The 144,179-nt window shown below is 28.4% G+C and overlaps 12 protein-coding genes and 1 long non-coding RNA gene across 14 annotated transcripts in view; 5 read left to right on the plus strand and 8 right to left on the minus strand.

The window, feature by feature from the left end:
* Positions 1–3,864: 3,864 nt before the first annotated feature.
* LOC136086217 (uncharacterized) lies at positions 3,865–4,593 on the minus strand. The gene has a single exon (XM_065808501.1). It carries the CDS (start codon positions 4,591–4,593, stop codon positions 3,865–3,867), a length of 729 nt encoding a protein of 242 aa, XP_065664573.1.
* Positions 4,594–13,911: 9,318 nt separating this feature from the next.
* On the minus strand, positions 13,912–39,922 carry LOC100200161 (vacuolar protein sorting-associated protein 29). The gene is made up of 7 exons (XM_065807514.1): positions 39,768–39,922; positions 29,347–29,421; positions 29,108–29,224; positions 22,788–22,895; positions 22,662–22,712; positions 21,041–21,117; positions 13,912–14,359 (listed from the first exon to the last, which is right to left on the minus strand). The coding sequence occupies exons 1-7, from the start codon at positions 39,771–39,773 to the stop codon at positions 14,245–14,247; spliced, it is 549 nt and encodes a 182-aa protein (XP_065663586.1). The 5' UTR covers positions 39,774–39,922; the 3' UTR covers positions 13,912–14,244.
* LOC136085845 (uncharacterized) lies at positions 30,670–33,482 on the minus strand. The gene is made up of 2 exons (XM_065807512.1): positions 32,887–33,482; positions 30,670–32,766 (listed from the first exon to the last, which is right to left on the minus strand). Exons 1-2 carry the CDS (start codon positions 33,465–33,467, stop codon positions 31,014–31,016), a joined length of 2,334 nt encoding a protein of 777 aa, XP_065663584.1. The 5' UTR covers positions 33,468–33,482; the 3' UTR covers positions 30,670–31,013.
* On the minus strand, positions 33,665–36,222 carry LOC136085846 (uncharacterized). The gene is made up of 2 exons (XM_065807513.1): positions 34,508–36,222; positions 33,665–34,410 (listed from the first exon to the last, which is right to left on the minus strand). Exon 1 carries the CDS (start codon positions 35,710–35,712, stop codon positions 34,909–34,911), a length of 804 nt encoding a protein of 267 aa, XP_065663585.1. The 5' UTR covers positions 35,713–36,222; the 3' UTR covers positions 33,665–34,410; positions 34,508–34,908.
* A 6,103-nt stretch (positions 39,923–46,025) lies between the features above and the next one.
* Positions 46,026–46,592, plus strand: LOC136086218 (uncharacterized). The gene has a single exon (XM_065808502.1). The coding sequence runs from the start codon at positions 46,026–46,028 to the stop codon at positions 46,590–46,592; it is 567 nt and encodes a 188-aa protein (XP_065664574.1).
* Positions 46,593–58,997: 12,405 nt separating this feature from the next.
* Positions 58,998–60,309, plus strand: LOC136086531 (uncharacterized). The gene is made up of 4 exons (XM_065808797.1): positions 58,998–59,138; positions 59,251–59,433; positions 59,686–59,850; positions 60,038–60,309. The coding sequence occupies exons 2-4, from the start codon at positions 59,358–59,360 to the stop codon at positions 60,307–60,309; spliced, it is 513 nt and encodes a 170-aa protein (XP_065664869.1). The 5' UTR covers positions 58,998–59,138; positions 59,251–59,357.
* A 950-nt stretch (positions 60,310–61,259) lies between these two features.
* Positions 61,260–62,585, plus strand: LOC136085847 (putative nuclease HARBI1). The gene is made up of 2 exons (XM_065807515.1): positions 61,260–61,497; positions 61,703–62,585. Exons 1-2 carry the CDS (start codon positions 61,297–61,299, stop codon positions 62,135–62,137), a joined length of 636 nt encoding a protein of 211 aa, XP_065663587.1. The 5' UTR covers positions 61,260–61,296; the 3' UTR covers positions 62,138–62,585.
* A 38-nt stretch (positions 62,586–62,623) lies between these two features.
* Positions 62,624–63,403, minus strand: LOC136085848 (uncharacterized). Its single transcript, XM_065807516.1, has 3 exons — positions 63,295–63,403; positions 62,764–63,065; positions 62,624–62,682 (listed from the first exon to the last, which is right to left on the minus strand). The coding sequence occupies exons 1-3, from the start codon at positions 63,353–63,355 to the stop codon at positions 62,662–62,664; spliced, it is 384 nt and encodes a 127-aa protein (XP_065663588.1). The 5' UTR covers positions 63,356–63,403; the 3' UTR covers positions 62,624–62,661.
* Positions 63,404–66,499: 3,096 nt separating this feature from the next.
* Positions 66,500–67,851, minus strand: LOC136086219 (uncharacterized). The gene is made up of 4 exons (XM_065808503.1): positions 67,683–67,851; positions 67,388–67,570; positions 66,949–67,113; positions 66,500–66,771 (listed from the first exon to the last, which is right to left on the minus strand). The coding sequence occupies exons 2-4, from the start codon at positions 67,461–67,463 to the stop codon at positions 66,500–66,502; spliced, it is 513 nt and encodes a 170-aa protein (XP_065664575.1). The 5' UTR covers positions 67,464–67,570; positions 67,683–67,851.
* Positions 67,852–72,413: 4,562 nt separating this feature from the next.
* On the minus strand, positions 72,414–73,645 carry LOC136086220 (tigger transposable element-derived protein 4-like). The gene is made up of 2 exons (XM_065808504.1): positions 73,424–73,645; positions 72,414–73,037 (listed from the first exon to the last, which is right to left on the minus strand). Exons 1-2 carry the CDS (start codon positions 73,643–73,645, stop codon positions 72,414–72,416), a joined length of 846 nt encoding a protein of 281 aa, XP_065664576.1.
* A 6,253-nt stretch (positions 73,646–79,898) lies between these two features.
* On the plus strand, positions 79,899–81,914 carry LOC136086532 (uncharacterized). The gene is made up of 4 exons (XR_010641397.1): positions 79,899–79,986; positions 80,079–80,490; positions 80,932–81,097; positions 81,575–81,914. It is a non-coding gene; the product is annotated as an uncharacterized LOC136086532 (long non-coding RNA).
* A 3,182-nt stretch (positions 81,915–85,096) lies between these two features.
* Positions 85,097–116,218, minus strand: LOC100211211 (X-ray repair cross-complementing protein 5). The gene is made up of 4 exons (XM_065807517.1): positions 115,570–116,218; positions 113,887–114,065; positions 98,769–99,718; positions 85,097–85,411 (listed from the first exon to the last, which is right to left on the minus strand). The coding sequence occupies exons 1-4, from the start codon at positions 116,001–116,003 to the stop codon at positions 85,166–85,168; spliced, it is 1,809 nt and encodes a 602-aa protein (XP_065663589.1). The 5' UTR covers positions 116,004–116,218; the 3' UTR covers positions 85,097–85,165.
* A 15,713-nt stretch (positions 116,219–131,931) lies between these two features.
* LOC101237927 (telomere length regulation protein TEL2 homolog) overlaps positions 131,932–144,179 on the plus strand; it is a 28,557-nt gene continuing 16,309 nt past the window's right edge. For both annotated transcript variants that reach the window (XM_065807518.1, XM_065807519.1), the window contains exons 1-8: positions 131,932–132,517; positions 133,826–134,047; positions 134,224–134,309; positions 138,264–138,332; positions 138,564–138,711; positions 140,130–140,232; positions 140,319–140,387; positions 142,696–142,837. In XM_065807518.1, the coding sequence (XP_065663590.1) occupies positions 132,177–132,517; positions 133,826–134,047; positions 134,224–134,309; positions 138,264–138,332; positions 138,564–138,711; positions 140,130–140,232; positions 140,319–140,387; positions 142,696–142,837 (1,180 nt within the window). In that variant the 5' untranslated portion in view covers positions 131,932–132,176. The remainder of the gene's footprint in view (positions 132,518–133,825; positions 134,048–134,223; positions 134,310–138,263; positions 138,333–138,563; positions 138,712–140,129; positions 140,233–140,318; positions 140,388–142,695; positions 142,838–144,179) is intronic.

The raw sequence follows: 144,179 nt of genomic DNA on the forward strand, positions 1-144,179 counted from the left end.
CATATAATATAGTGTGTTTATCATTTTTAATTTATAAATTAAATTAAATAATATAATCAAGTGAATCGCCTGTAAAAATAAATCTTCATAATACGTCACTTTTAAAGTTTGTCTTGCACTAGGTTTGATCGCATGACAACATTTTTTTAATATTCAAGATCAGCTTAGAAATAAAATTTAAACAATAGCTTTTCAAGATTAGGGTTGTATATATATATATATATATATAATATATATATATATATATATATATATATATATATATATATATATATATATATATATATATATATATATATATATATATATATACAACTGCGAAAAATAAAATAGCACCACCACCGAAAATTGGTTGAAATTAGAATTTTTAACTATTTTTGATAGTTTGATATCTTTTAAATACATATTTAAAAGTAAAATGGCTTATAGTTTTTATAAAAAACAAATAATACAAGTTTTAATATATAGCATTCATTTATTAAACAAAAATTCAAAAAAAATCAAATAAAACGCAAAAAAAATAATAGCACCACAGCTTTAATGTGTACTTCAAAATAAGGAAATATAATGAGATCAATTGTTTTAAACATTTTACAATAAATATTAGTTATTTCTTAACATATTAGTATTTTGTAGCGTGACCTTTATTAACAATGACGGCTACACAACGTCTTGGCATCGAGTTAACCAAGTCCTGACATCGCTTTAGCGGAATTTCGCTCCATGCCTCTTTAACTACGTTCCGAAGTGACTCATTCGTGGTGGGTTTGGCAGCAGCAACCACCTCCTTTACGTCAGCGCACAAATTCTCGATTGGGTTAAGATCTGGCGACCGTGCTGGCCACTCCATAACGTTTACTTTAAGCTCCTCAAACCAATTCTTCGCCTTCTTGCTAGTGTGCTTTGGGTCATTGTCCTCTTGGAACACCCAGGACAACAGCTTTAATAGTTTTGATGGTATATTTTGGATTGTATTCTGTATTCGGCGGTCTTCTGACGTACGCCCGAGAGCCTTTTCCACCATAAAGCACAATCTTACTTACGTCTGTCCATAAAACATTCCTCCATTTTTCGAGTGGCCATTTTGAGTGTTTTTTAACAAACGCAATACGCTTTACAACATGTCTGGCACTTAGAAGTGGAACCTTTCTGGGGCGACAGGCTTTTAATCCATTAACTAGCAGACAACTCCGAACAGTTTGCACTGATGCATCGATGTTAAAGTCAGCTCGGTAGCTGTTTTAAAAGGTTCCTTTTTAGCCTGTCGGACTAAGCAATTGGCCAGCATTGTTGAAATAGAACGTTTTCGAACGTGTTTCAAGCTTTTTTTAAAATTTTATGGCATTTCTTATCATTTTATTGGAACACTCAACTAAACGACCAACTTCTCTATAAGATTTCCTTGGTGATATCAACTTTCGGATCAGTTTTTCTGCACTACAATGCTTTCCGCGTCCCATTTTTATATGTAAATGTCTCCTACTAATACGCACTAACATAAAACGAATAAAACAGCAAAAAAAATCCAACGCTTGCTATTTTCACAATTATTTTGACCGTTATCAGAGTATTTTACAACAATAGAGTGTGTGGTGCTATTTTATTTTTCGGTCAGAATCGGCATTTTTGATTAAAATCTAGCTACACCAAGCAGTTTTTTTCCCAAAATGATTTGTTTTAGAAAATAAACATGTTAGCTAATATTTTAAACAGCAAAGCTATAAAAAAAAATTTGTTTTGCATGGTGTTTTCTTAACAAAAAGGAAATACATTTATCGCTTAAAAATATGCAAAGATATCACTGGGACTTTTTACGATTGTAGAATTATATATCAATACATTGTTTGCAAAATAATCATTAAATTAAATTTACACATTGTAAAATTTTATATTTATATTGTAACAAATATATTATAAAAAAACACAAATTCTAACAAAATATTTTTATATTATAATATAATATGTAATTTTAAATTAAATAAAAAGATATTCAGAGACGTAGTCTTAATGCCCCATTATATTAGAAAAAAGTAAATTTTAAAATCTTCATTTTATTAAATCTCGCTGATAAATACATAATATCTGAAAGCATTTCAAAATGCTTTCAGATATTATGTATTTATTACCATTTATAACAAAATGCTTGAACCATTTTGTTATAAATGTTAATAAATGGCAGAAATCAAAGCTAAAAGGTATGTTTAACTAGTTTTTCAATTATCTGGCCAGGAAAACATAATATAATGACTTAAATTTACAATAAAACTTTGATCCATTTTTGTTTTTTTTTCTCACCAGAAGTAAACATTTATGGATCACTTGAAATAAAACGTGAAAAAACTAATTTTCATGTTGTTTTTTGGTTCTAGCAAGCCAAAAAAGTCTTCAAAGAGGAGTTACACTTTGGACCTACTGTCTGAAGCAGATGTAATTACAAAGATAATCAAAAAAATCAAAGAAACTGCTACAAAGTTTGCAATTTTATTATTCAACTTTGCGAAATAAAGTTTTTGATATCATCAAGACTAGTAAACCTGGTTCTGAGACAACGTAAGAAGAACAGAAAATTGAATACACAATCATTTACCTTGCAAAAATTGGATTTCCTGTCACTGAGACAAGATTGGCAATGATTCGGTAATGTGTCTTTGATGTCCAATTTTAGCAACATAATTAGAAACAAGATTGTTTCTAACAATGTTGCTAAAGTTGGACATCAAAGACACATTACCGAAACGATTCCCTTAAAAAATTGGACTTCAGGGTAGCACGACATCGTTAGCAAGCAAATAACCAAATTTCTGGGAAAAGCTGGTTTGAAAATCACTGATGTTCACATTAAAAATTGGTTTGAAAAATTCAACAAGAAGCATCGAAACTACATAAAGAACAAGAAAAGACAGAAAAAAAGACATCTGAAAAAAAGAGGAAACTTGCTAAACTATCAACTGTGTGTTGGAACTGCAAAAATACGTGAAGGAAGTGATTTACTTGAGACAATGTGAGGCCACTCTTGGGATTCCAAAACAGAAGATTTTAGCCATTTGGAAGTGATGAAAAAAATGAGACTGAAGGCTGCGACTACATAAATTCCATTACGCCAGATTTACATAGAAATCGTTTAAGACTGTCCTGAAAATGTTGAAAGTTCTTTATCCTACTTAAAATGTGAACAGATACTTCGTGATGCAAGAAAAACTCAGTATAGTGCAAATCCCAACAGCGTAGAAGAAGCAGTATCTGAGCAATATCTGACAATATCTGGCAATATCTGAGCCAAATCCATTTACCAACATTCTGAAAGGAATCTTCAGATTTAAAGACCAGTTGGCCATACTGTTTTGTTCATCAGCACTACTACAAATACTCTCAGGTAGCACAGTAATTTAGCTCAAAATTGATGACTTTTTGTGAAACTTTTTTAGAAATTCATTCAACATCTTTTAACCTTAGCTTGCTCAGAATATTCTATTTTTATAATATTTTTCAGTACTCTTACAAATTTATTCATTATTTTTTGGCTCTACAATTATTTTCATTGATGCAACATTTCTGCAATTTAAAACTGAAATAAAGAGTAAAATATTCATCTGAACTTTTTTGATCCAAAATTGTGTCGTTATTGTTAATGATCCATTCTTCTTCTTCTTCTTCTTCTTCTTCTTCTTCTTCTTCTTCTTCTTCTTCTTCTTCTTCTTCTTCTTCTTCTTCTTCTTCTTCTTCTTCTTCTTTTTCTTCTTCTTCTTCTTCTTCTTCTTCTTCTTTTTTTTCTTTCGGCATTTCCCGTTTAGGGGTCGCCACAGCAGATCAAACTCCTCCATCTATCCCTGTCATGAGTGTCCTCCACTGACACACCAGCCACTCTTATATCCTCCACCACTGCATCCATAAACCTTCTCTTAGGTCTACCTCTCCCCTCTTACCTGGGAGTACCATCCCCAAAACCTTCCTCCCAATATAGCTCTCCTGTCTCCTCCGTACATGTCCAAACCATCTCAATCTTGATTCTTTAACTTTTTCTCCAAAACATGCTACATGTGCTGATCCTCTAATAAACTCATTTCTGATCCTATCCTTCTTCGTAACTCCAAATAAGAACCTTAACATCTTCATCTTAGACACCTCCATCTCTCTCACTTGTCTCTTTGTCAGTGCCACTGTCTCCAGTCCATACAATATTGCAGGTCTCACTACTGTCCTATAGATCTTACCCTTCATTCTAGCTGACACCCTTCTATCACAGATCACACTAGACACTTTGTGCCATCCACACCACCCTGCCTGCACTCTCTTCTTTACCTCTCTTTCACTTCCTCCATTACTCTGTACCCTCGACCCTAAGTAGGTAAACTTGTCGACCTTCACCAAATCAACTCCTTGTAACTGAACTTGCCCACCGTCTGCCCTCTCATTCACACACATGTACTCTGTTTTACTCCTGCTCACTTTCATTCCCCTGCCTTCCTGAGCATACCTCCATCTTTCCAAGTTTACCTCCACTTGCTCCCTACTCTCACTACAAATCACAATGTCATCAGCAAACATCATAGTCCAAAGGGACTCCTGTCTAACTTCGTCCGTCAGTCTGTCCATGACAATTGCGAACAGGAAGGGACTTAGGGCTGATCCCTGATGTAGTCCTACCTCCACTTTAAACATGTCTGTCATTCCTACTGCACATCTCTCACATACCTTTCCGCTACTCCTGACCTCCTCATACAACACCACAACAGCACCTGTTTGAAATGTTTACTTTAAATGTTTACACATTTAAAGTAAACATTTCAAGCATCAGATACTGCTTTTACAAAATAATATATCCTTCTTTAATGTTCTTTAAAAATACATTAAAACTATAAAAAAAGCTGAAGTGGTCCATTATTGTGGGATTGTTATTGTATATTTTTGGATTGCAATATTTGAAGAAAAATTTTAAAAAAAGTTTATGCTTCCAAATCGACCATCTAATGATTTCAACAAAGTTCAAAAGTGTAATTTGTAAACCAATAATTTTTAATTTATTTGAAAAAAAAATAGATCTTCATAAATATTTTTTGTAAAACCATATATTTTGCTGAATATTTTTATCATTTTGTTTTACAAATATACGAATTAAAATTCTCAATAAAGAAAATTTACCAAACACCGCAACTTTTTAAGTTATAACAATCATTATTTGAAATTGAGTTTTTAGGTATTTTACTATTCGAGTATGAAAATTTAACTCTTTTAACTTTAATCTTTAAATTCCTGACCTCGAAATTAATTTAGGTATATATTTTTAACTTTCTTTGTTTCGTAGATTCGATTTTGTGTGCAAAAACGTAAATAAACTGTCCAAAACAGTCATAACTCGGTAGCCGCTGCGAGTTGAAGTACAATTCAAATCTGACCATGTACTTATTATTTTAAACTGATATGAATATTGACGGATTATTTTTGATAACGGTTATTGGCATTTATTATTATATTTGACATTTATATTGACATTTGTTTATTAAACATTGTTTTATTACTTGTTACCACCCATCGTTCTATTCTCTTGGTGATTAATTTTTTTCTAAAATTATTTCCTTTTAAGGTAATATTTCTGTTGAGTGTCCATTTAGTAGAGTTGGTCATTTTTTGATTATTATAAGACTGATAAGAATTCATATAATATTGATATAAAATGTTAGTTCATAAAGCATTTTCATGGATGTTCCGACACTTAATCCAATTCACTGAAAAAGGCGTATACTAGGTAAGGATCTAAATGTAGAAAGCCATATTTACATATATTTGAGTTCCACATGAGTATGTGGAACTCAAACTCTTCATTAAACAAAACATTAACGCCATTAAATTTTTTAGTTACGTGAATTACTGATGGCCAAATGCAAATCACTAGTGGTCTCGGGTAGATAGAATAAAGTCTTGTAATATACTTTTACATCTCAGTTTTCTCAACTTAGACCTATAGTTCAGTGTATAAAAGACTTTAAATAGAAAAAGATTCTTGGTTTTGTCAAACTGTTGCGACTGAATATAAGTTAGGATTTGCTAAATTAAAAACTTAATTCTATCTACCAAAGATTCATACAATAAAAGTTTTCTGAATAGTTTACAGTCAATTTGCTGAACAGTGTGAAGACTTCATTCTAAATTTAAACTTACATAGAATAGATTTAAACATGTAGAAGAGTATACTCAACAACAAGAACGACTTTGTAGTTACTTTTAATCGAAGAATAGTTTAACTTAGTGTTAACTTTTACATGCTGCTCTCACAGCCGGATTTACCTGTAGGCTTTTTTTTTTTAATTTTGTTTAGGTGCCCCAAGAAATCCTTGCGGTCTTATCACAGAGCACCGCGGATGAGCATTTAATTGGAAGTTCACGCCTCCTTCCTAACTGATGTTGCAAAACTTGCCCAGAGGTGGGGTTTGAACCACAGATCCTTTGTTTCTGAAGCAAGTGTGCTACCACTGCGCCACGAGCCACGGCTGCTCGGCTAACTAGGCTGCAGCCTAGGACATCACAATTTCGGGGGCCCCAATTTGGTTTCAAAAATTTTTTCTAGGGTTTTTAGGGAGTTATTGAAAAATATTACTTACATGATTGTAATGATTGCTAAACAGCAATAATCCCTCTGGATACTTAATAACATTTTGTAAAGTTCTATTTGCACAATCATTAACGATTACAACACTAAACCCTTGGAGATTAATTCTGCTCAATGGAATTATAGAACAAATCTATATAAAAGCCGTAGCGCTAAACTAAAGATTTGGAGATACAAAAGCAAACAAAAAACAGTTAAATGCTATATATACTATATAATGGTTTTCATTTAAAATATTTTTGAGGGACCCAAAAACTGATTCACCCTAAGGCCCCCGAGAGTCCCGTTTAAATCCGGCCCTGGTTGCTCTCAAGCAAGAGAAAATCAAGAACCTCAGCAAGATAAATTTATTGATTTTAATTGGATTAAGTACCATATATGCATTAGCGTTGTAAATATTTTTAAATATTTTCGTTGTTTTAAATTTTGTTTAAAGTTATTTAAAATTTAGTTTATATATATTTTTTTAATAGGCATCTAAAATGCTTAAATAGGTTTTGACTGCCTCATCTTTAAACCTGAAATGTTTTTTTTCTTATCATCTAGATAAGAAAAAAACCATTTCAGGTTTAAACTTTCATAATGGTAAGTTGTTTTAGTTCAAAAGTAAAACTATCTTTCAAATTCTTTGAGTTCAATAAATTTCCAGATTCTTTGAGTTCAACAAACTAAAAAACGTGTGCTAACTTGCAGTTTAAGTGATACTAATAGTTAAAAGGTTTGACAGAAATGAGAGCTTTTACTCTCTCAATCATTTTTAATTTTTTATTTGTAATTTGTTATTGATTGTGTTTTTTTTTAGTTTGACTTGGTTATTTTTAATCCTTAAGAATTTCTGTCTAAATTGGATAAAAACGGAAAAAAGAAAAGCTGTATATTGTTAGAAAGCTTATTCTTTCCTCTTAAATAAATAATAAATAGTTGGAATTTTTTTTATTTTAGGATTAAAAAAAAAGTTGTAAGACACAAAGTTTTAAATTTTGCTTATGTCAATTAATTAAACTGTAATTATAAATATACTTATATTAATATGATACAAAAGTGTTAAATATATTTTCTTTTGTGTTACTAGAATGCTAAGAATGGTACCAATGCACGAATGTGCAGGGGGAATAAAAAGTTGCTTGAAATTACATAATTTCAAGTTTTAAAATTAGAATTTAATATTCTTTATGTGTTCGGAAAAAAAAAAATATGTGTCTTGATGTTTGATATTTAAAAAAAAAAAAAATTTGTGCAGAGAAAATTAAGCGTGAATTAGTGTATTTTCAGATCTAATCGTGGTTTAATACCCATAGCCCATTAAATGTAAGAGATCAACTTGAGGATCTCGAATCAGGGCCTAAAGATAAATTTAATGAGATAACTCGTGATTGTTCAAAAAACATTGGTACATCAATACAGACACAAATTAGTGGCATGACATAATCAAAAGTCTTTATTTAGAGAAGTAATCAACTCAAAAATCCGCAAGAACTCTACTTGAATATTAAAATCAACAATAAAAAGGTATCGGTTAATCCCTGGACATTATTTTTACGTTTTGTCAGTTATCATTAAGAAAAAACTAGATAAAAAAATTGAAGACTAAATTTACTACAACTTTTCCCTTTTTTTTTTAATGATGGTCTCATGCGCAGTGCTCAAAGAGCCTCATAGTTGAAAAATAACCGAACAAAGTTATGGCTATAACGGATGCTCCTACTTCATTTAGATTTGACAATGGTGGCTCTCTTATAAATGGTGGCTCTCTTGGTGCTGCAATGAAAACAAAGAAGGAAACATTTGGTAATATCTTTGATAAGTACATTCAATTTCTAAATTATCATAAAGTGTAATAGTCTTTGATGAATACAAAAGTTCTACAAAAAATACGACGCGTATAAAGCGCGATCCTTTAATACAATATGCAGTTGAAATACACGAAAATAATTTTTTGTCCATCTGACAGAAGTAAAATTTTCTCCAGCCAACAAAAAATTATTTATTCAAGTTCAAGAAATAAGAGTAAGAGTTTCTTACTTAGATACAACTATCATTAAATTTGTTCTTAACCTTTCTATTACAGGATCCATCACAATCTTTTTTGATGATACCGATATTATTTGTCATCACCTTAAATTTGTTCAATGCATAAGATATATTTAACAAGTATGAAAAGGAAGCAGAGTTGCAAGCATGAACCTTATAACATAGAAGAGATACAATACAGAATTACATAATATTAACAACATTCCTTTTGCACACTTGTTTACAGGTTGTGACAAAATTAGCCATTCACAATTTTATAAAGACTTTGATTTCAGAACCATTAAGCCAAAGATTTGTGCGTTACAGCAAATATTTTTTATGACAATGATAAATTGCCTGATTGGTTGGAAATGCTTCAATTTGCTTCTTTTAGCCGTTACATTCCGCCGCATCGAATCTATAACAAACATGAAAACAAAATACAAAGAAGTGAAACTCTGATCACATTGACACTTCTGCTCTTCCACTTTCTCTTAGAACCTCTACTACCATGGATTAAGAGTAAATCTTATTCCATCCTCATCTAATTGGGGATAGAAAATGGCGTTATGTAGTCACCAATAGCAACGAACGAAAACGCAGACAATTTATTTTATAACTGTTAGCTTATAAAATTAAACAATCTTTGGTGTTAATCATTTTTTCTATCATTGTTCTTATTTCTTTATATTGTTATGAAAATTATTTTCGATACTCAGGCAAACGGTTAACCAAGTTTTAAATTATTAAATTTAGTCTTTTACTTTGACTTTTTTTTATAATATCTATTTCACACTTTAGTGTGAAATAGATATTATAAAAAAAAGTTTTTTTTATAATATCTATTTCACACTTTAACTAGTTAATACTGCATGACATATATATATTTTTTTCTTAAGAATATGGCATTTAAATCTTTCTGCAACACTTGTTAGAAAAATACAACTGATAATCAAAGAGCTATCCAATGTGATCTGTGTAACTCATGGGTCCATGCAAAGTTTAACTATATTGATGCAAAATTTTATAATCTTCTTTTAAATGACTCGTCAGATTTGTATTATCATAGCAGCTTATCTAAGAGTATGGCCTTTAGCTCGATTTTCTAACTTGGAGCTTAAGTTAACATTATTATGCAAGAATATACCTACGAGTTCATTTAACTCTTTTGAGACTCCAAGTAATCATAAAAATATGTTTAAAGATCTAAATAAATTTCCCAGTTCTGTTAATTGCAAATACTATGACGTTATTGATCTCAATAAAACTATGCTTACCAATTCAGAACTATATATTCATCTTAACACCGCTTCTCTACCATTCCACTTTGACGAACTCTGTAGTCTTATCAGCTCTCTTAGTAATTTTCCCTTAGCAATAGGTATTACAGAATCTAATTTATATACAAGCGATACAAATATAACTGATATATACATAAACGGGTTTAATATTGAGCATTGTCCTACTGAGGCTAAAAAAGGTGGAGCACTTTTTATACTTACGCTCAAATTTAAACTTCGCAATGATCTTATGATTTACTCATCTAAATTTTTAGAGTCTATTTTTGTTGAAATTGCAAAACCTTGTGAATCAAACATAATAATTGGCTGCATTTATCGTCATCCTTCAATGAATCGACATGAGTTTACTTCTTCCCATTAACTCTTCTACTTGAAAAGTTAAGTAACGAATAAAAAAAAGATCTTTCTAATGGGTGATTTTAATATGGATGTATTAAGTCACAATGAATCTAACCCTGTTTCTAAATATCTTGATTCTTTAACATCTTATTCACTAAGCCCTTATATAATTTTACCATTACGCATAACGGCTACATCAAAAACGCTCATTGATAACATATTCACGAATCATTACTTAAGTATTGATCATTCAACTGATCAATACTTAAGTAACCTTACAATTTTAATTTCAAACCACATGGCACAATTTGTTTGCATTCCTGGCATACCCAACTACTCCAAAAAAGTAAAAACTTACCGCTCAAAACTGAAAAAAGTCTTGGTCCTAATAGCGTACCTACATTCTTCCTTAAACTAGTCCCACACATTATTTCAAAGCCTTTCTGTACTGTTATAAATAACTCATTTACAATGGTATTTTCTCAGATATTTTTAAAGTTGTCAAAGTTATTCCAATATTTAAAAAAGGCTCTCTACTAGATTTCACCAATACCAATCCATCTCCCTGCTTTCTAATATACGTAAACTCTTTGAGAAGGCAATGCATAATAGGCTTTATGCTTTTCTTAAAACATTTAAATGCTTTTACACCCATCAGTACGGATTTCGTGTCAATCACTCCACTCCAACTCATGCTCTCATTAAAATGACTGAACTGATTAGAAAAGCAATCGATGATAAATATTTTGCATGTGGTGTATTTGTCGATTTACAGAAAGCATTTGATACAGTATATTATTCAAATTTGTTGAAAAAATTAGAATATTATGGGATTAGAAGCGTACCCCTTAAATGGTTTACTACATATTTAAACGATAGAACACAATTTGTTTCTATTAACGACTCAAAATATACCCTTGTAAAATGTTCTAATGGTGTTCCACAGAGTACAGTATTAGGACCACTGCTTTTCCTTCTTTATATTAATAATCTTCATACATCCATTAGATTTGCTACTGTTTACCACTTTGCTGATGATACTAATCTAATGCTGTTTTATAAATTCCTTTAAAAAATTAACAAACACATTAACCATGATCTTGCAAATCTAGTTCAGTGGCTACGCTCCAACAAATTTTTTATAAACTCTAATAAAACTGAACTCATTATCTTTAAATCAAATAAAACAAAAATCTATAAACACATGAACTTTAGATTAAGTTTTTAGTTCAATTTTTCAAAAAAATTGAACCTGTTAACTCAATTAAATATCTTGGTATAAAAATTGATTCAATTCTTTCCTTTTTATTCCACTGTAAAGACTTAGCAATGAAACTAAGTAGATCTAATGGCATGTTGCCCAAAGTTCGCCATTATGTTAATCTTGAGATACTCTTGAACATCTTAGATAAGCATGCCAAGTATGGGGGCAGTCCCATCAACAAGCTCTTATTAGATTATCCCACCTCCAAAACAAGGCTTTAAAATTTATTTGTTTTCAGAATATTAAATTTAATCCTAATGTGCTCTACCTACCTTCTAAAGTGTTATATATGTGTATATATTTAACTTTTAAACTGTCAATTTGTCTGGAACCACCAACACAATAACCTACCTTTAACTTTCATCAATTTCTTTTCCAAAAGTGCCAACACTCGTTTTTCTCCTTTGTTCCAATAGTAATTTAAACCTGTCTGTCTCTAAACACCGCTCTCATAAATACGGGCATAAATCTATAAAGTATCAAAGCATTAAAACTTGGAACAATCTTCCTTATGAACTAAAAGCTCTCAATTCATTCACAACCTTTAAAACTAGTTTATTCTACTTTTTATTAAAAAGATATAGTTAATGTTTATAATTTCTATAATCAATTTTTGTTGTCTTTAGTATTGCTGTTTTTTTGTTTTTTTTTAATTTCTATTATATATTTTGCTGCCATTACTATTGCTTATTGTTATTTTTATAAATATTTACATTACTATTATTAAACTACTTTTAACTATTAGTACTAACATTAATGTTGTTGTTGTTGTTGTTATTATTGTTGTAGATGTTATTATTATTATTATTATTACCATCGTTATTTTTATGTTATAAAGTTTATTATTGTGAAATATATATTGTGAAAATTAGCATTATATTTATTTTAATTAGATATTATTAACATTAGTAGGTGTTTGCTATTAGTAAATTTACTATTTATAAACATCCTTGAATGTAAAATCTTAATTCAGAAATAAATTATTGATTGATTAATTATATATGTTATATATTTTTATTTATTTTGAGATAATATAAAAATTGTTAAAAGAAATTAGGATTAGGATTAAGATTATATATATTCGAAATCAAACAAATATATAATTTATTATATACTTGTAAATAAATATTTATTTTTTCGGTGTAGTTAAGGCAATATCTTATTATTCAGATTTATGATCTGACTATTATTAAACTACGATGTTCATTTCACATAAACAGCGTATTTATTTAAAATCTAAATCAAATTTGGGCAAGCGATCACGATTTTAAGAAGAGTTTTTTTTTTTTTTAAAAAAAAAAAAATAATCTTTGGTCTTTCACTAAAAACATTATTTTAAGTTGCTACAAAGTTTATCATTTTAATTTTTTTCGTCTTTTCATAATCCAAGACCTGATCATTTAACGGAAATATGTCGTGGTTAGCAAAATACCATACAGATGCTAATACATTTTAATTACCTTAACTTCAACGAGTTGTGAAATAAAATTTTTGATTTTTATTTTAAATTATGTCTATTGCTTGTTTTCAAAAGTTTTTTGTTGTACAATTGTTTTGATTCTAATTCCGCAACCTTTGTTTTACAACATAAACCTTGTTGTACAACCATTATAAAACATTATTGCACAACTGTTGTACGACACTTCTACAACTATTGGAAATCAAACTTAAACTTTTCATGTACTGGGTTGTTGAGCAACAACAAACTGAAAATTATTGTTTTAAAGAATGCGCATGTGAAAAGGCAATAATTTCTGGTTTATTTAATCAAAATCAAATAGTTTTAATTTATAAAATTGCCTTCTTAAAAAACAACTTTTTAATTTGTTGCACAACCCAATCCATGAAAAGATTAAAACTTAGGTTATTGTATAATAGATTTTTTATATTGAAAGCACAATTCTAACAACTTTTTAAACCAACTAATAGTAGTTTGAATTAGTCTGAATTACTTGGCCTTATGCTTTGGTTAAAAAATAACCTAGGTAAAATTAATAAGGTAAGGAAAACCTTTGGATATGTAAAATTTAAATTTAACTTCCGACATGGGACCAGTAGCAAAAGTTGGAATGCGCATCGGACCAGTAGCAAAAACTGAAAATTTCATACATGCATGCTTAACAGAAGGACGCTGAATTGTTTCAAAAATAATTCAGTAGCATTTCATAAACTTTATAAAGCATTTTTATTAATATGTATATATATTTTACTAATATGTCCTAATAATGTAATTTTCAAGAATATATGCATGTTATAACAATTAATGCATATCGAGACACGTAAATAATTGTTATAATGTTGAGTTCGCTAATTTATCTTAAAGTAAAGTAGAATATTTTTGTGCAATTTTAAGGAAGCAAGTGATGAAGGGAAAGATTGAAAAAATTGACGAATTGTTAAAATACAAACAGTCATAATAAAATAAAAACATTTGTCACCTTTTACTTACATCATTTTTACAAGTTGCAAAATTTCGGTTCTTTAAGTGTACCCGAATCTAATCGGTAACCTGGTTTCTTTATACAAAAATCATAGACAAAGATTTTATTTAATATAATGACTTTAAATTTAGACATCAAAAGCTTTCAAAAGATATCTTATTTTATTTCATTAAATTGTATATATATTTTTATACATTGTAAAAAAAAAAATTGCAAAATTCAACTAAGCCGATCTGTAAAAACAAAATATTCATAATATAAAAATAAGTAAGAACTAAAGAAATATTATTTTTTATATTCAATTCTGTCTACTTTAACGTCATCTCCATGAAGCTGGTAAACATAGGCGACAACAATACCAGCTTGTATATCCATAAGAACAAACGATGGAACAATATTCCTATAAAAATAAAATGCATAAATAATTGTATAAACTATGCATATAAATGCAAATAAATGCATATAAATGCATAAAAAATGCATAAACCAAAAACATTTATTGCTAACGTCAGTAAAATCTAGTTTATTAATGGTCACGGATTTTGGCTGTTAGGTTATCACCGTTATTTCTATTAGAAATTATCACAACTTCCTAACGAGTTAGCTACATCAAAGGAATTTCTATTGAATTAATAAGTTTACTTGTCTTTATTGTTGGATGAATAAACCAATAGATGCCGATGAAACTCTAATTTTATTTATTTTTAATTTACCACCCCAAGGCCGAGAAGGCCACTACAGATGAGGAGGCTACTCGTGGTTATAACCCTCTCTCAACTCTATAACTCCAAAGCACAAACCTTGACAAACAAGGCCGCTTCGCGGAGAAACAAGTTGAGCGCGGTACTACCAGGGACGTGGTGGGAATCGAACTCGGAACCTCTTGCTTATTAAGTGAGTGCTCTACCATTACACCACTACCGCATATAAATTTAATATAATAAATTTATATCCATCCATACCAACTAATGAAGTAATCACTGCTATTATTGATATGTTAAACGACTAAACTATCTCTTGTAGACATTGCTGTGATTCAACTTTTGTTAAGTATGTATTACTTTATTTTTACAAAGATAAAATCTGAATAATACCTATTTCAGGTTCTACAGATTTGTTTTCAACGGCAGTAATGGCGGCAGCATTTTACAAAATATAGAAAGAGCTCTTAATAAAGTAATTATGCAAACATTAGAATTAAAAACTTGCAAGAAAGTATAGAAAATGATTGTCCCGCTTGTTTTGATTCAATACAAAAACATGTTTCTAAACACCCTAAATAAACAAAACCCTGTCATAAAATTGTTGAATTCAAAACCCTGCCATAAAATACACAGTTAAATTCAAAACCCTGCCAAATAATTGTTGAGTTTAAATTAATAAAATCCTATTTTAACCCAATTTTCTTCAAATTAATTTAAACAAAAAACTTAATATTATTATCTTATAAGGTTTACAAATTGGATATGTATAGGCATTATTGCCTGTAAACCTGTCATACAAATATACTAATCATAAATTGTTATCTCTTCTTTTAGATAATTGTCTAGTTTGTTTTTAAAATTGCTCAAAGATGACGCATTTACAACGTCATCTGGGAGGGAGTTCCATTTGTTGATTACTCATAAGGTGAAAAAGTTTTGATGAGAAGCTAGACGAAAATCAGGTTTTTCTAGTTTAAATGAATGCCCTCTTGTAATAGAGTTTATAATTGTTTTTGGAAAAATCGTTTGACAGTTGCAGCAGCTGTTTAGCCACTTATAGACGTTTATTAAATCCCCCCGGATTAGTCTGTATCTTATGGTTGTCCTATTAATTTTTAATAGTCTTTGGTGTAAAACTTCGTAATTCATGAACTAATTTAGATTCTTCTGAGTATATTTTAAACATGTGTTTGTCTTTAAGTAGACGAGGGTTATATACAGATCAATATTCTAAATATGGTCGAACTAGCGCGGAAAATAGTCTTTTAAAACAAAATAAATTTAGATAAGAGAAGGATTTTATTAGAAATAGCATTCGCATTGCTTTATTAACTTGTATGGAGGTATATTTAGAAAATAGTAAGTTATTATTGTTGTGTACTCCGAGGTCAGTTTCTGAGTTGGTAGATTTGATGTCAATCCTTGTTTTCTTCACTGGATCATAGATAGTATAGACATGATGTTTGTTTTTGTAGCCTTGGTGTAGAACTGAACATTTTTCTACATTAAATTTCATCCCCCATTAAGTTGCCCAGTCAACCAAGATAACAATTTCATTTTGAAGTATGGTGTGTGAATGCAAATTAGTAAGACGGTAAAATATTGTTGTATATGTGGGACTTTGTTGAATGCTTTTTCAAAGTCAAGGTAAACATAATCAACGGGAATACCTTTATCTAAATTAAGTGTCCATGTATTGATTACAGTAAAAAGATTAGTTTCACAAGAGAGCCCTGGATAAAAACCATGTTGATTAGGAGTTAGCAGATTATTTTTCAACAGATGAGTAAAAATATATTTTTGTATTATTTTTTCAAATATTTTGACTATGGTGTATGTTAAACTAATGGGTCTATAGTTTGTAACTATTTTCTTGTCTTTGAAAATTGGTATAATATTTGCATCCTTCCAGTTTTATGGCAATGTACTAGTTATAGGTTTCTTTTAATATTTTGGGATGTATCTCATCTGGGCCCAGTGATTTAAATGACTTTGTAGAAAGAAGATGAGATTCAATGTTTTCAGGAGATAGATCACGATCATTAGAGAGTTGACTGGGACAAACAGAAAATAAGTTAAAACTTGGAACAATCAATGTATCATTACCAGAGAAATTACTAGCAGAGTAATTGTTAAAGCATTGAGCCTTTTTGAGATTGGTGGTAGCAACTATCTTATTGTGAACTATTTCAGGAATGAGATTTATTGGTTTTATGTATGAAAAAAAAGCTTTAGGATTTTTATTGTTGTTTTTAGCAATTTGTTTTTTGAAATTTATTATAGCATTTCTGCAAGCTGCTTTAGTTCTGTTACACGCTCTGCGATTATCATAGTTTTACCATGGATGTTATTATTAGTCATAGTATATTTTGGATGTTATTATTTATAATAATTATTTATAATAATAAAAATATACAATAATATTTTGTTATTATTAGATCAATAGTAGTTGGACTTTGGTTCTTTCTGAAGTGGGTTGGTTTAGATATACGTTGCGTGAAAACACAACTGCAGATTGAATCAATGAATTTTAAGGATTTTGATGAGCAAGATACCGGGTTTTCTTTTTTTATTAAACCAAGTTATATCTGGGTAGTTAAAGTCTCCAACAACAAGGGCGTTTGTGTATTTTTCAGAAAGATTAGTTATGTGTTGATTTATACAGTTATCATTTTTCTCATTGCTATTTCTTTTTATTTATTTCGAGATCTATAGAATGATGTTATTAGTAGTTAAGAATTTTTTGTATGAATCTCACAATTGATTCTGATGCAATTGTATGAATCTTACAATTGATTCTGATGCAATTGTATGAATCTCACAATTGATTCTGATGCAATTGTATGAATCTCACAATTGATTCTGATGCAATTGTATGAATCTCACAATTGATTCTGATGCAATTCTGACAATTTTAACAATATATGTACAAATATTGCTACACCTCTTTGACATGATATTGTGATTTGTTAGTGTAATTTTCTATAGTAATTTTTTGGTCATGTTGATCGGTAATTTTTTGGTAAAGTTTCAGTAACACAAATGAGATGTGCCTTAAGTTTTTGCACAATGAAATTTAGTTCTTGGCATTTGTTTAAAATCAAATCAATGTTTGTATAAATTAATTTTAGTGTTTTAATTTGGGTAAGCTTGTTACTTTTATCAGATGGTTGACCATTTATTTTTTTGTTTAATATTATTTAATGTGTTTGCTGATGTTGAGTTTAATAATTTCACTGCGCCTAACGCACTATCAAAAGGGCGAGTTTGGTTCATTTTCTAAAAGCTGATGGTTTCTATTCTTTTTTTTTCTTTTTCTTAATTCAAAATCAATAAGTTTTTCTGCTGGAATCTGTGTTTAAATAAATAATTTTATAGTTATTGTTATTTCGTAATTCCCTTGGTGCGAGTAAAATTTTATTGCGTTCACAGCAATAATTGGAGGTGAATTTTTTGATTCTCTTTTTTTTAGTCTAATTAATTTAATCGGTTTTTCATTGCTTTTGCCAATATAATCAAATATTTCATTGACCATTAATTTATCATCATTATTTGTATCTGATTCATCTATTTTACTTGATTCGAGAATTCTAAAAATTATGATATTTTTTTCTCGCTTTTTTTTCTGTTTCCTTGTTCTGATATTATTGAATTTGCAATTGTGTTTACAACAAGTGATTTTCCGTGGATGTGGTTTTCATTGAAAACTTTAACCAAAAATTAGCAGATTCCTTTACATAATGTTTTAGATAATGGTTGTTTTAGCTTCAAGGAATTCTTTTTTTTATAGTTTCTTGCTGTTCTCATACTATATCAGATAACTCTGAACAGCTAAGTTTTTCTTGTTTCAACATATCGTTTAATAGTGATAAAACTATTGTTGATGTTTTTTAAACTATCATTTATAATGTTTAAATTGTGACTTTTAGCAATTTACACACGGACTAGAGGTCCCAGTGTTTTTTTGTTGTTGTTGTAATTTTATTAATATATAATTTTTTTTTCTTGTAGTAAATATAATATTTAATATAAATTAAAGTTAAATTCAAGTATAAAATTTTTTATTCTTATGCAAATAAGCACGTCTTATCTTGTTGAAAGTGGAAGCAGAGATGATTATTGTATACAAAGGGTTTTTGTCATGCAAAAAGAAAATGCTCTCTGATCCAGTTCTAACAGAATATGAATCATTAAGCAGAAATAATCTTAATAATAATTTAAGAAATTTGGTACCAAACTTAGAAAACAACTTATTTCTTATTCAGCACCCTATGTAAATAATATATTTTGAAATGACAAAACAAAACTGAAAACTAACCTATGGGTCAACCAGGTTAAATGCACATGCAGTTGTATATATTCATATGTATTGGTGAGACAAAAAATGCAGTGTTATCAGTACTATTTGGTTGTCAACTATTCCTGTCAATGTGAATGTTCCAGTTAATATCCAGTGTGTCTTACCTGTTGGTGTGTTTCCAAGTGAAACTCCTTTGTTTAGCTCAAGTACATATAAGAAATCCTATTGAATACATAGACACCTTTTTTGTCTGTCCATGGATTTCCTAAGAACTTTTATTTGTCTTATAAAACTCTTTCCCATCTTCAAATTTTCCTGACTCATACAACCTACAACTTTTCAAACCTTCTGTCAACCGTTTTCTTGCTCTTCAACTCTATTCTTTGTTTTCTAGTAACTCCCAACTTAAAAGTGGTTGCTTGCAGCCTTGTTGGGAGTGAATCAGAATAAAAATAAAAAATAAAAACAGTTGACAATAAAAAACATAACCTAATAATTTTAACTTTCTATTTTTGAAGGTATTTAAATTCTTTATAAATAAGTTTGCCTAGCAATTCTTGCAGATCAAATTTGATGATATTCCTATAAATGATTATACAATTCATGGAATTGTATAATCATTCATAGGAGTATCAACAATGTTGCAATAATTATTAGAAGTAAACAATTAACTTTTGCTTTTGGTTAAAATTCTACAGCCCCCTCAAGCCCCATACTCTCACAGAAGATACATCAGATTCAAGATCTGATCTATCTTCTGTGACAGCAATTGTAAAGTGATGACTTTTTGTTGAGTGAAAAATACAGTTGCAAAAATACAGCAGCAAATAGAGTCATTTTAGAGGTAAGATTATTTGAAAGAACATAGATGAGAAACAACACAAGACCAAGGAAGAAACCACGTGATACCACAGAAATATTAAGAAATAAAGAAGAGTGTTTTCCATCAAACATAACCTAATACTAATGCTTAAAAACTTCAAACTTAACACTTAAAAACTTTCACAGATACACCATATGAAATTAGTTTATAGAGAAGACCAGTATACCAGACTTTATTGAAAGCCTTTGATATATCAAGAGCAACAGCTCTCACCACTTCCGTCTAATGCATGAACTGATACCACTTCCATGCACAATGGAACAGTTAGTCAGCAGTAGAACAAGAGAAAATCATAAAAAGAGGATTGTCATAAACTAGTTAGACTTAAAATGAGATATGAGAGGTTTGTTAACTAGCAGTTCAAAGATTTTGCTAATAGCAGTAAGAAGAATGATTAGATGATAGTCGGAGGAGTCTAATATCCAGAGTTTTTAAAAATTGAAACCATAGATTTAGAAATATACATTAGAAATCTTCATCTCCTAATCAATCAACAATACACCAAGTGCTTGAAAACTTGCTTAAAAAGTATTTGCAAGGACCAGGCCCCTTGCACCTACAGATTGGAACTATTGCATTTCCTAATATTTACAGGAAGGTAACAGATATAACTTGTTTCTTGGCAAAGAAAGCTGATCATGTTAGTATAATTATGAACATACTGAGCACCACACTCACTGATAGTTGATTATAGAGCTTAATACCACATTTCCTCAAAAAAAAAAAAAAAAAAAAAAAAAAATCACATTTGTCTTGATGTGGTACCTTTTCGATATGAGTTCCACAATGAAGCCAATATTACTAAATTTATAAAAGAACTAAGCAACGGGGGCTACTTAAAAAAATAAAAGTTTTTATACATTTCTTGTTTTGCCAATTCACTGCAGTTGGTTGTTAAAGTCTTGACAATAAATGCATTTCTTTACTAAAAGCTACATTTAGAAGAATAGTCAGACATTTTAAACATTTGATAATTTCACACAAATATTTTAGAAATTTCAGGAGACTTTGGGACTGCGTAAACACAGCATCTTTAAAGATGATGAAACTTTTAATGTTCTGATTTATTTAAAAATATATATATACATTTACTTTTAAGTTAAAAGTTTTAAAATAAGTCATAAAAAAAAAAAAATTTAAAGATTAAAGTTACGGACAAAAACATCACATAAAAAAACAACAAAAAAAACTTACAAATCAAGTGGGTTGTAAGCACCACTAGCTGAACCTGGATTTACATAAAACTTATTTTCATGTTCAAAGGCTTCAAACTAAAAATAATAAATAATACTTCAATTTTACTCTTGCTATTCTTTTGGTGACAAATGAACAAGAACACATTCTCAAGAACACATCCTCAAGAACACATTCTCAAATTTATGATACAATTAAAAAAAAGTTTTATGTAATTTTTTAAACAATATAAATTTTTTTCTTAAATTTTTCTCAATTCGATAGATATTACATTTTGTTGTTTTATTTTTTAATTTTTTTAAAATGCTATTAGAATTAAAAATGTCTTAATAAAACTTTATAAGATTAATAAAAAATAAATACAATAAAATAAAAAAATAACGTGGTAATAAAAACCAAAACATAAATATTTTATAGCAAAAGTATTTTAAAGATATTTATTTATGATTGTAATTTTTTTCTCAAGCTATCTCAGGGTGGCCACTCAAATTTGAAAATGAAATTCCATGACTTTTCAACTTTTATGATAAATCACTAGAGTAAAATATTCAGTACTTGCCATGCACTAAGCATTTGCAACTTGGTCATTATAAAACATGCAAACCAAAAACTAATTGGTAGAAAGTTTTGAAATCATGTCTAAAAAAAACTCTTTTTCTTTTACTTCTCTGATAACTTACACTGCAAAAACTTTTAATGAAAATTTAGGAATTCCATGACTTTTTCCATGACAAAATAAAATTCCATGACCAAATAAAATTCCATGACATTTTTATGATTTCCATGACCAGTAATAAAACTGTTTTCAGTCAGCATCAGGTTGGTACAAAATTTAGAAACAGGGTTCGACTAATGTGCAAACATTTAGCATTAAATTGAGGGAAAAACAAATGTTTTTCCCTCAATTTAATGCTAAATGTTTTCATTTAACAAATGTTTTTCCCTCAATTTAATGCTAAATGTTTTCATTTAACAAATGTTTTTCCCTCAATTTAATGCTAAATGTTTTCATTTAACAAATGAATTTAAATTAGACATTCGTTTTGTAATTTTTATTTTTAATATTTTATTTAAAATTTAAATTAAGTGTTTGTTTTTTCCCTTTTACTGTATTAATTTTATTTAGAAATCAAATAAAATGTTCATTTTGTCATCTTATTTAAAATTAAATTTTTTTTTTCATTTTTATTTTAAATTTAAATGAAATGTTTTACTGTTTTTATTTAAAATTTAAATGAAATGTTTTACTGCTTTTATTTCATTTGAAATAGCAAATATGATTAAGTCTTAAATTTCTGAGGTCAACAATTGCTGATCTCATACCCTCTTAAGTCAGTAATTAGGTTGGCATTGCAGTATGCCAACTCTAATTCAGAGGGTTGTATATATCATATATATACATACCTTGTACTGAGGATTTAATTCTGCATAAAATATCACTAAAGATATTTTATATTCAATAGATACTTATAACAGAAAAAACAAAATAAAGATCATCTCCTTAACCTTTAGCTTTTAACTTGTAATATAAAATAATATGAGTATACTATATATCATTAGTAGTATCATTATTTTTATATTAAATATCTGATGTCAAACAAAAAATAATAAAAATAAATACCCGATGTGTATGACCAGTAATTAAAATATCAACATCAAGCTGACGCTGAACCTGTAATTAAAAATATTATTTAAAATTGATAAAAAACTTTTGTAAAAGATTAGCACAGAAAAAGTTTTTTTTTACCATTGCTAAAGACTCTGGATCACCCCAAGGAACAATTTGATGTCCATGACACAAACCAATCTTAAATGGACCCACTGTTACAACCTTCTGTTCTGGGTAAGTAATGTTCTATAAAAGAACATGTTAATTTTTTTAAATTTAAGCTGAAAATAAACAACTTTAAAAACTATATATATTTAAAATAGACTTATAATGTAACATTTTTATAGTTCAAAAATAATATATATTTTTAGTCAGTTTACTTACATTTTATTATTTATCTTTATCAACTTTAAATTTTATTATATATTTAATAATGTATTAAAATAATAAATCTTAGTGCAAACCTTTTACAGTTCAGTGATTACCCAGGTTATCTTTAAAAAAATCTGGAAAACATTTTGCAAAAAAAAAATTGGAAATTATTTACCTTAGATTTATCTTAATTTAGTTTTAAGCTAATAGCTTTCTCAATTATTTTGAAACTTTATTTTTTTTTGGATGAGTAATGACTGAAAAAGTTAAAAAATAAATATTTTACAAAAATATATATTCAATTTTGTATTTACTAAAAACTTTTTGAATATCAGAAAAAACCAAAAGTTTTTACTATTTAAATTTGTTTTTATTGTAATATTTGGAACAAAAATAAAAAAAACAACTAATAGCAATACTCTACCACAATAAAGTGACACAATAATAAAGTGACACAATAAAGTGACACAATAATAAAGTCCCAAAAGTCACCTCTAGTTTGTTTATAAAATTTTTATTAAATCTACTAATATTAAATTTAATGAAAATTTTATAAACAAACCAATAATTTACTTATTATTAAATTTAGTAATACACAACGTTTTAACAAAAAATAAAAATATACATAATTTTTTACACTAAGTTTTAAAAATTCTTTATATTCTGCAATCCTAATCAATTTATTTTGAGCACCAAAAAATGTTTAACTTTTTGATAGTTGCATGACTGTGACTGTGCCTGTCTTAAAAAATGTTTCAGATCAGTAAACAAATATCAAGTTTTTAAATTATGGTTGTTTTCTAACATTTGTTTATCTTTTGGCATCAAAAGATAAACATAAATTCTGTTAAAGACAAAAGACCTTCGAAATAACTATTAAAATCATTTTACATGAGACATTTAACACAAAAGAAAATAATTTCCTTCGAGTTGCACAACTTTTTTTAAATGAACTCACTCGCAACAAGGCTGCAACATCTCGAAACAAGGCTGCAAACATTTAAGAGTTAACAAAAGAGTTTACAGAAAGCAAAGAAGAAAGGTAAAGAACAAGAGAGCAGTTGACAGATGAATTAAAAACCTGCAAATTATATGAACTAGAAAAAAATGAAGTTGGGATTCTAAATTTTTTGAGGAATTCAATTTTTTAAGAAATAACTAGATAAATACTACCATAGTGACTACAAATACTACCATAGCGACAAGTATCTTAAATATTATAGTAATTATGATAGTATTTGTAGAACGTTATCGAAAGTTTTATGTCAAAAATTGGTAAACTTGGTCAAAAATATATTAATCTTGGCAATTTAACCATAATCATTAACCTGGTGTGCTGCACTGGGAATGGGAAAGAAAAGGAGGATAAGATCTTTAATGTTAAAGGGATTCCTAATTACACAATTAGATTGGATTTTCCCTTTGTATAAAAAAACAATTGTGCTACATAAAGCATTTTAGTTCAACTGTACACAAAAATTGTAATTAAACTAAGAATAATGCTTTTCTACTTTTTTTTATATTTCCATTAAAATAATTTGTTTTCATTTACCGGGAAATCAATTTTTTCTTACTAAAAATAAAAAAATTTCAGGTTTTAAGATTTTATTAGAAGAACTTACTTTTTAACAAATATTAGTATAATTTTCAAATTTACTATTTATTGCACTAATAATACTTTTTTTTTTTAAATAAAATAAACATAAGTTAAGTTAGATTTTTAAAGCCTTACTTGATTGTGTTGTTAAAAATGTGTTTTAAAGCGTTTCTTGATCGTGTTATTCTTATACAACTACATGTTTAATAAAAGGTTATATATAAAGGCATTCTCATCTACGTAAAAATTAATTGCAAATGGGAAAGCCCAAATAAATTGTTTATAACTCATTTGAAAGAACTTGTTTGTATTGATGTCATTTATTAACTCCAAAAGCACATTATTCAGACCAGTATTTTTTTTTTTTAAGTATCAAAGAGCTGGAACTTACCTTTGTGGAAAAAAAAAAAATGGCATTGAAAATTATAAAATTTTTTGCTGATATCTCGATAAATAATTTATTTTGGAAAATCTAATTAACATGAAACTTATTTTTTAAGGATTATTTAAGATATGAAGAAAACTTGTATTGCCACTTTGGGATTCCATTGAGTGCTAAGGTGTTCCTAAAATAATAGTGTGTATATAGTAAATTTTTTTTTTGTAATGTTTCCTTAAAGTGTGATTCATTAAACTTTTTATCACTTTATTTTATTAAAAATTTCAAAAAAATAGTTTCTTTTATAAGCAAAAGTTTGTCACAAAATACATTTTGCCACATGATCTACAAATGATCATGTCACAAAATGAAAGAATTTTTTGTGACATGATCATTTGTACAATCAAAGATATAATAAGCCTCAATTTCATTTTATAAAATTAAAAAAAATTGATGAAGCTGTGTCCTGAAGAATGAATGAAGATGAAAAAGACAATAAATAACTAATTTTCTAGATGCAGAGAATTAATTAAAATCGATTTAAAAAAATTAGTAATAAATACTGCCAATTATTCTGTTCTTTTACACAACTATTTAACTATCCTTGTCATGATGTCAATTTTTTTTTGATGGAAAAAAATTTCAAGGTTCTTTAGCCATGGTGGCTAACAAGCTTCACAACTAATCTAGAAAGAAGAAATACTCTGAAATAGAAAAACATTTTTGTGTGGCAACGGTGGCTTGTCAACCTGGACTATAATCTTCCTGGAGATAATGATACAATAAAAAAATTTATTTTCCTGAACTGTAAAATAGATAAATGCTTGGAAGGTCACCCAGTAAATTTATGACCTGTTGCATGTGTTAACAAGATATGTGCTTAATCCTTACATTCCAAAGTACACCTTTTGGCGTTTTTAAACATACCCTTTTTTCTTTATTTTAATTTGAGAATTATAAACTATCACTAGTCAAATTTTGTATCCGATGCATATAATAATATGTTTATAATTGTATACACATAAGTTAAAAATAAAACAAGTGACTATTTTTTTGCTATATAATTTTTTTATAATGCTGTGTACATTTGTACACACCATGTGCCAATAGCAACAAGAAAAGAGGATAGTGAAATTAGTAAGGCGCAACTCAACATTGGATTTCTTTGTAACGGTTGTGAGTTAATAATTGCATGTGTGTATATATATTTATTTTCATCTCAGATATAAAATGTGTTTAATTTAATAGTATAGCTGTTAATAACAAAAGGTTGTAATAAAATCATTAAAAATAGAATATTTTATTTATTTAAACCTACCTATTGAAACTAATGTCCCTGCCTTTGTGTTTGTATAATCAAACATCTGTTTTAAACCTGTCATATTTATTTTTTCAATGAGTTTTATCAAAAGATAAATAAGTATGTGTTAAATATATTTTCAGATAATCTACACAGTTGAAGATGTGATGAAGCATCTTGATGACTCGGAATTTGAATTATCAGATTCTGATGACTCTGGGGATAAGACCTTTAACCCTTCTGCTGCTGATACACTGACTGATGAAAATAAAGATCAAATTGAAAGACCAGATGAAGATGATCAGCCCAGCACATCTGAGAACAGTGGGAACAAAAGAGAAAAAAAAACTCAGATCAAGTGGCGGTCTCTTTGAGATGCATTTGAAAGCAGCTAGAATGGCAGGACAATTTGGTAGATGGCCTACTTTCACCATCCTCATATTTTTTTAATTACTTTAATCCATAAATATTTGAAACATTTGCTGAACAAACATTTATCATCTATGCAAAACTGGTAAAACTCTAAATACTTCAACAGCTGAAATTCAGAAATTTTTTGGTATCATTATAGTAATGGCAAATTTAGATTTTCCCAGAACAAGGATGTACTGGCAACGAGCCACTAGGGTAAATGCATTTATAGATGTTATGCCTGTAGGCTGATATTTACAGCTGCAAAACAGCATTCATATCAATGCCGATCCTAATTCAGAACAGGGAACAAATAAATTCTAGAAAGTTATAAATGATAAACAAAACATGCTCTTGCTTTCTCAAGTTACCAAGAGAAGAGTACAACTGTGGATGAGCAGATGATCCTTTTCACTGGTAGAGTAACTGCAAAACAGTACATTAAAGGGAAGCCAAATCCAGTAGGGGTAAAAAAACTTTGTTGTCTGTGGGACCTGTGGTAGGGTAGTTAATTTTGAACTCTATCAGGGTGCAGGTACAGGCATATCAGAAGAGCACAAACACTTGGGGCTTGGTGCTTCTATTGTCCAAAGATTGTCAGAAACTATTCCACAACATAAAAACTACAAGCTGTTTTGATAATTACTTTACCGGCATGAACCTAATTAGACAGCTGAAAATGTTAGAGATTCAGTCCCTTGGTGTCGTTAAATCCAGCAGATTAATGGGGGTGTCCATTAAAATCTGAAAAGGAAATGAAGAAGGATGGACGCAGATCAACTGACTGCAGAAGTTTCAGCAAAAGGCAACCTATGTGTGGTCAGGTGGATGGACAATGGAGCTGTCACTCTTGCCTCCAGCTTTGTTGCAATCGAAGAAATGGGCACAGTAAAAAGGTGGAGTGAAAGCAAAAAGGAATATATTCAAGTGGACAGACCCAAATGTGTGAAAGTCTACAATGAAAACATGGACTTCCTCATTGCTTTGTACAGGATAAAGGCAAAAACTAAGAAGTCGCCTGTACGCATGATTTTTCACTTCACGGACTTTGCCCTTGTCAATTCATGGCTTAAGTATCAAGACATTGAAATAAAAAATGAAACTCCTAAAAGATAAACTTTGAATCTCCTCAATTTCAGAAATGAGATTGCTGCCACACTAGTGAAAGCCCAAAAACTGCTTTCCATTATTTCACATGAAATAATTACTTGGTAAAAAACTGACAAACATTTTGTACATTTTTTGTATTGATTTGGTAATGTTGTGAGGTAACTACTTAATATCAATATTATTAAATACTTTAAATGAAAGGTTAAAAAATGAGCTATTGCTTTGTTTCAACTTTTTAATTTTTTTTTGTAAGGATTTCTTTTGATATAATAGTGTCTACAAAAACCTTTACAGCAAGATTGATACACGCTGTGTACAAATGTACACATGGCATAATTTGCATAACTGATGAAATATTCTTATAAAATTTTACATACCCTATTAGGAGGTCTAGTACATTATTTTTATTACAAAAAAAAATTTTTTAAACACATTCCACGTGCCATCTTGGGGATAAAGGTTATATCAATCAATGTGGGTTCTACTCAGGAAAAAAGTAAATAGCATGACATATCCATGCCCATTTGGTGGCCAAATTTGCGCTCAAACTCCAGTTCTTGAATATGGATTTAAACTTTTTTCATAAATTTTTAGGGGTTCCTTAAGACCTTTGAAAAACCCGTTTAAGGGTCTTAATATTATCACAAAAATAAAAAAGATCTTCAAAAGTATATCATGTTGTGTCTCAAAAGAAGCGAAATAATATAAAAATTTCAAAAATAATCACTGTTTTACAAAAAGAGTTTAGAGAAAAAAAAATTTTATAAATTTTTTTTGTAAAAATGCATATTTTTATTTTTAGTTAAAAATGTAATTTTTTAGGTAGTTGAATTTAAAATAATAATAATTTTTTTAATTTTTCTATTCCAGTATTATTTTATTAAATAGAACACATTTAAAGTGTAAGAGCAGGCATTTTTTTAAAAATTATGTTTATCTTTTAAGGCCTTTTTTCATCTACCTCTACTTTCATCATTTTATGACATAGCCAGTGATGTTTTGCAAAAAAAATTCTTTAAAATTTAACTAATTTAAAAGACAGTTCTCTTCTGTTTAAAACAATTTAATGCAGAAAAATATAACTCAATTAGTTTTTATACAAACTTTGCTATTTCAATACAAACACTAGTTTTAGCTTGCATTAAAATAATATTTAGTAATATATGCTTTTGTAAAGTTACATATTTTCTTATAATGTAAAATTTTTATAATCTTAAAAAACTTTTTATTAAAAAAATTGAGTAGTTTTTTAAACTATTCAATAATTAATTTCATAAATTAGTGTTTACCTCATCAAAGTCCCCTCTGACAACATGAACATCACTAGCCAATGTTTTTAAGTAGTCATATGATTCTTTTGTACATAAGTTTCCTGTGCATAATATATGTTGTATCTTCCCAGGAACCTATCAATAAATATTTATTAAATTTAGTAAATCCCTTAAAACAGACAATAAGTATTTAGTTCTAACCATATACTAATAAAAACAATGTAAAACAAATTTGCTTAAAAAAAAAAAAACATTACCAGTAATTTCTTAAACTTAGCAGGTAATCCACTTTTTCTATAAGGAATATGAAGATCACCTAACACTAGAACAAGCTAAAAATAGTAAAGTTTGAAAAACATATTAAATGTATAATAAAAAAATATTGTATTGGCAGTTATAATTATAGTTTATAGTAGAGTGCTTGTCTCTAAAGAATGTGATCCTGATATTGAACCTAACCAGGCATATGCAAATACTAATAAAAAAATTTAACAGACACAAAATTATTCAGTTTTGTTTACTGCGCCATTGGTTTACAAAAAGAAAAGGAGCCACATGCAAAACTTTAAGACGTTCAACAACTTAAAAATTTTACATAAACTAATGCCTTTGCATGCATGCTTGAATAAGTACTTATTTTGTGAATTTTAAATAAGTACTTACTTTATATACAACCAGATCATATCTGGATCTAAAAAAAGACCTTTATCCCTAGATAAAGGTCCTTTTTTAAAAATTAATTTGATATGATTTTTATTTCTTAAACAGAAACAAAAAAGACCACCATAAAAATAAAAAATACCACAAAAAAAGTTTTTCTGCATGATACTACATTAATCAAAGAATTTAAAATATCGAAAGTTGATTTTAGTCGACTAAAAAAAATGAATAGTACATTTAATCAACTATAGATTAACTACTAATCAACTAATAGTCAATTTAGTTGAGTAAAAATCATAAAATCGTTTTTTCTTTTCATTTGATTTAACTTTCCAATCTTTTATTTTTGCTTGTTACTTTAAAAACAAAAGCATGTACTATTATAACTAGAGATGTCATAGATAGTGGTTTTATCGAATACCAAATTTTTTGCTAGACACTTGGCCGAAGCACCAAATATTTGGCTGCCAAATATTTAGTGACACTTTCCTATTTTGAGGGTTCAGGCCTAGTTCATTGAAGTGTATATCGTGGGAATAATGACAAAAGGCGTTAAGTCAAAAATTGGCAGTTTTAACTAAATGATGCAGTATTGTAAATTTTACAACACCCTACAAACTGGCAAAATACAAGTCAAATAAAACATCTTTAAAGATATTTAAATGAATTTTTATAACCAGAGAAAGCTTTTCTCTGGTTATAAAAATTCATTCAATACCCACAATATGTTATGGGTATTCTGGCAAAAAACTCTACGAGATAATAGTCCGGTAGAATTTAGTCTTAACCTAGAAAAAATTAGTATAAAGACATGTTATATATCGTTGGAAAGCTTATTTTTTCCTCTTTTAAATGAGTGATTGGTAATTTTTTTTATTTGGGGGAAAAAAAGTTGTGACGTCATAAAGATTAGCAGAAAAGCACCAAAATTGACGTTTTTTTACTAAAAGAATTTATAATTTAAGCAAGTAAATGTAATATATTTTTATATTTATTACTCCTAAGTATTAGTAGTTGGTTTAATGAACTGAAAGCGAAATAATAATAACTATAAGTACGGTATAAAGGCAGAGGGGGACGCTACTTTAGCCAATTTTTTGAAAATTTGACTTAAAGATGTGTTTACAAAACAAATATATTCAAAATATATAAAATACTGTTAAACGTAATTATTCTGTAATGTTACCAAGAGCATGTTAAAAAATATTTACAAAGAAGTTTATCTTTATGCATTAAGTTTATCTTATTCTGATTAAATTAAAATTTATGTAAAAACATCTGAGAAGTGACGGTCATGGGCTGGTTCATTTTCTTCGTCAACTTTTTCAATATTTGTACAGTTAATCCCGTGACAGGTAGCACACAATGAAGTGCAGTGAAGTCCCATCTTTCTGCAGGAACATCGACTCGAACAGGAGTTTTTACACCCACATCGAACAACCTTTAGGATATCCTCTGGACCTGCGTTTTCATCTGTCGCTATTGGTGAGTACATAAAGCCATTTAATTTCCATCCCCAATTAAGTGGGTCAAGATCAATTTCACTTAGACATCTCCAAATACGCACTTGATGATATACTCTCAATCCATGGTAGTAAGCAGCTCTAGGAGATGGTGGAAGAACAGAAGGGTCTATGTGAGCTCGATCTGAGTTTATCATTTCCTCGTACTTTTGCTTTCGTATTTGTTGTAGATTTGATGTTGAGGAATGTAGCAGCTGAAAGAAACGAATTGATGCATTTCCAATCTCATCAGGCGATTTATCATCATGGTAAAAAATATTTGCTGCATTGCACAAGTCTTTGGCTTCAAGCTTTCTAAAAATTGAAGTCTTTCCAAAATTGTGAATTGCTGATATTGTATCACAACCTGTAAATGCGTGCGCAAAAAGAATATTGTTAATGACATGTTCTGCTGTACTGCCAATAATCTGATCAATGTCATAACATTCACGCTGGCAATCAACTCTTTTTGTCATACTTGTTAAATATATTTTGTGTAAAGATTCAACTGATTTACAGTGGTGTAATAAGAGGCAAAGAATATCGCTGTCATCAGCAAATATTGTGACGGGCTCTGTTTTGGAAAAGTTAAGTGCAATTTTAACAATTGTAGTATCTGCGTCAGAATGACACACATACACAGTAAAACCTCTTTCTCTTAATCTAACTTCTAGAATTCGGATAAATGATTTTTTGTTGGCGTAGTTAGAGAAAAATTTACTTCTATCAGACGGACAAGGATTGCTTTTATGTATTTCAACTGCAAATTGTGATAAAGATCCACGCTTTATACGCGTAGCGTCTTTTGTAGAATTTTCATATCCATCGAATACTACTACACTAACTTTAAGGTAATTAAGAAATTGGATGTACTTTTCAAAAATATTGTCAAATATTTCACCCTTGTTCCAATCGCAGCAGTATAAAAGAGCGCCACCATCGGCAACTTTTAAAAAATAAGGAGCAAATGGCATAGATATAACTGGCTTTGTTAGGTAATTTTTCAGCTTGTGTTTTTGAGCACTGCGCATAAGACCATCTTTAAAAAGTGACATAGGGAACGAAGTTAGTTCATAGTAAAAGTAGTCTTCAATTTCTTTTTCTGGTTTTTTCTCAACGATAACTGATAAACGCAAAAACAATGTCAAGGGATCAACTGATATATTTTCATTGTTGACTTTAATATTTGAGTACAGTCCTTGAAGATTTTTGAGTTGATTACTCCTTTTGAAGGATACTTCTGTGTATGTCATATCATTCATTTGTGCCAGTATTGATGCACCAATGCTTTCCGAACAATCACAAGTCACCTGATTAAACTCATCTACAAGCCCTGAGTCCAGAGCCTCAAGTTGTTCTCTTACATCAAATGGGCTATGAGAATCAAACCATGATTTAATTTTTTGAAAATCTTCAGAGTCACGTCTAATCCTTCCCGCACAAAGTTCTTTGTGTTCTTTACTTGAGTTTCTTGGCGAGGTTAATGAATTTATTGCTTCTGTCATTTCAGCGCACCTTGATATAAAATATTATTTCTATATTTGTAAATATTTGCCCCATTTTGTTTTTGCTGGAAATATCTATTTTATTAGCAAATTCCAAGTAAACGAAACAAATATTTAATTTTATTTTTACCTATGCATTGTACTTGTCCAAACATGTAAAACATTTTCAGTAATTCCTCTGCCAACAACTCCTCCTTTGCCCTTTAACGATTTCATTAATATCTGTTCTATTGATAAATCAGTCCATATTCCAGACCAACTCTTTGAAGTGCGCCTTACTGTATGTTCTCCATTGAGGAACTGTTTATATACTTCTGGGTGAGTGCATGCTAATTCATCCACTGATTGTAAATATAAACGTAATGATTTTGTATAATTATTGTGCCCTGTTGAGGCAAGTAGTTTTAGCATACATTTTGTTGTAGCAATATGTAGGTTCCAGTTACTAGTTCTTTCCGCTCGAATAAACTCTTGTACAATAAATATATAGTGAACATAGTTTAGCCATAATTTTGCAGTTCGTGATTTTGCCATGTATTCTTCTTGCTTTTTTTCAAATAATAGAATTAACTTCTTTTCAAGGTCAGTGTCGCCATTTTTGTTATGCATATTTGAGCTGTACATTAATTTAATTTCAGTTTTTTCTTCATCACTTAGTTCAACCCAAACTTCCTCCAGCAATATAGATAAGATAGAAGATGCAGCAAACATATGGCCTTAAAGACTTCGAGAAATTGCTTTTCCAGAAAACATGTGGTTGACTGAAGCGGAAGCGAAAACAGTTTCAAGAGCAGTTTTTAATCCACTTCCTTTCATCAATGTTCCAATAGCTCCAAGAAAACTCATTAGCTGATGAAATCCGCCAATTCTAATAAAAACTTTCGTTTTCTTTGAAGCCGCAATTTCATAGGCTTTCACATAAAGCTGTTGATCAAATGTAACACATGGCATTCCAAGTTTTAGCTTTTCTGATTGTATTACAACGAAACTTAACAAAGAATATAAAGCATTAAAATCAGTTGCCGGTAAGTTGATTACTGGAAGCATGGATACTTTAGAAATAGGAAGAACATTATTAACTTGACAACTCATGTAGGCAGCCCAACTTGGGCATTGTAATTCAAATATGTTCTAAAGTATATCAACAAGGTTTGGCTTTAAAGTAACCTTAAATAAAAGAAAGTTAAAAGTTAATGATTGTCTCATATCATCAAAAATCTCAAAATAAATTGTATCTATAGAAGTTTTTATTATATTTTAAAGCTGTACATGAAATTTAAACACTAATTTTTTGAAACGCTATCCCTCTTAACCCCAGTCAAGTAAATACCTTTGTAAATTCTTGAAATTTTATTTGAGATAAAACCGGAACGTCAGAGCTGTAAAACTGAGAAATTGTAATCTGGTTGTCAAAGTTTATGTTGGACCAATAATCTTTTTTATCCCTAGGCAATCTTTTCTTATTTGAGTTCTCAATAAAATTTCCATTTGCAATTGATATGGAACCTAATCCGTGATGTGTATTTTTACCATCAATTGTTGCTAAATCATGATCTGTGTTATCCCCAACAAACTGAATAGATGTTGTACCTTCAGGGCAAAGTATATCGTTAATTTTATCGTGTTTCCCTATGTTCTGCTTGTAACGAATGACCTGTTAAATAAATTTAGTTTTTCTTGTATTCTATATTGTTATGTGTAAAAATTTTTTTTAAACAAATACAAATAAAATTATCACTTAATAAACAAACCTCGTCATAACTTGATGCAAAACCCAGTTTAGCAAGTAGAACATTTAGCCACTTGGAAGAAAGTACATTATCAACGGTAACGGCTACTCCTAACTGCATTGGCATTATTGATTGTGGCCACACTGCAGAAAACAATGCTTGTGAAATTGATGTTTGTTTTAATGGCACAGGAATTAGTTCTCTGATAAACACCTTCAGCAATAAGGGTATGCAGGTGTTTTCATTGTTAGTTACATCTTCTATTAAAGGATACGTTTTTACATCATGGTCAAAATTCTTTATACAATCACTCAATAATTTTGCTGCTGCAGTTATAACTCTGATTTTTTCGTCCTCTGCATTGTGTTTTTTTCTGGTGTACCAGTTTTCGCATAATATATCTCTAAATCTGTCCAGTATAATTACATTTTACCTTGTCGCGAGACTAATTGCATAGAATCTCCGTATTTTTCTTTTAATTTATTTTGCGTCATTTTAAGGGAATATATTTCTTCTCCTAATGTTTGCATCATCTCGTAAAACTCAGAGACTGTGTATAGATCAATATCTTCCTCAAGTTTTATGCATGCTGCATTAAAGACAGTAAGCTTTTCTGTTGATGTTGGTCTTCCACAGCTTGATGTAGTAATGGGTTTTTCAAATTTTGCACGACAATAGATGTGATATCGTGCTTCAACAGCTACAAGATCATTTATATTCAAAAGTCTAGCTTCAACTGTTTTAGATAAAAAATCGTTACGTTCGTTGCATAATTCTAGAGTTGCATGATAAATTTTTGATGATTTTGTTCTTCCTTCTATGAAATTATTTCTCTCAGGATGGCGACTGTCAAGTGTGCACATATTTCCACAATAAAAACATTGCTCTTTAAAATTAAAAAAAATCTGTTCTGATTGAGTTGAACGTTTTCTTTCAATAGGAGTTTCCATCGATGCTTGTGATCGTTTAATTGATTTTGATTGGTTTCTTAATTTAGTTCGACACGATGAGTGAATAAAAACCTTTTCTCCTGTCTCTTGTTTTTTATTCAGTTCATTTACCAATACATTTAAATCCAATTTTAAAGCACATTCAATTAATTTTTCAAGAGGTCCTTGGTTATCAACATTCCTTCCAAATCTTGCCCCCACTTGGCTCAACGAATCTCCTTCTAATTTCATTTTACCACACAATGCACATGCAGAGGATTCATTTTTTAAGTCCATAATTTTTCAGTTTCAGAACTTGTTTTATTATCACTTACAAGATCAGATAATTTATATTAAAATCTGAAAATAGCAAATCATTACATAATTATAAACACTAAGATAAATAATTTATTAAAAAGTTTTTGATAAATATTGCCAAAAAAATTCGATTACATTTCGAATACAAAAAGAATATTACATTCTAATAACTTTAAAATTCGAAATGTAGAACAAGGAATTTTTATTCCCTCTACCCATTTTTACTTACAGAAACAAAGTTTAACAAAAATATTTGACAAAAACAAACAAAAAATCAAAAAAATTCCTCTTGCAAAATTCAAAAAAGGTCCTTTGGGGGGCTGTGGCCCCCGCGGCTCCGAAAGCCATGTTTCTAGTAACAAAAAAAATATATATATACTCAACACTTTTATATTATTTAAATATAAGTGTTATTATAGTTACAACGCAACTTATTGTACAGCATACTTAAAATTTATCAGCAACGTTTAAAATTTCGTATTTTACTCCTAATCTTTGTGACGTCATAACTTTTTTTCCCCAAAATAAAAAAAATTACCAATTACCCATTTTAAAGAAGAAATAATAAGCTTTCCAACGTTATATAACATGTCTTTATAATAATTTTTTCTAGGTTGACCCCTTTTTTGGTGAAATTCTACCGGACTTTAAGCGCTTTTGTTATTTTATGACTTGGCTGTGTAACAGCACACATTATTTATTGACTGTCACATCAATCTTATTTAACCATAGTTATGTATAAACATATCAACTTTTAAAACCACTCAAAAAGACTACAAAAATAACCAGCTCAGGTATTTGCATTTCAGAGGTAATTTCAGAAGTTGATATAGATAAATCTACACTACAACCTGAGCTTGGGGTCTTGAATAAATTGTCCAGTTGTCAAAGCAGTCATTCTCTCATATTTTGTTTTGCTCTATTAACATTTAAATGATATGTTAAAAAATAGAAAGCGAAAATAAATAACTTTGTTTTTATGACAATTTATTTCAAAAAAATAAATTAATCCCATATTTTGACTAAATTGACTTTTAGTCGACTTGGTCGATTTTTAAAAATGTATTTCATCGACTTTAGTTGACTTTAGAAAATATATAAGTTGACTTAGTCGACAGTCTAATTTTTTAATAGTCGTAACAGCACTACTTTTATGTATTGTGTTAGGCTTGTTTATTAACTTTATTTTGATACTTTTGATACCAAGTTATAGATACTTGAATAAGAATTGGCAAAGTTTTAAAAATTTATGTGAAAAAATGTTTTGACCACAGTTTTATCAAGAAATCCATATATCGAAAATTTGCTACTAAAAATATTCTTATAGAATTGTCTGATTTTCATAATTTTTCACCTTTAAAATGCTTTGTTTGAGGGCTTTCTAATGATATATAAAATATTAGTATTTGATCAATTCAAAAAAATCAGTCCATTTACCTATATAAACATACAAAGATATATATTTTTAATTTAAGTAATACAAAAATTGATTCCTGTTTATATAAAAAATTAATATTTATATATATATTTAAACAACTTTAAAATGTATTCTACACAATCGAGTGCTCAATGTTCTTTAAAGAACAGAGCAATTATATATTAGTAGAAAATCACTTAACAAAATTTTTTTTTATTTTACACTGTGTTTCATCAACAAAGATTCATCAGAAATGAATGATCAAATTAATAAAACTTCAATTTATACAAAAATTAAATTTTTTTATCAAGTCGCAAATTAAGTTAAGTCGCAAATGTCTTAACTACTGTAAATTTTCACACATTTGTGGAACTTGCTGACACTATTATGAAAAGAATTCTTTAGAAATGATTGTTTTTTTTAAAATGTTTTTTTTAAAAAGGGTATTTAATGTAAATATTATTTGAACTCGTTTATTTTTATAGTTTTTTAGGAGAAACTTATTTTCGTGCCTACATTTAGAAATTAATTTCGATTTTTTGTTTAATAAGCATTCTTGATTTGCATGTGTAATTATTTCAAATTTTTCTTGTAGGCATAGTATGCATTTTTTGGAAATATTATTATATGCAGGCGCTGTTTTAAGGACAGACCAATTCAGTATAAAATCATCAATATTTTTTTCTTTTAATTCCCATATATATTTTGACAGCATGGTATCTTTTGAATACTTTTTATTTTTGAAAGATTGCTTATGATTGGCAAAACATGTTTTCCATTCACCCTCTGTTATGCCAATATATTGTTTATCATTTATTCAATTTGACATTCATTAAAAATCATTAATGTCAAATTGAATAAATGTACAGTCAAAAATGACTGTACATTTATTCAATTTGACATTAATGATTTTTACCCCTATATAACTGCAGATGTTTTAGATAAGACAATTGAATTTGCAAAAAGCCACACAGTTATTCCTGATGACACAATCCGTATAATAAAACATTGTAGAAAAACCTTACTTTATTTTAATAAGGAAACTTGGAAAATGAAAAACATACATGACTGCTTTGATGTAACAATTAGAAAAAATATTATAAAATTTTTTTTAAATATTGGCTTTCAAATCGAAATAAACATAAATTTAAAAATTGTGAACTTTCTTGATGTCACATTTAACCTCTCTGAAAATTCATATAAGCCTTTCAAAGACCTAAAAGGTCACAATAATGCTTTGTTAAACAAAAAAGAAATCCTAAATGAAAAAACGACAGAAAACTGTAATTGTAAACAAAAAAACAATTGTCCAATGAGTGGAAGTTGTTTATCAAAAAATGCGGTATATAAATGTGTTGTTTCCTCTAAGAATGCACTTGATAAACAATAGATTGGCATAACAGAGGGTGAATGGAAAACATGTTTTGCCAATCATAAGCAATCTTTCAAAAATAAAAAGTATTCAAAAGATACCATGCTGTCAAAATATATATGGGAATTAAAAGAAAAAAACATTGATGATTTTATACTGAATTGGTCTGTCCTTAAAACAGCGCCTGCATATAATAATATTTCCAAAAAATGCATACTATGCCCTACAAGAAAAATTTGAAATAATTACACATGCAAATCAAGAATGCTTATTAAACAAAAAATCGAAATTAATTTCTAAATGTAGGCACGAAAATAAGTTTCTCCTAAAAAACTATAAAAATAAACGAGTTCAAATAATATTTACATTAAATACCCTTTTTAAAAAAAACATTTTAAAAAAAACAATCATTTCTAAAGAATTCTTTTCATAATAGTGTCAGCAAGTTCCACAAATGTGTGAAAATTTACAGTAGTTAAGACATTTGCGACTTAACTTAATTTGCGACTTGATAAAAAAATTTAATTTTTGTATAAATTGAAGTTTTATTAATTTGATCATTCATTTCTGATGAATCTTTGTTGATGAAACACAGTGTAAAATGAAAAAAATTTTTGTTAAGTGATACTATAGCATCAGATTAACCATGTGAGCATAAATTCTAAAAGTTCATCTTAAGAGTCATTTAAAAAGCACGTTACGGAAAAAAAGAAAATTTTTTTCGACATTACAAAAACTCATCTTCGTCTATTTAAACCCCTTCTGAAATTTCATCACCTTTCCAAATATAACAATCGAAAGCTTATATATATATATATATATATATATATATATATATATATATATATATATATATATATATATATATATATATATATATATATATATATATATATATATATATATATATATATATATATATATATATATATATATATATAGACTAGGTTTTCCACAAGCAAATAGGCTAGATACTGTAACTTTGATTTTAATTATCTAAAAATCTTGTAATTTGAAAATTGGAATTGGAATCAATACACGCAAAAGGAATCTTGCAAAATAAAGGATTGCCCAAAAGCAGTATCAGTAACTGAAAATCTGGAACAACGTAGTATTTACTACTTGTTTTAAGTAGTAATTTTGCTTAATTTTTTTTATTTCTACAACTCGGAGCTTAACGTATATGTTTACATATTGTACAAGATAGGGTTAATTACTACGACTCTCTGTATAAGTTTAGCTTACCACCATCCCCACTTGTAAATTCGATCGAGTGAGATTTGCGTTGTTTCAGATAAATATTTGTGGATAATTTTTAGAAATCACAACCGACCAGCCAAGTTTAATTGAAGTCCACTCGAAATTCTCCGAAAAAAATCATAACTTTAATTTCGTAATTTTTTGACACGGAGTTTCACACGAAAAATAATTCAAAAAATTTTTTTTAAAAAGATAATTATAAAATAACAACATTTACTAATTAAAATTTTGAAATTAACCAATCAAAAATAACTAAAGATAAAACAGATAGAATTGGATTTTAAAAGAATATAATTATTCAGAGTGGCTAAGTAAATGGTTATATTAAAAGAATGGAGTACCGATTCAAGTTGCTTGATCTCGAACTTGTTGTTTAATTCATAAGTAATTAATAGAAAGACAATGTAGTTAATAGGAGGGCCAGTTAAAAACGTTGTTCAAGCTTTCGATAGTTATATTTGAAAAGGTGATGGAATTTCAGAAGGGGTTTAAATAGACGAAGATGAGTTTTTGTAATTTCGAGAAAAAATTTTCTTTTTTTCCGTAACGTGCTTTTTAAATGACTCTTAAGATGAACCTTTAGAAATTATGCTCACATGGTTAATCTGATGTATATACTTAGTACTAAGCTTTGTAAATCATGACCACACGTAACATGTCACTTTATCAAACAGAAGCTTATATTAATTTATTGATAATATTGTTATATTATCAAAATACATGTATTCATTTATTTTTTGTTTTTAATAATTCTCGAAACTTTTACAGATCCTAGCAAACATTGTTATAGTGGATTTGTAGTGGACCTATATAGGCAATTTATTAGAGTTTTGCTCACGGGTTACTTAGTAGACCATAAGTGGCGGCCGCTATAAATTGCAAGCCGATAACTTTCCGACATGTTAATAGTGGATAGATATCAGCTAGCCATTTTTGGTGGTTGCCTCTAATGGTCCACTAAAAATGCCTACAGTGGTCCGCGCAAAATGCCTATATAGGTTCACTGAAATTCCGCTATATAATGTTTGTGGGATTCTTGTTATGATACTTTTGTATTGTCTGACGTTATTTATATTAGCAATGGAGATTACACAATTCTTGCAGAGAGCCAAAGAAAGAAACGGATGCCTAATAGGGTACATGATTAAAGAAGGGTCTTTAACTTTGTCCAGCATAGACAGCCTCTGCGGGGCCCGGGCTTTTTTAGAGGCCTGCCAGCAAGAAATTAATTTTATTTTAATTAATTAAAAAAACTTTTTAATGAATTATAAAAATAAAAGAAAGGAGAAATCTTTTTGTTCTATTTTTATATCTTGAATCAATTTAAAAAAATACATATATATATATAAAAATATAACAATAAATTTTTTTTCATTAATGACAAAACGCATGAGCCGAACACGATAGTAGAGGCTAGTGGACTTCTCAAAAAATAGATTAGTTGGAAACATTCGTCATGATAGACATCTAATATAAAAGGTCCCAACAAAGTAATTAAAATGCTTCAAGCAGTTAAATTAGTTTAAAATTAGCGAATGAATTGTATAGCTAGCTATCTATTTTCAAACAGGAGGTTATATAAAGTTTTGAAAAATTTGAAAAAGAAACTATGATGTTAGTGGGCACCAACAATTACTTTGTTGACTAGAAACGAACAAGAGCGCGCACGCACCAACGTGATGAATTAGCGTTTAATGAGGCATCAGACTTCACTGAATCATTGCGATTATTGGATGATTACTGTTGATTACTGCGGAGGTTACTGTTATTGTGTATCGACTTTTAGCTGAGCTTGATAGGCGAAGACAAGCTTAAGTTTTACTTTTCTCGTTTTAAATTCCTCGTCCGCCTTGCATTTATGGATTTTGTTGCAATCTGAACGCCCACAAACTTTTATATGTTTAAATAAAAAAACAATGCAAGCATTTGTTTTCCAAATGAATTTCTGCATTTCTTTTTTTTTTTTTTTGGTTTACATTCGTTAGTCGTTGTACAGCTTTATATAACCAATAATAAAAATAATAGTATAAACTTACAATGATAAAAAATATAACAAATATAAACAAGGTATTTGAAAGAAGAACCTTAAATAACCATTTAACTAGGATAAGATAAAAAAAAATTAATAAGCCGTTGCAAAATTGCAAAGTAAATAATCTGTGTCTGAAGAAAGATCAAGAGGATCTTCTCATCAGAATTTTATACAAGAGTAAACCAACATCAGAACTTTATACATGAGTAAACCATATATGTCTAAGTTCTTTGTTCACTGTTTTAAAAAGTTCAGCGATATCATAGTTAGAAAGAAATAAGTTTCATCTGCATACATAATGTTCGTTAGTTTTGAAACTTTAAGTCGTTTAAATAAATTAAAAAAAGGAGAGATCCAAGAATTGAATATTGTGTGACTCCAAAGTTTATATTAAGAAAAATGGGTTGATAATCATTGTTAAATGGTACAAACTGTTTTCGGTTAGATAGATAACTTTTGAACCATTTTTAAATTTTTATTTTTTACTCTGTAGTATTTGAGTTTATAAATCAAAATATGGGGATTGATCGTATCAAAAGCTTTTAATAGATCAATAAAAATTCCAAGTGTATATTGTGTTTTTTTGAATGATTTTGAGATTTCACGTACAAAATGCGATTGGATAACTGCGTGTTCAGAGTTACTTTCTTGAAACCAAATTGATTGATATAAAGTAGATTATTATCATGAAAATATTTGTATATTCTGTCGAACATAACTTTTTCTAGAATTTTCAAAAATGTGGAGAGAACAGAGATTGGGCGATAATTACTGATTTCAGATTTGTCTCCTTCTTTAAAAATAAGAATAATTTTTGCAATTTTTAATTGTTCTGGGAATACTCCTTGATGGATCTCAGTAAACACAGATTGGTTCAGAATTGGTCATTATTTAGCCAAAATTGGTCGAAAAATGGATAAAACGTTTAGCGACCTATTAATGACTAAAAATCGACGCTTGATTTGAAATGTATATTTCAAACTTTTTTGTATATACATTTACTAAACGTTGATCTATTAATATTGTAAACCTTAAATCGACTTTAATTTCGGAAACTTCCATTCAGAAAATCCTCAATTTGTAAAGTTGTTGTGTGTAATTCCAATTTTGATTTATAAATGTACATTTAAAATCCTAACTATTTTACCCTAGTTTTTTGCGGTTACAAATCAAGTTACGAAATCAGACGATCAGGATACGAGTGTAGAAGATGATGTTGCACAAGCAGGTGCATGCTGAATAAGCGGTAGAAGGTATTCTAGGAAGATTTTTGATCATGCATAAACCAGAGAAAATAGTGATCCAAAATATTTGTTTATGAGTTTATTAATTTTTTTAGTAATCTTTGACTTAATTTTAATGTAAACTTTTATTTTTTGCTGAGATTAAATTTAAAAAAATATTTGATAGAAATTGTTATTATAAAATTTCCACTGCAAAAAGCTTGATCATTTAATTTTTTTTAATTATTGAAACATAAACAAGTATAGTGCACAAATATTTTTTCTCTAAGTTTTCACTATATGAAAACGTTTTATATAAGTTTATAACTTTATATATTTATAAAATAAAAGTATAGTATAAGTAGTGTAGTAAAAAGTTTATAAACATATTATAATAGTTATAAAAAAATATAAAAAATAAACCTTTTATAACTACATCTTATTTATAAATTTCAAGACCTATGTAGCTCTTATTACTTATACAAAGTTAAAAAGTTACAGAGTAGTTTTAATTTATATTAGCTTTAAAACTTAAATTAATTGAAATTACGTTAACTAAATCAAAGAAACTATTAGACAAAATCTAAAAGTTTAAAAAACGTTTACTTAGACTAAATCTAAACGCTTTATATACGTTAATTAGACTAGATTTAAATGTAAATTAAATAAAATCTAAACGCTTTACATACGTATAATAATCCTATAATAGACGTCTAAAATACGTTTGAATATAGACGTTCTACGGGCGTTTGTTCTAAACGTTAATCTGGATTTCATTCTAAACGGATAATCGACCAAATATGAACATTTTGTTGAAACGTTGTTTTGACGTTTAATGGAGGTTTGTGTGTTTACTGGGATAGAAGCACTGAAGATTTTGAAAAGAACAACTTTAAGTTGTTCAAAGCAATCCATAACCAATTGATTGCATTATTTTTTTAAACAGATTAGAAGGCTCATCAAACATTAATTCGGAAGATAACTTATCTCAACAAATGCAATTATCAATGGATTCTAGATAATCAGTGAACAAACATTTGGTCTTGGGGATTTTTTCAGACAGTGTTAGTCCTATATAAGTGAAATATTTGTCAAATTTTGGTATCGACCATTTGTGGCAAGAAACTGGAGCATGATTTTTTTTTGCCAATATTTCTTTCATTATTTGCCACATACGTTTTGTGTCGTTTTTAAATGTATTGAATAATTGGAAGTAATAAATTTTCTTCAGGTTTTTGCAAATTTTTTCAAATAGGTTCTTGTAGTTCTTATAAATTTTTTCGCTTGAAGCTGTTTTTGTTTTTAAAAAAATTATATATAACTCATGTTTTATTCTGGATGATTTTTTAAAACCTTTGGTAATCCAGGGTGTATTGATACTTTTAGTTGTTATTGTTTTTTCTATGATTGGGAAATTAACTTCATAAATAGAAAAAAATGTTTTGAAAAAAGTTTCATAAATATTATTTGCGCTATCATCAAAGTTTATGTTTTTCCAATGCAGTAATGATAGTTGGTCTATAAATAATTCAAGGTTAGTCTCATTATAAATGCGTTTTCTTATTACTTTTTTGGTATTAATGTTTCTTTCTGGGTTTGTTTTATTAAGTTTCAGGAATAGAGGAAAATAATCTTTTTATGATACCTATTTGTCAGGCCCGTTGCAGGGGGCAGCAGCAGGAGCATTTGCCCTCCCCCCCCATTAATTTTTTAAAATAAATAATTTTGAAGAAATGGACTAAAAAAATGACTAAAAAAAAAAGCTCCTTAGAACCATTTCGGGGTAGTACTCCCCCCTCCCCCCCCCAATATAACTTTTGTTCCAACAGTCCTGTTTGTATATTCTTATTAAAAATATCAAGAGTTATAATATTATCTAAAAGAGTTTAAGCTGCGTTTAATATTACTCTTGTGGGTCGATTTATTAAAGTAACTGACCATGTTTCAAAAATTGCATCATAAAAATTCTTAATTTTACGGTCGTCATTATAGAGAAAACTGTTCATACTTAAGTCTCCGACTATATATTATTGCTATTTTTGTGATTGTTATTGTTATTATCGTTGTTATTATTATCTGTTTTTAGTGTTATTTTGTTAATAGTTTTATCATAAACTTTATCATTGTTATAATATCGTATAGTTACTACTATTGTTATATTGTTTCTGTTGTAATAATCTTATTAATATCAATATCTTTATTTCGAAACAAATTTCTACTTATCATGTCTAGCCTCTGCAAAATTTGTGATAAAATAATTCGTGATAATCATCATTCACTTCAATGCAACCACTGCCTAATTTAAATCCACGAGAAATGTAGTTCTTTAAATAATAATGACTTTAGTTTACTAAAAAACTCTTCCATGAATTATTGGCTCTGTATTACATGTTGCAACAGTATTTTTCATTTTAGTTTTATATTGGATTATGAACTACGTCTTCAAACTTCAATTGGCAATATATTACATCTCCATGATCTGCCAAATGATCTTTCTCTCTTTCCCTGCTCCCAAGAATCTGATACTTTTAATCAACTTAATAATTGCTTTACTTATCAGCCAAATAACAATGACGATGATTATACGAACTTAGTTGAGAATCCAATCAATTGTAAATACATTGATACTAAAAAATTTAACTCTTCAAACATCAATATTAATTGTTTTTCTCTATTTCATTTAAATATCGCTTCATTAGTTAAACATTTTTAAATTATGAATTTAGTATAATCGGAATTACAGAAACTAAGCTGAAATCTGATATACTCTCAACAACTCCAATTAATCTTAGTGGATATGTTTATGATCATACTCCAACAAAAACTTCATTTGGAGGTGCTCTACTTTATATTTCTAATTAACTAGTTTATAAATCTAGAAATGATTTACTTATGTATAAACCCAAATTCTTAGAGTCTGTATTTGTTGAAATCATTTTCCATAAAAAGTCTAATACCGTTGTAGACTGTATTTATCGCCATCCTAACATGGATATTAATGAATTTATTGTTTCATACCTGGCTATTCTATTTGAAAAACTTCCTGTTGAAAAAAAAAGTTTTTCAAATCGAATAGCTAGATGGAAGGGTATTAGAACTCTTTTGAATATAAGTTCGAATGATATCTCATATCCATCTTGTATATCTTCAAACAACACCATTATAAATGATCAAGTTAAAATCTCGGAAATTTTCACCTCTTTTTTTATTTTAATCCGTGAAGAACTGCAAAAAAATATTCATTCATCTCATACTGACTTTCATAAATTTTTAAAAACATCAAACCCTGACTCTCTTTTCGTTAAACCTACTGAAAAAAATAAAATAACATCAGTTATTCTTTCTCTAAATGATGGCAAGGCTTCTGGTCCAAACAGCGTTCCAACCTTTATTCTAAAACTTCTTGCTAATGATATTTCTTCAGTACTTTCAAAACTATTTAATCTCTCATTCGCTACTGGTATATTCCTTAATATTTTAAAAACTGCATCTGTTAAACCAATCCATAAGAAGGACTCAAAACTTGACTGCAATAACTATAGACTAATATCATAATTATCAAATATCAGCAAAATTCATGAAAAAATTAATGCATTCTCGTCTCTACCACTTTCTTGATAAATCTATGTGTCTCTACGGCTGCAAGTTTGGATATCGTTTAAAACACTCTGCTTCCCATGCACTTATTAGCATTACTAAAATGATTCGTGGTGCGATTGATAGTGGTTCTTTTGCTTGTGGCGTCTTTATTGACGCCACAAGCAAAAGAACGATCTGCCTCACTCTATAAATAATTCAATTGTTCATCATTTCGCTGACGACACTAATCTTCTATGCATAAATAAATCACTCGCGCTTTGTAAAAAAGTTAATTCAGATCTCCATCATTTGTGTCATTGGTTAAATAGTAACCATCTTTCCCTAAATATCAACAAAACTGAATTAATTATTTTTCACCCTCTCAAAAAAAAAGATTGATAGTAATAATTTGAAAATTAGAATTAGTGATAAAAGATGTTTCCCATCTAAATATATAAAATACCTCGGGCTATTTCTTGACAAAAACATCATGGTACTATTAACTAATTCAATTATATAAAAAACTCTCGCGTGCCAATAGTATGCTGTCATTAATACAACACTTTGTTCCCCAACATGTTCTAATATCAATTTACTATTCCTTGTTCTCCTCACATCTAAGGTATTGTTGCACTATTTGGGGTCAAAAAGATAGTTTTCTATTACATCGTATAAACAGTTTACAGTTGCACTTCCTTAAGAATTATGACATTTTCTCCTTTACGATCTAATATCGAGAATAGGTTTTCTGAATTAAAAGTTCTAAAATTTCAAGATCTTGTAAAGCTTTATAATTGTTTCTTTGTGTTTGATTTTCTTTAAAATAAACTACCGAATTTGTTCAATAATTTTTTTATTAAAACAAGTGACACAAAGAAATATTACACACGAAATACTGAAAATTTTAACTTGCACACTTCCTTTTTCAACACTATCAAATATGACAAGTCTCTATAAAACATCAATGTATTTCTCACTTGAACCAAATAATACCATTTATAAAAAAAAAGATTTTAACTAAATACCCTTTTATTACCAACATTCTTCTCCTCAATCGAAACAAAATTAAGAAATTTTTATTTGAGTATATATTTAATGAATATTAATTTTATCTTTTATTATTATTGTTTTTTTTATTTTACTGTATTTATAAAACTATTATTACTTTTATTTTATACTGTCTTTTTTAACTCAACTAATATTACTATTATCATTAATTTATCTTTGTTTTATAAATCATATTAATATTATTTATAATGATAGTGATAGTGATTCAATTGTAGTAATAGTTTTATCGTTATTGTCCTAATTTTTGCAATTGTTATGTTTATTTTAATAATTTCTGTCATAGTTATAAATTTGCTATAATTATTTTTAACATAGTTTTTATTATTAGTTATAATTTTTAGTAAAGTTTTTATGATATAGTTACTATTTGTAATGTTTTTTTATTCACATTATTATTATTTTTATTATACTATTATTGCAATTATTAATATTATCTTTATTTATTAGTGCTTTATTTTCCTTTCTTTCTTTTTTTTTTAAATTTTTTTTCCTCTTTATTTTATTTTAAATTCTTTCTATGTTTTATTATAGAATAAGTTCACACATCCTTCTGGCAAAAACTTGAAAAACATGGAAATTGAACCTGCCCATCGCACTGGATTGAAGAAAGATGGAAGACCGAAGACAATAGTACTTAACCTGCAAAAATATAAAGACAAAATAAGAATCTTGAAAGAATCTCATCGACTGAAAGGCACGAATTCCTTTATTAACGAAGACTTTTCTCATGAGACCGTTGCTATTCGGAAAAAGATACTTGCGGAAGTTAAATAAAGGCGCTCAAATGGTGAAAATGTAACGGTAAAATATGACAAAATTATTTATGTTAATAATAATTCTAAAATCAATCTTCACAAATAACTAGTTTTTCACTCCTTTAAAGCAATCCCTTTTTTTCTTTTTTTTTAATTAATTTATTAATTTCGTCATTAAAAAAAGAATACAATGCCGTCTTATATGAATAAAATCTACATGACCGGGGCTATGAGAAGACAATATTTGCCTTATCACTACGCCCCAAAGTGCTTTTATCAGCAAACGTGTACAATCATTAAAATGTAAAAATAAAATTTATACCATATAAAAAATAAATACAAATTTTAAAAGTATGTTAAGATCAGTTACTAATCTATAATCATAAGAAAATCGTAAAAAAAGATAAAAAATAAATAAATAAAAAATAATTAATAAAATCTAAAAACTAAAAATAAGTTAATAGGATAATTTAAGGAAAAATTAAATTAAAGACCAGTTAACAAGATAGTTGTTAAAAAAGAAAAAAAAATTAAAAATTAAAAAAAAAAAAAAAAAAGAAAAAAAAGAACCTTAAAAAGAATTAACATCGTTAGAAGGAGTTTTTGTTTGAATAGAGAAAGTGAAGAACAATTTTTCAGCTGGTTATTTTAAGCTGGTTATATTAGCTGGTTATATTAAGTGTTCCATAATTTAGGACATCTGATGGCAATAGAAAATTTAGTAACCAAATAGTGCATTTTAGGTTGCTCATAATTGTAATTTGAAAATCTTGTAGGGTACTCGTGATTAATTTTATTGAAAAGTGTATTAAATATTATAGGAGTTACTTTATTATGAAGTTTGTACATAAATATAAGAATTTGATAAAGGTTTAACTAAAAAACATTAAGTATGTGATAATTTTTAAAGAGTTTTTTAGAATGTGTGAAACAACCTGCATCTGAAATAATTTTCACAGCGTGTTTTTTTCTACTAAGCAATTTTTTAACTTTACTTACATTAAAGCTGCACCATGCAATGTTTGAATTATTTGTTTATATAACAATGTATGAGGGAGAAATATGAGATTTTTAAGCAGTTTTGGTTTAATAACAGCTTAGCTTTGTATAGAATGTCAATATTTGTTGAAATTTTATCTTCTAACGTTCTTATGTGTTCTCTCCATGTCAAGTTTTCGTCAAGTATCACTCCTAAAAACTTAAATGATGACTCTCTAATTATTTTAGAGTTGCCAACATAAAAATCAGGAAGTTTTAATGGAATATTTTCTTTATCGTGAATTCTATGAAAAAAGTATACTTAGTTTTATTTAAATTTAAAGACAATTTGTTTGCCTTAAACCATTCCGTTAGATTTGAAAATTCCTTGTTTACTATTTTAAATAAAAGGTTGACATCTCCATTAGAATAAAATAAATTCGTGTCATCTGCAAATAAAACTGAATTTAAAATGTTTGAAAACTTATGGAAATCATTTACATAAATAAGAAATAAAAGTGGAACCAGAATTGAGCCTTGAGGAACACCGCTGGTTATAGTCAAGTAATCAGTTTTTCCTTCTTCGTGTGCTATATATTGTTTTCTATTGCTTAGATAACTTTTGAGCCATTCTAAATATGAGCTTTTAATTCCATAACTTTCAAGTTTTTTTATAAGAATGCTATGGTCTACTGTATCAAAGGCTTTACTAAGATCTATAAAAACTCCGAGGGTAAACTTAATTTCTCAAATTTATTTATCAAATGCTTTTAATATATCGTGAACAATATTAATAAAGGCATGGTCAGTTGAATACCCTGGCTGAAATCCAAACTGTTTATTATATAGAATATTATTTATATTTAGAAAAGTTAAAATTCGGTTATAAATAATTCGCTCTAAGATTTTCGAGAAGCAAGGAAGAATTGAAATTAGTCTGTAATTTTCAGGATTAGAAATGTCTCCTGACTTGAAAATAGGTATGACCCTCGCAATTTTAAGTTTCTTCGGATAAATACCTAGTTTTAAAGATAGATTAAAAATATGTTAAAGAGGGATTGCTAAGTATTTTACAATTTTTTAATTACATTACTACTAATATTATCATACCCCACACTTTTGTTTAGTTTTAAAAGATAACTATCAGCTTATAAAAAATACCCTACTTATGTATCTTCATTCATAAGTAGGGTATTTTTTATAAACTGTTAAACTATTATTTTTCTGAAAAAAAAAAATTAAAAATTAATAAGAAAAAAAAAAAAATTCTAAATATAAATGATAAAGTAATTAGGTACTCGCTTTATTTTTCCTTAATTCTCTAACTATAAGTTTATCATATTTTATAGAAGAATATTTGCCATTTTTTCTATGTATCTTTTTTTCTAAGAGTTTTTTCCTTATGACCATTGTTTTAAAAGAGAAGTCTTCGTTGATGTATATTCCTGATCCTTTAAGTCGGTTAGATGAATGTAGTACTTTTATTTTGTCTTTGTAATGTAGAATTTTAACAACAATTGTTCTAGTTTTATTTTCTTCTTTTTTTCCAACTCTGTGAGCCCTCTCGATATCAACGTTCTTAATATTTAACTCGTTTTCATATAAAATTAATAATTTTTTTTCAGTTTCATTCCAGGTTTCTTGGTCGTTTTCGGGAAGCCCGTCGATGCGAAGATTATTCCTTCTGAGTCTATCTTCTAGCTATAGTAATTTATTCTTTTCCTCTTCACCAATAGTGTTTTTGTTTTTAATCTTCTTTTTTAATTCGCATACCTTTTTTTCTTGGATGCCTTGAGTAACTGTAAGGCTTTCTTCAATATCTTTATTTGTCTTTTCTAGGATTCTTACTCTCTCGGTAATTTCTTTAAGTTTAGTGTTTACCTTTTCGTTTTCTTTTTTTAAAAGTCGCAAATTTGTTTTGATTTATGTATTTCATTAAGTAGCTCATTTATTTTATCGTTAGTTATTTTTAGGTTACCACTGATAAGCTTAAAAGATATCTTTCTGCTATTTTGAAAACATTTTATGAAAAATATCGCGAGTAACTGACGATATTTATGTTTCATTTGTATTCCCCGTTTCGTTAGATTTCTTTCGAGCATCGATATTTTTTTTATCCATTTTATAGTTTGTTTGTTTTTTTTATTAAAAAAAAGTTACAAAAAATAATTATTTAATCTGAATAAAACACGTCTGCTTGCCGCAAAAAAAAATTTTAATTTTTTTGTTTTTGCTGTTGTTTTTTTTCATTTATTATAATGGGTATGACTAATAGCTTTGAATCCCTTATTTTTTATTTAATTGAAACAAACCTCTTTTCTTCAAAAGAAAACCTAGACCCTGAAAATAATTTTTATCGCAGTATTTTATCCGATCGTTCGTATCGTTTTCCTAGTCAACTAGAAGGATTTCTTTTTAAGAATGCTCGTGAAAAAAATAATAATCAAGCTGTAATTCTCCACCTCAATATAAGAAGTTTGAAATGCAATTTTGAAAATCTTCTAAATTTAAAAACTATTAGAAGAAACTAAACACATTTTTAGTGGAGAAAAACAAATAAGCGCGGCAGTTGAGTAATAATTTATGTTCACGAAATGTTGTTCTATGGATGGTTTGCTATGCTGCTTTTAAAAGCTATAACGGAGAGAGATATCTTTTTCATTTTTAAAAAAGGGTTAAGAATAGCTAGTACTGAAAATAAATATACTAAAATTAAGTAATACTGGTCTAGTACTAGACCAGTATTACTTACTAGAGTATTACCAGTATTACCAGTCTAGTACTAGACCAGTACTACATACACTGTCTTTATATTTTACATATATTTAAATATATGTAAAATACAAGTAGGGTAAAACGAAATAGTCATTTCTAAATAGTATCTTGTTTTAGCCTAGGTTTCATTATTACATTATTATACATACAGTATTGGACAAAACATTTGCAACCAACATCGAACAATACTAAAAAGTGTTCCTAATTTTACATGTCTTAAAAACGAAACGAACTATACTACCACAGCAAACAGTTTAGGAGTCATGGCATGCCATGACATAAGCAATCAGCTGACAGGTGACAGCACACAGGCAGAGTTTCGTTGACAAGTGCCATTTTGCAGCGGACAAAACAAGTGCAACTTTTTGGTTTGTTTCATTTTCTTAAGTCTGGTCCGTGTCAGCGTCACGAAGTTTTTAATAATTAAAGGAAGTATCCAGAAGTTTCCAGAAGCATGCAGAAGCTTCCAGAAGTTTCCAGAAGAAGCATCTGGAAGCATCCAGTAGCATCCAGAAATATCCAGAAACATTCAGAAGCATCCAGACGCATCCAGAAGCTTCCAGAAGCATCGAAAAGAAGCATCTAGAATCTTCCAGAACAGGTTCACACAGGTTCATTTTACTATATAAGAGACATGTAAATCGACATGTGATTCAGTCAGTATATGGAAGTCAATCAGTCAGTATTATTAAGACAGTTTATCGAAGTGAGTTTTATCAAAGTGTTTTATCGAAGAACAATACAAGAAGTGAAATACAACAAGTGTTTCATTACATCAATACAGTCCACATCCAACCAAGACGTTGTGTTCCACAGAGCATTATTGTATCATCACAAGGTAAATGTAACACGGTAAGCCTTGAGAAGCATGATTATTTATTTTTATTATTTTTATGAATCCAAGTGCAAAGATGGCTCCTGACAGTCTTGGATTGGAACTAAGAAAGAAAATTATTGGCGATTACGTAAGTGGAATGTCACAAAAAAGTAGAGAGGATTCTATGATCTTCAGATCCGTCAAGAAGGATCCCTGGATATCATCAGTCGAGATACAAAATGCAGTTAGAGCTGCCTGTATCGGACCGAACAATCAGACGACGTGCTGTTGAAGCCAGATTGTTTTCTCGTTGCCCTGCAAAGAAACCGCTGATTTCACTAAAAAACCAGAAGAAAAGACTCCTGTTTGCTACATCTCATATTGTCTGGAATTTGTAGAAATGGCGAACTGTCTTGTTCAGTGATGAATTGAAGTTCAACATCATTGGGAGCGATGGCATTTGCCGTGTACGTCGACCGGCCGGAAAACGCCTCGATTTACATTACTGCCATAACACCGTGAAGCATGGTGGAGGCAATGTAATGGTCTGGGGGTGTTTTTCTCCTAACGGTCTAGGTCCAATACATCGAAACGATGTAATAATGGACCGTTTCATGTATAAAAATATCCTGAAAGATGTTATGTTACCTCATGTTGAATGGAATATGCCAATAAAATGGGTTTTTCAGTAAGACAACGATCCGAAACACACTGCAAAAGTAGTCAAGCAGTGGTTTCAAGACAACCACCTATCGGTGATGGATTGGCCGCCTCAATCTCCGGATCTCAACCCTATCGAGAACCTGTGGGAGATCGTCAACCGCAGAATTAATTGTTAAGGTGTTCGTAATAAGGATCAACTGTTTGAACAAATCCAAAAGGCCTGGGCAGCGACTCCACAAAGTTTCATAGATCACCTGATCGAATCTATGCCTCGAAGATGCAAGGTTGTGATCGACAACAAAGGATTCACCATCAAATATTGATAGCGAAATACAGCTTGGTCAACATTTTGTTGAGTTGCACTTGTTTTGTCCAGAAGGAAATCAACTTTTTTTAATACTTTTGATTAATTTATTAATTTTCGTGTACAAATAATGAACTATTTATCATAATGGAAACACTTTATCCAATATTGATTATGTTATTTTAAATTAGCTAAAACTCATTCAAATGTAAAGTTATCAGAAGCTTCAGTTGTAATGCAAAATCATGTTCTGAAAAATCCGATTTCGGAATAAGTATTAAAATGTTTTCCAAAAATCGAACAAGCAAAACTAAAAAAAGGGATAAACATTAGCCAACTATATATAGTCTGCAGATCAAACGTTGTCACTGTTTATAGATCAAGCTTTTTCTCATCACACAAAATGGCTTGGCTTGAACGCCACCGACCTTGCAGACACTAAAGCTACTACTTCTGCATTTCTCAATCTCTTACTCACCCTACCATTTACCTTCACTCGTTGGTTTACGTCTTTTCTCTGACCTAAGCTTGTGTTCAGTTTCTTCTTTTTCTCCCTAAGGTGGTTCTGACTATGCAATGATCTTTATAAATCTTTCATCTCGTACTTCTTTTTCGGACTCACCCTATCATCTATCAATACTTTTTACTACCCTAAGGCTGACTGAAATTATTTTTGTAATTTTCTTCGCGACGGTCCTTGGGCTGATGTCTTTTCTCTTTCGGCTGATAAATATGCCTACTACGTAACCTCCTGGTTTTAGGTAGAAATGGGAAGCTTTTATTCTTTAATGTCGGTTCCAAGTCAAATCTCATTCTGCTCCATGGATTTCACCTTCTTGAGCAGCTGCTATATCTAATCGTAATCATTTTTTTCATCATTTTCAAATGAATAACTCTCTTGTTAACAAACGGCTATTTATTATTGCAAAATATTGATGTAAAAAGGTGCTCTCTGGTGCTAAGCTTCATTATTCTCATTTCACTAAATCCCGTATCTTATCTCGGAAGTCAGAATGCTCTAGACACTTTCGGAAAATCTTCAACAGCGTCATATACATTCCCATCTCTCATTTATGGATCTTATTACCTCTTCCAAGAATAAGGCAGAACTATTTGCTAAGAACTTTTCTTCAAATTCAAGTTATGAATCTTATGGCCATTCTCATTCTTCTATTCCAATTAAAAAAGTTAACAGATGGTTAGACATTCGAATCACTCCAGCTTCCGTTGCTAAAGTCATATCTTAGTTAAACTCTCTTACGACTTTTTGTCCAGACAACGTTCTTTTCATAGTCTTACAAAATTGTTCTCCGAAACACTTTTCTATCCTCTCTACGGCTGACTTTTTAACTGCTGCGAATGAAAGATTTTATCGTGCATTATATGGAGGCGGAAAGGCTTGGACACTTGATATATCTAAAGCATTCGAAAAAGTTTGACTTGCTGGACTTCTCCATAAGCTTACTTAATATGGTATATCTGGGAAAGTTTTTGAGATTATCAAATTGTTTCTTTCCAACCGCTTTATTAAAGCCATTCTTGAAAGCCACACTCTTACGAAAATTGGTTCTTCATTGGTTATCTAGAAAATTGATCGGTTTCACAGAAAACCCAAAGGTTTTACGGCATATCCAAAAAATAATTTGGTTTTTCGCAAGAGAAACGAAAATAAATTGGTTTTTCAACAATTCAAATTTGAAGAACTATTAGTTTTTAAAAAAGTTAAACGTTAATTTTTATTTATTTTGGTTTTCCAGAGTTTCCTCTATCATCTTTAAACTTGATTGGTAGATGGCATATAGCTTTCATATTAGTTTTCACAAGGCGCGCAACTTCATTTCTGTCATTTATTCGTTAGTTATAGTATTGCTGAAGAGTGCTGTATTCCGCATTTTATTTTACTCTAAGACAAGTCGTTCGATTATTTTATTAAACCAATGGCATCAAATATCTTTTTACAAATTATCTAAATTAATTATTGCTTAGCAATATATCATAATATGCTTCCAACGTTTCAAAAAAAAAAAATTTGAAGGAAATTAAACTATTTTAGTGATTGAAGATATAGCCAACATATATATATATATATATATATATATATATATATATATATATATATATATATATATATATATATATATATATATATATATATATATATATATATATATATATATATATATATATATATATATATACAGTATCGGACAAAACGAGTGCAACCAAATAATGCTACTTTAGTTTCTTTATATAAAATTGCTGCATTTTTTCAATTTAGAGAAATAACTATGCAACTGTTTAGAAACAAAGTTCTTCAAGTTTTATTCATCACAAAGTTCATTATTTGTACACGAAAATTAATAAATTAATCAAAAGTATTAAAAAAAGTTGATTTCCTTCTGGACAAAACAAGTGCAACTCAACAAAACGTTGACCAAGCTGTATTTCGCTATCAATATTTGATGGTGAATCCTTTGTTGTCGATCACAACCTTGCATCTTCGAGGCATAGATTCGATCAGGTGATCTATGAAACTTTGTGGAGTCGCTGCCCAGGCCTTTTGGATTTGTTCAAACAGTTGATCCTTATTACGAACACCTTAACAATTAATTCTGCGGTTGACGATCTCCCACAGGTTCTCGATAGGGTTGAGATCCGGAGATTGAGGCGGCCAATCCATCACCGATAGGTGATTGTCTTGAAACCACTGCTTGACTACTTTTGCAGTGTGTTTCGGATCGTTGTCTTACTGAAAAACCCATTTTATTGGCATATTCCATTCAACATGAGGTAACATAACATCTTTCAGGATATTTTTATACATGAAACGGTCCATTATTCCATCGTTTCGATGTATTGGACCTAGACCGTTAGGAGAAAAACACCCCCAGACCACTACATTGCTCCACCATGCTTGAAGGTCTTATGGCAGTTACGTAAATCGAGGGGTTTTCCGGCCGGTTGACGTACACGGCAAATGCCATCGCTCCCAATGATGTTGAACTTCAATTCATCACTGAACAGGACAATTCGCCATTTCTGCACATTCCAGACAATATGAGATGTAGCAAACAGGAGTCTTTTCTTCTGGTTTTTTAGTGAAATTAGCGGTTTCTTTGCAGGGCGTCAAGAAAACAATCCGGCTTCAACAGCACGTTGTCTGATTGTTCGGTCCGATACAGGCAGCTCTAACTGCATTTTGTATCTCGACTGATGATATTCAGGTATCCTTCTTGACGGATCTGACGATCATATAATCCTCTCTAGAAGTGGTGGAACGTGGTCTTCCACCTTTGTTATCTGCTGCCAACTTCCCCGTAGAACGATATTTGGACCCTAGTCTTGATACGGTCCGTTTTTTCACGCAATATTTATCACAAATACTTTTTTGTGACATGCCACTTACGTAATCGCTAATAATTTTCTTTCTTAGTTCCAATCCAAGACTGTCGGAAGCCATTTTTGCACTTAAAGTCATAAAAATAATAAAAATAAGTAGTCACGCTTCTCAAGGCTTACCGCGTTACATTTACCTTGTGATGATACAATAATGCTCTGTGGAACACAACGTCTTGGTTGGATGTGGGCTGTATTGATGTAATGAAACACTTGTTGTATTTCACTTCTTGTATTGATGTTCTTCGATAAAACACTTTGATAAAACTCACTTCGATAAACTATCTTGATAATACTGACTGATTGACTTCCATATACTGACTGAATTACATGTCAATTTACATGTCTCTTATATAGTAAAATGAACCTGTGTGAACCTGTCCTGGAAGATTCTAGATGCTTCTTTTCGATGCTTCTGGAAGCTTCTGGATTCGTCTGGATGCTTTTGAATGTTTCTGAATATTTCTGGATGCTACAGGATGCTTCTTCTGGAAACTTCTGGAAACTTTTGGATACTTCTTTTAATTATTAAAAAACTTTCGTGACGCTGACACGGACCATACTTAAGAAAATAAAACAAACCAAAAAAGTTGCACTTGTTTTGTCCGCTGCAGAATGGCACTTGTCAACGAAATTTTGGTTTGTGTGCTGTCACCTGTCAGCTGATTGTTTATGTCATGTCATGCTATGACTCCAGACTCCTGAACTGTTTGCTGTGGTATTATAGTTCGTTTCGTTTTAAAGACATGTAAAATAACACTTTTTAGCATTGTTCGATGTTGGTTGCAAATGTTTTGTCCAATACTGTATATATATGTATATATATGTATATATATGTATATATATATATATATATATATATATATATATATACATATATATATATATATATATATATATATATATACATATATATATATGTATATATATATATATATATATATGTATATATATATATACATATATATATATATATATATATATATATATATATATATAGAGAGAGAGAGAGAGAGAGAGAGAGAGAGAGAGAGAGAGAGAGACAGAGAGAGACAGAGAGAGAGAGAGAGAGAGAGAGAGAGAGAGAGAGAGAGAGAGAGAGAGAGAGAGAGAGAGAGAGAGAGAGAGAGAGAGAGAGAGTGTCGTGCAGAAAACGAGTCACCCGAGCAAATAACTCGGGGCTCCGGCTCCTATGGGGGCGAGTAAACTTTTTTAAGTCAATGGTTGACTTAAAAAAGTTTACTCGCAAAAATGCAATAAACTTTCGGGTTTTTTTTCCCCATCCCTTGATCCTTACGCCTCAAAGCAAATCAGTTACAACATATTGCACAAATATGCAGCACAAAATGTTCAATGCCTCCAACAATAGAGCAAGCAAATTTTATCATAGTCAATAGAAACAACCCTGGGGCCAATGCTATAAACATAAAAAACGAAGTTTTTTCCGTAAAACACGAAGTTTTTACCGTAAAAAGCGAAGAAAAAAAAAGTCCATTGCTATAAACATTCAAAAAATATCGTTTTTGAGATGAAAACTTCGCTATTAAATCCAATGCTGTAAACGAACAAGGGAATCCCTTTTTCAGATAAAAAATGCGTTTTTTTGAAAAAAAATTTCAGATAGATTTTTTATCTCTATTTTAGATATTTTCTTCGTGATTTTTAGCGGCCATTCTTGGAACAACGTTAGCACTTCAAAATCATTGAACATTCTCTGTTTGTGTTTTTATGTAGATATTTTACAGATAAAACTGAAAAGGATTTTGGTAATTAAACTAATTTAATTTAATTTAACTAATTTAATTTAAGTAATTAAACTAATTACTTAAAATCTGCATTTAATCGATTATTCAGTTCATTGTTGTTTTTCCTTGTTAGGTTTTTGATAGTAATTTTGGTTAAACAAATTTTTCATGTTTGACTAAAGAAAAGTATATATAGTCGACAATTATGCCATATAATACACAAATACACAACAAAATAAAATGCTGTCTAAAGAACTTAAAATGTTACTAGCAATAAAGATCAGAGAAAACAAAGAGGTTCTTCTTGGGAAGCTTAGTATGTTTTAATTAGCAAACTATTTAAATAAAAATATGTATAATTACATTATATTATATATATATATATATATATATATATATATATATATATATATATATATATATATATATATATATATATATAATATAGGTAAGCTTTTTTAGGTATGATTCTAATTATAAAATAATATATTATTATAGAATATTTAGTATTTTACTATATAAAACTACATTATACTATATATTGATTATTTATTTACTCTACTTTTAGGTCCATCTATTACTATGAGGCATAGAAATAGAATTTGGGAAGACATAATGTCACATTTAAATAGTTTAGGGGCAAAAATTGAAGATATCAACCAGCTGCGTAATAGAGAGTGGGATTATTTGCGAAGAGCTACAATGCAAAAATTTGCTAAAAGTCTAAAAACAGGTATAGTTTTGTTATATATATATTTATATGTGTGTGTGTGTGTGTGTGTGTGTGTGTGTGTGTGTGTGTGTGTGTGTGTGTGTGTGTGTGTGTGTGTGTGTGTGTGTGTGTATATACACACACATATATAATTAAATATTTTTGTATATATATAATATATACAAATATATATATACATTTTTTAAAGGTGCTGCAGGGAGACAACTAACAGAATTAGATAATGTTGTCTTAGACATTCTTGACAGGAAGTCAATAAATGTATCTGGAATCAATGTTCCTGATTTTAATATCTCTTTTTGTATGACAGATGATGCATTGTCATCCACTCCCAACCAATTTTCTACTCCTACTGCCACCCTTTCTTCATCAAGTAAAGAAGTAAACTTTACTTTGAAACAATCTTCTGATACAGCTTCTTTTATTTCATCTATGTTTGGTATATTTTTCTTTATTGGTTAAGACTAGTTGTATTATAAGATATATATATATATATATATAAAGATATATATATATATATATATATATATATATATATATATATATATATATATATATAGATATATATATATATATATATATATATATATATATACATATACATATATATATATATATATGTATGCATATATATATACATATATATATACATATATTGTATAGTTTATAGAGTTCTATTTTATTCTTATATAAATTCTATACAAATTAGTTGTTTATATTAGATGCAAGAATTGATTGTATGTTCTCCCCTAATTTAGACAATACCACTCTTGTTGGTGATAGTCGTCAGATACTTCAAGGTAATGCAATTTATAAATTGTTTTTTTTTTAAATCTCAGTTGTTTAATTTAGTTAATTGTAGGTTTTAGACTTGTAATTATATAACAGACAACATCAATTTGTGCTTAATTTTTTAAAACTAGTATTTCCAAAACCATCAAAAACTTCTTATTTTTAAAGGAATCTAAACCACCTTTCTTATTATTTTAGTTAACTGATCTTGTTTTGACACCTAGAATTAAATTTTAGATTCAATTCAAAATAAACCATCAATGGGGGCATTAAAAAATTTAAAAAGAAAACAAGCTAGAGAAAGTCTCTTGGTAGATGGAAGTTTTAAAAAATTGAAAGTAAGTGTTTTAGGGTTAGAAAAAGAAAGATTAGAAAAAGAACAAGAGTTAAGAGTTAAACTTTTGAAATTGGACGTTGCCCTCAGGCAACAGCAAATTCGAAAAGAAAAGGCTTTAACAATATATTACACAACAGCAACAAAGCTAATGCATGAGAAAATGCAACCTTCAAACCAGCAACATTTTGTAAATACAGACACGGTATTTTATTTTTTATTTTTTAAATTAATTTGTAGTAATATTTAGTATAACTTTATCATTAAAAATTTTTTAGATCATAAAGTGGCCCAATGATTGCTCCACTCTTCCACAGAAGTTCATGGAAATCGGAGGTTTTCCGTGCGTATGTGGTGTCCTGGATGGATCTCATATACTCCTTTCTAACCCTCCTCAAGCAGATGAAGATTCTCTAATCAATCGCCATCATGTCCATAGCATAAATGCAATGGCAGTATGTGGACCCGACACATCCATATTTTATGCATCGACCAACAGTCCAGGAAGGTGGCATGATGCACATGTAAGTCTGTCACTAAGTTATATTTTACAACTGTTAGTGCACTAATGCCGGCTATTCAACTAGTACGTGACACTCTTCGGAATGTTCATATTTAAAATACTATTTGAACTATTATGATTGCTAATTTTAATGTAGCTTAGACTAATATAATGTATTATAATGTAACTTACAGTAAATTTAAATATTGTGACTTTACTGCTATTAGGTTCTAAGAAATTGCAACCTATGGAACAAGTTTGAAATTGGAGAGCTTCCATTTAATGGAGCTGTAATTTTGGCTGACTCTGCGTACCCATGTCGAGAATGGTTAATTCCACCTTTTCCCGGTGATCCAGACGGAGCTCAAAAACGTTTCAACATAGCACAGAGAAAAACTAGAAACATAATTGAGCGATGTTTTGGAATTGTCAAAAACAGGTTTTATGCTTTGAAAACTGGAATTCGTTTGCATAAGGTCGAAGATGCCTCTAAGCTTATCATGTGTGGATTTGTTATCCATAACTTGTGTATTCGACATGGAGACAACGGTAATGACTTTGAAGAACGCGAAGAAGAACAAGCTGATGAAAATCTAGCTCAAGAAAATCAGAATGATAGAGCTTTGAATAGACGATCACAGCTACTTAACTACTTTACTTAAAAATATTGTTTAAAAATTCATAAACAATTTGTTCTAGAGCATAGGATCTATCAAAATTGTTTAGACATGGATCATAGATTTGTGTCTAAATTAGTTGAATTAAAATTGGAAAAAAATTTACACAATGATTTTTTAATAAATGCAAGAAATTTTTATAAAAAATTAGACCATAAAAATATATGTTTATATTTGTTTTTAAGTATGTATATTTTGTTTTTTTATAGAGCACGCTTAAAAAATAATAGGAGATTTGTTAACTTTATAGTTGTAATGCTTGTATCTATTTCACATCGCAACAGCATTGGTCTTAATGTTTGTGTGAAGTTTTACAGAATTTATTACTGTAAGGCAATGGTGATAAAAAAATGAAATAACAATAACAATTTCAGATTGGAGTTATTTTTTTATTGTTACTAAAAAAATGTAATTGGTCATGGTTATACAAGACGAATGTTTAAATATAGTATATATTTTTATACAATAATTTTCAAAATTTAACATTAAATTATGATGTAGCTTTTCTCTTAATGCAAGAGAATTTCCTCCTAAAACAAAAAAAAATTTTTAATGATAAAGTTATACTAAATATTACTACAAATTAATTTAAAAAATAAAAAATAAAATACCGTGTCTGTATTTACAAAATGTTGCTGGTTTGAAGGTTGCATTTTCTCATGCATTAGCTTTGTTGCTGTTGTGTAATATATTGTTAAAGCCTTTTCTTTTCGAATTTGCTGTTGCCTGAGGGCAACGTCCAATTTCAAAAGTTTAACTCTTAACTCTTGTTCTTTTTCTAATCTTTCTTTTTCTAACCCTAAAACACTTACTTTCAATTTTTTAAAACTTCCATCTACCAAGAGACTTTCTCTAGCTTGTTTTCTTTTTAAATTTTTTAATGCCCCCATTGATGGTTTATTTTGAATTGAATCTAAAATTTAATTCTAGGTGTCAAAACAAGATCAGTTAACTAAAATAATAAGAAAGGTGGTTTAGATTCCTTTAAAAATAAGAAGTTTTTGATGGTTTTGGAAATACTAGTTTTAAAAAATTAAGCACAAATTGATGTTGTCTGTTATATAATTACAAGTCTAAAACCTACAATTAACTAAATTAAACAACTGAGATTTAAAAAAAAAACAATTTATAAATTGCATTACCTTGAAGTATCTGACGACTATCACCAACAAGAGTGGTATTGTCTAAATTAGGGGAGAACATACAATCAATTCTTGCATCTAATATAAACAACTAATTTGTATAGAATTTATATAAGAATAAAATAGAACTCTATAAACTATACAATATATGTATATTAGGGATATGACTTTTTAATTTTTTTTCAAATAAAATGTTTCCTGTATCATAAATCGATGAACTTTTACCTAAAATCATGAAAAAAGGCCCAAATAGCTTTCTGCAACAAAAAAAGGTCACCCCCAAAATAAAAATTTGATTTACCATTTTTATACATTCATTTTTGACCGATGTTTTAATCTTAAGCTTAATTCTCAGCTTAATTCTATTTATTTCATTATTTTGTTATGAATTTATAAATATAACGCCACACGTTACCATGGCAACAAAACGGCCGTGTGCCGGCAAATACTTGGAATTGTTATGTGATGACGTCATTGTGTTACCACGGTGATATAGACGACTGTAACAGACTGTAGAAGATTATAGAACTTAGTAGAACATTCTGCAAGCTCTAAATAATTATATAAGCGAGCTGCTGTCAGAGCTCAGTGTTGATAATGTGAATAGTTCTATGAAGTACTCTGCGTGTAACTGAGCTAATAAGGAACTACTGTAGCGAACTAAAGACGCTGTAAGTGTACGAAGTATAAGTAGTTGTAGCATTATCGTTAGGATACGGACTGGATTATCGAACTGTTATCAACATTGACTGGATTATCGAACTATAATTGGATTACTATACAGTTAAAGTATTTTATTAGTTAAACGACTTTATTAAACGGATATTTACGCTCAGCTATCCGTAAAGTCGTAACAATATTATATGATGTCTCACAAGAAAAGTCATACCACAGTAACAAAGAACAAGAAGACTTGGACTAAAAATTTGGTGAGATTTCACACAGAAGAGAGGAAGCGTGGCTGTAGAAGAACATTCACTCGATGAAAAATCCAGAATACCACTTCAATTGCAGATCGTAGGAAGATACCAGTTTCTCGGAGCATATGTTAAAGGAAGAAAAGAACGAATAGACCAAATTTCTAAGGAAATTACAAAATTGTGGGACAATAAACTGAATTTTCCACGTGTGTCTGATCAAGTGATAAGAGCAAAGCTTATGAAGGTGCTGAAGGTCTATGATGAATGTGTCAAGCGTGGAAAATATGATGTTCTCAATGCATTATTTGACATCACGAAAGTGAATGGCCAGTGGTTATCCTCGGAAGATAAACGTCTATACCACCTACAAAAAGAAAGTAAAGGACAGGTGGGGTACTCAACAGGACAAGTGGCAAGTAAAGAAACCATTCACCCTTCCAAGAGAAGGAAAGTCCAGTCTGGAACAGCAATACCTTCCACATCACAAGTCCTGTCTACCACAAACAGTGGTACTGAATCTGAAAACTGCAAAAGTAAGAGTGAAGATGATGAAGACGACGACGGTGATAAAGACGATGATGAGGACACTCAGAAAAAAACTAGAAAGCACTACAAAAGTAAATTTGCTGTAAGTATGGTTACATCAAGTGGAGTTTCCACAAAGAAAGCTGCTAAAATATGCAATGTATTATCACAACAAGGTATTGATATTCCAACTCCAAGTCAATCAGCAATTTACAAGTCCATATTCAAAGAGGCAGGTAAATTAAAAAAAGAAATGATACAACAACTTAAAATGGAACAGTGGTCCTTACACTTTGACGGCAAACGAATAGATGATAAGGAATATCAGGTAGTTGTACTTCAGAATGAAAGAACTGACGTGAAACTTGATGCACTGCGTTTAAAAGATGGCAAAGCTGAAACTGTTGCTGAAAAAATTGCCAAACTTATTGATGAATACAATTTGTGGAATTCAATTAAGATGATCATTACTGATACAACAAACGTCAATACTGGGAAGAGAAATGGAGTTGTTGTGAAGTTGCAACGTATGTTTAAATTAAACGGTGTCACAATACCACAATTTATCGGTTGTCAGCATCACGTACTAGACAGGATTCTCCGTCTGGTGATGGACGAAGAATTTGGGGGTGATACCAAATCTCCAAACATTGAATACCCATTTGTGTCTGAACTGTTGAATAAGTATGATGAACTGAAGGATAAGTTTGTGAATGGAACTGTAGAAATTCTTGATAAATCAGGGTGGAGAGACGATATGAAGTTTTTGTACCATTTAACAAGAGTGTTTAGGTTCTATGAAGAACAAAGAAACTTCCCTCTGATTCACTTTCAGAACATTCCTAATATGAGCAATGCCAGATGGAACTCAAGAGCCATTCTCGCCATTCTGGCGTTCATTCTTATGCCTGAAGCGAGAAAGAATTTGGAGAAGGTTTGCAGGTTCATTTCATATGAGTGGGCAGAACATTGGTTTAGTAGTCAAAAGTACAATGACAATGACTTCAAAAATTTATCTGATGTATTGAAGCCTTACAAAAAGGCATTGCAGTCATTCAAAAATCACTGGAAGAAAGAGCCATCCGTCATCGACATACCACGAAGTAATCAGATAGCTGAACGTGCAATCAAGGTGATGCAAGACCTGTATGCTTCCTGCAGAAAGAAAGACAAACTGCAACTTCGATTCATTCTAAGTAATAAGCGCTAGACTCTTTATGAGACGTGAGCATCATGTGACCCATGTACTAAACACAGTAGGCCTATAGACACAGACAGTTATGTATATTGTTGTACTAGACGCTTTGATACTGTTAATTTTGTAATACTTGTATAATTATATATCACATAATGTTTTTTGTTATATCACAGTACATGTTGCATAAATAAATAAAATAACAACAGGAGTATGACTCTTACAACATCTTCAGCCTTTAATATTCATTTACTGTGCAAAAGTGTACCTATTGAAAATTCGATTTTTTGGTTTTGGGGTGACCTTTTTTCAAAATATGTCAAAATGAAACATCTATTCGTTCTTTTTATATAAAAGTTCATTGAATTACGATACAGGCCTAGTAGGTTGCAAAAAAGTCATATCCCTAATGTATATATATATGTATATATATATGCATACATATATCTATATATATATGTATATGTATATATATATATATATATATATATATATATATATATATATCTATATATATATATATATATCTATATATATATATATATATCTTATAATACAACTAGTCTTAACCAATAAAGAAAAATATACCAAACATAGATGAAATAAAAGAAGCTGTATCAGAAGATTGTTTCAAAGTAAAGTTTACTTCTTTACTTGATGAAGAAAGGGTGGCAGTAGGAGTAGAAAATTGGTTGGGAGTGGATGACAATGCATCATCTGTCATACAAAAAGAGATATTAAAATCAGGAACATTGATTCCAGATACATTTATTGACTTCCTGTCAAGAATGTCTAAGACAACATTATCTAATTCTGTTAGTTGTCTCCCTGCAGCACCTTTAAAAAATGTATATATATATTTGTATATATTATATATATACAAAAATATTTAATTATATATGTGTGTGTATATACACACACACACACACACACACACACACACACACACACACACACACACACACACACACACACACACACACACATATAAATATATATATAACAAAACTATACCTGTTTTTAGACTTTTAGCAAATTTTTGCATTGTAGCTCTTCGCAAATAATCCCACTCTCTATTACGCAGCTGGTTGATATCTTCAATTTTTGCCCCTAAACTATTTAAATGTGACATTATGTCTTCCCAAATTCTATTTCTATGCCTCATAGTAATAGATGGACCTAAAAGTAGAGTAAATAAATAATCAATATATAGTATAATGTAGTTTTATATAGTAAAATACTAAATATTCTATAATAATATATTATTTTATAATTAGAATCATACCTAAAAAAGCTTACCTATATTATATATATATATATATATATATATTATATATATATATATATATATATATATATATATATATATATATATATATATATATATATATATATATATATATAATGTAATTATACATATTTTTATTTAAATAGTTTGCTAATTAAAACATACTAAGCTTCCCAAGAAGAACCTCTTTGTTTTCTCTGATCTTTATTGCTAGTAACATTTTAAGTTCTTTAGACAGCATTTTATTTTGTTGTGTATTTGTGTATTAAATGGCTTAATTGTCGACTATATATACTTTTCTTTAGTCAAACATGAAAAATTTGTTTAACCAAAATTACTATCAAAAACCTAACAAGGAAAAACAACAAGGAACTGAATAATCGATTAAATGCAGATTTTAAGTAATTAGTTTAATTACTTAAATTAAATTAGTTAAATTAAATTAAATTAGTTTAATTACCAAAATCCTTTTCAGTTTTATCTGTAAAATATCTACATAAAAACACAAACAGAGAATGTTCAATGATTTTGAAGTGCTAACGTTGTTCCAAGAATGGCCGCTAAAAATCACGAAGAAAATATCTAAAATAGAGATAAAAAATCTATCTGAAATTTTTTTTCGAAAAAACGCATTTTTTATCTGAAAAAGAGATTCCCTTGTTCGTTTATAGCATTGGATTTAATAGCGAAGTTTTTATCTCAAAAACGATATTTTTTGAATGTTTATAGCAATGGACTTTTTTTTTCTTCGCTTTTTAAGGTAAAAACTTCGTGTTTTACGGAAAAAACTTCGTTTTTTATGTTTATAGCATTGGCCCCTGGTCTTGAAAAGCTATTATTTAAATTTTATTTCTAAGCTGATCTTGAATATTAAAAAAATGTTGTCATGCGATCAAACCTAGTGCAAGACAAACTTTAAAAGTGACGTATTATGAAGATTTGTTTTTACAGGCGATTCGCTTGATTATATAATTTAATTTAATTTATAAATTAATAATGATAAACACACAATATTATATGTAATATATGATACTGATATATTACATATAATATGCTGATACATTATATATAATATAACAATAACAAATGGCTGCTTTGCAGCAGCCATTTGACATTGGTGACTTTAAAATTAAAATTTTTTCCTTTTTTCAATTTTTTTTTACTTAGCTGGATAGATTTGTCAGAGCTGGTTACGTTTGCTTTCAACTGGATATGCCAAAAGATACTTAAAATTATATAATTCTAATGTCTGTTTTAAAAACCAGAATGCCAAATGAAGAATCCTTTTTGCGAGACTGGCTTGTATTTAGCCCAGCAAAGACAGCAGTATTTTGTTTTCTAATTCAATTATTTTCATCTGTAAATCAAGTTTCACATTTTCACATTTTGTGAATCGCTAAATCCTTAACGAAGCAGCTACCTGGAGAAAAACTATAGAACAAGTCTTGGATGTGATACTGTTTCTTTGTGAACGTAAATTGGCTTTTTGTGGAAAATCTGACCTTATTGGAAATTCTCTAATGGAAATTTCTTAGAATTGCTAAAACTAATTTCACATTATGACCAATTCTCAAAAGACATGTGATGAAAGTTAAACAATCATGGGACAAGGGTTAATGGTTTCAGGTGCATTGCACCAGTCATTGTTTTCAAAATGAGTTTATTGGTCTTTTTGCAGCTGAGGTTCGCAGGCGAATCGTATAAGAATGCAAGTCTGAGAAGTATTTTTCAATTATGGTTGATCCCACTCCTGATGTAACTCTTACTAAACATACTACGTTTATCATTCGATATGTACATTAAGAAGAACCTGGAAAATTTTTAATTGAAGAACGGTTTTTTATCTTTGCAGATTGTCCAAAGAAGAATGGATCTGATTGTGCAGGATTATTTCTGGAAATTTAGAAAACTTTAGAAATTTATTTTGAAAACTGTTGTGCCAAGATTATGAAAATAGAGCTAACATGTCAAAGGTGTTCAAGCAATTCTACAAATAAAGAACTAATTGTCTATATTATCAACCTGTGGTTTTCATTAATTGATTTTGTTTGAACAGAATGCTGCCTCAAGCTGTACAGATGCTAAAGCTTTCTTTGGAACTGTTCAAAATGTGTATAAAACTTTCTTTGCTAGTCCACAACGCAGGGAAATACTGGAAAGAGTCTCCATGGTGTATCTTTTACAGGCAATCTGGAACATGATGGACTAAAAGAATTAACGTAATTCGCCTTTTCTCTAATCAATTGAGTTAAATTATTAAATCTTTAGAAAAAGTTCAGAGCTTGTATTTATTCGCCTAAAACAAAAACTGAGATTGGAGGTGCCCTGAAATTATTGAGCTCTTTCAAATGTGTTCTCATGTCTGGAGTTTTGACGAAAATCCTCACATTGATTAATTGCTGAAACTAGGTCATTCAGGCAAAAAAGGCAACTATTCATATGAGGTGATATTCAGGTGAATAATTTTAAAGCACTGATAAGATAATTGATCAGATAATAATTGATCAGATAGATTTAAGGTGACTACCTTAAATCTATTTTGGAGGAATGGCCAACAGTTTTGAAGAGACTTTTTTTTTTTCGGAGGAGGGGGGGGGATGGGCCCCCAAATTGAAGGATGCTTAGGGCCCCTAAAATCTGTGCACGGCCCTGTATATACGGCCCTCTTAGATGAAAAATTGTCATGGAAATTTCATATTAAATATATTGAAGGTAAGATCTCAAAAAATATTGCCATGTTATACCGAACAAAACCTTTTCTTAATAACTAGTCTTTAAAAAATTTATATTTTTCGTTTATACACAGTTATCTTTCATACTGTATTATTTCCTGGGGTAGCACTAATCACACTAAACTCAAAAAAATTTATAGTAAACAAAAACATGCTTGCAGGATAGTATTTGGGGCAAATAGAAAAACACAATACGAACCTCTCTTACGTCAGCTTGGAGCTTTAAATATTTATAAGCTTTAAATATTTAAATATTTATATTCATCAAGTAATGTTATTTATGTTTAAAGCAAAATTTGGGTTTTCTCCAGTAACATTTCAATCCTACTTTAATGAAATCTCCCATAAATATCCAACCAAATTTTCAGTGAATAACTTTGTGGTTCCCATAAACCTTCTTAAATTAAGATCGTACCAAATTCAATATCGGGGACCTTTAGTTTGGAAAAAATTTCTTCCAATCTTTTGTAAAAAACAAAACTTCGTTTTAAACTGCACTTTGCAAAGTTTTAAGGATGATTCAAAACGGTATTTACTGAACATGGAATTCGATATATTAGATTTCAAATACCTTTTTTGAAAACAATTTAAAGGTTTGGACTGAATCGCTTGAAAATAAATTAAATCTTTATCACTTTCTTTAGCTTTTATTAAAATGGTTTCTAACCATTAGTATAAAAGATAACAAAAATAAAATTGTCTTTTTCGTTCATATTTTTGATGATATTAAATAATCAGCCCAAATACTTATGTTTACATATATTGCTTTTTTTTTTAATTAAACAACGCATTTTTTTTTTGTGTTTTTACAACTTTCATGATTTTCTGTCGTTTTAACTTTTTTATTTTTAAAATTATTCCGCTGGAAGATTGTTAGCAACAAATTATTTTATTGCTGAAGTATTTGATTTGTTTTTGTTTTTGTATTTATACTGTCTTTTTGTCTTTTATCATTTATTGTGCATGTAAATTTTTGTGTGACGGGCCAGGATTTTTCTTTTATTGTAATTTTTTTTTTGTAATATTTATCAACGGCAAAATAAATAAATAATAAAAAAAAAAAAAAAAAACTAATACCAAAACATATTTTTTTGTTACCTTCGTTATTAATTGTAGCTTGGTAAACAATATTGTTGAACAAACATTGTTCGTTTAATGGACAAATTGATTTATTTACACAGTTGCATTGCTTGGTTTCTATTTGCTTGTTGTTGTGCAATATTTTAAGATTGTGTGAGTTGATTATTGATTTCAGGTTAGGCATGCAGCTGTAACTAATCTTGATAGAATTTCGATTAAATATTTTATGAAGCTTGTGGCCTGGTGGAAAATGAAAATCAACAAGGTAACAAAAAAGTATATTTTGGTATTAGTCACACACCATTTAAATTAAGATACGCTAATCTTCTAAAATCCTTTGTTTCAGTTAAATACAGAAACGACACTGAACTTTCAAAGGAAGTATGGAGCTTGAAAGCTATCAAAACATAAAGCCTATCTTAACGTGGAGAATAATTAAACGTTGCAGACCCTATAATCTTACAACAAAAATATGCCACCTCTGTCTCTATGAAAAATATGTAATTTTATCACATAGTGGAACAAATTTACTAAACAAAAAGAATGAAATTGTATCCCAGTGTCGACATTCAAAGAAATTCTTGCTCTCTTTATTTGACACAGGAGACTAGTAAACTATAACGGCTTCTTGTTTTGTTTTTACTCAGATTTTGTTTATCACGTCTGAATCCGTTCTACGGTATTTAATTTTAAGTTTTTTAAACGGTTTTTTGACGTTTTTTGTTTGTATTCACGGCGGATGATTGCCTTCGGGCATGAAACTTTAAGTCCCGCTATTTAGTTGTTTTTATTCATTTAATTACATAAAGTATATATATATATATATATATATATATATATATATATATATATATATATATATATATATATATATATATATATATATATATATATATATATATATATATATATATATATATATTAAAGAAAAACACGATATTTTTTAACTTGGAGATGTTTTGTAGTTAACATACTACATTTTCAAAAGATAAAATTACAATTAAAAACTTTGGATTTATATCCAGATATCTGTTAATATTTTTCTGTAATGTCTTCAAACTTTGATTTTATATTTATATAAAATCAAAGTTTGAAGACATTACAGAGAAATATTAACAGACAAATAGAATTGTTACAAACTAATAAAAATTACAGTAGAATCCCCTTAACTCGGAATTTGAAGGGGTATATAATTTTTGTCCGACTTAGCGAATGTCCGAATTAAGCAAAGCTCTCGTTAAGTCGGACTTTTTGAAAATGTCCGACTTATTGAGATTTCAAGACTAATCGAATGTTCCTCGATATATAAATATTATGTACATTTATATTGAACAATATAATCTTATGTGAAATATATATTTTTGTATAAATAATATATGCTATAAACGAAAAAAGTCCAAAATTGATGTTAGTTTCAGTGACTCGCACAATTCTTTTTCAAACAGCTTTGAAGCATTCAAAGCTACTCTTCCAATTTCACCACTCTGAGTAAACATCGAAAAGTTAACAAGGGTATCAATTGCTTTACGAACTTCTTCAGTCGTTGGCTTTGTCACTGTTTTATCCGACATTTCGTTTCCTTCTTCTTCTTGAGTTTCTTCTTCAATTACCTCAACGATATCTTGAACAATATCTTCATCTGTCATCACTCCTCCCATAACCGAAACGTCATCATCAATTGTTAACATATCTTCGTAAGTAAAATCTTCCTGAACAAAATCCTTATCACGCTGACGTAACTGATCAATTGAATTTTTTAATGCAGGGAAGTAGTCTTCATCTTTGTCTGATACTTCTATTCCTTCCTTAAATCCTGCTTTGTGGAAGCAGTTAATGATAAAACTTTCTGAAACTTCATTCCAAGAATAAACAAGAATTTTCATAGCTTCAAGTATGGAGATAGAAGGCATTTGTTTTCCGTTATCAATTGCATTTATGACTTTGTTAACTAAATTAGTTCGGTACTTACACTTCAACGATCGAATGACTCCTTGATCCATCGGCTGCAAACATAAAGTTGTGTTTGGGGGAAAAAAGTAGAGTGTGACCGATTTAAGATTCTCAATATTCGGATGGGCGGTGCAATTATCAATAACCAATGCTACCTTACGGCCTTCTAATGCAAACTTTCTGTCGTTTTCCCTAACTCACTCTTCAAATAGTTCAGAGGTCATCCAGCTCTTTTTTTGCGCACGGTAACATGGAGTGTTTCTAATTCCTTTAAAGCAACGGCGTTTGTTTGATTTCCCAATAACAAACATCGGAAGTTTTTCTGTACACATGTTAGCTGCAGCAAGCCCAGTTAGTCGTATCTTGTAATTCTTACCTCCACTACATTTCTCACCTTTAAAATGCGTACTTTTTTTTGGAAGTGCTTTATAAAACAAACCGAACTCATCTGCATTGAATCACACGAGTTATAACGAGACAATATTGTCGACAAAGTTGTTTCCCTCCAAGGAACGGTCATTTCATTAGTAACATCTTGCTTTGGAATCCCATATTTGTTTGATAAAGATACAGATGGTTCTCCGTTGTCAAGTTCTTTTAGTATTTTGTATTTTTCTGTTAAAGTTCCACTTGATAGCTTTCTTTTAGCAATCTTCGACATTTTTAGGAGAGAAACCTTGAACAAAGTATAACCGATTCGAAGATATCAGTGAAAATGTTTAGTTTGTTATATTATGGTTGACGCTAAAAAAAGTAATTTTCGAACGTTCTAAGTTTAGAATTTTAAGTGACATTTTTAAATTTTTAATCTAATAGTTATTAACAAATAGAATTTGTTTTTGTTAGAAGCAGTATCCAAAATTTTAAAACAATTATAGTTACTTCGATTTTTACAATTAACAGATGAAATTAAATGCTTAGAAACATTAGATTGTTTGTCACTTGTAAGATGCTCATGAATTCTTGTTGTTAAGTGTCTGGAGGTTTGTCCAGTATAACTGGCATTACATCCAGCACAAGAAAATTTGTAAACAACATTGGATTTGAGCAGCTTAGGAAGTGGATCTTTTATACATAAACTGTTTTTTAATTTGTTAGTAGTGAAAATTAAATTAAATATAACATTTTTGCAATATTTGTTAATGATTTTATTAACTTTAGATTTAGTAAAATTTGAGTAAAATCCTATAAATGGAAGCTTATAATATCTTATATTATGGTTATCAATACTATTTATCACAGATGGATTGAACTTTTTATCAACAAATAATTTAATTTCAGTGTCAATAATTTTAGGTGGATATAGGTTATTTTTTAAAACATTAGATAGATTTTTATGTCCTTATCAAATCCTAGCCATGTGTTGTTGATTTTATACGTTCTATCAATTAAACAACGTATAAGACTAATTTTATAACTATAGGGAACAAAACAGGAAAATTTTTGTAAAAGACATAAAAATATGTTTTTTGTGCAGCCGTGGCGTAGTGGTTAGAGCGCTTGTTTATAAGCAGGAGATTCAGACTAAGGAAGGAGGCGTGAACTTCCTGGTCTTCTTGGGGCACCTAAGTAACAAAAACAAAAAACAGACTCATTGATAAGAACCTTCAAAAAATGCAATATTATTTAAAAAATTGGCGCTAAAGGAGAACCCATGGCAACGCCATCTAATTGATCGTAGTATTTCCCGTTAAATAAGAAATGAGAACCAGATGTTGAAATTTGAAGTAATTTTTTGAACTAAGCTTTAGAAAAATATTTAAAACACGTTTTATCTTTAAAGTATAAATCAGTAGCTATATTTATAGTTTCATTAAGTGGAATATTAGTAAATAAGCCTTCAACATCATAAGAAACTATATATTTGTTAGTTATATCAACTTGTTTTAATTCCTCAACAAAAGAAAAAGAGTCACAGGTGGAATAAAATTTAGGTATATAAGGAGATAATAAATCAGAAGATATTTGGCAAGTTTATAATTATATGCCCCGATTGTTGAAATAATTGGTCTAAAAGGTGGTAGAGAAGAATCTTTACTGAGTTTGTGCATCTTAGGTAAAGCATAAGTTCTTGCTGTTTGTGAACCAACAGGGTAAATTTTATTGTAAACATCATTTTCAAAACAATTATGTTTTTTAAGTTTCCTAAGATACCCTTGTATAGATTGTTCTCTTTTAATAGTTGGATCGTCTTTTAACTCCTTCAATTTAGTTGTATATGCATTTAATGTGTATGTATACATATACATATATGCATATATATATATATATATATATATATATATATATATATATACATATCTATATATGCATATATGTATATATGTATATGTATACATATATATATGCATATATGTATATATGTATATGTATACATGTATATATATATATATATATATATATATATATATATATATATATATATATATATATATATATATATATCAGGGTTGTAGGAACAAAAAATATATTGGGGGGGCAGTACTACCCTAAAATAGATTTTCAAGGACCTTTTTTTTTTTTAAGTCATTTTTTCAGTCGAATTCTTCAAAATTATTTATTTGAAAAATTATTGTGGGGGAAAATGCCCCTGCTGCCCGCACGGTTGCTACAGGCCTGTATATATATATATATATATATATATATATATATATATATATATATATATATATATATATATATATATATATATATATATATATATATATATATATATATATGTATGTATATATATGATATATATATATATATATATATATATATATATATATATATATATATATATATATATAATTTGATTGAAATATCCTCTTGGGTTGTTATTCTTTCTGGACAAGAATTGTTGCATCAACCCTTGGATGGATATTTAATGTCTATTGGACAACTTTTAGTTACTTTACGTAGTATAGCAATAAAATAATATTACATTTGTATGCATTTCAATTGTTAGTTTACCTGATTAAAACTCAACAAAATTTTATTTTTAGATTTTCACTGATTTCGACTAAAAGTGTTTTATCTGATTTTCATATAATATAAATTGGTTTATACAAGAATTGGTACAATATAACACATTGTACTAATTCTTGATCTATTTTATGATAAAAATATAATAGCATAGCAGAAATATAAAAATGTACCTTGATATATATACTTAGTAATGTCAAACGTATCAAAATGTTAAACATTTTTTCATGTTTTTCAAACCTTTCATTTCAATATAAACATGGTGAACATTCATTCCGTAAGGTTTTTTTTCTAATATTATAATATTGTTATACAGGAGAAGATATTGATGGTTTGGTTATCAACAATATAGACAATTTCATGTTAAAGGAACTAATTCCTCCAGGTAAAGACAGAATCGCTTTTAAGAACGAATTAGCATCAAAGAATGTTATATGTGTAAGATCTTCATCACCTACTCTTTAGTGCCTAATAGAAGGGGGAGGGGGGGGGGTTGGAATAAGCGGGGGGGGGGTTGGAAATATTACTAAAACTTAATAAGCAGGGGGGCTGGTATGAGGGGGGGGGGGGGGTTGGAAAATTTCGAGTTTTTTTAAATACTTAAAGCAAGCTAAGTAATGTTTTTGTTAATTATTAACATATGTATTAGTGTCTGAAAACAAGTAAATATATAATAGAGAAGTACTAAAGTCCAAAGAAGAAATATCAACAGAAGTCCAGTTCAAATAAGTTTCTCTCTTTACATATTTTGTAAAATGTCAAATATGTTACCCTCGTCCTCTTTCTCAACATCGGTGTTATCATGAGCCTCTTTTATTCGTTTCTTGACGCTTTTTCGAAACTCGAAAAAGCTGATTTCATTTTTTTTAGATGTGGCTTGAAAATAATACTAGTTTCATTTTCCTCAAACACCTTCTGCAGTGCATCTAAAAACGTTGCGTCCTTATTAATCAATGGATCATCTGAAACATTTGTCAGTGATGGAATGGTATTGGAAGGATTGGCTGTAGCTTCAACCGTCACAGTTAGTGTTAAATCAGGCTGTGTTTCAACATTGTTCTGTTCGCTATCACTTCCACTTTCGTCACTTGTGCCATCAGTTTTATTTCCATTTTCGTCTTCTAATAAGTAACGATCGTCCTCGATATAATCCAACAATTCCAAACCCTCGTGGTTTCTCCAAAAATCTTTCGGTGGAATCAGGTTCTTGATAACCGACTGCAGGTTTACTGACACAGGTGATTCTGTTAGCTTCTTTCGAAATGTCTGCATGTCACTGCCGATCAGCGCAAACAGTTTGTCTGAGACCAGGTGATCTTCCGATCCATCCAATGAACTGGTAACGAACAGTTTTTTGAATACCTCAGCAAAGTCATCTGGAACGTCTCTCCAAGCAGACAAAAGCATTTTGACCATATCTTCGCGTTTCGGTGAAGGGACTTTGTTTTTATCCACTTCCAGCATTTTCAACATCAAATCCATTTCTTCGTGTCTGTATAATGCCTTAAGACGGCGATGTAGATCGGTATCATTTGCTTGAATGAAACCAGTGATACCTCCGGCCATCACAATTAAATGTAGCCGCGTTGATAAAGAGCTTTTCTAACTTCTGGCATTGGGTGGACAGCGTAATCATCCAGGGCGTAAATTGCAAAATTCTTTTGTGTGAAGGGATTAAAACGATTCGGGAGATTATTTATCGTTTTGCTCTAATCGATAAGATCCACTTGGGGACCACTGGTAATTGACATTATCAACTTCTACCTTTGCTATAACTCCTTTACCTTTGAAGACGAATTCAGGCTGCAATTTAATGTTTGAAACGCTTGAAACCTGTGTGAATACAATAACGCGCTCCCTGGAAAGATTATGATTTTCCTTAACAAATGTCACTTCACCTTTAAACGACATTGTCTTCTCCTGTGAACTTTCATTTCTGTGGAGGGGCATTTGGTCTCCATTTATAATAGGAGGATCAACCCCATATTTCTCGATTAAGAACTTTCGAACTGCCCAGACATTTTGGAGATAATCACGAAGTCTTATCAGAAGATCTTCTTTCTTGATTGAATAGCGTTTGTTTGGCTTTCTTAAGCTGACTCCGTATTCATTTTCCCAGGATTTAATCCATTTATTACTAAATTTGAGTTTCTCTTGTTCAGGAACTGAGTTTTGAATGAGCCATTTGCCATAAAGTTGCTGTGCTTTCAGCTTGAACAAACGTCGCAGCAAACATCCCTTCAACGATTCTCTCACGTCTTCGAACCAGTGAAATAATGCTTACTTCTTACTTCTGGGGCCTTCACTTTACGACCAGCACCAGCTCCTCGCGATTTTTTCGGTGGACAAGAGGAAGGATCTTGCAAACGCTCTAGGTCGTTGTATGAACGGGATGCAAGTTTAACTGTTTTTACGAATTCAGGGTCGTCACCTTTTGCATCAACCAAATCAGTATAAAAGAATCGGACAGACTTTGCAACATATCCAGTTGTCGGTTTTATTGGCACGTGTCGTTTTCTTTTTGCATCGTATTTCGTCTTTCCTTTGTTTTTTATCACTTCGGCATCGTACTCTTCTTTGAACTTTTCCACAATTTTTTCAAGCTCCATTTTTTCTACGTTACTATATTGGCTTCTTTCTGTCCTTTTAAAAATTCTTTTCGTAATCACCATTTCGTTCTTACACTCTGATATTACAACGTATTCAAGTAAATAAGTACTGTAAATGATATGACGTGACGATAGAAAGAAGAAAATTTCTTTTTTAATGAATAATGACGTAACGATAGAAAGAAGAAAATAGAACGTTCTTTTTTTTAAAACAAAGTTTTTTGAATGAATGATATTATGTAACGTAAGTAAGTAGTGAAAAAGAAAATTTCTATAAAAAGTTGTCTTGTCTTGGATGGAATTTTTTCTAAAATTTAATAGCCGGGGGGTTGGAATAAGAATGTCCTGGGTGGAAAATTTTTGAAAAACTAATTAGCGGGGGGGGGGGGGGGAAGTCTATTAGGCACCAAAGAGTACATTAAACTCTTGTAATGTAAGTTTTACAATGTCACCTGTTTGTGACATTAATGAGGCACCAACCATTTCTGAATCTTAGTAAGTTATGTTTTGTTTATTTGTAAACATTTATAACTTTATTTATTTTCCCTTAAATGTTATCTTATTTAAAATGTTATATTATTAAACGTAAAAAAAAAATTAAATTGATGCAATATATTTAGCCAAGATTTTGTGTGTGCACACATACTTGTACACTATTAGGGCTCTATATCATAAAAAGTTTGTGCATAATTGAAGACTTTAGTGCTGAAGTATTTAAGTCACAAAAAAAAAGTTGAGAGAAAACATTGTAATCGTTTTTTTGGATAGTCTTTTTGTTTTTAAAAATTAAATTTATGGACAAAATCAATAAATAAAAATCAGTAAATATAATATTTAAATAACTAATAAATGAATTATAACTCAATTAAACTTTTATGAATTCAAAAAAAAAAGAACATATAACAATATTGATTGAAATATATTTTCTTTCAACTTTTTTTGTGTGACTTTTAGCTCTTAGGTCTTCAATTTAATGTCTTGAACTTTATTTTTGGTATTCCGTCAGATAAACTGACATTGCCCCCTCTTCTCCTTGCTGCTGTGGAAATAAAGCAAATTAACTTTAGTCTTCCAAAAATATCAAAACTGAAGGAGTATATTATGGATTTTCTTTTTGATATCATGAAGCAACAGTATAGGTTGCCAGTATTTTGATTACTGTTTAAATTATAAGTTAAAATAGTATAATTTTCAAATTTTGAAAGTAAGCATTATTTATCATCAGTATCAGAGTTGGAGAAATGTTGCTATTTTATATTTCTTAACATATCTCTTCAATAATAATAAAAATTGAAATGAAATATTTTATTGCTTTTCACCAAAGTGAATACTTTATAGATTTCCAAGTACAAGTAACTTTTATGAAAAAGCAAATGAGCTTTTCCTAAGGTATCCTTCTCTAAAACCTCATCATTGCAATGGCTCTGTGAGTATTTAATTGTATAATTAAAACTAATAATATCAATGATGTTACAAAATTACATAGCTAAAGAAGTTTTTCTTTTATTTTATTGTCAGAAACTTCTTGTGCATTTGTTGAAGGCAAAATTTAAGCGAGCTAGACGCCCTCTTCTAAATGATGAGCAAGTTGCACAGTTTAAGATAAAGTAGAATTAATTCTGGTCATAAGCGTAACTCTGATTTGCTGAATGAGTCTACTAATCTGTACTCAGCAAAACGTCACTGCCATCATTCAAGTGATAAGATAAGCATGATTTTGCAGCATATATAATACATGTTTATATGAAAAAATTACTTACCATGTTTTAATTATTATATTATAGAATGTGGATGATGGTATAGCTCAAGATGTTATAAAAAGCATGGTTGATGAGTGTCAAAAACTGTGACCTGATAAAAGAATTTTTGGCTCACCAGATTGTCTTTGGATGTCCTTAATAAATTCCCAGCACTTTACTATGAAAAAGTTGTAAGTGGTTTATTATTTGTTTTATATCTCTATTGCTCTGTTAATGTTGTCTTAAAACCGCAACGTTCATGATATGAGCAATAATTATCCCATTTAACGCAAATCCTGAAATAACAAATTTCATTTGTTATATAACTTTTATAAAGAAATATCATTTAAATAAACATAAATTATATATAAAATACATAACAAAATTAAAATTATAATAAAACTAAATAAGACTATTAGTTGGATTTTTTTTCCTTCCTTGGCGTGGCAAAATCAAGATTAATATTTCTGTATTAATTCAATTTTTTATTAGTCTGTGCTTTTATTCATGATGCTCTGGGGTACCGCTTTCCAAATTTTTATAGAATTGCCCCTGCAATGTTAGGGTGGGAGAAAATATTTTTTTCTTTATATAGCAGCTTTGTGATGTCATTTTCTTTGTTTTAATTTTAGTTTTTTGCAGCAGCAAGAGCTATTACAAATAAAGATATTGATAATAACTGCTTGTTAATTTTGGGTAGAATGAAGGAGGGAATAAAGAAGTTGATAGATTTAAAATAACCTATGTTAGCTAGATGGAAAATATTGTGCAATGAGGTACTGGATGAGATTAGTGATGGTAATAATTGTTAATTTAACATTAAAATTATTTAATAGTAACTCAAATTTTGTATTTTGTTTTTCTATTTTTTTGTTTTTCTATTTTATGAAAAACCTTCGTGTATTAATTCTTCCAAGCATTTTTTTGTTGCATTTAAATGATTGTATATCATTATTATCTAAATCGTTTTAATATTTATTTATTTGAATAAAAAATGATAGAAAAATTCAGTTCACTTTTTATTAAAAACTCAAACAATTAAAGTCAACTTTTTTATTTTATATACATTTTAATAATTTTAACATTTATATTTTTTTATTCTAAATATTTGCATATATATATATATATATATATATATATATATATATATATATATATATATATATATATATATATATATATATATATATATATATATATATATATATATATTATTAAATAAAGTTAACTAATGCAATTTTCAATATTTGTTAATATTATGCTTCTCTTTATTAGGATTCAATTTATCCTACCCCAGCTCTGAAAATTGAGGGAGATGCTATAAATCCAACACGAATAAGTCTTGTAGTTGACGGGGTGACAGTAAGCAATTCTGTTCCTGATATAACTTGTAGCTTGGGTCTTGTCATCTGTTCATATTAGATTTTTTATATTGCATATCCAAAGAAACTCCAAAAAACCTTGTCTTTTCTAGAACATTACGTTTTCGAACGAAATAGTAAACTTCCTGGCAACATTCAAAACATTGCTAGTTGTATGAACTTGTAATATAAATTATAAAACTCAATAATATACTAATGTTATTAATTTGTTTCAAAATCTTTTTTTAAATCAAGTTTATTTTTTGAACTCGCTTACAAACTTTTAGTTGTTTTTATAGAGAATTTTTCTTTTTCAAATGATATAGTAGTATATTAATATGTTCCATAGTACATAAATATTTCTATACAGAATACGATTTATATATAACACCATTTATTTATATAATGTATATAAACTATATATAATCATAATAACGTATATAAATGTATATAACATATCAAAAATTAATAAACTTTAGTTTTTTTATAAATTAATAAACTTATAGTTTATTAATTTATAAACTAATAGTTTTTGTATTAAATTGTAATCTCTGGCCGAATATTTCTATTCTGCGAGACATAACTCATGAAGTTAAGTTTTGTAAAATAATTATAAATGCATTGAAAATTGCGTTTCGTGTTAAGCATTTTGACACAAAATATTATTTTTATCGTTATCGCCGAAAAACCAATTTTTGGTCTTACTGCTTGTCCCAATAAACGAACCAATTTTGGTTATCCAGAAAACCAAATAGCGTCAGTTTTCTAGAAAACCAACTTAGTTCAATTATCTGGATATTCAAAATTGTTTTTTCAGAAAACCAAAATAATTTTGTTTTCTGTAAAACCAGAATAAATTGGTTTTCTAGATATTCAAATTTGGTTCGTTTATTGGGACAAGCCGTACAACCAAATTTAGTTTTTTGAAAAACCAATTTTTGTAAGAGTGCATGTTATCTTCTTCATTTCCAGTAACTCCTGGGGTACCCCAGGTTCTATCCTTAGTCCTGTTTTGTTTCTTATCTACATTAATGATCTTCCTGACAGCTCTTTTTGCTGATGACTCAACTTTATACACCTATCCTGACAAAAAGTCTTCTCTTTTTGATAGCTTAGAACAGGCAGCCAATCTTGAATCTGATATCACTTCTTAAAAAGGTTGGGGCTCACAGTGGGTTGTAAAATTAAACTCCAACAAAACTCAGTTATTTATTGCAAACAACTACCGCAGTACTGTTGACATTCCTATTTTACTGGATGGCAACCCTCCATCGAGTCTTCTTCTTTGCGTCTTCTTGGATTATTGTTCACTACTGATCTTTCATGGAAACCATATATAAGCGATGCTAAATTAGCATCTACTAAGGTTGCTTCTCTTTATCGTGCTCGCCATTTTCTTATTCTTGATTCCATTTTCTACCTCTACAAATCTCTTATTCGTTCCTGTATAGAATACTTTTGTCAAATTTGGGCTGGTCCTTCTTAATGATACTCTTTTAGATTAAGTCCAAAAATGCATTGCAATCGTAGTTGGATCCACTCTATCAAGCTTCTCTCCCATCATCGCAAAGTTGTATCTCTTTTCCTTTTCTACAAATAATATCATGGTCGTTGCTCAAAGTAGCTATTACGTATAGTTTTATAAAACACATTCTTGTTTGACTCGTCATTCAGCAAAGTCTCTTTCTTTCATTGTAGCTGTCCCTGCATGCTCTAAAAACTTTTACTCGTGTAATTTTTTTTCCCGCACCTCAACCCTTTAGAACTCTCTCCCATTTTAATGTTTCTCTGACTCATACAACCTACAACTTTTCAAGTCTTCTGTCAACGGCTTCCTTGCTCTATAACTCTGTTCTTTTTTTCTCTAGTAACTCCCAACTTAATAATAGTTGCTTGCAGTCTTGTTGGAAGTGAATCAGAATTAAAAAAAAATTAAAATTAATTGTGATTTGAATGATTCACAATATTAGATTATTTGAAACTCATCTCTGATGTAAAATGCTGATAACTCTGTTAAAAACAATCCTAAAATCAAAACTAGATTGTTACCCATAGGGTTTGCATATTACAGAAACATCTGCAAATCTGTCGTTTGTAGAGCATGGTTAACCATACTTTGTCTCGAATTATTAAACTAAAATCTGAGCAGCAAAAAAGTCAGAAGAACATAAGCTTTCTGTTATCGAGTAAAAAAGAAATTCAGAATCGGCTTAGAAGTGAGCTCAGTCTTGTTGTCAATATGCCAAAGCATGGCTATGGTTCCTCAAGCACAGGTAACACAGCCAGAAAAGCCTTTGAGAATGCAAATACTTTTACAGATATTATAGGACTTGATTTTAACATTGTTAGATTGAGGAATATAATGAAAGTTGTGTGCAGTGGATAACGACTTCATTTGGAGCCCTTCAAAAAAGATTGTTTAGCTACCTCTGAAATAATAATTGAAAAATATAACTGGCACACATTGCCACCTACTGTACACAGGTGTTAGAGCATGGTTTTTAAAATTGCTGATTGCTTTGAACTCCCAATAGGTATATATTCAGAAGAGGCTCAGAAAACACAAAATAAATACATTCAATATGCAAGACTAAATCATACATGTAAAGTTTCGACAAAAAATGCGATTGAAAACCATTATTATTATTTGCTCTTGCGAAGTGATCCAATAGTATCATCAATCAGCTTCAAAATAACTAGATCCATCGGCGCTGTTAACTTAGAACCTGAAGTTTTAAAGAACGATCTTTTAGATGTTTTTATTTTAGCTATCTTGTAGTTTTAATAATAATATCTCTAGTCGTAAAAATGCTAAAATGAGGTTTTGTATATTTTATGTACCCCCTTCCTTCTCTCTCTCCCCACGGGTCATCTAGTGTCTCGAAATAATTGATATTTAATCAAAATGGAGCAAACTCGAGCAGCTAAAAAATTATTTGTTTTCAACCCAATACATTCAAAATAAGGTAGTAGAAATTAGGAAGGATTACTATATATATATATATATATATATATATATATATATATATATATATATATATATATATATATATATATATATATATATATATATATATATATATATATATATATATATATATATATATATATATATATATATATATATATATATATTACAACCAACGCTCAAAATTAATTGTTTAGAAAACTCTCACAATAATAGGTTGAAAAAAAAGAAGCTCAAAAGCTAACTAAATGCCAAATTATTCAGGGTTACGCCACTATTTGCAAGAAATTATCATTTATATAATGATAATAATTAAAACCTGTAACCTATAAATTTGAAGTCAATCAAGTCCTTTCGATTAGAAGCTGCTATAAACTTAATCAAATTTAAATTTGCTTATAAATGCTTTTTTTCATGCTTAGAAATTTACCTCGTTCACCAAAGAGAAAAAAAATTAAAACAAAAAAAGAAAATTACATTCTTTATTATAGAAATATGATTATAAGACTTTTCTGTATTTGCTGAAAAAACAATAAACTAAATTTTATAAAAAGAATTGATTGCTGAAACAAAATCAGCTTTCTTTTGAGATGAACTTTTTATTTTGTTTTTTTGACAAAATATTTTCATTTGAGAAACAGTTAATTTATTTAGTAAACCGTTTCTTGCAACTGCCTCAATATCGACTTCAGATGTTTCGCATTTTACTTTTTTTGAAACTGACTCTGAATTTGAAGAACTGCCTCGTTTGTTAGTGTTATAATCTTCTGGGAATACAATTTCCTATAAATATAAATATAAATATAAATATATATATATATATATATATATATATATATATATATATATATATATATATATATGCACCTAATTTAAATTTACCTCATACCAAAAACCGTAAACGCAACATCATTTGGTTTAACCCTCCTTTCAGCAAAAATATTAGCATTAATGTAGGAAAAAGCATTTTAACCTCAGACATCAAATACTTCGCAATAAATCACAAACTCCACAAAATTTTCAACAGAAACACGATTAAAATAAGTTATAGTTGTATGCCGAATATGAAATCTGTTTTAAATGCACACAATCAACAAATTATGAACAACAGAAAAATTCTACTTAAAACCAACTGCAACTGTCTAAATAAAAATACCTGCCCTTTATCAAACCAATGCTTTTTTTTTTTTAAACATCTTCACTTCCAACAAGGCTGCAAGCAGCCACTAATTAAAGTTGGAAGTTACTGTAAGAGAAAAGATGAAGATTGTAGAGCAAGATAACGATTGACGGACGATTTAAAAGATTGCAAATTATATGAATCAGGAAAGCAAGATGAAGGAAGCGAATTCCAAAGAGCTGATGTTCGAGGAAAAAAACTAGACAAATAAGCGTTTTTGGAGCATTTAGGAACAGTCACAGAAAAAGGATGACACTTAATTGAATGACAAGTAACACGAGAATGAATTTTAGTAGATGGCACAAGAGACGCTAGCTCTTTAGAGCAGTGCCCATTATAGTATTTGTAGAAAAGAGAAAGAGAAGCAATATTATGACAATGTGATAATGGTTGGAGGTTGGCTGCAAAAGCAGGTCCAACTATGTTTACAATGCGTTTTTGCACCTAGTCTAAAAGAGAAAGGGCATCATTAGAAGATCCGCCCCAGATATGGCAACAGTATTCCATACAAGGCCGGATTTGAGATTTATAGAGATAGAGAATAGAATCCAGAGTAAGAAAGTGGCGAGCTCGATAAAGAGATGCAACCTTAGCAGATGGCAGATGCTAATTTTGCAACCGATTTGATATATGGTTTCCAAGAAAGATTGGAAGTAAGAGTTAATCCTAGAAGGTGAAGAGTAGGTGACTCATCGAGTACATCACCGTTAATAAATATAGGAAGATCTAAATTATTACGATAACGATTGGCTAAAAAAAATTGAGTTTTATCTGAATTAAAGTTTACCAGCCACTGTGAGCCCCATGCTGTAGCAGAAGTGAGATCCTTTTCAAGCTCAAATGCCCCCTCCAAGCAATCAGAGGGTGTTGGTTTCTTATCACGACAAGACTAAATGGTAATATCATCAGCAAACAATGCCACCTTAGATGTGAGAATATCTGGAAGATCATTAATGTAAATTAAAAAGAGTATAGGGCCAAGGATAGAACCTTGAGGAACCCCTGAAGTTACAGAATAAGAAGAAGAGTGTTGTCCATCGAGGACAACTTTTATGCTACGATTGGAAAGGAAGGATTCAATGATCTTAAAGATGTTGCCGGATAAACCATAAGAAGGAAGCTTATGGAGAAGACCAGCATGCCAAACTTTATCAAACGCTTTTGAAATGTCAAGAGCGATGGCCTTAACCTCTCCACCTTCATCTAATGCACGATAAAACCTGTCAGTTATTACTGTTAGCAAATCAGCTGTAGAACGAGAAGATCGAAATCCATATTGATGGTCAGAAAGTAAGTTATTGGATTCAAGATGAGAAATTAAGTGTTTGTTAATTAAAGATTCAAAAACCTTGCTTATGATAGGAAGAAGACTTATGGGACGGTAGTTAGACGAATCAGATCGCTCCCCAGAATTTTTGAAGATAGGGATAACAGATGCGGCTTTCCAGCAGGCTGGAAAACAAGACTCTGATAAGCACTTGTTGAATAGTTTTGAGAGTATAGACGACAGCTCCAGAGAACACTTCTGCAAGACAATAACAGGTATGTTGTCTGGGCCACAAGCTGTAGAAGAGTCTAGGCAGGAAATCACTTTAGATACAGATGCTGGAGTGATATGAATGTCAAGCAATGGATCAACCTGTTTGTTGGCAATATCAGGTAGAACGCAATTAGTGGAATCAAGAGATGATATTGATGAAAAGTTTTTAGCAAACAGTTCGGCTTTGTCTTTAGGTGAGGTGACAAAGTCTGAACCATACAAGAGAGGTGGAATTATAGATTTGCCCTTATTATTGATATTATTAAAGATTCTCCAGAAGTCACGAGAGCCTAATTTTTGAGATGAGATACGAGATTTCATGACCTGAGAATAGCGGGTTTTGGCGTTAGACAAAACCTTTTTACAGTTGTTTCTAGCAGTAACAAACAGACGTCTGTTTTCTGGAGAAGTGTTTTGCTGATAAATATGGAAGTAACGGTTTCGATTGGCAATCGCAGCAGCACAGTGTGAGGAAAATCATGGAGGAGAGTGAGGCTTGACCTGGAATCGTCGAGAGGGAATAAAAGATTCCATGCCAGCCTGAATCCACGAAGTTATATAAGAAGCACATTTGTCGACAGGAAGTTGAAAGATTTCTACCCAAGGGCCATCACCAAGAAAATCACGGAAAGAGACCCAGTCAGCTTTACTGTAGTTGTAAGAGGTTCGATAATAGGGGTATTCAGGTGATGAAGAAGAATGAGATATTAGTTTTAAAGAGATCAAACTGTGATCAGAAGCACCTAAGGGTGAATGTGGAGAAACTGAGCACTGACTAGGATCAGAAACAAGACATAAGTCGAGTAGAGAAGGTAAATGATTAGGGTTGTCAGGAAAGCGAGTTGGAAAGTTGACTATTTGAGTTAGGGATTGAGAAAGGCAAAAGTTGTGGGCTTTAATGCCTGCAGAGTCACTGACACTAGAGCCAAGCCATTCAGAGTGGTGAGCATTAAAGTCACCGACAACAACTATATTAGCTGATGGATAAAGAGAGAGGGCTTGGTCGATATGATCAGAAATAACATCAAAAAGAGTACAGTCTTGAGATGAAGGAGATCGATATAGAACAAAGAGAAAGGCAATAGAGTGAAGTGGTGCTAAACGAAAGCACATGAAAGAATAGTCTGTGGATTCAAACCTAGTTTCACGACAAACAGGTGAATTCTTACGAATGTAAATGCCCAGGCCAAGCATGTGACTATTGGAGTCTTTACGAATCAGAGGAAGATAACCATCAACACTAAGATCACAAGATGAGACAGCCGAACTCAAATTAGTCTCACAAAGAGCAAGTAGGTCTGGTGAACTTTGCAAGAGATAAGACTCAACAGAAGAAAAGTTACTTCGAAGACCACGAATATTAGTGAATGATAGGTTTAAAGAACTTGGTGATGATGATGGTTTTTTGTGTTTTATAGTTTTTGGTACTTTATTCATTTTTAAATTAGATTGAAGAACTTGACTCAAAGCATAGATAGTACTCAGAACACCGTTTAATAGCCCAAGCAATTGCCTCATTACTACTAATAAACCCTAAGCCGTAACAAAGGGCTCCAAATGTGGCCTCCACAATGCACACCAAAAGTACAAACAGGGACACCATCCATGCGCAAGATGGCACTGTTAATACTTTGATATTTTTCAGCTGTTGATGGAATCAGCCTCTCTGAGAGTTACCACAGAGTTCGGGAAACCTGACTACCAGCCGGCCTCAGAACCATAAAACTGAGTTTTAGAGCTGTACCCTCATAAGGAGATAATAGAATGAGTTGCCTAGTCATAAAAACAGAGACACAAGTAATCCCATGCATTGAGTCAAGAAGATCCAGCATTCAACATCCTAAACTGGAAACAATGTATTAAAAATACATCTGCGCCAGCCTAATAGATGAAGAAGGGGTGCGAGGCTGGTCAACAGATAGAATCTGTTTACCCCTTAAGTCTTTGCCTTGGAGGCCTTCTACAAGACAGTAGCTGGGTGCATGCCCAGTATCTGCCCAAGATGAGTATTTTTATCGAGACACCATCTCTAGCTTAACAAAAAACATTGTATACCAAGCTATTATAAGTTCCAATAATCCTACTAACACTCCTGTCAACAAATTCTATGGTATAAGCGAAACACCATTCAAAATTAGACCATGCCAACCATATAAAATCATTTAACATTCTAAAATACAAAAATGACACTGAATGTATGTATATATAGTGTGTGTATATATATATATATATATATATATATATATATATATATATATATATATATATATATATATATATATATATATATATATATATATGTATATGTATATATATATGTATATATATATATATATATATATATGTATATGTATATATATATATATATATATGTATATGTATATATATATTTACATATATACACACACACACACACACACACACACACACACACACACACACACACACACACACACACACACACACACACACACACACATATATATATACATATATATATATATATATATATATATATATATATATATATATATATATATATATATATATATATATATATATATATATATATACAGTCACAATTAACAGTCAAAACATATTTTAAATTTAGTGGTATGATTATATATAAGTAATTTATGCATGCATTATTAGTATTTCCAGATGCAGCGCTACATTCTTTTGTGTAAAAAACTGGATTTTTTAGAAGAGGTTAGATTTATATTTCAAACAAAGCAGCCGGCATCAGTAATGGTTTTAGGTCTTGTTTCATCAGATGGTAAAAAAATGCTTCCGGTTTTTATTAAATCCTGACTGAAAATTGATTCTACATCTACACGGACATCCTTAAAACACATACCAAACCCTGGATTAAGTCCATATATTCTCCGGAGAGGAGAATATATGGACTTCTAGCAGTATGGTGCACTGTATCACACCTTGAAGAAAACACAGAAATGACTGAAACAAAATATTCCGGATTTCTGGCCCCCTAGTTCACCATACCTGAATCCATTTGACTACTCAATCAGGGGCTATTCTAGACCGTTTTCGACAGCGTCGACCGTATTAGGGCACCGCCCAAGTTAAAATTTGAGGACCTTATTTTTAATAAGTAAAAAATATTGCAAATATTGTTTTTTTCGCGAATAAAACGCCAATATTCCGCTAAAATATGCCGGAACGAGGGGGTACCGCCACCTAAAATTCTTTTCTAGAACAGGCCCTGTCTATATGGGCATATGTTGAATCAAAGGTGTGCATAATAGTGATTGAAGCTCTAAAGGCCTCTATCAAGCTAACGCTAAATGCCTATCAACTTATCTTAAACACCTGCAACAGCTTTCATGAATATAATCAATATCCACAAATTTTAAAATGATTGAGCCCTAGTTCAAAAGATTGCGAGCAGTTAATTACATAATAATGGAGATTATGGCCCTATCTTGGTATTTTACCCAGCCTTAAATCTCACTGAAAAATACTTTGATCGTGGTAAATTTAAGTCCAGAAGCTAAAACGTTATGGTTGTTCAATGTTTAAATAATAGCATTTTAGTATTTCAACATTTAATTTTTATTTTAGTCAACTTTTTAGAGATATCTTGACTAATGTTCTTTAAAAAACTGAGGTATTGTACTAATAAATGACTCCTTCATATTTTTAATGTATTTTGGATAACTCAAACTGTTTCTAGGCACTTGTACCCAACAGCATTTATTCCAAATATGAACCACCTTTTATTCAAGTTATAAATAAAACAAATAAATTAAAAACAGAAAAATAAATATCTTATTAATTCTAAATAAAATAGTTTAAAAAAAAAAAAGCAAAACTTTTGTTTGTTTATCAAATTTTAGAGCAAATATCGATTCATACATTTGTTGATTTATCAAACCCTGACTTATAACGGTTTTATGTTAGCAAATTTTTGCAGACCTTATTTGTCCTAATTCCGAGGGCTATACATACATACATACATACATATATATATATATATGTATATATATATACATACATACATATATATACGCATACATACATATATATACGCATACATACATATATATACGCATACATACATATATATATATATACACTACCGTGCAAAAGTCTCCGCTCATTTGTAATATTTCAATAAAGTAACAAAAGTTTGCAAGAAAATTGCGTTTATTTTTAATTGTTTATTCAACAATGAATTAGACATTAAATACAATACATTTTAGGATGATTTTAAATATATAAAATCAATAAAATGTTAATATACAAAGTTGTAAATGTTAAATTTTATTTTCATCAATATGAGACCCTTTGGAGCGTATAACAGCAGCACATAATCTTGGCATTCGGGCTAATAATTTATTCATGGTTTCCGCTGTTATCTCATTCCAAGCTTTTTGCAAACGTTCCCATAGCATTTGCTGATTAATAAAAGATGTTTCACCTGCTTCTCTGATCTTCCGATCCAGTTCATCCCACAACTTTTCGATGGGTGATAGATCTGGTGATTGAGGAGGCCAAGTCATAATTTTGCAAACTTTTCCCCATTCTTTTAGTTTCAAATAATTTTTGCATAATCCAGATGCATGTTTTGGATCGTTGTCCTGCTGCATGATGAATCCTTTCCCAATTATACGAATACCAGATGGAATCGCGTGCTTAACCAAAATATTATGGTACATGTGTTTATCCATGGTTGATGTGATTTTAACTAAATCTCCAGTTAACCCATTGCCAAAACATCCCCAAAGCATAATATTACCACCTCCATGTTTTACAGTACTTTGTATACATTGAGGAAGCACTCTTTCATTAGGTAAACGTCTAACATGCTAGCGACGTCGGGTACCAAAAAGTTCGAACCTACTCTCATCTGTCCATAGAACTTTCTTCCAATCTTCTAATCCCCAATTTTTATGCATTTTTGCCCATTCCAATCTTTTCTTCTTATTTACTGCCCTCAACAAAGGTTTACGTGCAGCAACGCGTCCAATTAAGTTGACTGATCTTAGTCTTCTTTTTACAGTATCAGTTGATACTGGCTTTACCCTTGTTTTGTTGAGTTCTGCTGTTAAAATTGTGGCTGGAATTTTTCTATTTCTTTTGCTGGACACAACAATAAACGTATCTTCTTGCCGTGATGTAACTCTTGGTCTTCCAGAACGTGATCTGTCACTGTTGGAACCAATATCATGCAATCGTTGTAGAGATTATCTCACACCTGATTCGGATATTTTTAACCTGGAAGCAATTTTTCTATATGAATAACCTTCTTCACGTAAAATACATATTTTGCCACGAAGTTCTTCACAATATTCTTTCTTTACTTTCACCATTTCTCAAATTCTTTATTAAATTCAAGACATTAAATGCGCACACTAATGCCATTTTCAAGTATAAATATAAACATAAGTCTATTAAAAGCAACCAATTAAAATTACTGAAAACATCCTTACCATGCCGGAAAGTATCATGCTACTGTCAAACCTAAGCTTACAAAAAATATTTTGGTTAAAACTTTTGTGCAGTTTTAAATTTAATAAAGAATACTGAAGAACTTTATATGTATTTTACATGAAAAAGGTTATTCATATAGAAAAATTTCTGCCATGTTTTTAGCTGCAGAACTCAACAAAACAAAGGTAAACAAAATTATTTGAAACAAAAAGAAAAGGAAAAAGTATGCAAAATTATGATTTGGCCTCATCAACTTTTTATATTAACATTTTATTCTTTTTATATATTTAAAATCATCCTAAAATGTATTGCATTTACTGTTCCTTGCAAATATTACACATGAGCGGAGACTTTTGCACGGTAGTGTATATATATATATTATATTATATATACTATTATCTCATTCTTCTTCATCATCTGAATCCCCTTATAATTGTACCTCTTACGCCTACCTTAAAGCTGACTGGGACACTTTCCGTGATTTTCTTTGTGATGGCTGTTGGGTAGAAATCTTTTGTTTTCCTGTTGACAAATGTGCTTCTTACATAACTTTGTGGATTCAAGCAGGTATGGAATCTTTTATTCCCTCTCGACAATTCCAGGTCAAGCCTCACTCTTCTCCATGGTTTTCCTCACATTGTGCTACTGCTATTTCCAATCAAAATCATTACTTCCATATCTATCAGCAAAACAATTCTCCAGATAACAGACGTCTGTTTATTACTGCTAGAAACCATTGTAAAAAGGTTTTGTCTAACGCCAAAGCCCGCTATTCTCAGGTCATGAAATCTCATATTTCATCACAAAAATTAGACTTTCATGATTTCTGGAGAATCTTTAATAGTATCAATAATAAGGGCAACTATGTAATTCCACCTCTCTTGTATGGTTCAGACTTTGTCACCTCACCTTAAGACAAAGCTGAATTGTTTGCTAAGAACTTTTCATCAATATCATCTCTTGATTCCACTAGTTGCATTCTACCTGATATAGCCGTCACACAGGTTGATCCTTTGCATGACATTCCTATCACTCCCGCTTCTGTATCTAAAGTGATTTCCTGCTTAGACTCTTCTACAACTTGTGGCCCAGACAACATAACTGTTATAGTCTTGCAGAAGTGTTCTCTAGAGCTGTCATCTATACTTTCAAAACTATTTAACAAGTGCTTATCAGAGTCTTGTTTTCTAGCCTGCTGAAAAGCCGCATTTGTTATTCCTATTTCAAAAATTCTGGAGAGCGATCTGATTTGTTTAACTACCGTCCCATTAGTCTTCTTCCTATCATAAGCAAGGTTTTTGAATCTTTAATTAACAAACACTTAATCTTGAACCTTGAATCTAATAACTTACTTTCTGATCATCAATATGGAATTCGAGCTTCTCGTTCTACAGCTGATTTGCTAACATCTAAGGTGACATCTAAGGTGGCATTGTTCGCTGATGATACTACCATTTATTGTTGTCATTATAAGAAGCCAACACTCTCTGATTGCTTGGAGGGGGTATTTGAGCTTGGAAAGGATCTCACTTCTGCTACAGCATGGGGCCCACAGTGGCTGGTGAACTTTAATTCAGTAAAACTCAATGTTTTGATAAAACTCAATTGATTCGTATAATTTGCAATCTTTTAAGTCGTCAGTCAATTGTTATCTTGGTCTACAATCTTCATTTTTTTTCTTCCAGTAACTTTTAACTCTTATAGTGGTTGCTTGCAGCTTTGTTTGAAGCGAAGATGTTAATATGTATATATATATATATATATATATATATATATATATATATATATATATATATATATATATATATATATTTATATATATATATATATAAGTAGAGACATACTGTAAAAAAATTCACAAGTTTTGGTTGTTATGTGGTAAAAGTATAAAATTCGTTGAAAGAAAGGATATATAATTTAGACAAACATTTCAATGTTTGGGATAACTGTGATATTACCAGTGGTCAAATACGTATTTTTAGATAAATTTTTTCTAGAAGTTAAGAACAAATGTATTTTAAGTCCATAAGTACATCAATAGTATGTAAGCATTAAAACAACTAATTTATGACCCCTTCTGTATGCATTTAACAAACCCCCCTCTATCTGCATACATACGAATTATTCATTACAAAATCGAAGCCCTACCTCCTTTCCGATGCATAATTTTTTTTAAACAAAAAACAAGTTTCAAAACAAAACAAAAAGTTAATTTGACATATTTCTGTTAGTAAACATAACACTTGCTGTCTTAAACCTCCTCCTCCCCCCATTTTTGGATAACCCCTTCCCTCATACATGTGTACATATTTTATGGAAGACCACTCATTTAATAGAATGAATGAGAATTAGTTATTAAAGATTTTTGTTTTACAAAAAAAATTACATTGCATTGCAAAAATTTAAAGTATTTTAAAAGTTTCATTTATACTTATTTTTCATTTTATATACTTATACATGTCACTTCATTGTCGAATACAAGATGCAAAGGATCTATAAATAAGAATCTATAAATGGGTTTTTAGCTCACACAGCAGAAAAAATTAAATTACACTTTAAAGAAGTCATCCAAACGTTTGAGATTAAAGGTTTGAATGACTTCTTCAGTGTAATTTAATTTTTTAAATCAAACTTTGAGGCTAAATCAACCATGAGCCAAATCAACCATGTTATTATTTGAACTATGTTATAGCCAAAAAAGTCAAAGTTGGTGTCTTATGTTCATCATTCTAGTTTATTATCATTTATTCTAGTTATCAGATTTGTTTCAAGGTAAGGCTAATGGCCCATGCAATTCACTGGAATAGCCAGCTTATGATGAGCAGGTCACTCCTTAAAGTTCAAACTGAGATATTAATAAAATTTAATTCAAAGTTCAATATCAGTCAGTGCCTCCTCATGGAGCTGTCAGAAATATTAGCTCCATTTGAAACTGCAACAGATCTGACACTTCAAGCTGATGTTAACATTTGTTATTTCCTGATTGACAAAATTACTGAACTACCATCAGAAAAAAATTCTCTATATATATAGAAAGAATTTTTTCTGATGATAGTTCTTTTATTTATATAGATACTTCTTTTAGTCAACCAAAACCAAGAAAAAGGTTCAAGCTCTTTGCCTTCATGGAGGAATGTGCTTTTGTAACTCCAATCAACTTAAACCACCAATCATTAGAGCACCAAGTAGATAAATATTTAGTGCAATCTTGTTTATAAGACTTTGCCAATCCACTAGAATACTGGCAACTAAACTATAAAGACTTTGTAGAGCTGGCACATATTGCTTGTGCTGTCTTTTCTACACCAGCATCTTCAGCTCCCGTTGAAAGATTGATCAGTTTAGCTGGAAAAACTTTGCTCTCTGATCACATAAAAATTTAAAAATAAATTATTTTTAAATTTTTATTTAAAAATTTAAAAATAATTTATATTTAAATAAATAACATATTTTTCTTATCCTAAAATACAAATAGTTGTATTTGCATTTGGAAAATCAGATTACATATATTCATATTTGAATTTGTATTTGGAATTCTAGAATTAATGTATTCGTATTTGATAAAATGTATTTGGCCCCAACACTGGATATTACCATTTTAGATTTCGTAATAACTCTATTAAAAAAAATATTTTTCTATATATCTGAATAACTTCCATGGTGTTATTATTGCAACAATTCTCTTTGGAAAATTATTAGCAATTTGCATAATTCTCTTAAGAAAAATATTAATCATTGCAGCACAAAAATTGAACATTTCCGAAGAAATTTTCATGTATATGAGTATAAAAGTTAGAGCTTAAGTTGATAAAACTGCATATATCCTATATAGGCAAATAAAAGCAATCAAAATGTATATGTAGAATTTGTTCACAAAGCGAAAAAAGTACAAAGTGACATGTTTTTAACGGAATTATTTTTTGAGGTATCATTTTGTAAAGAATGCTAAAAAAAACTCTCTTCTACTTCTATTCCAGGCTCTTAACTTTAGTGCTATTGATATGTCCAAATATTATATCTCAGTAACCTGCACTGATAATATCTGAACTCGTAAAATTCAACAGTTATGTCTGTACACATGACAGTTTTGATGGTAAATATCACAAGGTTTGAATTAAGTGATGGTGTATTGCAATATCTGGAAATATTTCTGGTCATTAGATTCTCAGTTTAAGAAAAAAAAAAATATTACTAAAGGTCCGACAAAACTTGCTCGATTATTTAAAGATCAACCAATAAAAAATTATGTTAAAGCTATTTACGCATTGTGTGAAACATTAACATCGATTTTTGTTTAGGGGGAAAGTTTAAAAAATTATTTATTTAAAAATTTAAATGTTTTAAATTAGAAATTATTTAATTGATAATAAAAATAATAATAAAAAGGATATATTTTAAAATAAGTTATTGTTTTGTTTTATAATAACTAAATAACTAAAAAATTTTAAACTAGTTTTTATATATTTTTAAACTCCTCTGTTTTTAATTTTGTATACATATCTGCAAAAGAGTTACGACCATTTAATTTATAAGAAAATTTGAATAAGATTTAAATAAGATATAAAAGTATTTTATATCTTTTTTAACGATATCTTTTATTTAAAATATTTGATCACCACTAAATTCCTTTAGACTGTTGTAATTATCGGTTGTTTTTTAATAATTAATTTTTATTTTTATAACTTTATGTTTTTTAATAATTATATTGTACTTTATCATGCTTTATTCTTCTAGTTTTATCTGATGATTTATAAAATGAATTAAAATATTAAAGTTTAAATCTTAATCTTTAATTATAATAAAAATAATATTAATAATATGGTTTTACAGTAAGATTTTATATCATAATTCAAGATCAATATAAATATTTTTTATTGAATAAAAGCTATTGAGCATAGTGATCAAAACAGAGTTGATGGTTTTTAAAAAGCTAAAAACTTAAAGACCAGAAGCATTTCCAGATATTGAAATTCGCAATCACTTACTTTAAGCCCTGTATCATTTAAAAAATCAAGAAATACTACTAGCAGTTTTTGTCTCATTCAAATCACAGAACTGTACAAATAAGATATTGTATGTCTTCCAATTTTGCAAAAGGTATTTTTGCAACTGGTGCAGTGTTTAATATTGATGTAAATTCAACCTCATCAAATGTGCAGTCTTCATTTCATAGCACAGGTATTTTATAATTTCATCATCAGGACATTAGTAGTTCAAATGTGAAAGAACCGATCATTTATATTTGTTATAATAATAAAACAACAGTAAAACAAGTCTTAATACTTTCAAATTTTTACACAAGTGCCATCTGCAAAGTGAAAAGAAAAAATTTTTTAAATTTAATAGAAAATTAAGATACTTTTTCTGTCAGTTTTCCTAGTGAAATTAGCAATGCTATGAATGCTGAAAAGAAATGCTTTCAATTAGATCATGTTGCAAAAGTAGTAACTAATCAAGAGAGTAAAACAAATATTTTATTGTTGTCATACATCAATAGAAACAAATATTAATGGTTTATTGTAGCCAGCCTACCATGCATCAATAAAAACAAATATTGAAGGTTTATTGTAGCCAGCCTACCATGCACCAATAAAAACAAATAGACAAATATTTGAAACTTTAACATATTTATTCCCACTTTTTCAGGATTCATCAAAGACAGTTTCAATGATAAAAAATTTCTTGCAAATTGTCAAAAATGCAATTAACTTTTGAAATTCATATTAAATATTCTTAAATAAACTTTAAATTTAATCTTCTTCTTTCGTGCATTTAAAAAAAACACAAACAAAAAAATATATATATGTATATTTTTAATATATACATAGTTTATGTTTTTTTAAGTTATACATACAGGTGTTAAATGTTATACATATAATACATATATGTATAATAGACATATATAGAAATGTTTTTATATAATTTTATATAGTTAAATTCATAAATAATATTAAACAATTGATTACCTTGAATTCTTGTATTTCTTTTGAAGCATCCTTCTCCATATAATCAACTTTTGGGAGAGTGGAATCAATAAATTCATCCATTTCTTCTCTATCCAAAGCGTATGCTTCCAAGCACCTGTAAAATTTCTGAATTGATGGATTTTCAAACATACTTATGGAATAATCAATACTCAACTTTTCTATTAATTTCTTTGCTTTATCAACTTGATCATCATTAGCTCTTGATCTATTTTCTAACTTTAACTTTCTTATATCCTCACTATAGGGTAAGTATATTACATGGAAACCAGGAGTATTTACTGGTGCACTTTTTTTATCATCAAGTTCAGTCTGAGGCATTAAAGCAACAAATCGTGGGCAAGAAAAAGTGCTTGATACCAAAACACATATTGGCAAAACTTTTTTTACCACACATCTTTTAAGAAGTGTTGCAAAGATGTTTGAGCTCCCTAAATAACTACTTTCATCTGGGTAGATAAAACTTGATGGTTTAATATGATAAAAGTCCTTTAAATATTTGATTTTTTTAAACCCTAATAAATGAAAACCAGGCTCAACAAAAGCTTTCATTTTATCTACTTCTTCCTTTTCAAAAATAACTTTTTCACCTCCAAAATTTTGGTAACACTTAATATCAGTAGACAATAATTCAAGACCTGTATCTTTACAAAAATATTTTGTTGAGCACTGAACTTCTTCATTTGTTCGTCTATCAATATTTACATGGCTTCCTTTTGTGCACAATTTATTTAAAATGTACATTGACACCCCAAATTTTATGCTATCAGTGAAAAAAAACAACAACCGACATACTATTCGTTTGTTATAGCTTTTTATTCTCACTCTAGTAAGAAGTTCTTCAAACTTTTCTGATGGATCAATTAAAGTATTATAATCTTCAGTATTAATTAGGTCTTTGTAAAATGCACTTACATCAAAGTGTTGATTTTCTAAATAAAATTATTATATATATTGTTTTAAAACTTGAAATTATAAAATTCTTTTTTTAATTTATAAATCTATAAAAAAATATTTAGCTAAATGTTATTTTAAATTCAACCTTGTTTACCTATTTTTGTAAAATTTACTATTTTAAAGACATTGAAAAACTTCTGAATTTTTACTTTTTTTTATTCTCAAACAACAATTGAGGTCCATCAAAATTTGGTAGTCAAGCAATTAATTAAGGTCTGACCAAAATGTGCCTATTAACAATGATTGAACACATCATTGTCAATTAAAACATTTTGTCAGAGAATCAGATTCTCTGGCAAACCAATTGCTTTTCACGCCAATTTAAACATAACTTTAAGTTTTTTAAAACAAAAGTCTTTGTAAAAACTAGGGGTGCTCCGATGCCTACTTTTGACTGATACCGATACTGATTGGTACAGGCATAAATTACAATTTTAGAAATACAATTTTAAACAGCCATAAATTTAAACTTTACTCTTTTCTTTTTTACTAACAGGTAAATTAGGATTTTTTTAAATATTATGTTAACGGTCTATTTTATTGTTTGCTTATTTTTCTAAAGTTTGCTTATTTTGTAAAATTTTCTTAATTGCTTAGTTGTTTTGCTCATTGTTGATTTATTTTATATTTAATTTTATTTTTTAGTTCCTAGAATATAGTTAGAAATATATATATATATATATATATATATATATATATATATATATATATATATATATATATATATATATGTATATATGTATATATGTATATATGTATATATGTATATATGTATATATGTATATATGTATATATGTATATATGTATATATGTATATATATATATATATATATATATATATATATATATATCTATATATATATATATATATATATATTGAGGTCCATCAACATTTGGTAGTCAAGATATATATATATATATATATATATATATATATACATATTTGATTATTATCATTTTTCTAAATGTGCATATAAGTATACATTTATCACTAAATTATACCTAGGGATAGCTACAATGACTGCGCTTATAATGACTGATAATTTTTTAAAAACTAAAATTAAAGTGTACCGCATATATTAAAAAAAATTAAAGCATACCAAGCAAGATTTGCTGCATATATATGGAGAGATATATGCATATATAGAGATATTGTGTCGCTAAAGACAGCGATACAACATGTAAAGATGTTTTAAAAATTTTAATTGAATAAAAATATTTCTTTTTTTCCTTTACTTTCATGCAAACTATGTTTAATTTGAATTATTCAAACAAACAAACAAAAAAAAACAAAAAAATTAGCTTAAAGATTGGCTTTTTACGCAACACACAAAAAAAAATTTTTCATCATATAAGAAAAAGACAATACAACAACAATAATAAAAATGTAGTACAAACTTTAAAAGAAGTAGACAAAAGTTAAATTGAATTTAGAATCCATTTTTAATTTAACAACAATAACAAAATAAATAAATAAATAAAGGATAAGATAAAAAGAAAAATTTAGTAAGTCAAACCCAATGATATATAAATACATAAATATCTAACTCGAGACTCGGTTGTGAGGCAAATTTGTTTCTTAGATGCCATACTGAACAGTGGCAAAAAGCGCAAAAAAAGATTTTATAAGAATTTGAAAGTTAGATGATTTTACTTTTATTACTCAAACAATGATTATATCTTGTTCTGCTTATAGTTGTGCGAAGCACAATCTTAGTACGAAGCACTATCTTAGTATCGATAAAACAAAACGGATTCCATCCAATCAAAAAAAATGAACTGCCAATTGTCATATCTCAACATATTATTTAACATAAATTAAAAAAGTAACAGCAGTTATCAACTTTTTAGGTGTTGAATAGATGAAAATCTTACCTGAAAAAACGACATTAAAAACTTATCAAGTAAATAGTTCAAAAAGTATTTAAATATTGTACAAAGCAAGAAATATTTTAAACAAATATATTTCAGAACAATTGTATCACTCGTTTATTCATTGTCGCATAAAAACGGCGCACAGTGAATCGACTCATACAATCTAGCTGGACAAAAGTTAATTCAAGGAATCAATCAGTAGATATTCCCATGATATTACTGAATACTTCCTAGAGAAAATTTCAAAATATTAATATATACATATATATATTAATATTTTGAAATATATATACATATATATATATATGTATATATATATATGAACATATATATATATATATATATATATATATATATATATATATATATATATATATATATATATACATATATATATATATATATATATATATATGTATATATATATATATATCTATATATATACATATATATATATATGTATATATATATATATATATATATATATATATAGTATGTATGTATGTATGTATGTATATATATATATATATATATATATATATATATATGTATATATATATATATATATATATGTATATATATATATATATATGTATATATATATATATATATATATATATATATATATATATATATATATATATATATATATATATATATATATATATATATATATATATATATATATATAGGGTTGACCAGACATACTCTTTTTTAGAGTATTATACTCTTTTTGAAGTAAAATCTTTAATACTCTCTCTTTTTTTTTAAAATCACCTAATATACTATTTTTTTTAATGATGGATAAAAAAAGTTTCTTTGGTTAAAAAAGAAACTATAAAAGTTTTGTTGTAAATCTTCAACTGGTACAACAATATGATTGCGGATGCTTAGCAATCAAGTTAATTTTCATGAAAATGCCTAGAGGGAAGTGCAAATTTTTACATATATATTTGAAGAAACCTTTGCATTTGTCAAACGAGTAAAAAATGATTAACAAATTTTTCTGCACTATATGTAACACAACAGCACTATATGTAATACAACAGTTTCTATAATTAATAAAGGCAAATGTAATATTATTCAACAAGCAGCATCGAAAATGTTCATCAGTTTCTACAACAAAAAATTTATAGACTTTTTTTCTTTGTAAAGATTTAACTACTTACAAAGCCAAACTTACAGCCCTTGAACTTGTATGGTCATATCATAATGTAAAACACTATCATTCTTTTAGGGATATGGACTGCACATCAAACTTGTTGAGAAAATCCTGTGATTATAAGTCTGCATGTGGAAGAACCAAGTCAGAGTGTCTTATAAATAACATAATTTTAAATTGGTCTGAAGACTTGTTAAAATAAGACTTGCAAAAAGCAAACTTTGTTGTTGTTGCACATGATGCATCGAACCACAAAAATACAAAACTTCTACCTGTTATAGTAAGATATTGTGCTATTAAACCTTCTATTGAAATTAAATGTAGTATTTTGAAAGTTCATAATCTTCCAAATGAAACAGCAGAAGCAATAACAAAGGTTGTTTTAGAAAATATACATTTTTACAACATACAGGATCAAGTAATTGGCCTTTCAGCAGATAATGCAGCAGTAAACTTTGGTGAATTATCAAGTAAAAAAACTGCAGGTAATATTCATTCAAAGCTTGAAAAGGATTTAAAAAGAGAAATTTTGACAATAGGCTGTGCTGCTCATAAAGTACATAATGCACTCTCAGCAGCTACTCCTAAGATAATTCCAATAGATATTGAAAATATGTTTAAAATATATCATCATTTTAATATATTTACTGTTCGAACAGAAACATTAAAAAATTTTGTGCTTATATTGGTTGCCAATTCAAAATAATTCTCTCACATTCAAAAACACAATGTCTCTCTTTATCGCCATGCATAGACAGAATACTCAGAATGTATGAACCTTTGAAATCATATTTTTTAAGTGAAGAAAATTCACCACTTGCAATTTTTAATTTTTTTAATTCTGAATCTTCAGAATTTTGGTTGTTTTTCCTTCAACCCCAATTTCATTTGTTTGGCGAGACTGTCAAAAGTTAGAAGGAAATGATAAAAGTGCAGTAGAAGTATCAATGGAGTTCTACAAACTATTAGCCAACTATGAAAATTGACTCGCATGCAAATTTATACCATTTATGGCAGATAATCTTTTAAAAAAACTTGAAACAGAAGGATTATTAGATAGAGAGAATGTAATTTCTGTTGTAGCGAGATTTTAGAGTACCATAATTAGTTGTTTAAAGAAGTGGGCTGATAGATTTTGTAATGAAGAAAGGAATATGAAATATCTTATGTTAAAGGAAAAATTTTTATATGAGGATTTTAAGGAAGTGTACACATATTTTCTTTATAAAACTAAATCATTACCTATTTTTGTCTTAAGTGATAATGACATTTTTTATATAAATCTGGAAAACTGGGAAGCTGAATCTGTTCCTATACTATTAAGATGGAAAACTGTTTTAGAAGGTATAAATAATGTCAATACTGTAGTAATGCGTCAACTGCTTGGAAGGCTTGGTGCATTTGTATTTAATGTTACAGGAACTAATGCAGAGTGTGAACATTTGATTAGTTTAGTGGGTCAATATTGGACTAAAGACAAAAGCCAATTAAAAGTTAGTACACTTGAGGGTGTAATGAAAGTAAAAATCAACATTGGCCTTACAATTTACGAAGAAACTAAAAAAAACAAACATTTGTTTCAAAAAGCAAAAGATTCAGAAAAGTATCTATTTATGATTTTTATGTAATATATAACAGATTGTCTTGGCTACACAGAGTTTTTACCTGCATTTTCAACTTATTTTGATGCTTTTGCATTAACAAATGTCACTTATATATAACTATACACTTTTTTTTATAGAAAAATCTGGTCACCCTATATATATATATATATATATATATATATATATATATATATATATATATATATATACACAGCTTTAAGTTTACTATTATTAAAATAACGTTTATATCAAAAATTAACATCAGCTTCTTCCACAAAAAGATAACACTAACTACACTAAAAAAATTGTTCTTATATCATTTTTAAGCAATAAACCTCAATAGATCAGGCTTATTATTTCGTTTATAATTTCTTGTAAAAACTTCGCTTATTTACGATGTTTTGCTTGTATTCAATGTGGCTTCCGAAAAAAAAAAGCTTCACATTTCCTAACAGATTTTTTACGGAGTTAGACATCTAGAGGGTGTCCACTCTTCTGGGAAAACTGGAAGAACTAGAAAGGAATGTTTTTGAAAAACATGCTAAAGAAACTGGAAAATGTATTTTTTGTGCATCATTGATTCAATGATGTGCAAAAAATACATTTTTCAGTTTTTCCATTGTTTTTCAAAAACAGCTTTATACATTTTTTCCAGTAGAGTAGACACCCTGGTCTATGTAATCATATATCACTGGTCAAATCAGAGTGTATTATTATTTTATTTTATTTATTACATTTTTAATTCATATTTATTTTAGCCACTGATTTATCATTAGATTATTTATTTTACTATATTATAATATGCAATATATTTACAATATTATTATTATAGCAGATGTGGACAGGAAAGGCGTGCGATCGCACTCTATTCCTGACCACGCTCGCTATTATTTTTTTTGAAAGCTTGACCACAGTTTTTTAGTTATTTGAAAATGCGCTGAAAAAACCCAACAAAAGAAAGAAAATTATAAACAAGCTAAGCTATAAAAAATGAAAGAAATCTTAAAAAGAAATTTAAAAAAATTAAAATACTCAACTAATCTCACCTGAAGAAAACTAAATCTCTATTAGAAAGCTATTTTTAATTATGTTGATATTTACGTTAAGGTTACGTTAAATTTATGTTAAGGTTGAATAACTTTAAAATTTTAATCTTTTCTAATGTTTTTTAAATCTGTTAATTAAAAGCAAACTTTAGTACAAATTATAGGTCAAAACTAAACAAATTGTAAAGCAATAATTTAAGCATTTTAAGCATTTTAATTTACACAATTAAGACTTATCAAAGATGATATTTAATTGCATTCAGACATAGTAATAAAATACACAAACTTTTAAATAAAATATAATTTTTTAATAATATTCTTTGGTAATTAATGTATAATGCTTTTTATTAATAACAATCGTTAAAATTTGTAAATTTTATAAGAAGCGCTTAGGGTAGTAAAAAAACATTTAACTAGAAAGTTTACAAAACAGCAAAAAAAAGACTTTGGAATGTTTTCGATGATATTAACTTAATGCATTTTTCATAAAAAGTTTATTGAAACACATTGATAGTCATTGTTGTTCATAAATTAAGATTACAAATTGTTTTAAAAAAAAATTGTTGTCGTCATTGTTTATAAAATTAAGAATACAAATTGTTTTAGAAAAAGTACATTCATCGTTGAAACAAAAATACTTTTGAAATAAATAAAAGTTTTATTTGATAATCTTTGATAACTTATTTAATAGCATTTTAAAACTTTATTTAAAAGCGTTTAGCGTTGTGTAAAAACATTTCAAAAAAGAAAGTTTACTCTCTAATGAAATGTTTTTACACAACACATAACAACAACAAAAAAATAACTTTGCAATGTTTTCGACTATTAAATTTATGGTTTCATCAAAAAGTTTATTGAAACAATTGTTTTTGTTGTTTATAAAATTAACCATACAAGTTGTTTTAAAAACATTTACATTGTAAAAAATGCACTTGTTAACTATATAGTATCTTTCAATAATTTAAATAAATAATTTTTTTATAGTATACAATCGTTAAAAGCAATTTCTTGCTCTATTACCTTATACTTTATTTTGCGAGATTTTGAAACGTTTTCAAAAATCTAAAAAGCCGTGGTTAAGTTGTAGCAAAAAAGAAATACATGCGTGGTCAGGAATAGAGTGTGATTGCACGCCTTTCCTGTCCACGTCTGTATTATAGTATTATTTATTTACATTGTGCTTTACTTAATATAGCTTTTTAATTATATAATATAATAACTTTTATATCAGTGTTTTGTTGTTGTTATAATTTAGCATTTTGTTTAGCTGCTGTTTTAATTTTTAATACTATCATTGTGTAAAATATTATGCAAATTATGTTCACTAAACTTTCATAAAAATAATGTTCTTTTTTTTATGTAAATATACAATTGTTAAAAAAAAACACTAAGGATTTAAACTAATTTTTCATTGTTGGTATAACTGAAACAAGATTAAAAAGACCTTCAATTCATCTAATTCTTAATGATAATTAGAAAATTGAGCACACAAACTGAATCTTCTTGTAGTGGCAACTTAAACTTATCAAAACAAATCTATTAATGAAGAGATGATTAGATAATTTAAATACACTATTTTTTAGAATCTACATTTGTAGAGATTTTTTTTTTTTTAATTTTGTTGATTGCATTTATAGACACCCTAGGATTGAAAAAAAATTTTTTAACAATATCATGTCTGTCCTACTTCAGAAAATATATCTTGAGATAAATCTGTTTTCTTACTTGGAGATTTAAATATTGGACTGAAACAATCAAATGTTTGATTGTATTAGAATAATATTAAAATCACCACCTCTGGTTTTTTTAAACCACATATGGTGATTTGACAAAGAGACATTTTTGAATTGAATATAAAATTGTATTTAATTTTAAAACTTAGTTTATATGTAAAATTGCATTTACATATTGAAATATAAAATTGTGTTTTACATTTCAAATTGTTGAAACATAAAATGCAAGAAAAAAAAAACAAAAAAAAAAAACATAGAAAATAGCTTAGATTAAAAAATAAGAATAAACATTAAAAGCAAAATTTAAAATTAGCTTAAAAATTATTCAAAATTTATTTTATTTAAATAAAGAAATTTTCATTTTCAAAATTAAGAGTAATAATAAAATAATATTAATTAATAGAAAGGTATTTTTATCATTTAAAATTTTAGGCTTTGCTAAATTTATAGCTAAATGTTTGAATTTAAATTATCTACCGGCGTATCAGTAGTTATTAATGAAATAATAACAATATTAAAGAAATACTACTAATAATAACAATATTACTGATAGTGAAAAAATATTAATAAAAGTAATATTATTTACAAAAAGGAAAAGAAATAATTAATTTTGAGACCTAGGTCTTAAAATTAATTATTTTGATTAATTATAATGAAACGCATCTATTTGTCTGTCTGAATTATTTGATTGACTTATATATTTTATTTTTATTCTATGATGTGCAATTCATCATTAGATTAAGATAATGAAAAAAAAAAGGTTGATTTTATCTAAATGCAACTAAATTTGCTTTGAACTGCAACTGAAATGAAAATGAAACTGCTTTGAAATGCAACTGAATTAAGCTTTGAAGGTATTTAAAAATGAAGCGAATAGATATTGTGGAAGATCCATTATTATACTGGAATTTGATTAAAAGTAAGTTGCCAATGCAAACAAACTTGGCAAAAATATTTTCAATCAATTCAAGTGCTCTTCAATTGTAAATTGAAGAGCACTTTTTTATTTAATATCTTTATGTCGAACTCCTGAAGACTTTAAATACCTTTTAACTCAAACTATTATGACATCTGGGATCCTGAATCTTCAGATTCAGAGGAAGAAACGTTATTTTAAAATGTCTTATTTTTAAATGTAAATTTACATAAACTGTATTATATTAAAGGTAAAAAATTTACATTTTGAAATATATACTTAATATATAATTATATTTGTGTGGGTTTTTCTATTATCTTTAATTTTCATAACAAATAAAAACTTAAGTAAAATAAACAAAAACAGAAACTTCACTTAGTAAGGGCCAGGGTAACAAAAAGATCAACATTAAGTCGGGGCTGGGGTTCTGGTCAATTACTATAGGTCAACTACTAGCATAATATAGTTTCAACATTTGAACAAGATCATTTATGCATAGATCTGATGTCAAAGTTTGATTTTTTATGAAAGGAAAACCACAACTATAAATAGCCTGCCATATAAAGAAATATACACTAAATATATAATATAAATACTAAAATATATTACTCCCTCTACTTTTTTTAAAAACTTAGGAACTACCCCTTTTTGATAATCTTGAATATGTGCATGTATATATATATATATATGCATGCATGTATATATATATATATATATATATATATATATATATATATATATATATATATATATATATATATATATATATATGTATGCATGCATGTATGTATGCATGTATATATAATATATATATATATATATATATATATATATATATATATATATATATATATATATATATATATATATATATTTATAAATTATGTCAGTGTACTCTACAAATAGAGTGCTCAATGTTCTTAAAGAACAGAGCAATAATAAATTATTTAGTTTTTTCTTCAAACTTTTTTATTTATTTTCTCGTAATTTTTTGCCGCAAATTGCAAAAAAGGAAGGAATGATTTACAGATGAATTTAAAATTACCAATTGCGTGTTTGCACTTTTTTTTCTTTAAGAATTATATATAGAATTATTAAAAAATAAATATATTTTGCAAAAATTTTGTTATATGTAACATAAGTAATTTTTAAATTAGTGTTTCATAAAACCATTGTCTTCTAAGGATTAAGTTTAAATAGTACCTGCACATAAGAGTTATTAATATAAGAATTAATAACAATTTTTAAAATGATTTTGATGAGTAGAGATATTTTATGTACAATCATTTTTCTTCTTTAAAGTTGTTATCTTTAAATTTTGATGTTCTCATTTTATTATTTTTTTAAATAGTTGTATGTAAAGAAGGACGTTTTCTATTCCAACAGTATTTTGTTTTTTTGTTTTCTTGTATCTTTTACTATCATTTGCAAAGTCATTGCAACAAATATATTATTTTAAAATTTGTCTAGAATTTTAAATTATTCAAGAATTATTACTGAGATAAAAATTATTATCAAGAATTATAACTGAGATAAAAATTATCAATAACTATTAGTTAGATAAAAAGTTCCGAAAAAAAAAGAATAAAACATTCTGAATGTTTTTATTTTTATTAGAAAAATAAAAACATTTCGGTCTATTAAGTTGCGCTTTTGTAGTTTTTTAAAGAACGATAAAATTTATTTAGTTTTCTCAATTTAACTTAATGGTTTTTACATAAAGTGTACTTGGTTTTGTTATTTTTAAAGACAATTTTTTCCACTGTTGTTGTTGTTTTTAACTCTGAATCAAACTATTTTTATGTTTTTTAATAATTTAGCATTCTGAACTTTGTTAACATAACATACCATAGTTTTAGTAGAAATAATTAAATAAAAAAATTATTTTTATAAATTAATTATTAAATAAAAAAATGTCATTCCAGAACACTGTACAATGATGTAACATTAGACTAATCATCAGCCAAGAACCAAGAGGCCGTACTTTTTGTTATTCAGAGTAATTCGATTTTCAAATTTTTGGGGACAAATACTGATAGTTGATTTTTTTGTAAAATATTTATAGTTTCAAGTCTAATAGCAAATTAAGTTATTTTTATCAGAAGTAATAAAAATTTGTTTGAAAAGGTTGTTTAAATATAAAAATGTTACAAACTGAACCTAGTTGTGGACATACAGCCTGCTGGTTTGCATATCTATAAACTTTAATAAAAGGCATATTTTCAGAAAGCGGTTAATATGATTAATCTCAGGTGATTAATACAAAGAGGGAGGATGTATATGAGTTTTAGTCTAGATTTAATAAACAGGAAGAAGGAGAGGTAGGTGTCTTAATAAAAATATGGATGGGAATTTTTTACATAAAATGAATAAACAATATAATTCTTAAGTGGCTTGCCTTTAAATGTGCATTTTTAAACAGCTGTTTTATTATAATTCAATAGAATTTAATATACTTACATAAGTTTTTTTACTATGGTGGGAAACAAAGATAAACCTAAATTTAGGAAATTGAAATTTACGATATTTTTTAAAGGTTGATGATTTTGAAAACCTAATTACACTTAAAGTCTTTATTCTTATCAGGACTGATATATTTTTTTCCTGTTTTTTTTTTTTTTTTTTAGTTTTGAATATTTTTTGTTAATAACAAGAATTAATAAAGAGGGAGGGGCGGAAGAGGTGTTTACATAAACAAGGAAAAAATTTCTAAAAACTAATAAATGTCCCCTCCAGTGTTTTAAGTACCTGAGAATACATTCGATGAAGTAATTTATTAAAAATTGGAATTAAAGTTTTAAAATAAACTTTCTTGGGAAAATAGAAACAAATTGCTTTTCCAGTGTCGGTGAGACCTGGACTCTATTTTAACCCTGTTTTATAGTTGTTAGCCCTTCATGGTAAATTATTTTTTAAATATTTTAATGGAGTTTTTAAAAGCATAAAACCAAAAAAGATTGCAAAACATAATTTTTTGTTCGCGAGGGTCAGTTATGTTGATGCAAACACTATACAAATAATAAATAATACAATTAGTTTCAGAATTAAAAATAATATATATACTTAACTATGCTGGCTACAATTTTTAAGCTGGTTGCAATGGTAAATATAAATTAAAGACTAATCCAAACATTCTGTTTAACTTGAAAATGAAATACAACAGCCTGCAAACTAAAATTTATAAAATAATTTTTTTTATTTGATCAAAAGCTTATAAAAAAAAGTTCAAAAAAAATTGATGCAGAACCAAGTTGTCAATAGAACTGAAAATTGCCTAAACAAAAAAATTGATACCAGTTAACATTTAACACTAGGTTAATGTTTGTAAGACCGATGATATTTATTCTTTGTCTTGAAGTGGCATGAATTTTAACATTGATTTTAGATCTTTTACTTTTTCTTTTGAGATTTCTTTTTTTTTAAGCACCTTCAGTTGCACAAGTTTTATATCGTTTGCAATTTTTTTATTATTTGAATTTTGGTGTCTGGTGTTACAGTTAAGAATATTTTCCGATTTCCATTCAGAACTAAACTCAATTTTGTATTCAACACCCCATGGCTTATCTGCTGAGTATTTAAGTATCTTTACTTTAGCATATGGAACATTTTTAAGTAATGAATAACTCTTAACAACGGTTTGAAAGTCCATCATCTACTTTTCTTTAATTTGAATCAACTTGATTGGATTCTTTCGAGGTATGTATATTAGAATTCTGACAAGGCCAATTGGACTGTACACTTCAGCTACTTCCATATTTCTTTCAATAATACTATGTAAACTGCCTATCTTCAGGATAACACGTCATGACTCTGAAATTTCTGAATGATTGTTTTAATTTGTGGATAATTTTGCATGAAAATTTTTAAAGCAATCATCAGAAAACTATTTTGATTCTGCGGTATACAAGAGTTGCAACTATTATCAACAAATTTCAGTTACCTGAGATTCATCTGCAACTATTTGATCAAGTATAACAAGAAGATCAATGTTAAAATTCATGCCACTTTAAGACAAAGAATAAATATCATCGGTCTTACTACAATTTTTTTTTTGATATTGAGCATTGTGCAGTCAAATGAAAGACAGTCAACTTTCGTTTGTAAAAAAAGTTGGAAACGTTTGCTGTTGGTAGGCTGAAAACATTTTTCATCTTGAAGCAAATAACACACTTTTATCATGATTATGTTCTTCATTAGTTTCAGCTTTGTTTTTTGTAGGAATTTCATATTTTGTTTTTTCATTTGAGTTAGGTGAAGGATTCATTTTCATACTTTCATATTTGTCACATCTATCTTTTTTTAGTTTATGAAATTCAATGTTAAAACTCTGTGTTAAATATTGATCTACACATACTTTTTGTGCAGGAATAACATTGTCAGAAACACATCAGTTCATCAGAAACAATAAAAATGTATAACTATTTTTTTTCAATTCTGAATTTTCAGCCAAACGAAACCTTTTTTTGCTCTCTACAATTATACATTGGGAGTAAAAAAGACGCTTTTCTTGATCATTAAAAATCCATTTATGCAAAGTTTCTTAATCAGCAACGCTAATTTTTATTTTACAATTAAAGCAACTTTGTGCGTCTGAATAACTTTCTTACAGTCTTTTATATATTTCCCTCTTTTGTGTGTAAGATTTTTATAAAGTTCTCCTGTATTTTCAGCTACTTATCCAGGCATCTCTGTTCGAAGCAGTTTGATTAAGGAAATCATCATTTTTATCAATATGTTGTGATTGAATAACAGAGATAGATTCAGAGTAGTTGAATTGAAGATTATGTTGTAATTGAATGTAAACAAAATCTTGTTCCTTTGAGTTTCTAAATTATCATTATACATATAATAATAATATTAACAATTACTAAGTAGTAAACATCGACTAGTTTAAACTATTCATGATTTCATAATTTAGAGAACTCTATATTTATATTCATCAGTGAATATAAATATAGAGTTCTCTAAATTTCATCAGTGGTTTCATGATATGCCATTGAGACTTCATCAGTGGTTTCATGGTTTGCCATTTTATTGATAACAAATAGAGTTTTAGCGGTTATTTAACAGTGTAAACTAAGTTTTGGCTAATCTGAATGTTCAAAGAAATACGGCCAGTTGATAATAACAGTCATTCTTTTTTTTTGACTTTTTGAAGTTCTATGATTTTTGTGACCAAAATTACTCAAAACATAGATTTCATCATAGAGAACATTTTTTTGTAATAAACAAAAACAAAGTCAAAACTGGATATAAGGCCTCTTGGTTCTCGGCTTGCGTAATGTCTAGTTTCCACTCAAGAAACTAAAATTATTATTGCTGTCCAGTAGCCAGGTACCATTTCAATTTGTTAGCATTTTTTCCCTTCAATTTTTTAAAAGTTAAAAGCCAATTCCAAATTATAATTTTTTTACTAGTGGAATAAAGAAAAATTCACATTTATAAGTAATCACACTTTTATATCATAACACTGCAACCATTATCTTTTAATTGTTATTATTTTTAATAATAATAGTTACAGTTAATTACATTTTTTTGGTGCAGATCAAATACTATCAACTATCAACAAATAAGTCTTTTAGATATTTAATAGACTATTAAAATAAAATGATATTCTATTTTAATAGTCTATCATCTAAAATGTTTAATAGTCAATCCCTTTGACTGGTAAAAAAAATTAGGAAAAAAAACTTTTCTTTCTCTTGCTACTTATATTCCTTTTACAAGTTAATCAGTAATACACAAAAAACATAATAAAAATAAAAAAATAGTTAAAATCGATACAAACAAAATAAAATTTTTAATACCTTTTTTTAAATGCATTAATTGCAAATCAATTCCAAGGTCTGAAAGATCTCTCCCTCTTTTTAAAGCTTGCTTTTTTAAATTTAAGTTATTAGAATGAGGATCATCTGTGGTAGTAAATAAAAGAATAGTTTTTTTACCCAGTTTGTATGAACTGTTTGCAAACATACTTGAACAAGCCCTAAACATAAACATCTTATACATTCATTTTACGTAGTTTAAAAACCAAGTGTACAAATCATTAAAAAATAATTCAACTATAAATCATTAAAAAAGTAAAACATTTGTTGGTCTTTTTTTGAGAATTTACAGATCTTCAAATAGGATTATTTGTTTGTTAAAGTTATATGCAAATGCAATAAACTCATATGATCAAAAAGTCAGTTTTGTTGTAGATGAGATATTGTTGGAATAACATTTAAGTATGATAAATGTTGAGTTTGCTATGAGAAACAAAAAAAAATCAAGTTATTAAAGTTAAAGTAAGCAAATGGAAATGGAAAATTAAAGTAAGCAAATGGAAACAATTATGCAAATTTACAAAGCTAGATGCTAAAGAATTTCAATAACTCTCTAGCATTAGAAAAGTATTGATCTAATCAATTTAAGTTTTGTTGAGTTAAAAGTCAAGCTAATATATCATTGTAGATTGTAAAACTAAAACTTAGATTCGTGTTATGACAACTTAGCTTAAAAGGAAAAAAACAAAACAATTAAAATAATTCCACAAACTGATTGAATTTAAATGTTTATAAAAATTTCATGCATATTTAAGTATACATTTATGAACTAAAAAATTTAAAATAAGCGCAAATACATGAAAATTTAAATAATATTTAAATAATCAACTAAAAATTAATTTAAATAATTAACTTTTTAAAACTTTTTAAAATCTGGAATTGAGGCATACAAAAATGAATATTTTTTGTTAATAAAGGTCTTTATATCTAGATAGTCCAAAAATGTTGAGCCCAGCTCTCAGTTAAAGCATGTACTAAATACCCTTTAGATGCCTATTTCAGTCTTATATCATTATCATGATGAATTCTCAGTTGATTGTAAGGAAGCCCTATCTGTGGAGATATTAGCTTATATGTTTTCAGTAATGTTTCATGCACAAAGATATTTATATAAGTGCATTTAATCCAGCACTGGATTAAAGGATTTCAGAACTCCATTGAATTGTGCTCCATTGATTTGTTTCAGAACTCATTGAATTGTACCATACTAGTCATTATTATTTTCATAAATAATAGCATCATTTATTAAAATAATAATTTTAAAATAAAATATTTTAATTTTATTAAATTATATATAATAAAGAGCAACCATTATTATCTAGCAAAAAAATTCAAAATTCTCAATGAATCTTTAAACTTACTAATATAGTAATGCTACATGCTTCATAATTTTATAAACTAACACTTGTATAATGGAATTAAATTTGAGATTTTACACAAATTTTGTGTAAAATCTCACTTTTGACAAATCTCAAAACAATACTTTTTAAACTTTTTATAAACCCTCACACTTTTTAATTTCTGTAAAGTCTGCATACCTATTTTTTAACTCTGTAATAAGTTTCCCTTTTTATTTTGCATTTCTTTCAAAATACTGTCATAATTTTAGAGGGCTTTATTGGCAAAAAGAAACTAAAAGTTTAATAGTTATTTCGGATAACATACCATAAAGCTTCTGATATTGAAAATGAATTCGAATGCCCTAAATGTTTAATAAACTCTTTAATTGGTTTTTCTGATAATAGATTTTCGACTTTTAAGATTTGATTAGCTTCAGGCATATCTAAACTTTGATACTCATAAATATTATCAAAATCACTTTCATTTTTTTTAACATTTGTTCCAAATAATATGACACCAATAAGGTCCTTTTCTCTTGATATTATCTTGCTTAGTAGTACACTATGAAGACACTTGAAACATGTTTGAAATAGTGTGGCTCCATCAATTGAATTTTTAACCATCGATTCAGTGGCATCAATAAGAAATATTACCGAATCTCTACCATGATTAAGTGAAGATACTGGATTACTATCCGAAAAACTCTCTTCGTCAGAATTTTCTTCAAAAAATCCACCTGAATCTCCCCAAAATGACATAGTCAATAACAACTTCTATCGAAAATCTTCTCCAGACAAAACAAACACATTAGCTCTAATAAACACGCGCAACCGGTGCATAATTTTGAAAAGAGAAACTGTGTTTCGAACTCTGATTAGTATACAGATTTCGAACTCTGCTTCGTGTTAAGATTTCGTTCAAAAGCGATATAATAGTCCAGGACGACTAAATAAGCGCGAATTTCATTAGAACTGGCACAAGTGCGAATTGACATTAGTGCGAACTGCTATAAGTAGCAACCAGACTAGTCTATGGATAGACTTACAACACAGACATAGACAATTCTGTATGTTGTAATGGACACAACAAATGTTTAATTTTTTGTCCTTGTTGTGTCTATCAAATTTTTGATGGTGTCCTAAGATTGCTCAGTTAAAAAATAATTTTCACTTCATAAGTCTACAAAGCATAATTTTTTGTCTATTTGGTGTCTATGATTTTGTCTAAATTTACTTGATTTCATAAAACCAGAAATCTTTCATTACCGTATTATTTGAAGATTGTTATGTAGTAAATTTATAATATTAAAAAAATATTGAAATGACATCAAAACTCCAAATGACGATCATTGCCCATGATTAATTATTGTTTAAAACTTGCGTACATATTCATCAATAAAATGAAAGTAAAAAACATTTTTCTTTTTCACTATTGTTTTATTCACAAACCTAAATAAATTTTAACACCTATTGGAATCTTCTACTTACTAATCCACATTTTATAAAGGACAACTCCTTGATCACATTCACTGAGAATTGAAAAACAACTGAACTGAGTAATTAATGAACTTCAATTGAGCACAAAATAGTCCATTTTGAGGTTTTTAAATAGACATTAACTTTTTAATCAACAGCACACGCTGGACAAAAAATTAAAAAATGAACTTCTGTTAGAAAAATTGTATTTTTAATTTTGTGCTCGTTTTCAGTTTTTGAAACAATGCTGCAGTGAAAATTTAATTACTCGTTAAAAGTCCAAATTATATATTAAATAGATCTTCTATACCTCATTAAAAAATCGAGATTGTTCATTTAGTGTCCGTTTTTAAAATGATTGTCTAGAAAGACAAACATTTTTTATAGACAATTCATTTTTGATAGTTGTAATTAAAATTGTTGCAATTAGTGCTTTGTCGAAGTCTATTTTTGTCCTTTTATAATAAGTCCATTAGAGATTGTCTGGTTGCTAGCTATAAGAGCGAAGTAGTTATAAAAACTGGCACAAGTGCGAACTGGCATAAGTGCGAACTGGCATAAGTGCGAATTGGCATGAGTGCGCCAAACAAATTTGCAAACATTCGAATTGGCATAAGTGCGAACTTATGCCGACTCTAACTTCCTACTTCTGTTTTTTAAATATATATTGCGTTGCGTAATTTATGGACAATCCCAAATCTTAAAAGAACCTTTTTACGGGTAATATACGTTAGATTTGTTAAGTATGAGTTTGGGCCATATTTGGCACGACGGAGCGGAAATAATTTGAAAAAAAAAATGTTCACCATATACAGTTTGCATTTTTTATAATTTAAACTTTGAAAATATTCTGATGACGTTTTTCAAAAAAAAAGGTGGTTGAACTGACAGATCATAGCTTTTTGGTGTTCAAGATAGATAACTTCCAGAGCTGGTTCAAGCTTTAAATTTTGTAATACTGATACTAGTATCAGTATTAACTTATTATGAAACTTTTAAACAATTTTTAAACTTTTAAACAGTTTTGAGCGGGTAGATACAAAGTTTCCAGTAACCTTCAAGACTATCCGCAAAGAATGATCCCAAAGAATAAATACCAAAAGTTCATGATAAGCACCCTCCAGATATGTATTTTCACACTTATACAAATAATACGTTTAAAAAAAAAATTTCGAAAAACGGTTTTAAACTTTTCTTTGTCGCAATTTTCAAACATATCTAGATAAATAATTTTTTCGATGAATTTCGATCTATTAAGGATACTATAAAAAAAAATTATTACTTTCTTTTTTCCGCATTTTGGAGAGTGGGTACCAAGTTTTAAGGTATATATAGCCCCCAGGCTCCAATCACTTTAATTTTTTGTAAAACATTCTTGTTTGGTAGCAGTATCAATATTACAAAATTTAAAGTTTCCTCTGTTTCTTGAAGTTACTTATTTTGAACACCAAAAAGCCATTTTGCGGTTCAATGCTGAATTTTTTTCAATTGTATTTATCTCTTTTTATGACTTCTAAATCCTTTTTTAAATTTCCCTAAAACTCTATTTCCAGCTGCAACTGTGAGCTCAGCTTGTAACTACACTTTAAGGTTATTGGATACTATAACCCCAAATCAAACTCTTTGGCTGTGGTTTGGAGTCGTTTGCTATGCCCATTTTGTGATTCCATTGTGTATAAATGATATGGCTTATTTTTATTTTTTTTTACCCATGTGCATAACTTTGCACTTTTCAATATTAAATGGCATGAACCATTTTTTAGACCAGTTAACAGATCTTTTTGAAAACATAGTGCATCTTTATCAGACTTGATAATACCTATAAGTTTGCTGTCGTTTGCATGCATCTTTATATGAATTGGTAAATCGTTAATGTAGAGCACAAAAAGGAGCGGTCCTAAAACCGAACCCTGAGGTACTCCACCAAGTACATTTCTCCATGGGAACAGTGTATTATCTAATTTTACATGTTTTTTTTTATTGTTCAACCATTTTTAAATCTAGCTATGTAATTGACCGCGAATGCCAAAGGCCTTCAGTTTATTTAAAAATCTATCGTGCGGTACCTTGTCGAACGCTTTTGAAAAGTCTGTATAAATAACGTCTGCTGCAAAACTCTGATTAATGGCATTTGTAAAAGTATCTTTTGATTCTAACAGGTTTTCCGTGCACCCCATGTGTTTATATAAGTCTAGTTAAGAGTAGTACAAAATATATTTAATTAAATTGTTCCCTACACGTCTGAGATAGGAGGGGTATGATGAAACTAATGGGTTTTTTTGTTCCAGCCCTCCAATCATTGCAATTTTTTGCAAAGCATTGTTATTCGACATGTATAAACATACAAATGTATCTGGAAGTTAGCTCAAACACCAATAAATGCTGGATCCATTACTAGAACTCATTAGTAACTCATGGATTTTCTTTGGCTGGTATGGTTTTTTAATATTTAGTATGTAGAGTGAGGTAGCTTAATTATATTTGTCAATTAAAAATTTCTATTTTTTGTGTTCAAATATACTTTTAAATAATGTCTCCCAGTCATAACTTCTAATACAATTAGACCCCAAAGTCTAATATAAAAAGACCTCAAAGGTTCGGCTTGAGTTAAGAAAATTAATTTGCCTGGCTCTTTGACCACGTGTTAAAATACCAAAGTCCAAGGTGGACTTTGGTATATTAACACGTGAATTTCAAAAAGTTGTGAAAGTGATAAGTTGCGCGCGATGGTTTTCCTCTATACGGGTAAACTTTTAGTCAGTATATTGACTGCTGTCGAAACACCTCCGACAACGTTAACACTTTCATTGCAAATGTGAAATTAACGTCATCGTAGATTAATAAGGAGCCACAACCAATTGTTTAGAGGGCCGCTGTGGTGATCTAAATTAATTTGGTTATTTCTAGGAGTGCTAGTTCATCTTAATATGGTGGTCGGCAGATACACCCCAAAACGAGTGATTCTTCGAGTTTCAGCTTTACCACAGCTGTTCAATGGAGTTTTTGTTAAGTTTTCAATATTTATAGCCTGCACTCAAGATTGTCTTTTACATAGATAGCTACACCACCTCCTATCTTTCCAGCCTTGTTTCGTGTTTCGGTTGAAATTTTTTAAGGTCACTAAGAGATCTTTTTAAGTTTTCGTTTTCTGCTTCTAAGGTCAAGACTTCGTTTTCTAATGTTGCGGTATGTGCTTTTATAGTTTGAAATTCCGCAAAAATGATATTGTCTAGTTGCTCTGTTTTACCGGGGCTTGTGCTTAAAAATCCTTCAGGTTCATAGCGACTAGCATGAGCGTTGTACTGGCTTTGACCAGTTTTATTTTTGTGGACATTTTTGAAAGTGGAAAAATGATAAAAATAAATAATTATTACTATAATATATACATATATATATATATATATATATATATATATATATATATATATATATATATATATATATATATAATAAATACAATAAAATAATGATAATTATTATTATATATTATAATAAATATATGAGTAAATGTTCCCGGTAACAAAAGAAAAACAAATTTCAACAAATATTTTAACTTTTTCATTAACACAGAACAATTTTTCTCTAACATAATATATATATATATATATATATATATATATATATATATATATATATATATATATATATATATATATATATATATATATATATATATATATATATATATATATGAATATAAAGAAATTATATTTTTTTCGGTGATATAATCACATCTACTATAAATATATAATAATTATAAATTTTTCGGCAATATAAAATGATAAATTTTCCGTAAATATATTTATTAATGAATAAATAAGAAAATCCTCAAAACTAAAATTCACCCGTCTGAAATGTGTCAAATACTTGACTAGCCTACAATATTCCTCAAAAAACCGGCTATAACTTGAAAATCACCTTCTTCGGTGATTTTCAAGTTATTGTCGAATAAAATTAAAAATTTTGTTAAAATTGTGAATTTTGTCAAAAGCACAAAAAAAAGGTAATGAAAATGAGAAGAAAAAGAATGTGCAAAATTAATTCTTAAAATTATTTGAATAGAACAAATAGATTAGAAAATATCAGGTGAAACGCAGCAATTGATAGTAGGCAAAGGCGATTTTACGGGTGTGTGGAGGGTTGTGACACCCCCTTCCTCTCCAAAGAAGCTGATTTTCAAGTTATATCGGTTTTTTGAGAAATATTGTCGGCTAGTCAGGTATTAGGTACAGTTCAGTAGGGTGAAATTTAGTTTTGAGGACTTTTTTTTTTAAGGAACCAGTCTGTGCTTTTTAAGGAAACAACCAAAATACACTGAAATGATTTGTATTAAACCATTAAAAAAAGAGTCATTCAAAGCTACATTAGTTAGTTTTATTCATTAGTTATTGTAATTATTAAAATGTTTACTAAAACTCGGTAAATAAACAGAATCACTTTATTTTTAAACCATACGTTAGTTTAAGCTTCCTTTCTTGCTTCAAATCATAAAATAACATTTGATTAAAAAGACAACAAAAACAAAAACTCTGTAAGTAACACTGACTCATTTTTGCATTAGAAAAGTTATTTTTGTAGGATTATCAATAATTACTATAAACCCGTTGTTAATACGAAAAATATCTCGAGTAGGTAATATCACGTACGGGGCGTGAAGTTTTTTAGAAGTTCTTCTTTTTAGACAAATTTGCGTTATAACAATCGCATAGTCAATGCCTGGCAAGATTGGTTTTGCTTTATTTTCAAATTCATCAAAATTGTCTCATTTTGTCTAACATACTTTCTAACGATGAGAACATCAAAGCGCAAGTTTTCAGATCGATTAGTTCTGACTCAAGAGATTTGCTTGTCAATTGGAAACTAATCAAAATGTTGCTTTACAATACGAGCATGATGAGCATGAAGACAAATTCAAAAGTTCCCATCTTGTTTGCAATACATTCAGCTTCGTGCTTGATTTCACCACTTTGAGAGGGATCTTCAGCAATTTATCAAAGTATCTTTAAAAGAATTGAGAACTGTTTAGGTGGCATTTGCGAGTCACTCAACGCGTTTTTGATAATGATTTGAGTACTTTTTCGTTCCCGATGTTTTGTTTTAAAACATCTCAGCGATATGTCGAATTTGAAAAATACATATACAAAAGTTGCACAATAAAACGTATTGAACAATTACACTCAGCTGGTCAATGTGAACAATATCTGGAGTTGAATCGACTGAAACACTAAAATAGTGAGCGACTAAAATCTCTTGTATAATGTGATATCGTACTTTTTCTCCCATTATATTAATCAACTCCTCGCATATTTTTTTTGATAAGTAACATGGATTTTCTTTACCTGTATCCGTATATGTTGCGATGTGATTTTTCAAAAATGGGTCAAACTGCGCCACGAGTTCTAGCAAACCGAATTAATTCCCTTATCTGGAACATCAAAATACTCGTTTGTTCCGCGAAAAAGTAAATTGTTCAGATAACGTTATGATGACTGGTATAAGACTTTTCAATACTTCTTTCCAATAATTTTGCTCCGTTTGGAATTGAATTTGAAGGGTGTCACACACAACAGAGATTTATTTTCTTCGAATATATGCCAGCAAGCATTCTCTGTGAAGTGATTCATTTCCATGTTGATGTATTTGAAAAATGTTCTTCCAATCATTAAATCCGTCGCTTGCGAGTTTGTTTGATTTTTCATTAGACGCAAAAAGTTTACAAGGAAAACAGTACACACAACCAGCTGTTGGGAAATAAACGAGCCATTTTCGCTAAAGCATTTTGCAATTTGTTTTTTTCCCATAAAGTGTGCTCTCTGAACAATACCGTGTTCTGGATTCTGTATTGTAAAATCTACGAAAACACTCAAAGGTCCATAATGATTTTGACACTCTTGTGGACAACAACTAATCCAAAATCTGACGTCATTTTTATTAAAATTGCTCCACTTTCCAGGATCGATTGAACGACAGTCCTTCTCAATAGTAGATTTATTTCCGCAAATAAGATCATTCAAACAGCTATCATTCTGAAGGTTTGTTTCATTTTGATGAGCAGGAGAATCGCTGCTGTCAAAATGATCAACTCTATCTGTTTGTGATTGAACCTGCAAATTTATAAACACTGTTATAAATATCCATTTCAAAATGCTTAGAATTTGATGAAACATACAACAAGTAATTATTAATTTCTTACAATTTCATTACTAACGGTTTCATTTTTTTTACGGGGTGATAAAGATGGGGGAACAGACCCTTGGCAAAATAAAGTTAATTTTGGAGTTTTTGGTGAATCAGCAGTATAATTGATTTTTTTTTCCTCCGCCTATGTTTGGCCCACTTAGGTAAGATCGTGGCATAGTTTGATCGATGAGAATACATAAATAAACCACTGTCATTTTTTATATTGAATTAATAATTAAAAATGTTTCAATATAATCCGACTTAATCAAAAAATTAGATACAAAAGATCATCAGTTAAATAAGTTTATTTGTGTAAACATGACAAATGAAACTACCTTCTTTAAAGAACTTGCAATGGATTATTGTTATGATTTAAACTACATTTAAGTTTTAGCTTAAACCGCTGCAATCGACTTTTCGCGCGCGGCTTAAAAATTTGAACTAAGAAAAATAATCTTTAAAAATACTAAGGAAAAAATAAAAAACAATTAATAAAAAATTATAATAGCAGTAATAACAGCGAAGTATAATAGCAGTAATAACAGCAAAGTAAATAAATTTCAAAATAGAAAATATTACATTAAAATATTATTCAAATTAAAAAATACGTTTTTAAAATTTTTAGGGGCCCCTAATAATATGGGGCCCTAGTTGGACCTATTGGGTTACCCAGCACTGAATGAGTTGTACTTAATTGGAACAATAAAATAATTAATGTGGCTATTTTTTTAATTCTACAATATTTAAAGTGGAATACTGAAATCGTGAATGTGATTTCAAAAATAATTTTTGGATTTATGTAAAATATATATGTAAAGTAATTTATGTGGTTATTGATTATTTCAAGTAACCATAATAATTGTTATTAATTGTCATATACATTACTTTTATTTACCGGATTATTTATTTTTAGAGGTCGTCCATAAAGTACGTACGCCAAAAATTTTAAAATTTGATGCCCCCTCCCCCTGTTGTCATGCGTACTTTTATGTCTCTACCCCTTAAAAAATACGTACGTTTTTTTAAATGCCACCCCCTCCAACTTTTTTATTTTTCAATAAAAAAGTTTATTTAAAAAAAAAACGGTGAAGGAGCTACCTTAGATTCTTTAAATAACCCCAAAGTCCTTTGTTTGCAACACAGGATCCTAATTAAAAAAACGTTTTCAAATATATATACAAATGTTAACTTTAATAAAGTTAAATTCTCCAATGATATTGTTTAAGCTTGGCCGAGAGGTTAACGATATAAACTTCGACGGCAGAGACCGGAGTCCGATTCCCGGTCAAGTCATATTGTACTATTTTTTGTTTTAATGACGATTAAATAAAAATAAACTATACTTAAGGCGGACGTTTTTTTCAGATAGCCCTCTTTAGTAAGTCCGTAAAAAACGAGTCTTATGCGAGATCAGTAATATTGAAAGCAAGCCCTAAAACCCAGTGTTGAGGGTAGGCTACCCATAATTGGGGGAGGGGGTAGAAGCAGCAAATTTTCTGCCCTTATGCTAATTTAAGGAGCTTATTTATTTAACAAAACCTAGTGGTAAAATTTGGAAGATTTTGAGACGCTAATTACACGCTTTCTATGGAGGGCTTTGGACCCATTAGCCAAGGCACTGCTAAAACCTGTTTTTTGTTGACTCAAAAATAGGTTGCTTGAAATACGCCTTACTCAGGGTCAGTATATAAGGGGTGGCATGTGTGCATGGGCGCCCCCAGGATTTTTTGATGTTCCAGATAGGACACTTTCACACATTGTACAAACTCCAAACTTAATTATTTTATATCTATACCAAATAAGGAGGCCAAATTTACACTCCCCTCATTTTGAGGGGTCAGAAAATATTATGGTTTATAAGAATTATTCACATATTTAAAGGTATATGCTGGTGTAAAAGGAAAGCTTCAGGATTATGCGTATTTGCTTGCTTGCTTATTAGTAATATAGTTTCTTTGTACAAATTCCTTTTTTTCTTTTTTTAAAATTTTTCTTAACCAACACAAAAACAAAAAGTTAAAGTAGGACTTTAGGACCGATGATTTTTATTCTATTAAGTCTTTATAAAAATGTTTTATATTATATAGTGTTACGTTTTTAAATTTTTGTTGTCTTATATTTACGGTATAGACTAAGGGACTTGGTGATAAGACCAATTATGTCTTCTTCTTGCCCCTGCTATTTGTATTTATATTATGCTTTACGACTTTAATAAATTTATATGGCAAAAAAAAAAAAAAAAAAAAAAAAAAAAAAAAAAAAAATATGCATGGTCATACGTTTGGGCAGGGGGAAGGAAGAAAACGATTTAGGGCTATTTTGTTCCCAGACTTCCGCCATCCCAATTTTTTGCAAGGTCTTCTCATTTGGCATAGGGATAAACATACTTAAGTTTAGAGTTTGCTCAATGTGTGAAAGTGTCCTATCTGAAACAACAAAAAATCCTGCGGGCGCCCATGTATGTGTGTATAGAGGGAAACTATACCCTCTACTTTCTATACCATACATCTTTTTATGTTGTCAAACTAGGATCTTTAGTAAGAATTTTAACTTTTCTATTGATTAGCTGGTTAATTGTGATAAATTAGAAAATCGATGTACGTACTTTTAAACTGAACCCCCAACCCCTCCCCCAACCACCTCTCCCCCCTTCATACAAACTACAATCTACTCAATTATTAAAAAATTTAAAAATGGTTTGCCGATTGAACGGAAATTAAAAGGTGCTTCTAGAAACAAAAAATTTACAGAAGAATCCTAGGTACTAATCAAAAATTGGATTGATGATGATTGTGGAACAACTCTTAAGGAAATTAAACAAAGGCTTTTTGAACAAAAATCCATTTTAGTAAATCATTCTACTACAGCAATATACATTGATAGTTTTAATTATACTTTAAAACGTGTTCACAATAACTCAGAGAGAAGAAATTCTTAACATGTTATTGATAAAAGAACTACTTATGCAAAAGGATTCATGATTATTTTGTCTTTTAGGAATGACAATAAAATATTCTCTATTGATGAAGAAGGTTTTAGTCTTTCAATGCGAATTAAAAGAGGACGCTTTTTAGATGGAAAGAGGGCCACGCAAACAGTGACTAATATACAGTCAAGAAATATTTCCGTTGTTGTGCAATAAACAAAAATTGAATTTTGAAATATGAAACACAAACAAGAGCATTTAATGCAGAAAGTATATTATATTTTATTCCTCTAGTATTAGCACAGTTAGTTGTTAATGAAATTGTTAGATCTTAATTTTAGACAATGTTTGTTTTCATAAGGCTGCTGTTGTTTAAGATAAAATAGTAGGTGTCAGGCACTTTTTGATATTTTTACCTCCATTTTCTCCTTTTTTAAATCCTATTGAAAATGTGTTTTCTGAATGGAAACGGTTTATCAGAAGACGTTCGTCTAGAACTGAAGAGGAACTAATTGAAAATATACAAAATGGTGCATTGAATATTATTAGCACAAACTGTAATTATTTTGGCCACATGCTTAGGTATACGAGTCATAATTTATTGGATCCAATTGATACAAAAAGTTTATTTAACTCAACTGCTATTTGTTTAGGCTCATAAAAAAATGTATCATCAATTTTTATTATGTTAAGTATAGAACATAACTTTAGTTTATTTTTAGTAGTAATTTAAGATAAAATTTGCCTTGTGCGCTTTGAATTATGTTTATTCTTGTCTATTCAAACATATTAGTATTTTTTTTATTTAACTTTCAAATTGTTTAGCTTTAATTTATAAAAATTTTTTTTTGGTATTGGTTTTTTTTAAGGGTTTCATTCAGTTTTGTTTAATTTTTGAGAAAATCTTGAGATCTTTATGAGCCATTTTTAATAAGTCGTTTGTTTTGTATCAAAACTGATAAAAAAATATTTAAAAAAGTATAAACAGAAACGATAATTTTTGTTATACATTTTTTAAACTTACATATATATCGTCACCTTCAAAGCAAGAACGCACCATCTAAGTTTTTTTGCTTAGTTGAGAAAAATTATCTCCACAAAGCAAATAACCTAGATGATACGTTTTTGTGTTGAGGTGACGAATTATTTTCATGTTCATCAATTTTTATGTAAGAGCATAAAACACTCAATTATATTATAATTGAACTAACTAACTATATTATAATAGAGTGTTTTATGCTCAAACATGAAAAAATATATATATATGTATATATATATATATATATATATATATATATATATATATATATATATATATATATATATATATATATATATATATATATATATATAAATATATATATATATATATATATATATATATATATATATATATATATATATAAATGATCCTCACAGAAAAACATAGTCACAGATTATATATTCCAGGTATATTAAAGTTTTTAATACTTGGTTTGACCACCATTAGCAGCATGCCGTGATTTAATCATGGGCATGCCCAAGAGATAATAATTTGGTAATTGCCTCGTTGTGGAACCAGACACGGATTAACCTCTCTACGAGCTGCGATTTTGTAGTGATAGGAACTTTATGTATTTCGTCCTTTAAAATATCTCATAAATTCTCAATTGGGTTCATATCTGGTGAATTCCCAGGTCATTTGGGCACAGAAAATTCATTCTCTAGGAGCCATACCTTTGACAACTTGCCTGTATGGCATGGAGCACTATCCTGTTGAAAGGTATAATTCTTATCAGTAAACCAATCATGGATTTGAGAAACCAGACATTTCTCTAGCACTTCTATATACTTTCTCTGGTTCATCATTCCCTCCACGATATGTAGACGGCTTGTTCCATAGATAGATATCGCTCCCCATACCATGATCTGTGTAAGGAACTTCAATGTTTTTTTAAGACACTCAGCCTTAAACTCCTCTTCAGCCCTTCTTCTGACTGTCTGTACCCTATCGTCCAACACAGCAATTGTTGACTCATAAGTATCTCAGAAATCATAGTAAAAAAATACTGATATTAGTCAGAAAACACGAAGAGACTGAATAAAATCATATAATAGAAAAATATAAACTAAATAAAATCTTATAATAGGTCTAATAGAAAGCTAAGTTAATGATTACCTCGGACCAATCTTCTTCCGTCCAACTTTCATGGTCAACAGCCCAATCATGCCTGGTATGCTTCATTTTGTCCGTGAGTCTTGGCTTTTTCCTTGGTCTGTATGCCTTCATTCCCTTCTCCAACAAGCGATTATTCACTATTTTACGGCTTACATTAATGCCCTGACATGCTAATTCCATAGATATTTTTTTGCAAGGACTTCTTCTATCACTGAGGGCCATTACTTTGATTTTTCTCTCAAGTCTAGGGGTAGTTATTTTTTTACGACCACATTTTCCAACTCTTCCAGCTTCAACTTTTCTACCTTCATCCAGCTTTCTTTTCACAGCACTAATTGTTTGTGTTGAAATCTTTAATTTCTTAATCTCTTTTTGTTTTAGGCCAGAAATTCTCTAACAAAACACAGATTTGTCCTTTTTTTCTAGGACTTAGGTCCTTTTTTTTCCCCATCATTTCAAAATTGGTCAAAAATGTCAAATATTTTGCATAAAAGTTTCTTTTTTATTTGTTAAGAACTGAAACCTAATATTTGTAGAGTCCAAGTACATACCAGCTACACCATACAGAGAGTAAAAAGAAAGTGACGCGAACTCAAATTAATATATTTCAGAATTTACGGGTATCTTTTAGCAACAGTGCACTATTATGTCCCTAAAATGAAAAAAACAGACCAAAATGGATTCATTTAAAAATAAATCCATAATAATAATTCCAGTACTATATATATATATATATATATATATATATATATATATATATATATATATATATATATATATATATATATATATTCTGTTTTAATATAACATAAGTTTCTTTTTTTCATTATTTGACAAAAAGTTTATTGTAATGAAGTAATGAAGTTTATCATTAAAAATATGAAAATATTTATAAATTGTTTTATAAATTTATATAAATCGTTGAAGTGTTTAATTTAATTTTACAACTTGGTACTTTATAAAAAAAAGTAAGTAAAACAGGTAGGGGCTCAAAGAAGATGAGGATGACAGTACGTCATCGCAATCTTTTTATAAAACCCCTTTAACAAAATTTCAATAAAATATTGTAGTTTGTTAAACGTAATAAAATTTCGTAAAATATATACATAATAAAATTTCAATTAAATATCGTAATAAAATGCGTAATTCACTAATAAGATTGATATTTTGATTCACTAATTGATTAAGCAACAAACAAAAGTAGAGTAGTAATATTAACCAAAAACGTTTTTCAAGTTTTAAAAATTTTTTTTTGTTATAAACTTGAATGAACTTAACGAATTTACCGTACCTTCGAATTCTTTTTGAAAGGTACTCCATACTTTAGGACCTCGATATAAAATGCTATATTCTGAATATTTATTTATTATCCGAGGCAGATTTTATGTGTTTATTTGCTCTAAGATTAGTTTTCGTTTTTATTTAATTCAAACTTGTTATTAAAGCTTATAGGAGAGATATTGCTTCTCTTATTAATCAAAAAAATGTATGCGTTACTTTTAAGTTTAATATGCCAGCTATGTTTGCAAGTGATTCCTATTTAGCCCTTAATATTATTTTTTCCTCGCTAAGTTATTAATAGTTTAACGGATTGTGGGAGAAGTTTTATTTTTGTCTTTTTGTTTCATATTGGAATACGTCATGTACAACAAAAAATAAATTCAATGATGCCATTAATAAATTATCAAAGAACATCCATTTATTTGCATTACAGTTCATGAAAAAAAAAGCATCTGCATTACAGTTCATGCAAAAACGAAGGTATAACTTTTTAAATGGAATAGTAACAGCTATAAGCGCAAAGAGTTATAATGAAGTTTTAGCGCTCCGTAAATATTGCAGAAGGTTTCAAATGTGGAAAAACAAAGTGTTACCTTATATATAACATTAAATGCCATTCACTACTAACATCTAAGTTATTCCAAATCTTCAGGAGCAATACTGCTATTGGAAACAAAAACACTGCTTTATCACAAGTTTTTAGGAGCAGCATATCCACCACAAATCTACAACATTCATTTAGAGGGGTATGAGACAATAGCTCGGACTATAAGCTAGAGTTAGGATCAAGGTTACCAGACCTAACTTACCAAATGTTACTTGTTACTAGTCGAACATATTACTAATGGCGTGTTGTAGGCTTAAAAAGTAGTAGATTTCTCTTGTTTTTTTTGAAACATTACAATAAATTTTTTTTTGAAACGCTACAATACTAAAATGTGTCTTTAGCAGCAGTTAACATCTAGAACGCAAAAGATTAAGTTGATATATATTATTTGCATGCGCAAATGTACTATTTACTTGATAAAAATATATAATAATAAAACTCGTCATAAGTCATAAAGTATTTTTTTCTTTTAATCTAAATTTTTAAAGGTTTTTTCATAAAAAAAAACATTTTTTTATTCCAGAAAGTTAAACAAAAAAACCTACATTCAAAGGTATCTCGCACAGCTTCAATGGTACTTTTGACCACTTTTTACTCTTTCAACTCTTCAAAAGTTATAAAAAACTCCAAAGCTGTGTGAAACTTTTCTTGTAGGCGTAAACGATCACCATTGTTCAGCTTATATAAAAGTTCATGCAAATCGGAAACATTAATGCCTATAAAAGAAATTAACTAAAGATACTATAGATATAAAGATACTAAAGACTTTCTACAAATGTTGCTTGAGAACCAAAATAGTCTTTTTTTTAATAGTCAATTATATTGTTCATTATTTGTTGTTCACTATTTGTTGGAATTTTATTTTAACTGTCTTGATAAATACCGAGTTTGGTTCTGTAGAATGATGCCGCTGAGTTTGAAGCAAAAATCAAATAGTGACAATCTTAGATTTCAGCAAAGGTATTTAGAAGACCACTACACACTTTAATAAAGGCATAGGATAGTAAGTTTAGAATAAATTTGCTTTTTCTATATCATTAATCCTAAAAAATAAATAAATAATATTAATTAGATATTACTTAAAACTCCTCCTCCTACAACCTTCTTACCTCCTACAAAACAAAAGTATTTCATGGAGAATATACGGCAGGTTTTAAAATTGTTGTACTTGGGAGGTTTAAACTTTTCATATTCAAATTGTTTGAAAGTTTTTGCTATAAAATATTTAAATACATTTACGGAATCAATAACGTCTACATTTCTTAATTAAAAATGGCAAAAATAAAAAAAAATAATAAAAATAGTTTTCATAGTTATGACAAATGGCTCTCCCATAGTTCAAAAATTTGTTTTTTTAGAGATTCTCATTATATTTTCTTAAAAATTTTTCTTTACGAAGATTCAACGGCGAGAAAAGGAAAACATCAACGATAAACGAGAAAAGTAGAAACAAAGATTGTTTAAATTGAAGCTACTTTTTTATTCTATTTTCATTATAATGTTCAAGTTTTAAAAACCTTATTTGAGTGTTTTATGTTCATTAATGAGCTAATGAATTTTAATAAGTTTACATAAAACAAAATTAGTGGTATTGAAATAGATTTGAATCAAAAGTTTTGAGTTTCACCTGCGTTATTTAAAACTTTAATTGCATGCAAATTTGTTTTGGATTCTAAAGTTTTAATATATATTTTCATGCTCAAATGTTAAAGAAAGTCGTATGGTATTTAAAATTGGGGAACGGCGAGTAAGATTTCGATTTTAATCGCTGTTAATCGCTACATATTAAAATTTGACTTACTTAAGGAAATATTCCAGCTATTGTTGTAACTTTAATAGACAATAGATGTTTTTTTCTCTCTCTCTAAATAACTTTTATACTCTAAATGAAAGCCTTTTATTTGAGAGAGGCGTTTAATCAAATTAAAACATTGATTGCAAATATAATATACATAAAAGAGAGTTTTTGATAATTTTTAATTCTTTTTCATTTCTCATATCATTTTAAAATGGGTGAGTTTTGACTTACATATAAAAAAGGGGGTGCAAAAGATTCTTTACTATACTGAGAGAATTTTTACACTCTCGAGCTAAACTTTATTTTTGGTTCATAACTTTTTATCTTTAAATTAATCTCGATGTACCAAACCAGTAGCCAGCCCAAATCGGATATTAAATCGGAAATAAAATATAACATCGGTCTCGAATTAACCTATTCTTCAATTTATGTTATGACCATTAAAATAATTCTGCTGATAAGCATAGATATCTGTTGTTCATATAGTCGTTAGTTGATTAATAAATATGCAAACAAACTTCAATTTGCTTATCATCGAAAAGGTTTTTCAAGATTGTACAACCATAGATGCATTTGTTAGTTCAGTAAACGAGCTTCTATCAATTTTAAAGGGAGGTGTAGACAATACTGAATTAGTACTGTTTAAATCCATAAATTTAGAATCTGTGAAAGAGGTTTTTTTTACATATCGTTTAAAAGAGATTTATAAATGTATATTTATTGCAACAAACAAAGTAAACTGTTTAAAAAGTTCATATAGATTTTTAAATGAACTTAATAAAGAGATTGTGAAGGTGTGTCCAAAATATATACTTATATGTTTTTTGGAAATGTTATCAGACGAAAGGTAATAGTAGTAATTTTGATATAATGAACCTGATCTTTGTACTTAATTTACGAAACTCTAAATTAAATGCTAACGTAATTTTTAAGTTGTTAAGTGCAGTGTGTAATTTACACAGTTACTGCAAATTTGCAGTTAATCAGTGTCATTTAAAGTATGTATTACATTCAATTTCTAGTTAAACATTTTAATAATTTGATAATTTTAATATTTGAAAGTAAATTGACTTTATAAACAGAATCTCTTTGAAAGTCACCACTTGTGCAAATAGTTTTGTGTATATACAGAATTCTTTTCTGTAACTTTTAAAAGACCAATTTTTAATAGCATTGTTTCTAATTGAAATAATATATATGAAAAAAAATATTAAAATTTTTTTTTTCAATAATTTTCAAATAAATATAACATTTTTCTTATGAGAAAATGGTATTATTGCGATTAAAATCATTATTTACTACCTTTTAATTAAATATCTGAAAAAAACTCTGTTTCAGAAAATTTGAAACACATTTGTTATGATACTATTGTTTTACATTTCACATAATTTTGTTCTGTAAAAAGATTAATAACACCAATACAATTTTGTATCTTATGACATTCCTTCTATTTTTTAATAAATGGAGAAATGATAATCATGGCTAAATTTCTATAATTTTTTGTTACGTTTTATCAAAACAAAATAAGAAAAACATCTTTTAGATATTTATTATTAAATATAAACATTGTTAAATCAATATGAATTAAAAAAATTTACTTAAACTAAATGTGATATGAAATAGGGGTTAATAAAGATCAGATATCAAAATCGCAAAATAATATTCTAGAAAATGTTTTAACATTTTATTTTTTACATCATCGCTTTAGAAATGTAAATACAAATTTATGCAAAAAACTAAAGAAATTTGCAAAACATGACATGTTTGAAAACATATTGCCTGACATAGCTAGAAGAACATATTTTTTTGATTTTTATATGCATAATAGGTTGAAATTCTAATAATTTATGTCATCCATCAAAAAAATTATGGCATTTAAAAAGAATAACTTTTATAATATAAATGCATTGAAAACAGACTTTTTGTAAATGAAATACATGGATGACATAAGATTCAAAAAGATTAGACATTCATTGATAAATGTTCTAAGTTTCAATAGTCCAGCAGAAAGATAAGTCAGGGAACTACATTTTTCCCAAGACAGGTTTTTCGTAAACATTGTATGTAAAAAATATAATTAAGTATAACAGTTTTTTTTTTATAAAATTTCAATCTAGAAATTTTATAAAAAAAAAATTTATTTTTTATTAATTAGACATCCTGCAATTCAGAGTTGTATAGCAAATTTAATTGGAAGTCTATTTGAAAACAACTATCTTTTTTCTTTGATATGGAATGAGTGTTTATTAGTTCCAATCAGCGTAGTAAATAATACTTCTATTTTTGAACAAAAAGTGAATGAATGGTGGGATGATATTTTAAAAGTTCTTGTATCTGTTCCAGACAGAGTTGCAAATATACTGAAGCATAAAACAAAGTAATTTTCTAATTTGTATTTTACTTTTTATAACCATATTATATTTCAGATAATGAATTAATCAACTCCAAATTAAATGACTTTTATTTTAACTATTTTGAATTTTTTAGCAATATATTTCTGCCAAATGTGTATTTTTTTAGCAATATATTTCTGCCAAATGTGTATTTTTTTAGCAATATATTTCTGCCAAATGTGTATTTTTTTAATTTGTCTGAAGTGGTACTTGAGATTCTAAGAAAAATACATGAATTTTTGCAAAGTAAGCCTTTTTTTTAATTTATCTAGTTAGAGTTAGTTTTACACAAAAATGTCATAAATTGTGAAAAAGCAAACCAAAAAAACTTTAAAAACATTTTAAGTTTTTTATAAAATAAGTTGTTGACTAGTTGTTCCTATGATAACATTTAGATTTTAGTCTTCAGTCTGGTATTGTTTCCCTTATAACATTTTAAAGTTTCATAACACTGTTATGAAACTTTAAAATAATGCATAAAATGCTTGTTTATCATTGTTGCATTGCTATATATAATCTTTTATTTTATTTTTATTGTAAAATAGCTTTGTCTTAATTAATTAATTTGTCATAAAAAAAAAAATATAGTTTTAATTTGCATCAATACATCTCAATTGTTTTGCTTTTTTAACTTTTTAAAGTGTAACCAATTGAGATGTAACGTAACTTAACTAAATCTTGTTTTGAGATGCAAATAAAGTACGTCTTATAGTATAAATATATATTTTTTTAACAAACAATGTGTTTACAATATTGTTAATCAAACAATTTTTTAAATATGGTAACTCTATAATGAATTTTGGTATTTAGCAATGTGTTGTTTATCGAGACATTTGTGATTAAAAAAATATTTTCAAAAAATTGCTAATTATGATTGTTTATTTTTATTATAAAATAGATTCATCTTAATTAGTTACTTTAATTTTGTTTGTTACTAATTTGTTACAAAAAAAAAAAAAAAAAAAAATTATGTCTTGGTTACGTGAAAATAACGGACATTTTGCACATATTTTAAAAATGTGTTTTAAATCATCATTCAGAATCATGTTTAACTTTAATATGTTATAGGAGTTTAAAACCACTCCTTTTTAAATAGTTATTAATTACCATTTATAAAGATATGTTAACGTCACTTTAAAGTTAAACAATGTTTTACATAGTCTTTGATTTCAAAACATCTTTTTAATATTGTTAAATATAATTTTAGTAAAAAAAAAAAAAATAGTTTTAAAAGTAAATATTGCAAAAAGAATTTAGAAAGTTTTGATATTTTAAAAATGTGTTTTAAATCATCATTGTTTTAAGTCTTCATTCAAATAATAGATGACACTTTTTTTTATCAGTTTTTATATTGTCTTGGTCACATTTTCTAAAATATTCTTCCTTCCCATATACACATAGTTATATGAGCTACGAGGAATGGTTATAAAAAATTAAAAAAATCTAAATATTTGGGCCTTCAAATATTATTGTCATCGTGATCAGATTCTACAGCTAAAGTATTTCAATCAGCAGGATTATTTTTTAAAAGCGCATCAAACATAAATTAATAGCATGATTGTAAAAAAGCACATCAAGAATACATAAATGAAATGACTGTAACACATTTGAAGTTTAGGTTTAGAGCCTAATTTTTATCAAACTACCTTTATCCGTAACTCCATCATTACATTACAAAGTCACTATGTCCAAGTTTAATAGAATGAATTAAGGTTGTCACTTAAGTTTTTTAGCTTTTGATGCACAATTTTCATTATGATGCTCATTTAAGTTTTTTTTTTTCTTCTGTTTTTAATGCTCTTTAAAGATTGTAATTTTATTCCTTTTTTACATTTTGAAGTTTTATATTATTAGAACTTATAACTTGTTTTTTCATTAAACTAAATTATTTAATGAAAATATCACAAATGATTTCATGTCATGCATCCTGGAGTTCAACTGCTAATTGTGAGTTTTTACTGCAAGCAATACTGTTAAAGCTGATCCTATCAACTGAAATTAGTCTGCTTAAAATTTCAGATAGAGTTTTTTAAGATTAAAAAATTGAATAGGGATTCAGACATGTACTCTCTTAATATGAAAAGCATATTACAAATAAATCTATTGTTTAATACCTCATTCACGCTAAAAAAAACCAGAGTTTTAACAACACTCCCTTTTAAAACTTTGTTTAATTTAAACTTATTTTAATAATATTCCAATTTTTTTATTTATACGATGCTAGCAAAGTAACTTATTTGAAAATAATAAATCAAATCTTATTCAGCTAAGTCTCAAGACCTTGGTTAGTTTAGAAAAATTGAGACTTCAATACTTTTAGTTTGATAACATGAATATGAAAATATTCATGTTATCAAACTAAAAGTATTGAAGTCTCAGATAGGTCAAAATCTGAATGGGCTCTAACTAAATTTGGTCTGCAATAAAAAAAGATATTTCAAGTTGTCTGAACCAAAAACAAGTTGTATAAATATTTGTTATTTTTAGAATATATTATGCTATTTTATAAATATTTTGTTATTTTTACTTAGTTGTAAAAATAACAAAATACACATTTCTATTAAGGCATATTTTACATTGCTCCTTTAAGATTGTTGAATAAAAAGTTGTAAAAAATATGAATCAAAAATATAATAGAAATACTATCCAATCTCTAATAACCAAGTGTGTTGAATAAAGAGAGTTAAGCATTCAAATAAAAAGAACAAATTTAGTGGATTTCTACTACTTAGACTGGTAACTTAAGTATAATTAAATATTTCTTCATTATCTCCAAAATTCTAATTTGTCGCCATCCAATAACCTTTTAACATTTTTATCATTCCTTAAACATACATTGGGAAATTTTATTATAATTATATTTTAACCGAAATTAAAATTAATTCCAAAATCAATTTTTTTTAATACTCATTTTGAGCAATTCTGTCTCATTTTTAAAAATACTTTACTCTCATTGTTTATGAGACAAACTAATTTTAGGTGCCCTTTAATGAAAAGTTAAAAACTCAGGAGAGTTTTTTAGTTTGTTTTTGTTTTTATTAAAAATACTACTGGAAGTTGATGTTAAACATTCAATTGAATATTTAGCTGAATTATCAACTGGTTTATCACAAACAGAACTTATCTAATTTTTTTAAGCTGAATTTCTTCTGGTTTAGTTGCCTCTATAGTAGCTTACCTCTATAGTAGCTTACCTCTATTGTAGCTTACCTTTATAGTAGCTTACCTCTATAGTAGCTTACCTTTATAGTAGCTTACCAAAGAAAAACTTTCAGCTGAGCTTGTTTAATGTGATGAAAATGTTATTGGTTTTTCTCTGTATCAATTTTATAAAAACAATATGGAACTTCATGAGCAGATGCTCTAGTAGCATTTATTTTATTGTCCATATAGTTTCTATATGTACAGATAAGAGTGTGTATCCTTGTTTTACATCTATATTTGGTCTAAATATCCTGCTTTTTTGACTTTTTGACATTGACAGCCACATCATCACATATTTTAATTGCTCTTGTGCATGAATTTCACCATTTCTGAATGTTTTTATCTGATCATTTCAGTATAACTTTTGTTTTGGTCTCATTTTAAAGTCAGGACCTTTAGACTATTTTTTTTTCTTGTATATTTATTAAGTACTTCAAGCTATTAGTAGAAAATGTTGTTATTTAAACGCAAATCATTATACATAAATATATGCTTAATTGTATTATATATGACATAAGAGTGATAATATGTGTATAAAAAATCTCTATATTTATATCACATATAATATGTATATAAGACATAATATGTGTATAAATAATCTCAATTTTTTATATATACAAGTGTATATATATATATATATATATATATATATATATATATATATATATATATATATATATATATATATATATATATATGTATATATATATATATATATATATATATATATATATATATATATATAACAATGCTATTGTTTTATTTAACTAGCATTTTTTTAACCCATTTATTTGAAATTAGGCTTTATAAAAATGTGTCACTATGTTATATAACAACAATTAAAACAAGTTTAATTTTTAGTGTAAATAGTCTATTGTGATATTGATATTGATATTGTGGTTTCAAAAGTTAAATTATGGTATATGATATTGTGATTGCAAAAGTTAAATTATCTTATATGATATATTCAAAAGTTAAATTTATTTTTAAATTAAGATTCTAGAGATTGTTCACTTGGTTTCCTAAGTCGTCTTGTTGGAAAAATTTGTATTGTTGGTTATGCAGGTATTATTGTTTGTCTGCCGAGCAGGTACATGCATGAATGACTTCCTTATTTTTTTTTATCAGTCATGCAGGTTGATACATGCATGGCTTCCAAAAGTTTGTTTTTTACAAAGCAAGTATAGTGTGCAAACCACAACAATGTTAAAATATATTTCTTATACTTTACTAGATAATTTTTATCAAGTTTGTTAAAATGGAGTGTTTACTATTTTTACTTTTCTTTTAATTTAGAAATTTTATACAAGAATGTATTACCTTTCATTTCAATATGGGTTTGTGAAAGTCCATTGTGGAGAAGAATATGTTCAAAATTATTTATTAATATACCTGATCCTGCTCTTGATGCAGTTATAGAACCACTTATTAGGAATTGTCATAAGTAATAAATTTTTGTTCATTATTATTATTATTATTACTATTATTATTATTATATATCATTATATTTATTATATATTGTATTCACATTGTTTTTTGTTTTTTCCCCACTGCATTGTAATTGCATTTTAAATAATTGTAAATAGGTAAAATAATTGTAATTATTAACTAAACTGTAACTACCTTATATTTTTACTTTGAAGAATGAAAATTTATTCTAAAATGTTACTGGAAGTGTAAAAGTTGAAATGCAAAGGCAATTTAGGAATAAATTTCAAAAATACCTCTAATTCAAGTTACCATTACTCTAATCAGAGATTTTGAATCTAATCTAATTCAAAATATTTACAAAAAACATTCAAGAATGCTTAATCTTTTAGAGAAGTCCAAGAAATTCAACAGGCTTGTTGTAATGTTGAAATTTCAAAATCATCTAATCTATCTTATGCAATATTTTCATTAGAAAAGTTCTAAGGTTACTACATGATCCTAATGAGAATCACCTAAGTGTACAGTTTTGTGAGTGGTATTTAGAAAAATGTGTGAAAAATGTGATGGGTTTTCAAAAAAAAAAATTTGTGGAATGATAAGGCCATATTCTAACTAAATTGATCCATTAATTGCCCTGACTGTACCTTTTGAGAGTCTGGGCATCCACATGTTTTTGTTGACCACCATGTCAATTAACTGAACCTCACCAAACCTCACACCACTAGACTTTTTCTTATGAGGTTAAAAAAAGTTTTAAGATGGTGTTCAGTAATTTCAAATTACCATACCAAAATACCGTACTAAAATATAGGTTATAATAATTACTTGAAAGAATACAATTTTTTAAAAGTATTAAAAGTTTCATACAAGTCAATAACTATTTTAATTTTATAAAATTAAGGAAAATCATTAAATATAACCTGAAAGACAACAAAACAATAGAAAAAGTTCTAATGTCAATCACAAAAAATATCTATTCAAACACCATATAGAACCAGACATATTTAAATATTGCTTGCAACCTTATTGCAAGTGATTTAGTTGTTCATTGAAGTATAGTTGTTAGTAGTAATTGACGGGGGTCCCAGTCTTAGCTAAATATATTTTTACAAACCTGGCCCCAGTCAAATATTACCCTCTTACTAGTTGTAAGTGAATTAGTGTTTGCTTGCAGCATGATGGAAGTGAGTTTTAATTTTATTGCAAAAGTTTTTTGTGTAACATATTATAGGTCGCTACTTAGACATTTCTAGCATTTGATTTTGTAGCAATTATTACTTTGTTTTCCTTATACATGTTTTTTCATTTTATACATGTTTTTTCATTTCCTTACATATGTTTTTGTAATAAGTTGAATATTATGTTGTAATAAGTTAGTATTTTGTTTCACAGCATATTTTTGTAAAGTATTTAATTTTTTAAACTTTTTAGTTCAGATATTCTTTCTGCATTATTTGGAAATTCAATATTATCAAAGCCTGTTCTAAAGTTTCTACTGACACACAAGTATTTTTTTGTACGGACATATGAAAATGTTAGTTAAATTGTTTTATAGTTTCATATTTAAAAAAATCTGTTGTGTTCAACAGCTTTTTTAAAGTAGTGAGTTTTGTATCCTAGGATACAACATTGCTTATTTTAATAAAGTATCTTGCTGGTAATGAAGCAAATGAGTCTATTTTTAAAGAGGTATTATTTTCTGTAATAAATAATAAATTTTTTTTCCAGTTTTTTCTTCTTTTAAATATAATACTTAATCTTTAAAACCATTAAAATATTTTAAAAAAGAACATTTTTACCATTCTAATTTGTTTTAAAGTGACTTATGTCTTATTTGTTTTAAAGTGACTTATGTCTTATTTGTTTTAATTTGACTTATGCATATTTCTGATGTTTTTCTTTAAGTTAAGGTTACGTTTAAACTTTAGAATTTTTTATATATGTATTATTATATATATTTACATATTTTTGTATCAATGAACTAAATAAAAACTTTACAATTTTTTTTTAAAAAAAAGCTTTATATTTTAGCTCTATTTTTTTAAACAATTTTGATTATAAAACACTAATAGAAAGTTCAAAATAGCATGCAGTTTATGTTAATTTGGCTCTTTAAATATGTATACAAAAAATAAATGGTGTGAAAATAAAACCTTTTTTTTACTAGTAAACAAATAAACATATAAACATGCATTTAATTATCAAATTTTTTAAAATATAAAACAATTTAATTTCGGATTTTTATATCACAGACAATTGCATACCTTTGCTGGTCTTGTTTTAAAGTGTTATGTATAGAACGATTTACATATGCCTTAAGCGATTTTACATAAACAGTAAGTGATTTTGGTAAAGTGACTTTTTATCATTTTTTAACTTTTAAATTATTCTATAAGCGGTATGATAAAAGAAAATTTTAAAAAAAGTCACATTAACTTTTGAATGATGTTTGTGTAAAAATATTTGTTACAAAAGTTTGAATGACATAATAATTGATATAAGCACTATTTACTAATGAAAAAAACTCAAATAAAATTAAGTTTATTTTTATTTTGTTTTTATTATAATGATTGATTTTTTAAGCTTGAAGCAAAGATCATAAAAACACAATTCTGATAAAAAATATATGATTTTATTTAAAACTAATTTAATAAAAGTATATGATTTTATTCTGATAAAAAAAAAAAAAATTTTGATTTAAAAAATATATTTAAAGTTTATTAAAATTAAAGTTAATGCTTGGGTTTAACTTAACTGTCAAATTTACTTGAAAATATTACTAAGTATTATTCAATATTGAAATTTTATTTGTTCTAAAAAAAAAAATAAGCTCATTTTATAGCAATTGTTTTTTCAGCTTTCCTTCCTAAACATATTTTTTTTTACTCATAATTAAATTTTAAATAAACGGCTGCATCAAAAATTTGCACAAAATTTGTTAATAAACGATATATACAGCGATATAATTTTAATAATAAACTAATAAACTTTTAATTAATTATATAAATTAATGTAATTTTTTTATTTGTTACTTGTTAAAATAACATTTAACATGTTTTGCGGTAATTTATATTATTACAGTTGTTTAAAAAAATGTCTTTAAAAAATAAAGAGAATTTTATGATGTCAAATTTTTTGCATTCAAAAACATAAAACTTGAAATTAATTTAATTAATCTAATTAATATATTAATCTAATTAAAAAAAATGAACAAGTACCACAAAACCATTTACCACATTCACAACTCATGGGTTGAATAATTTTTGTGATTTAATAATGGACAAAAAAAAAATGCAACTAACATTAGCTCTTCAGCCATAGTTAAAATAATTAAAATAAAACTTTTGCTAACTGTACTTTTATTAATAAAACTTTTGTACCAACTGTATCTTTCCTATTATAATAAAATTTTTAAAAATTATTTTTGTTTGAAAGATTAATTAGAATATACAAGTAAAAGGTAGCTTAAAAAATTAATCCTTAGCCTCTCAAGATCGCCTGAAAATTTTATCCTTAGCCACTTGAAGTTGCTTAAAAAATTTATTCTTAGCCACCCAAGGTTGCTTGAAAAAATCATCCTTGTACTTTAAATGCATATTACTTTTAAAATAAGATTTTCTTTCAGATTATGAAAAACTATTATCTTTCTAATGTTTAAATTATTTTGATATTAATTATTTTAATATTAAATTTAATTTCAATGTTAAAATTAGATTTTTAAGTACGCAGCTGAACCTATCTGACAATACATCTGAATTAATTAAAATATCTTAAGCATAAATTATTTACTATTTTTCAAATGTTTATCAAATTATTTCAAAATGTTGTTATATGAAATTTAGGTAAACAAATATTATCGAATTTATATTTGTCAATATTAATTTTTTGAGTTTATGATTTTTGATTTTATGGGTAATCTCATTCTTTTATTTGTTTAAAGTTTTTTTATTTATTGAAACTTAATTGAAACTTATATATTTCTTTTTTATTGAAACAGGTTTTAATAAAAACAATTGATATATGGGGGAAGAGAAGTTCCATAAAACACTCATCTTATGCACAGCATTTATACCTGAGTAAATGCATTCTTATATCATTAGGGTGCTTAAATGAAAAGCAACGGAATCTTTGGAGATCTGGTAAGTCAATTTTAGATTATAGTGTATGTGAGTTTCATTTACTTATATAATTTTAGTAATATTTAGCTCTCACTATCTCTGTAATCCTGAGCTCTTACATCTTATCTTTAATCTCTAATTCCAAGCTCAATTTTTTCATGCAATATTCTGCATATGGTTTTCCTTATATTTTGCTGCTGCATTTTCCTATCATAACCATTAATTTCATACCTATCAGCAAAACAATTCTCCAGAAAACAGACATCTGTTTACTACTGCTAGAAACCATTGTAAAAAGGTTTTGTCTAATACCTAAGCCTGCTATTCTCAGGTCTTGAAATCTCGTATTTCATTTCAAAAATTAGGCTCTAGTGACATCTGGAGAATCTTTAACAACATCTATAACAAGGGTAAATCTGTTATTCCACCTCTCTTATATGGTTCAGATTTTGTCACCTCACCCAAAGACAAAGCTGAATTGTTTGCTAAAAACTTCTCATCAATATCATCTCTTGATTCCACTAGTTACGTTCTCTTGCAGAAGTGTTCTTGGGAGCTGTTTTATACTTTCAAAATTATTCAGCAAGTGCTTATCTGAGTCTTGTTTTCCAGCCTGCTGGAAAGCAACATCTGTTATCTGTTAAAATTCTGGAGAGCGATCTAACTTGTCTAACTACCGTACCATTAGCCTTTTTACTATCATAAGCAAAGTTTTTGAGTACAGGTCTTGTTTTAAATAATAGATGGCTTAGCACGTTTGGCTTTAATTAATAGATGGCTTAGCACATTAGCTCAATGTGATTTTGATGTCATAAAATTATCTTTATTCTTTTTTTTATTTAAGGTCATTTTAATAAAATAAATTACCAAAAAGCAAGTTTATTTTACTGATTAAAATAAACAAATCTATATTTTGTAAATGTATATATTGTGGAATGCCTATTGTTCCAATTTTTTTTTTTTTTTTAATTTTAAATAATTAAATTTGATATTACCTTTTTTATTATCATTTAACATAAATCAATTTCTTTCTTTTCTCAACATTTGTATAAATGAATTAAAATGTGTTTATATTTTTTTTCATTATTTCTTATAATTGCAGCTTTCTTTATATTTAATTTCATTATATTAATTTCATTATATTTTTTAAAAACCGAGGAAAAAACAAACAATTTTTTTAAATTTAAATAACCTTTTTGATCAAAATTCTAAATCATAAGGAAATTTTTGTTTTTACTTTTTTGATATTGCACAATTCGTTAATGATATAAAGCTGATTAACTTTTATAAAATATTATTTTTCTCAACTATTACTTTTGGCAAAATAAAATTTACCAATATAAACGAAGACATTGCAAGAGCT

Source organism: Hydra vulgaris, chromosome 10 (assembly GCF_038396675.1).
Source record: "Hydra vulgaris chromosome 10, alternate assembly HydraT2T_AEP".
Classification (NCBI taxonomy): Eukaryota; Metazoa; Cnidaria; class Hydrozoa; order Anthoathecata; family Hydridae; genus Hydra; species Hydra vulgaris.

Coding starts and splice junctions, on each gene's coding strand:
- LOC136086217 (XM_065808501.1), bottom strand. CDS start 4,593: ATGGACAGACTGACGGACGAAGTTAGACAGGAGTCCCTTTGGACTATG.
- LOC136085845 (XM_065807512.1), bottom strand. CDS start 33,467: ATGTTTGCTGCATCTTCTATCTTATCTATATTGCTGGAGGAAGTTTGG. Junction 32,767..32,886: donor TGGACAAGTACAATGCATAG/GTAAAAATAAAA, acceptor TTTTATATCAAG/GTGCGCTGAAATGACAGAAG.
- LOC136085846 (XM_065807513.1), bottom strand. CDS start 35,712: ATGGACTTAAAAAATGAATCCTCTGCATGTGCATTGTGTGGTAAAATG.
- LOC100200161 (XM_065807514.1), bottom strand. Junction 22,896..29,107: donor TCAGAGGGGACTTTGATGAG/GTAAACACTAAT, acceptor GTTCTTTTATAG/AACATTACTTACCCAGAACA. Junction 14,360..21,040: donor GCTTACAACCCACTTGATTT/GTAAGTTTTTTT, acceptor TTATTTTTATAG/GAATATTGTTCCATCGTTTG.
- LOC136086218 (XM_065808502.1), top strand. CDS start 46,026: ATGGATATTAATGAATTTATTGTTTCATACCTGGCTATTCTATTTGAA.
- LOC136086531 (XM_065808797.1), top strand. CDS start 59,358: ATGCTGTCTAAAGAACTTAAAATGTTACTAGCAATAAAGATCAGAGAA. Junction 59,434..59,685: donor GGTTCTTCTTGGGAAGCTTA/GTATGTTTTAAT, acceptor CTCTACTTTTAG/GTCCATCTATTACTATGAGG. Junction 59,851..60,037: donor TGCTAAAAGTCTAAAAACAG/GTATAGTTTTGT, acceptor CATTTTTTAAAG/GTGCTGCAGGGAGACAACTA.
- LOC136085847 (XM_065807515.1), top strand. CDS start 61,297: ATGGAAATCGGAGGTTTTCCGTGCGTATGTGGTGTCCTGGATGGATCT. Junction 61,498..61,702: donor GAAGGTGGCATGATGCACAT/GTAAGTCTGTCA, acceptor TACTGCTATTAG/GTTCTAAGAAATTGCAACCT.
- LOC136085848 (XM_065807516.1), bottom strand. CDS start 63,355: ATGTTCTCCCCTAATTTAGACAATACCACTCTTGTTGGTGATAGTCGT. Junction 63,066..63,294: donor TAGTCGTCAGATACTTCAAG/GTAATGCAATTT, acceptor ATTAAATTTTAG/ATTCAATTCAAAATAAACCA. Junction 62,683..62,763: donor ATTTTGTAAATACAGACACG/GTATTTTATTTT, acceptor TTTTTGTTTTAG/GAGGAAATTCTCTTGCATTA.
- LOC136086219 (XM_065808503.1), bottom strand. CDS start 67,463: ATGCTGTCTAAAGAACTTAAAATGTTACTAGCAATAAAGATCAGAGAA. Junction 67,114..67,387: donor GGTTCTTCTTGGGAAGCTTA/GTATGTTTTAAT, acceptor CTCTACTTTTAG/GTCCATCTATTACTATGAGG. Junction 66,772..66,948: donor TGCTAAAAGTCTAAAAACAG/GTATAGTTTTGT, acceptor CATTTTTTAAAG/GTGCTGCAGGGAGACAACTA.
- LOC136086220 (XM_065808504.1), bottom strand. CDS start 73,645: ATGTCGAAGATTGCTAAAAGAAAGCTATCAAGTGGAACTTTAACAGAA. Junction 73,038..73,423: donor ATTCAATGCAGATGAGTTCG/GTTTGTTTTATA, acceptor TTATGTTTGCAG/CCGATGGATCAAGGAGTCAT.
- LOC100211211 (XM_065807517.1), bottom strand. CDS start 116,003: ATGTCATTTTGGGGAGATTCAGGTGGATTTTTTGAAGAAAATTCTGAC. Junction 114,066..115,569: donor TCAATATCAGAAGCTTTATG/GTATGTTATCCG, acceptor GTTTATGTTTAG/GGCTTGTTCAAGTATGTTTG. Junction 99,719..113,886: donor ATTAATGCATTTAAAAAAAG/GTATTAAAAATT, acceptor AATTTTATTTAG/AAAATCAACACTTTGATGTA.